Raw genomic sequence first — 144179 nt, 5'->3', positions numbered from 1 at the left:
TTTTGGACGCAAAAGCTCAGAATTTAATTTAACCTCGCGGGCCGCCTTAGCTCAACTCATTTGCGCTAGATAAACAGCTAGTCATTGCTAGGCGGCTCGGAGGACTCCAAACCTTGTCAAATACCTTCTGTCCACAGTGCAAGATTGAAAATCAGTCCAGAGCGGAGACAGTGGTCGTTTGAAACCGCTTGACTTGCGCGCAGTCATGCGGGTACAATGTTTATGTGGCCGCACGTTTTTCTCCGCACCAATGCGGGGGCACACGAATTAAACCGTGTCTTTTTTTTTTTTTTTTTGCGCAAGTTTATTTTCTCAGCCAGGCTTCATACAAGAGCCCGCGGCAGCTACAGACACTGAGCGCTGCGCTCGCCGAAATGAAATGGTGCCCGAAGTGGGAAATCTAGGACGGACTCGAAATCTTTAATACTGACCGTCCCCGTCGAGGCGCTGTTTGATTTTCCGCTCCAGTAAAGGAAAGAACGTGGCAATATCTAGGTCACGTCCACCACTTTTGCCTCATTCCTAAATTTTATTTTTTTTTTTTCACAATTTGTTCGAGAAGCGCACACATCGGAGCAGCGCGCGAGAACGCCTTCTTGCTACTCTAAATAAGGCCTTTAACCCGAGATTCCAGGTATTCCAATTTGACCGGCTCTCATTGTGTTTGCGCTTCGGATGGTAGGATAATATCAATCCGGCGATTCATCTCATTCACACATTTGCATAACACGTGCGTTTCCGTCCTGCGGATATTTGGGCCCTGCTTCATTTAAACGGAAAGGCCAAATCCTACGTAGTCTCGCTTTACAAAGGAGGCACACGCAGAGCCCTCAACTCAATTTATTTTTACGTTTTGCCTCGCTACAACGAATTTCGCTCGGTATTAAAGTCGGCAGAAACACTTGCTTTAGTTTAATTTCGCGCTCTTGTAAACACGCCCGAGTGTGTGATGTATGTATGTATGTATGTATGTATGTATGTATGTATGTATGTATGTATGTATGTATGTATGTATGTATGTATGTATGTATGTATGTATGTATGTACAGTCGGGAACAATATGAAAGGAAACACCGAATTCGTGTTTATTCGATTGCTTCCAATGTACCGATATGAACGTGACGTGTCGAATTGCGAAAGATGCCGCTCCGCAATAGCTCTTAGTGTTATGAACACTTTTGTGCTTGCCAACTGCGTTTAGCCTCCATAATCTCTAACAAGTAGTTTCAGTGTTCCCTGTCATATTGCTCACGACTGTACGTACGTACGTACGTATGTATGTATGTATGTATGTATGTATGTATGTATGTATGCACGCACGCACGCACGCACGCACGCACGTACGTAGATCTCAGCGCGGTCACGCACACGCGCCTGCTTAACAGCAAGCGCCCTCTGTGACCTATTCGAAGAAGCTCGACCTCTTTTTCAATTAAACTCGGATGAAGAACGGTCTTGGAGAGTTGCCGAGCAAAGAAGAGAGAGGGAAAAAAAGGTTTACACGATATTACAACACGCTCTCTTTGTGTCGACAGCCGTAATTGAAAAAAGAGATTTCCACGCGCAAAGCCTGAGATAATTCGACCGATGCAGCGGTGACAAAATTATGCAGGCCCTACCATTAAAAAGAAAGAAAGACCATAGAGTGTCCGTACCTGTAAACAAGGGCTCGAAATCTAAATCCGTTCGAGGAACAATAGCGACAGAGATCTAAGTGTATATCTCTCCGGAATGATTGTCAAAAGGTCAGCTACGAGGATTATGATAATGTACTCGCTCCGACCTGTACGGCAAGAATGCTGCTGTGTATCACATTGTTCTGCATATGTTGTATCTGTATCGGCGGCTGTTCTGTATCAATACACTCGCACTATGTGGGTCACAAGTGTTTACAGGATCGTGGGGTTTGCGACAAAAAACTGGACCCCCGTAAATCCTATAAGCAATAAAGACTCGAATTCATAAGTTTCGCAGAAGCACAAAATCGGGCTAGTTGGATTGAGAGTTCGATGAAAAACAACATTTGACACTGGTCCACAATACGAAACAATGCAGCCAACTGCGTATCTCGTCTTCTTGGCGAACGATAGATAGATAGATAGATAGATAGATAGATAGATAGATAGATAGATAGATAGATAGATAGATAGATAGATAGATAGATAGATAGATAGATAGATAGATAGATAGATAGATAGATAGATAGATAGATAGATAGATAGATAGATAGATAGATAGATAGATAGATAGATAGATAGATAGATAGATAGATAGATAGATAGATAGATAGATAGATCCCCTATGCCTTCCTTGTCGCTTTTTCATAAAGGTTGTGTTCAACAAAACAAAAAAAAAAGTCCTTACATTCTCCTTTCGCTCAGTACATATAGGTGGAAGTCAGTGCCGTTTGTCTTTCTATGTCTGCGCTGGTTTTGCCTTGTAGAACCACCTCTCTCGCTTCCACCCTCCCTCTATTTTTATTTTCTGCTGCACAGAATTACTCATCCTCGTCCTCGCGGAAGACGGCCACCGCGCACCTTTCGATGGCCTCCTGGCCACCTTCGCAGTCCATCTAACACTACTCATCCTCCGACTTGATGCAGTACGCACTAACGCGCACGCACGGTCGTTATGGCCTCGTCGCCACGGCTTCCTCAGTGGCGCGTCGCTTCGAGAGTCACCGCGGCGTGCGTTCCTTTCATTTCGGTTCAAGGTCCTGCGATTGTCATTGTGTGCGCTCGCCGCAGTGGCTGCTGTGGCCGCTCCTCGAAGAACGTAGAGGGCGCGTCGAGCGCGTCGCTGCTGCCGCCCTCTGGCAGCAGCACCTCGCACATTTCATGAGGTATACTTCTCAGTGGGTGTATGCATATGCGTGCGCAGGCTTCTCTAATAGGGGGGAAGGAGGATAGGTTTCACCGCAGCGATCCTCCCCCCCCCCCCCCCCCCCCCCAATCGGAAGGTCCGAAAGAAAACATACATACTAACATAATAATCTTGGGGGTTTTACGTCCCCAAACCATGATATGATTATGAGGGACGCCGTAGTGGAGGGCTCCGGAAATTTCGACCACCTGGGGCTCCCGAACGTGCACCTAAATCTAAGCGCAGGGGCCTCAAAGATTTTCACCTCCATTGAAATGCGGTCGCCACGGCCGGGATTCGATCCTGCGACCTCCGGGTCAGCAATTGAGAACCATAATCACTAGAGCAGCGCGCCGGGTGAGTCTTTAGTAAAGCGTTCACTCCAGCGCACTTAATGCAAAGCAAAAGCGCATAATTTCCTGGCATGTATAGGTATACCCTCCTTTTAATAACTTGCACAATCTGAAAAGCTGAAGCAACCTAGCAGCACCGGGCACACAGTGTCGCATTTGCATGCCCTTCACGTGGAGAATGCTGGCACGCAAGGCACTAAACGCAAAACAACTTTTATTTGCCTTCAGACACCCCCTCCTTTCCTTCTATGCCACACACGATAAGAAAATGGTTGTTTCTCAGCGCGCCCCAAGTTCACGTCGCCATCGTAATTACGGCTCTTGGACGTCAGCCCGTTCGGACGCATGCGCAGAAGGGTGCAGTGGGACAAGACAACTTTGAACCGAGAACGTGAATGCGTCGTGGAAACGCCAAGGCGAACCTTGAAGCTAGCTCGGCCGTCATTTTCGATTGGAGAGCTTCGTGGCTTCAATGCAACCAACGTCTCATTGTTCTGTTCTCTGTGTGTGTGTGTGTGTGTGTGTGTGTGTGTGTGTGTGTGTGTGTGTGTGTGTGTGTGTGTGTGTGTGTGTGTGTGTGTGTGTGTGTGTGTGTGTGTGTGTGTGTGTGTGTGTGTGGTGTGTGTGTGTGTGTGTGTGTTGTGTGTGTGTGTGTGTGTGTGGGTGTGTGTGTGTGTGTGTGTGTGTGTGTGTGTGTGTGTGTGTGTGTGTGTGTTGTGTGGGTGTGTGTGTGTGTGTGTGTGTGTGTGTGTGTTGTGTGTGTGTGTGTGTGTGTGTGTGTGTGTGTGTGTGTGTGTGTGTGTGTGTGTGTGTGTGTGTGTGTGGTGTGTGTGTGTGTGTGTGTGTGGTGTGTGTGTGTGTGTGTGTGTGTGTGTGTGTGTGTGGTGTGTGTGTGTGTGTGTGTGTGTGTGTGTGTTGTGTGTGTGTGTGTGTGTGTGTGTGGTGTGTGTGTGTGTGTGTGTGTGTGTGTGTGTAGTGTGTGTGGTGTGTGTGTGGTGGGTTGTGTGTGTGTGTGTGTGTGTGTGTGGTGTGTGTGTTGTGTGTGTTGTGTTGTGTGTGTGTGTGTGTGTGTGTGTGTGTGTGTGTGTGTGTGGTGTGTGTGTGTGTGTGTGTGTGTGTGTGTGTGTGTCTTTTCTCTCCTGCTTTGAAATGTTGGCCCCCTTACTCAATGGGCCTGGAACGTACTGATAGATAGATAGAGATAGATAGATAGATAGATAGATAGATAGATAGATAGATAGATAGATAGATAGATAGATAGATAGATAGATAGATAGATTGCTTTGTTAAATAATTAATCACCTAGAGTTAGCCGTTGTGAAATTTTCTTTTTTGTACTACTGCGAGTTGCCGTAGAACTACATTTACTGTGTGTATCAATGCACTTATGTACTTATTAGGTTATGTACTACTGGTATGTTGTGTAACCCTTGTTATGTTCTATATTATTATTTTTTGCCTATTAATAGACTGTTTCATGCATGTATGATAGCCCCTCCTCTCTGTAATGTACTGTGTACCCTGAGGGCAAAATAAAATAAAATAAAATAGATAGATAGATAGATAGATAGATAGATAGATAGATAGATAGATAGATAGATAGATAGATAGATAGATAGATAGATAGATAGATAGATAGATAGATAGATAGATAGATAGATAGATAGATAGATAGATAGATAGATAGATAGATAGATAGTGAAATCGTGGGTCTGGCATGTATAAGAGCTCGGACATTATTTTTTGTTTAATTGCTTGGGGGTGAAACAGGTGTTAGACTATGTGGGACATGCCGCAACCACGCTTTTAGTGTTAGCTACGAGAAGGTGAGGCTACGCTTTCGTCGCAACGAGCATATGCTGCTCCCCCCCCTCCCCCCACAACGCACAGCTTCCGCATATAGAAGATCCCATCTCCCAACACTCGCTCCATGCATCTTTACCTGTTCAAGTGAGCAGGCACGAAGACGAATGGAACCTCTTTGGGAGCTGACATTTTAATGGCCGCCCAAAACGCGTCGAAGCTCTGCCGAGGCCTCTGCTTCTTCCCGCCACCCTTGCTGTCTGCGTCCTTCCCGAGCCGCCATCTTGGCTTCTTTATTTATGTGCCGTCTGCTCCGCATCGTCATTTCGTCTGCCCGCCTGGGAGCAGACGACGCAGATAGCAAAAGGCAGAAGGCCCGCTGCGTCCCACAGCCGCGAGCAACGCGAAGAGATCCGGTATTCCGGGCCCTGCCTGTGTGACGTGTACGCACATCGCGACGTATGTACGCATGCGCGGACGCTTCCTGGTTGGCATGCGGCAAGTGCTCGGCCGGCAGGTATTTAACCGAGGGGAGGGCACCGCTTGGTATGTCGGGGAGGACGTAGAGAAAAAGAAACGGCTTCTTTGAATGGATCGGCATGGCTCGTTAAATAAAAACAGCAGATAAAAGACATACGGCCAGGGATGGCGGTCCAGTCGCTGACGTAATCTAATTCTGCGCTCGCTTGCTCCTGCCGCGCGCATCTTACTCATAGCATAGTTTGCGAAATCCCTTCTTAGAAGTCCGGACGGCGTATTCCGACGAATACACCACAGTATTTCAGGTTTAAGGACACCGTTGTACCAGAAGCGTATAGACGCACCATGCGAGTGAGTTGTAGTCAAGCCGGACTAACCGCGCATTAAAGGCGAGAGCACAAGTTAACCGGCAGAACCGGAATAACCACGTGAAACATGATAAATCCATCACTGCTGATTCTCGTGACCAGCATTTCGAAGTTACTTTTGTGCAACGTCATTCCGGCGCTATACTACATGTATACAACAAAAAATGCAGCCACTAATTTATTTATTTATTACAGGGTTTCTGCTGGCTTCAAAATGGAGCCATAAGCAGGAGTGGGTAATATAAATATAGCACGCTGAACATTTTCACAATATATTACGCACAGAAAATGCCGCGAACACACAGTTTCGAACGCGGTAAAAAAAAAAAGAAAAAAAAGAAAAATATACAGTGCATGGCATGCAATTGCATATAGCATAATACCTATATAAATGCGTACTAACATCACATGTGTACTAACAACGCATGAAAGCAAGCAAAGAGAAAAAAAAAAACAAATCGTGCCAACGTCACAAAACAAAGAGTACAAATATGGCAGGAAGACAAGCTATAAGTTCTTTAGCTCCGCTAAGAATGACGCCACTGTCGCCGCCTCCACAACCCCACCAGGGAGGCGATTCCACTCGCGTACGGTTCGTGGGAAAAAATATCCCATGTAAAGCCCAGTCGGCGAAAGCTCTGCCGGACCATCAATAAAGTTGTTACCAACCAACCAACGAGTTGGTTCTGCAAGAAAATTCCTGTAATTTTTTTTAATGATCCGCCCGCGTTGGTCGTCGTTCGACTTTTTCTATATACGCACTTGAATCAATGCCAAGCTTATCATGATAGAGCAGCTACATATATTTGAACCTTTCGCGATATCGCCGCAGATGTAAGGCTTCCAAGTTCGCTGTCTGAAGCAAAGCACTGACTGACGTAAGGCGATTGTACGAGCGAAAGATAAATCGAGCAGATTTTCTTTGTAGGTTTTCTGGTTTATCAATATTTTTCTTTGTGTATGGTTCCCAGGCCACGCAGGCATATTCCAAAAGGGGACGAATGTAGGTTTTATACGCTAATAGTTTTATTTCTTGCGTTGACTGTCGTAACGATCTCCTAAGATATCCAAGCTTTTTCATGGCTTTCTTTTCTATGAAGGTGATATGTTCATTCCACCGGAGGTCTGAAGTGATTATTAAGCCTAAGTATTTATAACGATTTACAGCACAATGACAGCGACCATTTACTAATACTGGAAAGTAAGGGGTGCCTTCTTTCTTGAAATTGTCATTGAAACGGTTTTTGTAGTATTGATGCTCATCTGCCATTTTTCACACCAAATATGTAGTTTGCCCAGGGCACTACTTAATAATGCCTGGTCATCAGGTGTGTTTACTTCCTGATAAAGGATGCAATCGTCCGCGAACAGTTTGATTTTGACAGGTATATCATTTACGATATCATTTATAAAAACTAAAAAGAATAGTGGCCCGAGAACCGACCCTTGGGGAATGCCTGATCGCACGGGCGCCGGGCGTGAACACGAGCCGCCAACTGATACGCATTGGCTCCTAGACGATAAGTATGACTCTATCCAGGGTTTCTACCCCCTTCGACAACTACAAGGGAGGGGACAAGAGCCTGCCCATGCACCCTCGTTCCTTCGTCTCACCCCCCCCCCCCTTTACTCTCCCTTCGAAGTTCAGCAAAAGTTCAACAGTCCCACTTGACCGCCTTGGCCCTTTTAGGCTGACCAATTCAAATCAGCTTACAAGGTTCACAACGAACCCTTCTTTTATCCGAAACCCCAAAAGCCAAAACACAATAAACAAAGCCACAAGTGCGTTCAAAGCCAGCCGCAAGCACGAAGACTAGGCAGATCCATGACATTCCATGTACTGCCCATCATTCCCGTGGTGGTTCAACGACCGCAGCGCCACAGTTCCCTCTAGCAAATATTGTAGGAAACTCTATGGTTTTACTAACACGTCGTCGTCATCTAGTTCGAACTGCTCCTTCACTTTCATAACACATCTCACTTTTTTAAAGACGATAGTCTTTCTTGGAGAACTTAGACGCAGAAATTATGGTCTGTCTTTCTGTTTGTCTGTCTGTCACCCGATTCAGCCACCCGGCCTAAGTTTAGCCGCTTGCTCAACGCCCAGCCATCTTGAACTGGTAGCGCCGTTCATACTTGTGAACATTGTCGATCAATAAGCAAATGTTACGCATATCTGAGACGCAACATCAATACATAAGTATTAGGTGGTGTGTTCCTTTACTAGAAAATACATAGATGCGTAATTCTAAAGACCCTAGTGTTTCTTAGGCTGCGCGGGAAACGCTAGTGCTTTTTGGCTGCGCTGCAAATGCGACGCTATGAGCCAGATGCGGCGATTGAACATAAAGGAGGAGGACTCATTTAGTACGTCCAGCAGACGACTATCGTCTTTCGACGACATTTGCAGCGAAGCACGCAGATACGCGGCCAATTTTTCCTTTTGCTTACTTCTGCTTATTTTTTCATTACACCATAACACACGTGTCATTGCAACGCAGCTAACACTTCTGACCCATTCCTCTCCGACGCTTGCGAGATCCCGAATGCGCATGTGCGATTGCAGCGCCCTGCAGACCTGGTGGTTGTATGTAACGCAATCCGTGTGGAGCAATAGCGACGAAACGTACTGTCCGTGCGTCGTGCAGGGGGGATGGGGGAGGGTGTCGACAACAGGAAGGTGTTACAATAATGGCTCCACGCAGTGAGTTACTCGCGAATGCAAATGAAACGAACCGTGACGGTGCCATAATTAGGAAACGCGCCGCCGCCGCCGCTCCCCTGGCAACTGCGGGGTTACGTAACTCACGAAAGCACGGGACACAACAAACGAACCTAGGAAAGGAATATTAATCTCACGCTCCCACTGACAACTGTAACGCGTTTCCCGTGTGTTACGTACAGACGTACGAGACCCCGTGACATAACAAACCAAACTAGGAAACAAATAATAATCTCACACAATAGGTGAGGCTTGCGGGTTCGCATGAAGAAAGATAATTTCATCGCGCGTCTACGTCGCAAGAACCAGCGGAAAAATTAAGTGTGTTGCGTAAGCGTTGCGTTCATCCGCCGCAGTAGCTTAAAGGGGTGGTGCCACCATGTTTGTGGCTTGTGGGTTCTTTGCTGTAAGCGTTTCCTGTAGCTCCAGGAAGCATGATGCACGCACCAAGATTCATGTATTCTCGCTAAATAACTTAATATTGCCTTTTGATGTGGACAACTTTCAGTTTCGGTTGCGGGGCGCCGAGGTTGGGCAGTGACGTAGAAGTGTAGGAGGCTTGGTCACGTGACCACACAAGGCCGTGACGCACTTAGCCAGAAAGCGATCGAAACTCGGCGAGTGATGTAGCAAACGATGCTTTGCCGGTACTATCGTGAACTAGAATATATTCTAGTTCACTACAGCCGGTACGTACGTTGCAGAAGTGGCGGATGTCCGGAGGTCACACGTCACTACAGCAGATCTGGTGTGACGTCACTACAACTTCCGTTGCCTTTCCTATAGAGCTACGTCAGAGTTGGCGCGCTAGCGATGGGTCTCGATCGGGAGAATGGGCATTTAGGTACACTTTGGAAATGAATTAAAACATATTATAAACGTGTGCTGTGTCCGACCCTTCGTGTGGAGTGTCCTTGCATAGAGAAGAAATCCACAACAGGCTTGTTATAACCTCGAAATTTGATGGCACCACCCCTTTAACAAGCATACGGTGTAGCACTGCTACGCTCGAGGGCGCAGGTTCGAATCCCAGCCACGGCGGCCGCATTTCGATGGGGGCGAAAGGCAAAGAACACCCGTGCGCTTATATCAGGGTTCACGCTAAAGGACACCGTGTGGACGAAAGTTCCGGAGGCCTCCACGACGGCGTGCCTGATGATCATATTGTGGTTTTGACTCGTAAATCTCCAGATATTATTAAGACGAAAGCCTTCGATGCCTCATCAAACACGAAAAGGGACCGTCGGCTTCAACACGAGTCATTCAAGAAATAATCATCATGTGATGACGTCACCCTGTGACGTCACATGATGACGTCACACATGGCATCGTCGCTTGGTCATAGATGGGCCGATCCCGGAGGCATGTCAGGTGAAAAAAAAGCCTGCGATGCCTCTGATCCCTGAGGCAGTACAAAGCCGGGGCACGTATAGAAAGCTTGCGGAGGTGGGGGGATCAATAAAATCAAGTGAGAAAAAAAAAAAGATGGCGTTCGCCTTCTAGTCAACGGCGTAAGTATTTATTAATGGCATCTTCCGTGCCCGTGTGACACTGATATTAAGCTATTGGCTAGAGTTGGCAAACTGTTGGCCTAATGTGGGCTAATGTAGTATAACTGTCGGCTATAGTGTTCCCACTGCACGCTTCGCACACACGACAGCTAACCCTTGGAATAAGTCCGCCGCCGTTCTTTAACACTCGTGCACTAACCTTACAACGGAGCACGTTATGCTCGCGTTGACACGGTAATTCCACGGGTTAGTGACGCTCTGCTCGGCCTAATCGGAACGCAGAACCGCTTTGGGCGATATATGCGCGAAAGCGCAATACAGACGCAGGTGTAGGTATGCAAAAGCTGGCACGCTTTCAAGACGTCTTTTCGAGCTAGGTCGTCAAACGTTTCCGCGTGTTTTATTTTATTATATATTTTCTTTATGATTAGGTTTGTTGGCGTCCTTTAAGCATAAACAAAAAACCAGTCGAGCGGACGAGTTTTGTCACCATTTCGTTTCATTTTCTCGCTAAGTCACTAGATTATACGCATATATATACAGGGTGTTTCAAGAAATGTGTCCAACCTTCTCAAAAAATCAGGAAAATGCGATATTGGCTCGGGGATTTCAGAATTGCTTTTTCTGTAGCGACAGGAATCTTAAGGTAGTTAAGGACATCATTTAGGACAGTAATTAAGAAAGATACATTAATTAACTTTTTAATTAGTGGAGTTAGGTGATTGTGTCAAATGGGAGAATTGAAGTTCTTCATGCGAGGAACCCATCCGAGCTTTGAGATTTCGAAAAAGCGTCCTCTAGTAATTGTTGTGGCGTAATGAAATTCAACGAAATGCAAGGGCTTTCAACAGCGAAAGCCATCGAATTCGGTTGAATTTCATTACTTTGTAATTATTACTAGAGGCCGCTTTTTCGAAATCTCAATGTTTGGGTGGGTTTCTCGCACGAAGAACTTCAATTGCCCAATTTGACACAGTCACCAAACTCCACTAATTAAAAAGTTAATTAACTTAACTTTCTTAATTACTGCCTCAAGTCATGTCTCTAACCATCTTAAGATGCCTAGCGCTACAGAAAAAGTCATTCGCTCATTTTGGACGTCTCAGAAGAATATGGCAGTTGCGTCCTTCCATGTTTCTGTTTAGGTTTCGCCATTGAATTTGGTTGAATTTCATTACTTCGTAATTGTTACTAGATGGCACTTTTCGAAATCTCGAAGTTGGGTTGGGCTTCTGGCATGAATAACTTCAACTCGCCCATTTGACACAACCACCTAACTCCACTAATTTAAAAGTTAATTAATGTATCTTTCTTAATTACTGTCCTAAATGATGTCCTTAACTACCTTAAGATTCCTGTCGCAACAGAAAAACCAATTCTGAAAGCCCCGAGCAAATATCGCATTTTCCTGATTTTTTGAGGTTGGACACATTTCTTGAAACACCCTGTATATATATATATATATATATATACTTGAAAATCTAGCACATAAATCAGAGCCATGCAAAACGAATCGACGCCCGTGGGGTACTGGCCATTAGTGAACAGCTACAACACAAAAAGGACCATCGTCACCACAAACACGAACACACCAACATGGCGCCCTAAACATGGCGGAGGCCAGGGGCGTAGCCAGAAATTTTTTTCGGGGGGGTTCAACCATGCTTTATGTATATTCGTGCGTGCGTTTGTATCTGCGCGTGTATATATACGCAAGCAAAACTGAAAAATTCCGGGGGGGGGGATTGCACCCCCCAACTCCCCCCACCCCCCCTGGCGGGGGCCATAGAGTTTCATAAAAACTCACAGGGTCCCTTATGCACTCGTCTAAGACGCGAAAGCCACTTTCTTTTTCTTCACAGTTCATGTATTGATCCTCGCTAGCCCGCCTCCGAGTACATTTTCTGCGCCTAACGTGGTTTTTTTGCGCTGCCTCCAAGACCTGAGGCATTGCAAGCTTTCTGCGCCTAACCTGGTTTTTGCACTGCCTCCGTGATCGGCGCACTTTTGACCACGGGACGATGTCACGTGATGACGTCATCTTGTGACGCCATGTTATGCGACGTCGTAGTGACGTCACGATGGCGTCCTAAATTTTGGCAGAGACTTCATACGTCATATGAGAAAGAAAGAAAGAAAGAAAGAAAGAAAGAAAGAAAGAAAGAAAGAAAGAAAGAAAGAAAGAAAGAAAGAAAGAAAGAAAGAAAGGCAGTACGTAAGGCACGCAAACGCTACGCCTCGCTTGTCCCCCATTTTCCCGATAGGTCAAAGGCTCCTCAATATTTTTTAAATAAAATCTAGGAAGAAGAGTCTGAATTTGTTCCGGAATGTTCTAGCTGTCACGTTTCGCAATCAGAGACGGCGACATCTCTAATATTCGTCATCGCCAGAAAGAAAAAAAAAATAGACTGAAGAAACTGAAATTAGGTTTTCCTCATATATTTCCTCGACTTAGTTATTCACCGGGGGACCTTTGATGAAAACAGAACGTGAAGCTCGTAGCAAGAAGGAATTGAATGCGAGATGAAGAGATTACAGTCAATGCACTCGGAAAAATTGATTAGCGACAATTCGATTTCTCGCTTCTCTGTTTTTTTCCTATTCCGGTCTTCGGCTCTACGCGCTGCATCTTGCTGATGGATTGAAGAAACTGATTATACGAAGTCGAGATCCGAGCTTTTTAGGGATTGGATCGTAACAAAAAAAGTGAGCCGTCTCGGCAGGTCAAAAAACGAGAAAAAAAATAATAAGAGATTCCGCGTGTTATATTGCGAATCGTGCCAATACATTCGCAGACGAAAGCCTACTTTAATGAAGCCTTTTTGAGTAAAAGTATTAATAAATAAAATTGAGAATTCAAATGCATTTCGACATAGAAGCGTGAAATAACAGTCTCCGTATCGGTGTCTGAATAGGAAGATAGGCAGGTGGCGCAGCTCTTCGAATGACCCGTGTTTATTCGAATATAAGCGGATGCCTTTTCAATGATGACCATAGACTCAGACCTTGACAGCAATGATATTGCAGTGACTAGATTACTTCTTGCTGTGTTGGGTGATGTAGTTAATTACTTTTATCGGCGGGTAATATAGTAACATAACGAATTACTTCAAGCGATTAAGTTCGAACACAGTTATACTGATTACTTGCCCGCTCGCCATGGTGGTCTAATAGTTATGGCGCTCAACTGCTGACCCGAAGGTCGCGGGATCGAATCCCGGCCGCGGCGGCCGCATTTCGATGGAGGCGTAATGCTAAAGGCCCGTGTACTTAGATTCAGGTGCACGTTAAAGAACACCAGGTGGTTGAAATTTCCCGAGCCCTCCATTACGGCGTCCCTCATAATCACATCGTGGTTTTGGTACGTAAGACCCCATACTTACAGTACATTATTCGACAGTTGTAGGAGCAATTTGACAATGTCCCTATAGGGATACTGTACCAGCCTGCAGGTTACGTTCGAGCAAATGCGGTACACGGGCAACGAGACACCGGTGATCGAACACTGCTTCACCGACGATCCGCGCCACACATAAAGAAAACATAAGTAATAGAATAAATAAATAAACACTTAAACACGAAGAAAAAGTACTGATCCCAAGTTCTGCGATGACTTATGAAGGGAACGCAGGTTTATTCATGAGTCCCAACGCAGCAGTTCATGCATGCTGTCTAGAATCCTGATGGATTCATATTTCGCATTCTTTATAAAGTCACAACTGCATAATTCAGTCGCTATATGGCATCGTCAGGGACGCAGGTGTACCGTATTTAGTAATCGACAGTCCGCACTGAAAAAGCATTGAATTTTTAAACATCATCCGTCACAGATAGCGTAATTGTGCAGACCTTAAGCCTGAATTACTCCAAGCGGCGTACAGTACTTGCGCTGGAAATACAAAATGTTCAAGAGGGCTAATTAAGAAAACTTACCTAATTAGCTTTATAAGCAATTACCGTACGGCACGTCTCAATTAACAAATTGTGTAGCCTGTGAATTCGCGAGGTGACTATTCGCTTTGAAATATTTTTTTCAGGGCGACTCCAGTTCCGAGATATTCATTGCCAAAGCCTGCGGTGAAACTTAGTTCCATAAGCGTGTCCCAGTTAATTTTTCTGCTTTGCTGCAGAAATCGTAGTTTTCTTGCTCTACAAATGTAGCAGTAATAATGTATTTGTTACCGAAACTTTGACAGCGCACGTATCAATATCAACGTCAACCTTACTCAATGCCAAGTGCCTATACCTTGCAAGCCCAGCAGCTTCTACAATTCGTTAATTTATGTACCATGCATAAAGCAATCAAATGTTAATTAGTGGACCTCAGTTAATCAATTATGTATTCGGATTGTTCTTTCAGGGAATTTGCCAGCCACATGGAGTCGTCTAGGTCAAGGACGGACGGACGGACGGACGGACAGACGGACAGACAGACAGACAGACAGACAGACAGACAGACAGACAGACAGACAGACAGACAGACAGACAGACAGACAGACAGACAGACAGACAGACAGACAGACAGACAGACAGACAGACAGACAGACAGACAGATAGATAGATAGATAGATAGATAGATAGATAGATAGATAGATAGATAGATAGATAGATAGATAGATAGATAGATAGATAGATAGATAGATAGATGTGTGTGTGTGTGTGTGTGTGTGTGTGTGTGTGTGTGTGTGTGTGTGTGTGTGTGTGTGTGTGTGTGTGTGTGTGTGTGTGTGTGTGTGTGTGTGTGTGTGTGTGTGTGTGTGCCATTTCATGGCTTTGTTGCCGTTACTTCTTGCGAATGTTTCGCAAGCCTCAATGCTGACGACATACTTCAACCGTTTGGTCGTTTTGACACTATAAAACTCTCATCTCAGCAAAGCGGAATGCAGCCTTCCTTGAAACGACTTCCAATGCCTATCAGTGCTTCGCTTGTTTCTTTTACATCCTATCTATACGTTTATTTGTGCAACCGGTAAAAGGAAAATGCACGACCGTATCTGATCGAAGACTCTTTCGGAGCCGATAAAAAACGGTTTCACCGAAAGCTGCGCAATTCCCGATGCGCATGGAAGAATGGCGCGCGACGGCGCGGACGTGTGAAAAAAAACTTATCGAAACAAAACATCCGCGCTTGCCTGCGCCAAACGCCTCCGCCAAACAATGTCTTATCTAACCGCAGCTAGGAATAACGGATACTGAGAGAACTCCCGCAGGAAGGCACTTCGTTTAGGCGCTTGAAAGCCGAAGCGAAAGTCACGACTTTCTTCCGTGTCTGTTTCATTCCTTTCTTCACAGCGGGTTTGTTTCGTTATCTCACACAGCCGCTCCTTCGTTCCACGCCTTAGTTTGCCTCGAAGCAACACACCCACTCAGCCACGCTCGCGGCCGAAGGCCTACGAAAAAAATAAGAACGTTTGCCGTTCGCGTAGTCGGCTCCCGTTGCAGACGACAAGCGAGAGAAGCAGACGACGGCACGCAAGTGCTAGCAGACGACAGTGCAGAATAGTGGCAGACAACTGTACGCAACTAGCGAACGACGGTGCACAGTAGTAGCAGACGACGACACGCAATTAGCGGACGACCGTGAGCAGTCTGCCACTGACATTAAAGAGCTAAAAGTATGCAATCACAGCATACTATCGATTCTAACATATGGGGCTGAAACATGGAGGATAACAAAGCAAATAGAGAAAAAGTTGAGGATTACGCAGCGTGCAATGGAACGAAAAATGATATGAATAACATGAGATCGGAGGACGGCAGAGTGAGTCATGAAACGGACATCCTAGTCATGGAAAAGACATCCTATCCTAGTCGACATCCAATGAAAGAAATGGACCTGAGCTGGCCACGTAATGTGCGTAGAGACAACCGGTGGACAAGCAAGTGCAGCAGAATGGTTTCCAAGGGATGGGAAACGCAGTCGAGGAAGACAGAGAGTTAGATGGAGTGACGAAGTTAAGAAGTTCGCAGGGACAAAATGGAATTGGCTCGCACAGGATAGGGAGAGCCTTCGTCCTGCATCAGACATAAACAGACTGTGAATGATGATGATGATGATGATGATTGTGATGATGATGATGATGCGCAGTAGTAGCAGACGACGGTGCACAATTTAGCAGACGGACGCCGAAAGAATAAAACGCACGCGCGAGCGCTGTGGCAGACGACAAGCAGCGAAAGTGGCTCATGGCTGCAGCCCACCACACGACGGCGATGAAGGTGCAGATTGTAGCAGACGACAATAAGGCACAGGGCCAACTAGCAGACGACAGTGAACTCGATTGTAGCATGCAGGTTCAGGCGGGGCCTGACAAGTTGCGCTTAAATCGTAGCCTTCTTCCCGCTTTCAACACCGCAGTCTTTTTCCCCGTTATGCACGTAAGTGTGTCTGAACAATGTCGGCCGTTGTGGTGAAACAGATTCGAACAACGCACTGGCTCGGCTGTAGCAGACGACACACAGGGGAACCAGCTAGCAGACGACAGGGAGTGTGGCGCGGCAGTAGCAGACGACAATAACGCACGGCACGGCGAAAGCGGGTAACGTTGAAAAGGCGCGCGTCGTCGTCTGCATACCGCCCACGGTTAGCCAATCGTCGTCTGCGACGAGGTGAAAAAGCCAGGTGAAGAGAGAGTAGGGGCTATGCAAATTCCAGCGCCTTATGTATCGCCGTGTTAGGCCTAGCTCGGCGCGGCTGTAGGAAAACCGGGGCAAGCCTTGGGAGGAGCGGGTCGCGTTTTTCTTTGTTAACGAGTGGCGGGAGAGTGAGATGAGAAAACAAAGGGTCGCCGCCGGCACAGAAGGCACGAATGGCGTTGCGGAAGCAGGTCGCCACGTGCTAGGGGGCGCCACCGTACATACCGACTTCGAGAGTCGCCGCTGCCGATACAAAGGCATTTTGTTTTGTCTTTCGATACGAATAGGGATCCCCGAATCGCGTGACTAACGCACTCAAATGGCCACCAAACAAAGTACCACATGTGTTAGCTTGTATTTCCTTTTTTTTCTTTCACGGAATTCCTCTGTCGTTAACATATCCAAACAGCTGGTTATACACTCAGGAATGGGAAAGCGACAACCACTCGTTTGTATCACGAAGCCACAAGGAAATCTGTAGATATTTCTCAGAAAGAAAGCTTCTTGGTCGGAGAAAAATTCGTCCTGGTCCGGCGATCGAACCCGAGACCACCGCCTTTCCGGGGCGGTCACTCTACCAATAGAGGTAACCAGGAAGCTAGCAATTGGCAGCGCGAGGGCGAATAAATCGACAACTCGAAGCACATGGACAAATTATATTATTATTCTAATATTTAATATACGTTCTCCATAGTGGATAAGATGGTGGAAAAGACAGGCCACTTTCTGAAGATTTTTTGCAGAATGCCGCTATCAAGGAAATCTAAGCATGCGCTTAAAGAAAGAAAGATAATGAGAAAAAGAAAGACCGCAATTACTGTTGAAGGCAGAGCTTGTGCGTTCTGTCTTATTCGCGTCTTTGTCTATATATTGTGCGCTAAACGGTGCAAGAAATACCTCCTATCACCAAGGCCAAAAACCAACGCTAGCGAAGAAAGAAAGAAAGAAAGAAAGAAAGAAAGAAAGAAAGAAAGAAAGAAAGAAAGAAAGAAAGAAAGAAAGAAAGAAAGAAAGAAAGAAAGAAAGAAAGAAAGAAAGAAACCTCTTCAAGCCCACCCAGACTAACCAAACGACCTTTATAAAGCCGCGAGGTAAACGCGTTTCCGGTAGCCTCTGCGAAAGACAATGCATTCACAAAGCGACTGCGGAATGACACGATGCAAGTAAAGAAAAAAAAAAAAACCGAGACGATTAAACGAAAGAGCGAGCGCCATTCTATAAGCGCCCCTTACAATACTCTTCCTCTAAAACACAACCGAATGAATAGAACAAACAGTTAGGCCAAAGAAAGCGTAGATGTCTTTAATTGTCGCCTTTAACTAGAGTTACTGTATGTGCTACTGTAACTGTAACTAAAAAACGGCAGGAAGTGTAAGATGGAAGCTTGCGATGAAAAAATCCGTAAACAGGGGGTGGGTGCTCGAGCCGACGTTTCGGCAAGTGGACTTGTCTTCTTCAAGGCTGGAACTTCTTCTTCTTCAAGGCTCGAGTTCCAGCCTTGAAAAAGACAAGTTCACTTGTCGAAACGTCGGCTCGAGCACCCACCCCCTGTTTACGGATTTTTTCATAGTAACTGTAACTAGTTACAGTTACAGTAACTGTACCTTTAGCTGTAGTGCAGTAATCGTGAAATGAATTAGGGTGGACGAAGAGATCACCCTTTCCGTCGGTGGGATGCGAACCCACAACCTTCGAATTACGCGCCCGATGACCTACCAGTTGAGCAACGACGGAAGGCGCTTCCCCGTCCACTTCGTTGGGCAGGGGCGTAGCCAGGGGGGTGGGGGTGGGGGTTCAAACTCCCCCCGAAAATTTTCAATTTGGTTTGCGTATGTATACACGCACGCACGAACATGCATATAGTATGGTTGAACGCCCCCCCCCCCCCCCAAAAAAAAAAAAACTCTCTGGCTACGCCTCTGTCGTTGGGTGTTTCTGTACGCGGCAATTGGTAATTAAAATAACGATCGTAAGTGGTAGAGCATCGGACGTGTAATTCGAGGGTTGTGGGTTGGGATCCCACCGACGGAAAGGATTATTTTTTTGGTCTACTTTGATTCATTTCAATTTACATCACAATTACTACAGAGCACTTAAACACAGCAATTAACGCCCCCTATGCATTCCTTGCCAAGTCTGTTGGATTCATTCGGTTGTATCTAACAAAAAAAAAAGAGCCCCTCGAAAAAAAATTCCCCTTTTGTTCTTTCTCTATAACAGCGAGAGGAAGGAAGGATAGAAGAAAAATCTAAGCCATGAATAACAGAGAGCTGAGCTAGTTGGTAAGTATTCATTCTAAATAGACAGGGCGTGCAAACGCGGACACAAGAAAGAAGTCAGCACACCACAAACGCCGACTAACAACTTTAGAATAAAATGTAAGCCAGTTCCATCCCAAGTGAAAGCAGTACGAATTGCGGAGCATTGACTCGCCTGTGTTTTCTTTGTGTTTATCTGCCATTTTCCTGTGACTATGTGATATCTTATATCATTTTCTGCTCTTCTCTTGCGGTTATCTTATTTGCTTTGCGATTATCTATTTTCTGTTCTATGGTCTCCTCTCTACTGTTTTTCTACTGTGTGCTGCTTCGAACGCTCGCGGCGCTGGCGTTTCCCCTTCGCTAGCCTCCGCTTCTCTCTTCCGTAGATCTGTGTCTAACTGCCGACGCTGGCGTTTCGCTATCGCTTCGCTGGCTCGGAAAGACGAATTAGCCCTTTGGCGACGCTGGCGTTCCAAACGCAGCCTGCTCGGCTTATGCGTAATCAAACGTGGGACCTGCGTGACGCCAACACGAGACATGAGACGACGGCAGGACGGCCCCTTAAGGGGGGGGGGAGGTTAAACCCTCCCCCCAACTCCCAAGATCCCTTCCGGTCAGGCCGAAACTACTGAAGCATCGTTACAGCATCGTGCGCTGCAAATCGAATGTCTTCCTCTACACCGAGGAGAGAACAATCGAAACGGAGCTTCTTTTTGCAGAACCGCTTCTCGATTTCTTCCATCTGGGTCAAGTTTCCCGCTGTCTCATTCTTACTTATTCGTTCATTCATTTTTTTTTCCCGTTCCCACGTCCGGCGTGGTTCACTGCTCCGGCCCCCGCCGTCGCGACCTTACACCGTGACGTCACGCAATAAAAAGGTACGTACGCTATTTCGACTACCGCAACGCGGTCCGTTACGTGGTTGTTCCGCGAATAGTGGTCGATGCACACACGAGTGGTTATGTAAGGGGAAATGAAGAGAAAAGCGCCGACCCGTAACTGTCTGTCCTATGGACGACACCTCAACAGGTCGGTGCGGGGATGGGGAATGGGAATGAAAGATAGCGAGAGGATGAAAGGAGTAAGTAGTAATTGTGCCCCCGTGAGAGCGGATATCGTGCGAAGCCCGCAGCACCCAGCAAGGCCGCCAAGAAGGTTAGGAGAAGCGGGAGCGTCGCACGAAAGAGAGCCATATAGTAACTACTGACGCATTCAACTGTGTGGGGTCGCAATGGTAATGATGAACTTTATTCGGGTCCTGGAGATCGACCCTTAGGTTGACGCAGGCCACGTCGGGGGGACAGTGAGGTTTAACCTTACGGCCGTATCGTGGGCCTTCTAGACGGCCTCTGCGTGGGCCTGTGCGAAAGCCACAGGTAATGCAATGCCGTAGACAGTAACATTTTTTTTTTTCATATATCGTAGTATTCCAATGATCAGTGGCAGGCCCGTAGCCAGGAATTTTTTTTTTTTTCGGGGTACTCCGTGTGGCTCCTTGTGGCCTACAGCCGCTTAGTCGCAAGACGAAGTTCAGCAAAAGATCACACAAACCTAGGGCTTCGTGTTGGCTCTTTGACTTCTTTTTTTTTCTCTTTTTTTTCTGTTTGTTTCCTTTTGCATATCACAACATTCTTCCAGTTAATAACTTCCCAGGTTTATTTTGTTCGTTTTTTTTTCACACAATCTGGCCCAGCCTCTGACGAGCCTCGGCTTCATTCAACTCGAAATCTGCTCGGGCTTTGACCGCGTTCTTGTACACTATACCGCATAGCGCCCCTGTCAATCATTCGCGTAACGTGTCCTCCCTACTGCGAGATTGGGCGCCGGCTTGTAAAGAGACCACGCCCTTCACCCGGCGTCAGTCATAGCTTTGCGCGGCAATCAACGGCTCAACGGGTCACTGTGCTGCTGACTCAACAGATCGGCGTCATTTTTTTAATCCCCCAACTGCGTGCAGCATTGCGCAAGCTGCCAGGGAAATGTCTAAAATCGCGGCAATGTCGAATATTTTAGGCTACTGACGCCACCTGCAGGAAGAATAACGCTTCATAATTAGTGCGTATGGCCTCTGAGATTCCGGGGCACGTTATCTCGGAAGCCGTTATATTAAAGCCCAGCCTATTCGTCCGTCGACCAATCGTGAAGGGGGCCTATAGAATGCTATATTTCGGCTAACAAATTGCATCAGTTCAATGCAGCAAAGTAGGGCTCGTGTCAACCAATCAGCAGCGAGGGCTTACTGTGCATTCTTGTCGTGGAGGAAGGAAAAAAAGTTCAGAGGAAGCATTGCGCAATGCGATTGAAGCGTATACTGTGTCGGCCCAACACGTGATAAAAACGTCAGAGCGCGTGGTTGGTTTTAGTCAAGGTGTTGGAACGAAACCTCTTTCGTTTCGGTTTTAGTTTCGTACCACCGCAAAGAGTTCCGTACCGTTTCTGTTCCGGAACGGAAAAAAAAAATTCCGTAACGGTTCGTAACGGCTTTTATTTGTATACAAAACTCTGAAGCTAATATATAACGATAAAAACACAGGATTTGTGGCATACTTATTTGCGCTCCGCTTAAGAACGTGGGACAAACGTAAAACACGTTCTTCCCACGTTCTTAAGAGGAGCACAAGTGAGCATATCATGAATTGCTACTAACTATAGCGCAAACCAGTACCATTCTAAGTTATATCACTAAATTTTTTAAAAAGTTAATTGCGAATTTTCTGAGCAGGCTCAATGCCTTGTGTCAAGGGAGTGAGCATAACACAGCATAATCTCAGGAGCAGCCCGTCATGGAGTGTGCTGTTTGATGTGCGAGACCGCTGTTCTGATAAAACAACCTGCAGCGCTGTGAATGCCCCCTCCACGCTGGTCTGTGTTACAGTGAACTTCACTCTACCTATGGGAAACGCACACGAAAGTCCACTAGCGTTAATATAAACAGCTCTGGTTGCCACTCTTTTCAAGTTCCGCAAAATTTTAACGCACGTTTACTTTGGAATTCCTGTTTGAGATAAGCGCTAATACTATACCCTGATATATGCATCATTGCTCACGTTGCATGAGCTCGGTGGTTCCCGATCGCCAAATTTTCCCGTAAACCAAAAAAAAACGATAAAAAATATTTCGGTTTTCCTCCGGAACGAAATAATAGAGAACGTTCAGGTTCAGGTTCAGGTTGTTCTCGTTCCGGTCAAAAATATCGTACTTAAATTGCTGGTTCATAATGAAGTTTATTCCTCCTCCTCGTTTTTCGTTTTTGGTGTTCGTTCCGTTCCAACACACCGGTTTTAGTTCTCCCGATTAAATTCTGTTTTTGAACCTCCTCCGTGAGCCGGCCGAGCTGTGCCTAACAAGCACGCTCGGATACCCAAAAGGCAACGACGCAGGCACGTAGGCAATGGGGGGTGGGGGGGGGGGGGGGGGGGCCCCCCTCCCCCCCGAAATTCGTCCAGCCTTTTATATTCCCGGGCAACATTTTTTTTTCTCTTTTTGCCATGAAAAGACTTTCTTTCGAATAATTGGCCTTGGGCCCCCCCCCCCCCCCCCCCGAAAGAAAATCCTGGCTACGTGCCTGCAACGACGAACCTTATATTGCCCAATGCGAACAAATTTCGTCTGTGTCTGTCGCGCTGTTTGCCACTATCAAGTTATACCAGCTCGTCCACTGTTCCATCTTACCGAAGCATTGTTATAATTCCCTATCAATCCAACGATTGGGTTGTCTACCAGTTGTTTATTGGTTCTCTGAATCATACTGTATATACTGAACTGTCTACAGAGGGCGGGGCGTTCGTCTGCTAGCAGACGGCGGAAGCGATAGGAGCGCCCCTAGCGGCGGAGGAAGGAGTGAGTTCAGTGAACCGTGGAAGAGCTAATACGCGCGTCGTCTGGCAGCGCGAGCGGCGTCGTCTGCTCCCACCTGGGGCGTCACTGGCAGTTTGAACGACGTATCTCCCTCGCATCGCGTTGTTGGCGAGGCGAAGGTGTGTAGGCGTGACGCGAAGCGCCCGTAGACGGAAGTGGGAAATGCGCTGCATCCGTCCACGCGGACGAGCATTCCGATGCACAGAGCTTCACCCTTTTTGCACCAAATCATCTCTCTACTACTCACGCGAAGCTGCAGCAGTCAAAAAGCATACTAAAATGATCAATAATTCAATCGAAATTGAACGAAATCGACGTCGCAGTATAACAGCGGGTAGCGAACGACATGCGAAGCTTCACACCAAGATAGATTATAACCTTTAATGAAAATCCCGGAGAGGTTAGCCTGGTTTGTCGCCTGGCTTACCACTCCAGAGGTCGGATGATGACTATGGTATGTACAATGATCACATATACACACAAATAGTGCGTACAGTCACAAACGCACACATATACAAAAAAAAAAAAACAAAAGAGTCATTCACAAACTTAAGGATGGACACCAAACCACTGGGGTATTTTAGCCGATGATTTACAGCACTTAAAGAAGCAAAGCTAGCGTTTACCAATGGAAGTCCAAAACTATGGTGGATTCTCATACCACAACTGTTCCTTTCTCCATAGACATCTTTAGGCATGATGCGCAACGCACGGACTTAAAGCGTGACCTCCGCGATCACCTCCGGCAGAGCACAACATAGCGCTGCTGGAGTTGATCGCTGAGGTCACGCTCAAAGGCAGCACCCCCCCCCCCCCCCACTGTTTCATTTTTTCAGAACAATGAAGCTTTTCTGTTCTGTATTTCGTCTTCATTGGAGCTTTATATGATAGTTTGTACGTCTATACTTTACATCAGTATAAACGTTTGTTTGCGCAGTTCTAGCTCTAAAAACGTGTGAATATATATATATATATATATATATATATATATATATATATATATATATATATATATATATATATATATATATATATATATATATAGTATGCGCGCTTCGTACTAACACAGCGATACATACAGGAACAAAGCCGCTTAGATGCAGAACGTGCAGTTATTTTAGTAGCTCAATTTGGATCCGCAATCCAGGCCAAATCGCGAGCAGGATAAGCCGACGATCAAATAGGTGGCAACAAGCAGACGGCGGTTTCTTATCAGCGCGGCAAAAGATCGTCTGTTTCGCGCCGTCTGCTGGCAACGGGGAACATGCTCCGCAGACAAAATCATACGAAGTGCCCGAATTCGATCCGCTTGAGTGTATTTTAGTTGGGCCATTTCCTTCGATCTGTTTTTGGCAACTAGCAAGCGAGATGGTTGTCCGCAGCGTGCGACTACTCTCTCACGAGGAAGGAAAGACGGCATTCCTCGTCGTCAAGGCGTGCAGTCAGTCCTCTGGTGCTGAAATCTGGCGCAGCTGTAGTTTCGTTTGTCAGTTTGTCAATAACGTAGTGTCTTGTACCTGTGGTTGTCCGTTATCCTCTTCATAACCTGTCCGCCACCTTGCGGGATTCCACACAATGCATTTGCGATGTGTTGTACTTCATTTGAATCCAAATTTTAGATTAGTGGAAGTTCGAACGAAACAAACGCAGGCGCGCGCACCGCTGGGGGTGGGGTGGCTCCCGCCAATGTACATATGGGGGCGGGGGGAGTGCCAAGGCTGCCTCATACCATTACTCACCTGTTTCTGGGATCACACAGACGATACTGTTTCGAATTCATTGAGCTCTCAATTGCACTGTGGAGCTGTGGTCATCTGTTTTTGCAAACTAGGAAATAAGCGAACCATACCAAACTTAACCGTTTGTGCGACCGTAATTCGTCGTCTCCTCTCCACCACACAGCCGACGTCGCGATTCGCTGACCTTCAGAACCTCCACAAACACGTACTCGCCCAATTAACAGCTCTCGTCTAAGCTCCATTTCTAAAAGGCTATACAATAGTACGGCTCCAGTCGTGACGAAACACGGTCGCCGAGCAGGCGACGTAACCTGTTACACACAAGCAGGCGGCATTTGTACCTTCGCACCGGACAACGACGACGGATCGTCTGCTTCCTCTACTGCAATGGTGTCACTGCGGCGCAAGCAGACGTCATTTCTTTACACAAGAGGGACAGCAGCAGACGATCTTCTTTCTTTCCTGCCATGGGCATAGAGTTTCCTACAATACTTACTAGAGGGAACTCTGGCGCTAGTGTCTATGGGAGCTGCTGCGCATGACGCTTCAGCCAGCATGGGAATGATGGGTAGTACACAAATTTGTCTAAACTTCGTTCTTTCGGCTCCGTTTGGCTCCGCGTTGGCTGCATCCGCTTTTTCGCAAAACGAAGTTCAGCAAAAGTCAGCTGTTACACTGCACCACTTTAACTTTTTTAGGCTCACCAAATCAAACCTGGTCAAGAAGTTCACAACGGCCTACTTTTTATCCGAAACGAACGCCAAAACACAGTAATAAAGAAAGCCACAAGTACGTTTGAAGCCGCAAGCACGAAGACTAGGCAAATTTGTGTACTACCCATCATTCCCATGGTAGCTGAACGATCGCAGCGCCAGAGTCCCCTCTAGTTAATTTTAGGAAACTCTATGGCCATGGGCACTGCGGCGGCAATGTTGGGCAGACGGCAGAAACGGCACGAAACAGACGACTAGCAGACGACCGAAACGACGACACGATCAGCAAACAACAGACGACATTTCGTTCGTATACGGAACCCCAGCAGACGATCTGTTTGCTTTCCTGCTGTAGCGTCATAGCAACGTTGAACAGACGACAGAAACAACATGGAACAGGCGACCGTAGCAGACAATAAAAAGCTATCGTCTGCTTGCTCTCCTGCAATGGCGTCGCGGCTATGTAGCAGACGACCGAAATAACAACAGCATACGATCTGCTTCCATTCCTGAACATCCTACACACGAGATCTATAACAACTTTGAGCAGAAGACAGAAACAGCAAGGAGCAGACGACACATACAGCACGAAACAGACGACGGAAAAGCGGCAATATCGTCAGCTGCTCTCTCGCGGCGAAGCGCGGGCAGAGAAAGCGCCGCCATGACACTCCGCCGCTGCCCGCGCAGCAACCGAGGGCATCGTACATACATAGCGGTTGTTCGTTCACCGAAGAGGAAGAAGCGCACGTGGTGCCCGCTTTGGGCCCATCCTCTTCTTCTAATCTTGAAGAACAAGTTTCGCGCGGTGGGCCTTACTTTTGGAGCGTGTCGGAGGGAGGGGATGGAGAGCGAGCGGCCACTTCCTCGTCGCCATGCCGACCGAAAAGCTCTCACGCGCGGGCCTACCTTGGCCCGCCACCGGTCCTTATGTACGAATATACGACGAACAACATTGCGCCGGCTGGGCACGAATCGGGCTCTGTAGTTTGTCCAAAAACGCCGGCCGGATTAGCAGGCTAAACTCGGATGTCACGCTTTCGCAAACTCTCGGCATCCATGCATATCGGAAGGAACAAATATGTTGTGAAACGTAACAGAAAAGGAAAGAAAGAAGGAAATCAGGGCGTGGGCCAGAAATTTTATTACGGGGGGGGGGGGGGGGGGAATATTTAACCAACCTTTATATATGTTCGTGTGTGCGTTTGTATGTGTGCGCGTACGTTACACATGCAAAAGTGAAAATTTTCGGGAGGGGCTCACCCCCCCCCCCCCCCCCCGGGTGTCGGTGTTTCGGCTACTCCATGCTAAATCGTGCAGGTTTCCACTTACTTCATGACGAAAAAAAAAAAAATCTGAGGCGTCCCATAGAGAGCTTGTTAGAGAATTTCGAGGCAGTATAACAATCCACCTCTAGCTTTTTAACCTGCTTTCTGGCACATACATCCAAACTTTAGTTTCACTACTCTTAGCACTGGCCTTGGTCAGCATAAACAGATAAAACGTCATTTACCGAACGCAAGCAACACTTATTAGGTAGCTATTGGTTAATGGAAAATTTAGTGTTCTTTTTATTTATCTTTAATGTTCAATATCGCTAAACACGACCTCATGCCGACTCGCACAATCGTCTTGAAATACCTATCAAGCTCACGCACAGGAGTCATCAGGCACTCGTTACTGTCCTTCTTTTTTCTTTTCTTTTTCGCAGTGCGGGCGACATCTTGGGAGAACGGCCTCGGAGATTCGTGGAAACGGACTACGTGATCCGACAACAACTACGCGGAATTCCCGGCGTCGTCTGCTAGAGAGAGAGAGAGAGAGAAAGAGAAATAAAAAAATTAAAAATAAAGAAAGCCCACCTGCCCGGATCTGTCGTCTGGTCGTTTCACTGATCGGTGCAATCACTCGCGGAGAAGAAAACGATAGCTAAGCCTAATCGACTTATTGTTTCTCGTAATTCTACGCGGCTAGAAATCTATAGCGACTGAACACTTATAATCATCAAGCGTCAGTTAGGTCAGCCTTCGGTCTTTTGTAGACGCTCTGCCTAAGTTCAAAGTTCCTGAAATGTTGAGATGCGTAGAGGCACAGATACATAAATTATGCTATCGGTAAGACCGCCCCTAAGCATCTTAATCCCTCAGAGAATTTCGCCGCCATTTTTTTATTTAGTGTGTTTCATGTCGTCTGCCTTTCATTTTATTAGTTAGGTTATTTATTAATCGATTTGTTCGTTTATCTGTTTATTTATACATGTATTTACTTATTTTTGTTTACTTATTTACCGGTTATCCTGTCAAAAAGCATTACACAGCGGAGTGGCTACCGGAAACATACATACATAAAAAACACAGCGAGTTAGAAAATAAGTTACAAAGGCTTCTGATTACACCAATTTAGTTTGTAGCAAACAGCACAAAAGCGGGTGGTTACAATGCATAATTATCAGCTTTATAGCGCGGAACTTGCACAACAGACAAACACGCACTACACGTACAAGCGTTAACTTCCAACTAACGTTTTAAAAGTCAGCTGGAAGTTAACTAAGCGTCAGTTGGGAGTTAGCGCTTGTGCGTGTCGTGTACATTTGTCTAATAATTATGTAATAGTTAGGGGTTTTACGTCCCAAATCCACGACATGATTATGAGGTGAGGGAGGGCTCCGAAAATGTTTGACCATCTGGTGTTCTGTAACGTGGATGCACCTAAAATCTATGTACACGGGCCTCTAGCAAAATTTTGCCTCCATCGAAACGCGGCCGCCGCAACCATGTTTCCAACCCGCGACCTTCGGGTCGGCAGTCGAGCACCATAACCACCAGGGGCGGAGCCAGAAATTTTTTTCGGGGGAGGGGGGCGGGGGGGGTTCAACCATACTTCATGTATGTTCGTGCGTGCGTTTGTATGTGCGCGTGTATATTTCCGCAAGCAAAACTGAAAAATTTCGGGGAGGGGGGGGGGGGTTGAAGCCCCCCCCCCCCCTGGCTACGCCCCTGATAACCACTACACACCAACGTGGAGGATGTATATTTGTATGTTGTGTAAATTCAGCACTATGAAGCTAATAATTATGGATTACCAACTAGCCCGAACCAACGCTTTGTTCAGTAAAAAGTGAAACTATGCATAATAAACGGCTGTAGGCTATGGCTATAAAGAACATACTGTAGTTATCATTACACAATGTTAGCTAAAACTGTTTCAACGGTTCATCATCTGCATTAAAACACGCGTGTCGGCGAAAGCACCAAAGTAACCCGACTGGCTATATAGTCACGTGACTCCGCCATCGTCACTCCTTATTAGCTAACAGGTCGACCCGAACCAAACGGTCCCCCGCGGCGCCTTCTGCGTCGGTAAAGGCGCAAGCGGACACTGCTCTAGTTTCTCTACGAGGCAAAACAACAGCAAACAAAAAAAGGCAATACGAATGGTAAACGAGTTCGATGCGTTGGCGATTAGAAGTGGTCGGGCAACCCTGGCGTAGTATATACGGCTTTCGCCAGCTCGCAAAAACCCGGAAGGTCGAACCGAGCCATCGACGTAAGAATCATTAATCCTCTAAGGCCGCGCTTAGAAAAATTAAAGCCTATACATAAAAGCTTGGAGACCTGTTCTGGAAGACCGGCGGTTATAAACTAGATCCGGAGCCAAGCAGCTGCGACTGTCAAATGTTGGAAAAAAAAATTAGAGCGCAAAAAGAAAGACGAAGGACAGAGAATGTGGTACAACACACCACAAACGCTCTAATCACAACTGACAATTTATTGCACATGCGAAAAAATAAAGCATATATACAACAATAGAGGCGAATCGCGCATGCCAAAAAGAGACAAAAGAAACAACAACAACCACGGCGCGTGTTTACAATCGAATAAAGTTGAACTGCTTGTCCGGCGTCTTTCTTTTTGCGCTCTAAACTTTAGTCCAATACGCAAATGACTCATGCATATTTGTGTTGTTTTGTTTTTTTCGTGGATATTATTCAGCGACGGCAGAGGTTCGATCGTCGACACTGTCAAATTCCGCCAAGTTGTCAAATTGAGTAATGGCGCCGTTTTAAGCCAATCGGAGAGGCCGTATAGAAACCCTACGGGCCAATCAGAGTTATAAAGAGATGGCTAATTTGACAAAATGGCGGAATTTGGCAGTGTCCGGAGTAGCAACCCACATCAGCACCTGCACAAACTTGCATTGCCATACGAGTTCGCCCATTAAAAAAAAAAAAAGCATTGGCATGACACTTTGGAATTATATTTCATGAAGCGTATGCAGCAGACGGCCTTCAACACTGAAAACGCGTCGTCCCTTCAAATTGACACTAAAACGAAACAATGAATGACGTCAGTCCCGAGTGCGCGCCCATTGGTGCAGGCTTGATCCGCCTTTGAGTTGGAAATGTCGCTGACTTGTAAAGTTGTATCCGACTATAGTAATCTTTCAGGTCACCTTCTTGATCAGAAAGCAAAATTGACTTCCAACTTTTCATATTTTAGTTCTCGATCCGAAACTTCAATCCCCGAATGTCATTGTGACGTCACGAATCTCGAATTCCTCCTTTTTTTCGTATTTTGGCCACATCGACTCAACATAATTTCCCGAACCTTCATTTTTCGTTAACAAACAATTACGTAGGCCCCAGCAGATGCCCTCAAAATCTCTGTGACGTTACGGCGAGTTAGTGCGGGAACTCCAAGGTGGGGTAGCCACCTGTCACTTCTTTTTTTTTTTTCTTTCGCGTTTCATCACTTAGCGAGCGTCTTCTCGTGGCAACAGTTGTGTGTTTGGTATTTTTAAATGGTAATTTATTAATGTGAGAAATGTTGTTTGCCTCCTCAGCGTCCCTTTGAGCACAGCGAAGGAATTCAAACAATCCGATTATAGGTATACGAATCTACTATGTGATAGCGTGGTTCTTTTCAACTTGTCGCTTCCAATGAAAACTACAATTGAAACTGACGCCACGTAGTGGCTATCAGAGCAACAGCGCACATACCATAGAGTGCGAGTGTGTTTTTACTTTGAATCGTTCACAATGTCATCCCAAACCTGCAGCCCCATAATGCGAGCTTGTATAACTACGCAGCTTGCCAAGAGAAAGAATTCCATGTCATCAGAATACAGCCGCATGTGTCAAATCTGACAACTCTCTTTTCATATCCGACTTGCATTTTTGCGTATCATCCTGCTTTGTGGAACGTCGGTTCTTTCTAACGTATCGCTACATCGTACGTAGAACTATGTGCCTGTATTGCATGGCCAGTAAAATGACTATTACTAGCAAACATTTAGCTCGTCACAGAGCTATGGGTCTGTAGAAGACTCTCCAGTTGCTCATTAGAAAGGGTACTACCGGCAGCCATTTTGCTGGTCATGGAACGACGGACGTACAACGCCCTTCTGCTAACCGTTTGGTCATTAAAAATGGCTAAAATGATTAAATGGCACTAAAATGGCCGTGGAACTATGGGTTCACTCAAAGCACTACTGCTAACCGTTTGGTAATTAAAATGGCTACTACTAGCAGCCATTTAACTGGTCATGGAACTATGGGTGTGGATGGTACTACTGCTAACACTTTGGTCAGTAAAATGGCTACTGCTAGTAGCCATTTTGATGGTCTTGGAACTGTGTACCTGTACAAGAAACTACTGCTAACCCGTTGGTCATTAAAATTATTATTACAAGCAGCAGTTTAGCCAGTCATTGAACTATGTGCCAGTACAAGATAACCTGGTTTTCCTGTAGCCGCTTTGTCATTAAAATGGCTACCACTAGCAGCTGGTCACTGAACTGTGTAGCTGCACAATACACCCTGACTCTCTTGGTTCATAACGATGACTACTACTAGCAGCCATTTAGCTGGTCATTCGACTATGTACCTAAACAAGTCACCCTGATTTTCTGAAAGCCGTTCGGTCGTTGAAGTGACTACCACTACCAGCCACTTTGGTAGCCACGGCACCACATGCCTGTTTAAGACGCCCGGATTTTCCGATAACCGCTCAATCCCGTGAAAAAAAAATGGCTGTACTCACGTCCTTTAGGCTTCTTCTCCGGGAAGCATATTCTGAAGAGTCCCGTGTCCCGGCTGAAGTACTCCATTCTCGTCTCGTACGCCCGGTACTCGTCGGTGTCCTTCTGCAACGTCTGTCTGATGGCTGTCCGGTTGACGCGCGTCTCGAGCCAGTTATCCGTGCCGAACGAGATGGACAGGCATGCCAGTGCCAGTACGGCCGTGATGGTCGATATCGACAGGGTCACCGCTGAACAGGCCATGATGATCTCGGGAGTTTTATTTTACGGGGTGAAAATGAACACACTGGTTTCTTTCGGATGCACACAACACAAGGCTCGAGAAGACGACGTCTGTTGCACGTCTGCTGGCGGGGTGTTTAGCAGAAGGAGATGAGAAAGCAGAAGGCACTTTTGACAACAGATGCAGAGCAGAAGTGCCGGAACGATTTGCCCCGATTCTCGGAAGACACGCAACACAACAAGACCCCGAGACAGACGTTCGAAGTTCGCTGGTGCGGACGTTGAGGTAGTTGGTTCACGAAGGACTTAATTACAACGGCATCCGCTTCGTGGCCACCACCAGTTGCTGCTAGTTCCCGTCGTTCGTTTCGGCGCAGCGCCGGTGTTGTCGACGTAGTACTCCCCCACTCGCACTCACACACACAAAGGATACAAGAATTTCGACGGTGTCGAGGGTGCCCGGTGGTAGCCTGCCCTTTGTGGCAGGCAACGCCGAGCTTTTCGGCGACTTCGACACTTCGTGTTCAAACCTCGCTTGCTTTCGGAGCAACTAACTTCCTCTCAGCCAGCCGGAGTAACCTCACACGCACAAACACTTGTTCCCAAGGGTTGGCAGGCCACCACGCTACTAGCGGAACGAGAGACACACCGCTGTGGCGTCGCCCGTGCAGCGGCGGCGGGATTTCGGTGGAGAGGAGGCGTTGGTTGGGGCAGGTTTCCTCGTTCGTAGCGTAGGAGGCTGTACGCTGTACGCTCCCTTGCGGAGTGGAGGGGGAAGAGAATGCGAAAGGTGTACGGCTCAAGGAGGGAGGGTAGCGGAGGGTGGGGACCAGGTTTGCCAGAGGAGCGCTGTCCTGTACGCTCGGGGAGAAGGAAAGAAAACACGAGGGGGGCTTGGAAGAGAGAGAGTAGCCCCATGGCTGCGGCATCAAGGAGGTTAGGGGGGAGAGATTAGAGGGGGGTAGAGGTTTTGCCGTTGGCATGGAGGGGGGAAGCAGAAAATACCTTCTCAGGTCACTCTTCTGCGGGGCAGGAGAGGAGAATGCCCGGACGGCCATCTTTCTCTCTCTCTCTCAAACTTTCTGTCCGTCTTCTGGAAGCCTTCTGCTACGTCGAACGTCGTCTGCTGCAAAAGTCACGTGCTGCCACCTGGTGCGCACCGGTGGCATCTCTGCGGCGTGTGTGTACAGGTGGAGGAAAAAGTAAAAGAATTCGGGCGAGGAGGAAGGCATGGCTTTGCTAGAGCGGGACGTGGCGCCGCCGCACCCCTCTTGCCGCGTTCTCCGCAATGGCGTCATACGAGACACTCGTTGGGTGCAAGGCAGCGGTACACGAGCTTACGATCAAAAATGAGATAAGTGCTCATTTACCTGTGCACTGCGAATACTGCATGTGCGGGCCGGAACTTACAAATATTCGCATGCAATGAAGGAGCAAGACCGTACGTAGCACGTGAACGGAGGCCTACTTCATCTATGTGAAACGAGATGTATCAATGATACGTCTGTCACCCTGCGTAGAGCAGAAGTACAATATTTTAGAACAAGATTACATAAACATATGGTTGTACCGATTATTCTGCGCAAATGTAACTCCACTGCGGCGTCCCTCATAATCATATCGTGGTTATTTGGGACGTTAAACACCAGATATTATTATTATTAAGCACTTGACGTCACAAAAATTGGTAAGCGCTATTGGATGGAGCATTTACGTAAATTCTCTGTGCGAGGTTGTGGGCGGGAGCTCATATTTTCTTAGACTCTTTCCTGTACCTGTTGTTTCTTCGCCTGGTGTTGCGTCATTACCTTTTGCGTAGCGGTGCGTGGTGGCGGATTGTGCGCGTATTGCGGCATTTCTGCCCGGAGAAATAAAAGCTTCTGGGGCATGGATAGGGGTAGTTCCCGCCGGCGAGGCTTATTCCGCGGGCGAGATTGAGCCAGGCCTGTTGGAATCGCGTCCTCTTTCTCTACATTTTTTTTCCCTCCCGCGACCGACAGCTGAGCCGAATGACGACTGGCTGGCTGTTGCTAGCAGCAACAGCTGGTTGTTGGTGGTTGCGCTATCGTTTTCAAGAGCAGAAAAAAAAAAAAGGGTAGTCAGGGGCGCGCAAAGCTTGCGTCGATGCGCTCTCCCGTCAACACGACCGCTGTCGCCATCTCAGGGATGACGAAGCGGAATCATATCACGGCCATGACGCGCTTGCTTTGAAAAGCGTTAACGAGCCTGGGCCACGGTTTGAGGCGAGAAGATAGGCAAGATAACGCGTCTCGTTTCTAGCGTGTTCCTTATTCGTACGATGCGGGCGCACAAAAACAACCGGTCACTTTCCTGGCTTCGTATATCCCTTTCATAAGCCACCCAAGAATTGTCTATAAATGCGTCAAATCGATACAATGTTATTTCGAGGCACTCGATAGTATATTGCAACAAAAATATTGTCGCAATATGTTCCTTTATGCGTGTTGTAGTAATCATTCCTAATTACTTTGTAATTAAATATCTATATATTCTGAAGCCATTCATGCTCTGTTTTTGCATAAATAGAATGAAATCTCAGGCTAGATATATAGTACATATTCGTTAAGCGGCGCATTGAACGTGGTGCCTTGAGCAAAGTGATCATATCATATGCAACAGTACACTGCAAAATGAAGTTAAATTAAGACAAACTTATTATGCAGGAGGTTCAGTTCATCCAAAGCTCAATGTATCGTGCTCTTTCTTAGCCCATAGTCGGTACAAATAGCAATAACAAGTGGTGTACACAATTGTGTACATAGCATCTCAAAGAGATGTGGTACATTAGGCTATAGTTTAGGGACCTATAAACGCGACGTCAGGCTCAGAATAGATGTACTCAGCACACGATAGCTTGTAGTTAGTAAATGCGCTCCCACGCGCTCTATGTGGAGCTGTGGGTGACAACTGAACATTACCGGGAGGAAATTAACTCATGGGATCCGGACCTACAGAGCTCTGGGTGATCGGACGCGCGGTGGTGTTCGGCGCGTACGGCTGAGCAATGAGAGACTGTGCGCGCCGGAGTTAATATGCATATACAGGGCAGGTAAATGCTATCTATCTATCTATCTATCTATCTATCTATCTATCTATCTATCTATCTATCTATCTATCTATCTATCTATCTATCTATCTATCTATCTATCTATCTATCTATCTATCTATCTATCTATCTATCTATCTATCTATCTATCTATCTATCTATCTATCTATCTATCTATCTATCTATCTATCTATCTATCTATCTGCCAGCTGCTAGCTGAGTCTTCGCGGGCTTTCTTTAAATGCCGAATAAAATCACCTCGCAGCATGTTACGTTGCCACTGAAGATGGGATCGGTCGTTTTTAAATGCCCTATACAACGCAACGAAACGCATTTGGCACTAAAGTGAATATAAAAAGTGTGCATATTTGATTTTTAGTTAATTGAACTAATTAAGCGCTATATAAAAATTAACATAACGTGCGTCAAATGACGGCAAACCTTACGTCGTTGGTTTCATTCACTTTCGGTTAGCCACTTTTTGAAAAAAAAAAATATTTGGTTCTTGTTACGTGAATCCCGTGCAATTAATTAAATACTTTTTACCCTGAGATATACACGAGCGATACATGCAAGCTCTGCAAGTCGGCTAGAGCCACCCTTGAGCACATGTTGTGGGGATGTCCAAAATATCAAGATCACATGGCAAGTCTTCCCGGAGGATCTACGGGCGCGGTGGTCGACCGCGCTGCTCAGTTCAGAACTGACGGACCAACTTTGGGCCGTCCAGCGAGCCGTGGAGGCAGCGCGGGAGCAACAGCTCTAAGCGGCCATCTTGGAGGCCCCAGGCCCGGGACTTCCATTCGCCGGATCTTAAATAAAGTTATTTCACTCACTCACTTGTTACGTGAAACACCACATGCACACTTTCGCATCTTAATTATTCCGCTTCCCTAGCGCGCGACCGCGAACGCTCCTCGCGGACTTGATTAAAAATTTTGAAGGCGAATTAGGACCTCATTCATCGACCACTCGATCAGCCGGCCGACCAAGAATTAAGACCCACCTTCACTTAAACCCTACATGTAGTGTGCGGAGATGATCTTGAGGATGACCTCCGAAATTCAATTTTCTTTCGATTTATGTTTTTATAGAAGAATGTTAGTCCTGTAGGAATTGTCTTCCGCTACATTTAAGCTTTCGGATTGTCTCGGGACTTCTAATTAGATCCCCCGACCCGCTTCGTCTTAATTTTAATCTCCCGTAATTCGATTATCGTTTTTTTCTCTTTTTTTTTTAAACAGATTTGAAGGTTGCCTAAATATACATCGACCTTTCCACAACGACGATTATCATTTCTTTCTTTCTTCTTTTTAAAGAGATTTAAAGGTCGCCCAGCTGTGTATATATCAGTCTTCATTCCACAACTGCAGGCAAGCTTTCCGGATTGTGTACTGCATGGCTACTAATTAAAAGCCCCGCCGGCCGCTGCTTCGTCCTAATTAATCCTGCGGGCCACCACCAGCGGCGGAATGCATATTTCCTGAAGCAAACGATGTTAAGCCCTCTTAATTCGCGGGGCTCGTCACATGCGCGAAAATCCGCCGGGCGAGCGGATTTCTAGATGAACGTTTCCCGTCGTTCGCGGTAGACCGCGGCACGATGAATAAATGAAAGATTAGCGCGCTGTGCAGTCGGGCGTCTTGATGTGTGTGTGTGTGTGTGTTTATATATATATATATATATATATATATATATATATATATATATATATATGAGAAGATTAGCGATATGTGCATCTGTATAGATATTTGAGTTGATATATTCCCGAATATTGGATCGAGGCTTGGTGCTGCTAAATATAATATAGGTTTCTGTAATAATAATAATAATAATAATAATAATAATAATAATAATAATAATAATAATAATAATAATAATAATAATAATAATAATAATAATGATGAAAAGCGACATTTACTTTTGGTAACGCTAAGCAAAGAGCAGGAGAAGATAGTAGAATGACGAGATAAAAAAATTTGTCGACACGGTGTGTTGACAAATGTAGCCGGCGTTTCGACAAGCATTAGTTATCTTCTTCAAGGCAGCAAGAAGGAAAGGCCACTCGTCCAAACGTCGAATCAAGAGACACCCCGTTGTTCGAGGACTTTTCATCTCAATAAATTACACCGACGATACACCGACGATGCAGTATGGACTGCATTCCGCAGCCGAATTCCGCCATGTTGTCAAATTCCGCCATTGATCAACTCCGATTGGTCCAGAGGACCGCTACGGGCTCTCTGATTGGCTTAAAAGGCCAGCATTACAGGATTTGACAATATGGCGGAATTTGATGGCAGTGTTGTTGTTACGCCTGTTTTGTCAACGCTTCCACATCCAGTATTACCTTGAGGTCGCCATGACGCTTGCAGACGACGCGCATGCGCACGGCCCCGCGACCATAAGCCGACGACATCACAGGCGTGCTTCTGCATTCATCATCATCAGCCTGTTTTAGTCCACTGCAGGACGAAGGCCTCTCCCAATGACCTCCAGTTTATAGCCTATCCTGCTGTGCGAACTGATTCCGTTTTATCCCTGCCAACTTCTTAATTTCGTCACTCCTAACTCACTGTCTTCCTCGACTGCGTTTCCCATACCTTGGTAACCATTCTGTTGCTCTTACTGTCCACCGGTTGTCTGTCTATGCGCGTTACGTGGTCAGCCCAGGTCCATTTCTTTCGTTTGGTGTCAACTAGGATAGGATGTCTGTTCCATATGTCTGTTCCATGACTCACTCTGCCGTCCTCCGATTTCATAACGTTATTCTTCGTTCCATTGCACTCTGCGTAATCCTGAACTTTTTCTCTAGTTGCTTTGTTATCCTCCATGTTTCAGCCCCACATGTTAGAACTGGCTGCATGCGTGATTATTGCGCTTTAAGGACAGTGGCGGATTTCCTGACATTAAGGACAGTGGACAAACAGACGTAATTTACCTAGATTTTTCAAAAGCCTTCGACCTCGCACTTCATCAACGGCTAATGGTCAAAGTAAATAGCTTATCCATCCATCCACTAATCACGTCATGGATCCGTTGTTTCCTAATTGGCAGATCGCAGTTCACAGTGATCGGCAACCGTCACTCTACAGTCACCGAAGTATTATCAGGATTACCGCAAGGTTCAGTCCTTGGGCCCCTTTTGTTTTCAATTTTCATTAATGACCTTCCCACCGGCATTTCATCATCCATCCGGCTCTTTGCCGATGACTGCGTCCTGTACCGCCGTGTAAGCTCGCATAACGATCAAATGCTTTTACAACGTGACCTCGCTACAAGTGAAAAATGGTGCACTCAGTGGCTCATGCAACTAAACGTCAAAAAATGTAAGTCCATGCAGGTATCGCGGAAACACTCTCTCATATACTCCTACTCTTTGCATTCTCTTCCTATTGAGCTGGTTCAATCGTACAGGTACCTCGGGGTTACCATCACAAGCAAGCTTACATGGTCGGAACATATTCATAATGTGGTTATCATTTGAAACTAACAAATCCCTGGGATTCATTAGACGGTGACTATCATCATCACCACTTGTGATCCGCAAACAAGCATATGATACATTTATCCGCACTAAACTGGAAATCGCATCGGCAATATGAAATCCACATCAAGCGTACCTCGTTGACCTACTAGAAGCCGTCCAAAACCGCACAGCCCAGTTTATTACATCCCAGTACGACCATCGGCTAAGTGTCACAAACATCAAATCATCCTTGGACATCAAATCATTAGCACTTCGCAGAAAAATCTCTCGGTTATGCCTCTTTCATAAACTGTATTACAACTTCCCACACTTACATGACCTGCTTCTTTTCCCGCCAAACCGCACTTCACGCCGTCTGTCAAACTCCCTCAGTCTTCAAAGAATTCACGGCTCTACTAATTCCTTCAACAACTCCTTCCTGCCATTAGCCATTGCAGAATGGAATAGCTTACCTGACCTTGCTGTCACTGTACGTGACCCCACCAAATTTCGAAACCTACTAATTTTATTGAGTGCTGCTGCGTAACGTATTCTGAGGGTATTTTTTTTAGCGCATTAATCTTCCTGTGTATTTTGACTGTCTTGTAATTTCACCTCGTTCCTTTGTATATTTTTCTTTTACTGTATTTACTTAATTAATGACTGCTTGGACGTTCCTTTTCTCTTATGTATGCTCCCTCCTTCTGTAATACCCCAACAGGGGCTTTTAGGGGTTAATGAATGATTCTTCTTCTTCTTCTTCTTCTTGTTATTATTATTATTATTATTATTATTATTATATTATTATTATTATTATTATTATTATTATTATTATTATTATTATTATTAATTGGGGGTGCCTGCCGAATACGCTCCAGCCCATTCTTGTTTTTCGGTAAATTTCATTTTGGTGATTAGGCTCTCCTGTTAGGAGTTGTCCTAGGTATATACATGTTCTTGTATACACTCCAATGAATTGTTTCCAACCTCTCAACCAGACCCTTTGTTCTCCATTAAGGGGGGGGGGGGGCAAATTTCACGACAGGCCACACAGATTAAAGATGACGTGAAAGGCCCGAATGAGTAAACGTATGGGGCAGAGTTGGCGCCCCCCTTTAGATGATTAGTGGGGGGGAGCGCCCCCTCTGCCACCTCCCCCCCCCCCCCCCCCCCCCAATCCTACGGTGCAGGCGATGCGCATGCGCACGGCCCCACGACCACAAGCAGACGACAACTTTCCGAATCTTTTTTGTCGTCTGCAGTCTTTGCGGCCGGGAATCTATCTCTCCCCCCATATTCCTTTCCTTTCTGTTTGATTTCATCAAAGCCACGCAAGCCGCCAGGCCAGCGAGCTAGGCTAGCCCAGCTGCTCACACGTACGCGCACCACGTGCCTATGGAAGTAAACTAGCGCAAAAAACACGAAAAAGAAAATGCAATTGCGGAAACTCTCCCCGCCATCAACGAATTGCACCGAGCTCCCCCGTGACCGAGAGGTAGAAATTCAACACCACCATTTCGTTTCCCCGTCGAATTGTGCAAGCTCGGCGAGCGCGCTGGAAAGCAAGAGCCTCGCAACGAGGCTTAGCAGTCGCACGCAGAATCACGGTTGCCGTTGCGTACACCGGGTCGCGTAGTCCCCGAAATACTTATCGAAGCGGGCAATCGCTCTACAACGACTTTTTGCCTATACCGCTCCGACATCGTGCCCCTTATTGAGGAAGAGGACAAGGCAACGAGAGCAAAGGAAATAAACGATAGAAAAACTGCATATACCGTATATACTCGTGTGATCGCCGCACACCAGGGGCGTAGCCAAGGGGGGGGGGGTGAGTTGGAGGGTTTCAAACCTCCCTCCAAAAAGTTTCAATTTTGCTTGCGTATATATACGCGCACACATACAAACGCACGCACGAACATGCATAAAGTATGGTTGAACACCCCTCCTCCCCCCCCCCCCCCCGAAAAAAATTTCTGGCTAAGCCGCTGCCGCACCCGTGTAATAGACGCACCCAGAACTTTCTTTAAAGAATCCCCCACCCCCCGGAACTTGCCGTGGTAGTCTGTCTAGTGGTTATGGTGCTCGACTACTGACTCAAAGGTCGCGGGATCGAGACCTGACCGCGGCGGCCGCATTTTCGACGCAAGCGAAAACGCTAGAGGGCCGTGTACTTAGATTTAGGTGCACGTTACAGAGCCCCAGGAGGTCGAAATTTCCGGAGCCTTCTACTGCGGGGTCTCTCATGATCATATCGTTGTGCAAGAGAAGGGACGTAAACCCGCAACAATTATTATCACTCAGGAGAGCCATGACCAATGGCAGGCCTTTGCGAGAAGCACGTCATGTCTCTTCATTTTCATTTTTGCATCCATGGCGGAGCATGTTCTCTTTCGGGTTCGACCAACAGGGGGGAGGGGGGAGGTCAGACTTGCCCCCCCCCCTCTCCCCCAATGGAGAACCTCGCACACGCCTATGAAAGTGACAGTTGCTTTTCGCTTCTGCAAAGCGCTGTAAAGGCAAGTATAGCGCTGCAAGGCTGGACTAACAACAGAGCTTGTGGCCCACATAGCTTATAAGCAAGGTCTTAATTAGCGAGGTCTTAATTGGCAGGATCCTGATTAGCGAGGTTCTAATTAACACGACCTTAATGAACAAGGTCTTAGAGGGACACTAAAGAGCAAAACGATTTTTCTCATATTAGTAGAGTACTCATTCACGATACCAAAAACACCACGCTTGTGCGAGAAGACGCTTAGTAAGCGAGAAAACGCGCAAAAACAAAATGTGGGTGGCAACGCCACCTTGAAGTTTCCGCACCATTCGCCGTGACGTCACATGTTTTGATGGCGCCTACTACTAGGGACTACGTAGTTCCTAATCGGTAAAAATGAAGTACATTGTCTAATGGCGCCAAAATACGATAAAAGACTTTGAAATCCCTGACGTCACGCGGGGAGATTTCGGTGCGAAATTTAAAAATGAGACTTTGAACTTGATTTCCTCCCCTATTAATAAACCTAAGATGGCGAACTTAACGTTAGATTTCTCAGAGCACAATTTATCGATCTAAACCGATTCATTGTTTCTCTTTAGTGTCCATTTAATTAGCATGATATTAAGTACTAAGATCACATTTAACAGATACTTAATTAGCTTGACCTTAATTAGTATGGTTCTAATTAGCGCGTGCCGGGCGCATGTGTTCGAGGAGCGAAGCAGAATATGACGAGGACGAAGAAAGCGCGCGCCGGCCGAGTTATTGCGTTGCACGCTCTAAAGAGGTAGACACTGTTCACGATGATAGTTTGACCCAACCAAAAGCTCATACAGTTCCGGGATTAAAAAGTTGTGTCTCTTTCTCCGCGCAATGGCCGCACCCGCAATTTTTCACCCCGAATCTCGGGGGGGGGGGGGGTACCTGCGGCTATTACAGCAGTATATACGGTATTGAGGTGTCCTGCCCAGCGCCATGCGCTTCAGTGGGGGGCCAGGAAAATGAGTGGTAGGTGTGTTGTGTACTATACGGACGATCCTTTTTGCGCAATGACGTATGTGTGCCGTACACGCGCTGGCACGTACGTCGGCGACCCGAACTCCTTTGTGTGTCGCATCGCACCCAAGACCTTGCCCAAGACGTAAGGCACGCGATCGGTGTGCGTGATGTCGCTGTAAGTGCAAGCAATAGCGGGGTGGTTGCGGCAATATGATTACGTATCATCTGCTCCGGCCGCCGAGAGCTGTTACACGATGTATCGACAGCGAGCTAGGCGAGCGTAGTGGGTTTCGTACAGAGACATGGCATACCAACAGGTCGTGTGTTGATCTCATTGTTGAAAAAAAAAAAAAAAAACGGCACGCAAGGCATATTTGTCGTGTCGATTGTTTTGTAAGTCCATCATTATCTCCTTATCTAGAGGTGGACGCCCCCCGCCCCCCACTTGCCCTACCAAGAGCGAACGTATTCGAAACACGCATTAAGTGCGTTTGTATGGTATGTGTAGTTGTGTGTACACACATGCGAAATTGAAGCATTTCGGGGGACGGGGGTTCGAGCCCCCCCCCCCCCCCCACCTCAGTGGCTACACTAGTGACTATAACCCTGCACCTTTACGCAATCACGGAACAGGTCCTACTGCGTAAATGTATGGGCAGACTTGGAGCCCTCATTCACTAGATTAGGAGGGGGGGCTTTCCCCCCCCCCCCCTCCGCCTGTGCGCACGCCTATGGTTTTATTATCAAAAGCCGGCTGAACCTTGCTCAGTGCTCTAGACTGACGGGGAGCAACTGCAGCGCAATGCATTTCATACAAACCAACGCGTGCTGAAGTGGTATACTGTCCGTGTCGTCCTAGACGTTCTTTTTTTATTTAGTTTTCTTTCTCTAGATTGCACATGTTCAGTGAAATCGGCGGTTCACCTATCCAGATCCGTGTACTTTCACGTACGTGTAACCGCAGTCTGGCGGTTGCTCACCTCTGCTCAGATGCGGCCGATAGCGCCACATATAGCGGCGCACTCGAGCGAACAAACGGACACGCGAAGCTCGTCGTCGTAATCTCGGTCTTTTCGTAAGCACCTTCTCATATTATAGCTTCACAGTCGAAACACTTATCCGCCGCCAAAAAAAAAAAAAAAAAAAAGAGTGGGGGCCAGTTTCTAATCACATTCCAACAAGTGCTCACTGTTTCTCAGATCGTTGACCTAGTGGTCCCATGCCAGCAATTTCCATGCGTGGTCCCAAACTTTTGTCGCCGACATTTCCAGATAATATTACACCCATCCGCAGCCGTCAATCATTTCACGATCAACTGCGGAAATATTTTCTAAAATATCGTGGTGTCAATTACATTTTATTTTGAAAAGTGTATTTCCTCTTGTATTTTCCTTTTGCGTCTACGACGACTTTCTTCCCTTTGAAGTAGTCACGCTGATTCGTCCACCCTACGAGGAAGATCTCGCATGCTTTTACGAATAAAGTTTCTCTTCCCCTGGTTGAAGTAATTCCGACTTTTGCCTTGTATAATTTCCCATTTATTGCCCCGTACTTATTGATGAATTTTTTTCCACAGTTGCATTGCGTTTGTCCCCCTTACTCAATGCCCTACTGAGCGCTGAAGGGTGTCTTGAATAAATAAACAAATAAGTAATCAATTTTTTTTTTAAATTCAGCCTTTTAACAACCGCCGGACAGCAAAGCTGTAATGATGATGGCTTTTTTTTGTACCGAAAGTCATAATCATCATCTCGAGTATCATCGTCATCATTATCAATTTCGTTTTATTTATTTATTCGCTCCCTCCGGTCATGTGTCTGCGTAATGCTGCTACTACTACGACGACGGCACAGGGTAGACTAAGTCAGGTGCGCTGTAAAAAAAAAAAAGTGATTTTGGTGGAGCCAAGCATACGAAAGACAAAGAAAGAAACTGAGACAGCTACGCATTAGTGTGCGAAGACTGAGGAGACAGCGGAGTTGGTGGCCTTTGACTCCTCCTCCCCCTCACTTCCCTTTCCCACTCTCTTGCTATACTATACTACACATGGCTATGCTATGCTTAACCCTGTTCTCACCTTCCTTTCCCACCCTCTTATACTATACTATGCTTTACCCTCTCACCTCCTCCGCACTCTCACATTCCCACCCTCTTGCAATTCGCAATGCCCAGGAATTATAGGTGGCGCGCCGTGCGATTCAAGATGGCGCCCGAAGGAGGGTCAACTCGTTTGTTAGCATAGGAACAGATAGGACGTACGGCCCGTGACACTTTATCCGGATGAAGTCATGAGCTGCACTGAAAGGGAGCGACTGCGTAGTGCTGCCATATTGTCGTCTACTAACCCTCCTCGAGAGGATGCTCCTGAATTCCGCTTGGCGGCGCGACAGTCTGTGGGCATGGCGAATAATGCAAAGCTATGTTATGCTAGCAGCTGTTTGGTACATACCCGCTGTCTGTGGCACATACCCACAGAGTTTCTGCGAACACGATGCATAGTAAGGGTCAGCTTAAACTTAGCTCCGCTGTTAAATAAACTAAAAAGCAATGAGAGACACTGTCAGGCATTGTTCCTAGAAATTCCGCTGTAACAATTTATTTATACCTAATGTATATTACAGAGCTGCCACGGACGCTCGCGCGAGACTGGTGTACGACCATGACTCGCAGAAAAAAAAAGTGCGCGTGAGGCGCGTGACATGATGCGGCTGCAGCTGCTCGATGTGCGGCGACGGGACGCTGGTCACGTGGTGCGTCCCCGAAATAAACAAAAAGTAAGACTGGGACAGTGGAGCCGTAGGGCAGCGGCAGCAGCAGCGGAGAACAGCAGCGGGGTGGTGAGCGCCAATCAGGCGGACTGCACGATGCTCCAGTAGTGGTGTTCCGCCCAGATCCTCTCGAAGTTGCACGGCTCGAAGTCTGCAAGACACCCGCGCAGGGATATAGTATAAACCAGGCTTCAAACCAGTACATAAATACACACAAGCTGTAAAAATCTCATAAAAATCTAAAAAAAAAAGTTGGCGGGCCCATTCCACCCGCCCGAAAACGCGTATTACTATGACGGCTGCACTGGAACGCTAGCAGCGTTGCCAGCGCTGGTAGCGTTCCACCGCGGCCGCAACTCTCGTAATGCCGTTTGAGAGAGCAGACGATGCAGTACTGCGTGCGTCACACCCACGGAGTAAGGTCTACAAGAGCGCCGACTTCTCTCCGGCTGAGCTTATTGACAAACGCCATTCGTTATCCTCCTCTCGCTAGCTCTTCCCATCCGAGCGTGCCTACAACGACGCTCCTCTCTCTTGCCCCTCAGGTCACGTGACCTGCGTGGTTCCTACTAGTACTACCACTACTACTGCTACTACTATGACGACGGCACAGGGTAGACTAATACAACTTCGCTGTAAAAAAACGCGCTAATGAGGCAGGGTCTCCCCTTAAATGCCAGTAGGGTGACTATCTTCCTACTAGCAAAATGCGAGACACACTGACTGGGAGGTGGCAGTGCTTGACAATAGTTATTTGTGTAAATGAAACTACATTATACATCACTGTAATATGCTCAGACATGAAACACAGTTATTATTATCAACATAAAAATCTGCCAACTCAAAAAAAGTAGCCAGTCGCAAAACAGTTGTGGCTTAGTTTCCTCACGCTACCGAATAAGAACATGGGAAGTACTTGACACCACCTGTTTCACTTTCATGAAGTTTATTTCTTGAAGCTATGTAAGGCTGGAGTGCTTGCAGCTAACACATTCTCAAACAGATTCATCTTGAAATATTTGCGCAGGCAAGGTTAGCTTGCGCCCGTGTGTGCGTCTCTTCTGTGTCCCCGTGTGCCTGCGCAAATATTTTAAGATGAATGTGTTCCAACTAGGCCGAATCGCAGTTTTGCTTCAGTTTTACATTCTCAAACAGTGTAGCCATACGCAGCTGAACTAAAGGTGCTGCCGAACAATGATAATAATAAAGCGTGAAATCCAGGATATTTTTTCAGATTTTCGTAGTCTCTTGAGGGAGAATAGCCCTCAATACGGGACAGTCCCGCAAGTCTTGGCACGGGTGGTCACCCTAAACGTGAGAACATTTATTTGGTTGACCATACTCTAAAAGCAGTGCACCATTTGGGGAGCTTTCTTTTGTTGCACGATAATCGTGATCGGGATCGCTCGCGTTTTCCTTCCTTGAAAATTCGGCAACTGCCATTTCCCATCAAGAATGCTATTGTCATGCTGATAGCACACACCGTTCGTGAACTCAAAGTTCCAGGCACACACCATTAAAGCGAGGAAAGGCACACGAGATAGAAAATGATTATTGCTGCTTAACAAAGACATATCCCAAAGCGTGTAATTGTTTTTATAGAGCGTATCAAAGCAATCACTCTCAGAAGTGACACGAGCCTGGACGCTCACAGCTGCTAGCAGACAAAGAAGTGCTCTTTACGTAGAAGTACTCTCCTAGACAAGCACTCACATTTACGGCAAACACACTACGTTGGAGACTTAAACAATGCTGAATGGACAATGACGCACGCCAGAGTATGCCGACCCATCAAATAGATGGCATGACGCACACGAATGGAGTGACCTTTTCTTATCAGCCCCAGTCGAGTAGCAAGTGACTGTTTTGAGGTTTCAAACACGACTGCATAGAGAAAACTAGTAAGGCGAAAGCCCATGCGTTCATCCTCCGATGATGACATCAAGGAGGCCATTGTACAAATAGTGTTACACAGAGCTATAGTAGTGACATTGTGTACAGATCGTTGTGATGTTGTACAGATAGTTGTGACATTGTACAGATAGTAGTGATGTTGCGTACACATAGTTGCGATGTTATGTACAGATGGTTGTGACACCGTACATATAGTTGTGGCATTGTGTAAAGATAGTAATGTCGTTGGAGAGGTAGCTGTGACATAGAGATGATAATGGCTGGCTCTGCACGTGCAAGCTATGCGCTTATCAAAGGCAATCAGAATGCCAAAGACATGTCTGTCCAGACGAGGTTAACGGTTTCTGATGTAAGATATTTAATTAGACAGGCTATCCAGACAGGCGAGATATATGAACATGCATACCTATAATTTTAACTGCCATACCATGTACAGTCGCGCTCAATATGACTTGCAACACGGGAGCGTGTGTCCGCCCGCACGAGTTTAAATATTTCACATTCCTTCCACTAGCCCTTATTTCTACAACTAAACGCTGTTCTCTCACAGGGGGATGTTCCCAAATAAGAAAATAATATTAATTACAGAAATGAAGCAAGTTGAAGCCGTGCGTAATCATTAAATTCGTGAGGCCACGCGCTCCAGTGTTGCAAGTCATATTGAGCGCGACTGCACATATCTCCTTATGCAATAGGAGATATGTACTTGTTAATTAGCCTCCCTTTTCAGAACATGAAAGAACTACGGAAATTTCTAAAGCTGTCAAGTTCTGCATGTAGCATCAGTTCAAACAAACACATGAATGAACATGCATAAAAGGAGTTCAGAGCCTCACCCCCCCCCCACCCCCCCCACACCCAACTGTGCAATTCTGGAACATATGCTGCCTCAAGCAGTCATGTACAAATACAAATGGAACAGCAAACAAACAGACTAGGTATATTCAAGCTGCTAGACTGCTGTCTATGAAACAAGTTATCCGACTTTCCCAATACCTGGCTACACTAAATTCTACAACGAAAGAACAGTTGCTGTGAATGCCACGAGAGAAGAAACGAGCTTGGAGAACAAGCGAATAAAAAAAAAATGCGTGGGCCTTACCAGGTGTTCGAGATGGCTGCACTTTCTTGTAGACGACCTGCGGAGCTGCAAAAAGAGACGAGCACGTGCGTAAGGGAGGGCCCCGGCAGCGCACGAGGCGCTAACAGCTGCTAAACTGCAGCGGCAGCTGCTGTTACGTCGCAAAAGGTACGAATAGAGTGCCGGGTGCTTACCGGAGTTTTGTGCTTGCTGGGTCGCGTGCTCGTACTCTCGGCGAACCATGTTCCACGCTGAAGGAACAACAACAAGAAAAAAGAAAGTAGTAGTACGTCACAGTCTGTCACAGACTTTATGCCCTAGCGAAAGGGAGCGCAACTGGAACACGTACGATGAAAGACAGCGGGACGAGCGCTTCGCTGTCAACAAGCTACATTTGATGAAGAGTGTTGATATATCTGTCTCTACGCATGTGCAAAGGGACTCGCTGCAACTGTCACATGTTTCAAGGCGAGTACCAAGGAAAAACGTTTAACAGTCGTGTAACACCCCATAGGTCACCGGCGCACTCATCCCCTTTCTTCTTGGTATAAAATGCTTCTAAAAGCTTGCACGCTATTTCGTCACGACTCTTCGGTAGCATTTTGAACGGCAGCGTCAGGGCTCTTCAGTAGCATTTTGCACAGTAGGGTCACGACTCTCCTGTGGCATTTTGCAAAAGTGTCAAAGCCTTTTGAGCCGAGAAAAAGTAAACAGAAAGTATCGGTGACACATTGGCACTTTTCTGCAGGAGCAAAGCGTCCTTGGCACTTAACCTTAAACAACTGATGATTGCGGTGTGTTCCTTTGCATATATAACACAAAAATATAAACGTTTATTAATGAACATTCGTTGACAGTAAAGCGCTCATGCTGTCCTCTTTCTTTGTCCGTGTTCACGTTTGCAATCATTATTGTTGTCATTCATAAACAACTAAGAATCAAACATGCTGACCGTACACATCCAAGTCTTGAATCAATGGGAGCCATGCCAAAATTATGATTTTTGTTTGCTCGGAAGGGACATAATCGATAACAAATTAATTGCCCATGTACGTCAAGCCTGAGAGTTGGTTATATTTAGACAAAAACTTGAACATGATTGAAATCAGGAGAAAGAGATCTTTAATTACACTCTAATTAAGATTAGTCAGTGAAAAATGTGTGAAATCAACATATTAACGCTTTCTCTTTCTTGCAATGAAATATTCAGTGCCTTAGAATCATGTTGCATAAATTTGACACATTTACAGGTAGTTCATCGTAATTTGCACCTCAAGTGGATGTTAGGTCATTGGGGTGGATAATCATTGTCTACCGATTGTTCTACATTTGTGTACATGGACTAACTGAAGCTTTACCCATCAGTATTTACTTCAGGACCTCCTTCTGCATAGGCTTGCGCAGGGTTCTTAATTAGGGGGGGGTTCCACTGCAGCCCCCCCCCCTCTTCCCACCCCCTCCAATGATCAGTATGCATTGCAAAGAGGAGGTATTAGGGGCGGGCACCCCCCCTACCCCCCCCCCCCATGCGCACGCCTATGTCTTTCTGTATTACATTTACCTTGTAATAAAAAAAAACTAAACAAAAGAAGGAACCCTCACACATACTGCATGGTTGCAAATGCAGATTTGAAAAATACGTATGAATATAAGTAGTACTTAAATTTTTACAGAATAATCTTGGTTCTCAAAAGCTCTTTTTATGCACCTTTTTCTATATAGATACATTCGCGTTAAAAGAATGTTTTAAATGTGTTTAGAACACTTCGAGCTAGAGGTCCCACGTCAGTCAGATTATAATCGAGGCTTATGATGCACGGATCATGAATGTCTCGATTGTGATCAAATTTGCTACCATCTGGACCGAGCCCGATTGCAACTGAAAGCAGTTCCATGCGGATTGAGCCCGATCATGATCGAAGCTGACTATGCGACACCGATATTAGATTCAATCGGAATATCGATCACATCACATGCGTCTCTTGGGACACAGTCACATTCGTATAGATAAATAATCCTCGAACACGGGGTGTCGCAGGAGCCAACGTTTTTTGACAAGTGGTCCTAACTTCTTCAAGGCAGCAGTATAATAATGGAATGGTCAACTAATGTCACGCTGTTGTTTATGTGTGAATAAGGTCACTCAATGTCACCGAGGTACAAGACTAACTCTTTGTGCTGTGGTGTTACAGGCTCCTGTTGCCGAGTTGCTCTCTTGAAGAAGACACGACCACTTGTCGAAACGTTGGCTCTAGCAACACCTCGTGTTCAAGTACTTTTTGTCTCTTCCAGATTCCATCTTCCCCCGAAAGTTCTTCCTTATTTGGATACATATTCATCGTGTATCTACTACCATTGTCACTTCTGATCGTGACAGGGCCCAATCTCACGATAGTGATTGGCTCTTCTACACAAGCTGTAGAAGGGAGCCAATCACTGCTGAGAAACGCCCCGATTTGGCATGATCACGATCAGCAGTTCACCGTGTGACACCGGTATGAACAGTCAGCTGAAGTCACGCTACAGTGTATGTGTGAATAAAGCCACTCACAGTCACCGAGATACTGGGCTAGCTCTTCGTGCTGCGGCGTTACGGGCTCCTGTTGCCGATGAGACGACGGCGAGTGAAGCCGCCGGCTGTTCGTCTGATAGAAAACTGGTCGTGGTCCCCTGCAGCCAACAACGGGCGAACACCCAATGTTTTTCATTGAAATGCGGAACAATATGAAGAAAGGAAGGTTTTCATTACTAACACTGCAACAGTTACGACTTACTGGGCCTGTTGGACCTGGGCTGGCCACATAATGTGTAGAACAGATAACTAGTGTTGAAATATTTAGAGCACAGAAAAACGTGGACAGAAGAGAAGATGTGACAGAGAGCGCTCGATCTTCCTTGTTGTCTCTTCTGTCGGCGTTTTTTCTGCGCTGTCAATATTTCGACATGAACAACCAACCTGCCCAAAGAATCGCACTAATAAGATAACTGGTGGTTAGAGCAACGGAATGGTTACCACGGGATGGGAGACAATGATGGCAGCATGTTACAATGGGTAATGAACTCAAGAAGTTCGAAGGCATCACATGGAATTACCTCGCACAAATAGGTAAACTGGTGATCATTTGGAGATGCTTTTGTCCTGCAAGTCGACATGAAATATGCTGCTACAGACGATATGTTTTGCGAATAACCATTCATACTTACAAGAGGTTCAGAAAAGGATCTCTTTTAAAAGGTGCTTAAGGTTTAGATACAGAGAGGTCATAACTGGGCTGTGATTACAAAGATTTCGCTTATGGTTTTTCACATGAATCTGGGTTCGAATAAATGTTTTTAGACTACAACGAAAGTCAGTGAGAATTCTTCGGGTTGCTTTGTCTTTTTATGTAAGGTAACCCACAGAACGTGATAGCTTAGTACAAGTAACTGCCATCACATTGCTGTAGGCGAAGCTAAAATCTTTTATTTTTTACAACGCTGCCTAGCAGGAAATGACGTCAAAAGCTTCGTTTGAGGTTACATTTGCAGGAATTTCGGTGACATTACAATTGTGGAAAGATTCAAGCGTTCTTTGTATCAAATGATTATATTGTGCCATACTTTAGATTTGCATGACTTTCCGTTATCTACAGCTACACCTAGCTGAGGCATCGTTATTCAAAACTGATGCGAACGGTCACCTTTTTCGAGTGAGCTGTACAGCTGTTTTTGTTGGTGCTGTTGATAAAGTTTAGTCTTTAACTTTATACGGTCTACATCTTAGTATGCTTCTTTTATGTTTCTATTCATGTTTAGTAAGGCAACAATATTCAATACCACTGCAACTGGTCACCTTCTGGAGCGAGTTGTACTCTGCCGTTTTTGTTGGTGATGTTTTTGCATGTCTTTAATATGGTATGGTCTATATATTAGTATGTTTGCTTTATCTGTTTATTTACGATTATCAAGCTCATACCAACTTCATATCAAGCTTAGTAGACATTGACATGTTAAAATGTTCTGCACTCCTTCCAAGACAATAAGTAATAACAGGCCGTACCAATCCTGGAAGTTATACCCTCATATAAAAAATACGTACTGAAAACGAACCCAGAGTGTACCGAACTACAATCGAAGTGTCCCAATTCATACGCGACATTGCAAACTATAATAATAATTGTTGGGGTTTCCCAAAACCACCATATGATTATGAGAGATGCCGTAGCGGAGGGCTCCAGAAATTTCGACCACCTGGGGTTCTTTGCACCTAAAATGTACACGGGCCTCAAGCATTTTCGCCACCATCAAAAATGCGGCCCCCCTCGCTTCGGTATTCGAACCCGGGAGCTTCGGGCCAGCATTCGAACACCGTAACTACCAGACCACCGTGGCAGGTGACACTTGCAAACTGTCTGCACACCATTCTATTATTCCAGACAGCAGGTCTTCGTCGACTTGAAAGGGTTAAAAAGACCACGCAGTGAAAACGGGACTGGCGCCGTTCCAAGTCCTGCTAGAACACGTTGCACGGTGGCGGCCGCCTAAAAAAGCTCGGTACGTTATTCACAGGCCTAGAGCACGCTTGAACGCGCGTGCAACGCGTTCTACCGTTTGATACAAGCACAGTACACTTGAAACGCCAGGCTAGCTAAAGCTGCAACGAGCCGCGAGCAAGAAAGCAGCCATTCATCGACGTTTTTCGCCGTGTCCACGACGCAACGATGCGCAAAGACTTCGCTAAACGCTCCTCGAGACTTTCACGATAAGGATGAATTGGTGGTCGCGTCTTTTTTGACGACATGCGGGGGGGGGGGGGGGGGGGGGGGGAGTACGTTATAGATCGCTATCACGGGGAAACATTTTACACGATTCGTTGGATCTACCGGGCTTTCGCAAGGTCGAATTGCGTCCCAAAAGGCCCTAGCCATACAGGCATTTGAGGCAACGCAAACTGTGCTTCTCTCGACCACAACACCAACTTTTACGCACAATTGCGACGAAAAACGGGAGTCAATCGACCACAAGACCGGATCGAAACTTCGCGCACGAATTTTCCGAACAGGTCGCTAAGAAGCCCGTGAACGTCGGAGAGATCGGTGCAACTTTCGAGGTCGAAATGTAGCGATTTAACGCAGGAACTCTTGAAATACATACCTGATTTCCTCAGCATCCCCGTTGTGGTAAAATCCGTTCGTCGTGGTCGCTTTGCGGTGGTTGGCGGCCGTTTCTGTATTGGCCAATTTCGGCGGAGCCCCTGCGAGCAAGAACACACAACGCAACACATGAGTAACGCTGAAACTGAGAGAGCGGAGGGATTATCCCGCGGATTTGGCGCCTAATCCGCGGATTAAACGCGGCCGGCGTGAGTGAACGACCCCTAAGTGCGATTCCACGTGGGGTCACGGATACTTTATTTTATTTTTTTATCGCTTCAGTCGCCCGTGCGTGCGCCCGCACGTGAGAGGCACTCTCGATTTTTCTAGTGCGACGCTTCCGATAAGTTTCTTTTAACTTTGCCTACGAAACAGTTCGCTCCAAGGACTTACCTATTATTCGTGACTTGGAGAAGACGTGGTGAGGTGCTTTCGAGACAGTATACATTGGGGCCAAAACGGGTATGTATTTTATAAAAAATTAAAATTCGTCGCCACCACCTATCCTCACGGCACGGTCTCTCCGTGCGGCAACCCAGCTGTTTACCGTGCGTCCCCAGTTAAAAAGAACAAAACGCTTCACGACTGGGTAAGTGGCGTCATCTATCGAAGGCTCGTACGGATAAGCACACCTTTTACAAGGCTCAATATTGGATTTAATCGAATTCGCGGGCATTTCTTACGATAAACGAGTGTTCCATCGATGACGTTCTGCAACTGGGCACACACGTGGCGATAATCGGATACCGCGATAACGGTTTTTCGGTTTTCGAGCGCGTTTTTCGTCGATCTGCGTCATATTTGCGTCAGCAACGACGTCATGGCAAAACCTTGAAGAGCGCGCGTTTTGATTGGTTGCGTCTAGTGCTGACGTCAAGTGCGTCGTTTGCCGCCATTTTGGTGGTCTTTTCCTGTTGTTTTGGCGGGCAGTTTGAGTGCTTGGATGCAGCGAAGCGTTTTCAACTTGTCAATATAAAAGCGAGGAAAGCTTCGAGGAATTAAGCTGCGTTGGGAAATGAATTATCGTTTACTCTCGAAAGCCAAATCTCCTGAATGAAGCAATAAAAAATTGAGTGATAACATGCGTTTTCTTTATCAGGGTTGCAGGTCATGGCGCCAAGCAGTTCAAAAATCGATTCGAATATCGCGTTTACCTGGTGTTGATTAAAATGAAACCAACGGTAATATTTTTTAGCTCTACTGCGGCGTTGCAGCTCGTGTTTATTACGTACAGATGCGATTTGGCGCACCCTTTCGTATCTGATGTCACGTGGTGAGGTACTTCACGGCATATCAGGTAGTCTCGGGCAGCAGTTATGTTAAATATTTGGCGCAACGAATCACATTTAGAGCCTTTAAAAACACAAATGCCTTGAATATTGACTTGAAATGTTTCATGGGCCTATTTTTACCAGAAATTTCTGGCAACTATCATCCGGAAATTTCTGGAAGCGATTGGACACTACAGTTGAAGAGCGCTAGCAAAAAACCCCAACTAGAAAACATCATCACACACTGGTGGTACATGTTAGCGTTTTACTTTGCAGGCTTCACTTCTCGAAGGTAACTAAAATAGTCTTTTGATACTTTTCTAAAGGCTTCTAGCAGTTTCACACTGCCCATAACTAGTGTTTTTAAGCATATAAGGAAATTAAGACAAGGTTGGCACTTGAATTTGAAGTGACACTGTTGTAATCATAATAATAATAATATATGGGGTTTAACGTCCCAAAGTTGTTGTAATCAAGTTACTCTTCTACAGTACCAACTTAGCTATCGCTATTTTGAGATGCTTGGTATGTGGGAAAAGAGGCAACAATAGAATGTATGCGACAAATTTGGCGACACCACCTTGAAGCTTTTGCGCAAGCTCACCAGGACACAATGGCATTCTCGTGCTGGTGTCTGCCTCGAGGTTAATCTTTTGTGGCAAACATGAATTGAATCATACACTCAAGGAGCCAAAAAATGCACCCAGCATGTTTCAAGAACTTTTGCTGAGCCGAAACAGGCTAATGTAAAAAAAAAGATAAAGAAAAGAATCCACTGAAATTTATGATGCCATGCTGATGTACCATCACTGACACTTCAATGCTGGGAATAACAAACACAAAGCAACTTTGGTCTTTCTCTTGTCCTTTAGTGATGAACCTGCTACGACAAGATTAACAAACAGGTTTTTCAAGGATACCTTACACGTCTAAAATGATTTCATGTTTGTCTTCACTGTCCCTTTAAAGGGGTAATGACACCAACTTTCGAAGCTGACTTTACCCTGCTTACAGATCTCCAGCATACAGAGATGGCTCTGCACAAGTGTGAAGCTCAGTAAATGCTGATATATTATTTTGACATTAAAGTCCACTTTCGCGAGGCAGGCGTACTGAATCGACACTAGCGCGACGTCAGGCTGCAGTATCAATTCTGGTGACTTCACGCACCATTTGGCTAGTTGCGAACATGTCGGGTGCCAAAAGATGCAAAATGCCCACATGTGCATCACCAACGGAGCAACAGAGCAGAGCAGCCATGGAAACGCCACGACATCTTGTGCCAGCACTTGACGGGAAACCCATACCGTGTCGTAACGTCATGGTGCAGTAGCAACCGAAACTAGCTTTTAAAAACATATTCTAATTACCTTCTCAGGGTGCACTCACCCTTGGAAGTAAATTTCCTAGGCTCTTGAGGACTTGTCTTTCCTTTGATACAAAAAGGCAACAGATGAATATTTTCGTGTGAGTACCCCTTTAATAGAGCAGCCATAAGTAATTTTAAACGTTTGCATCGCAGGGGTCTAATTGAAGACGACAGTTTATAAGCCAGCAGTTTTTATTCAATAAATACAGGTTACAGTTGGACTGTCACTAAACTGTCGTGAAAATCGAGGCACTTGAAGGCATGATGCGTGGGAAAGCAGGACTTCAGGAAGAACTTTCAGCGGTGGTCTGTAGATACAGCGGCAGTCTCGTGCACACGTCAGTCACGTGGACTTGCTCCTGCAAGCACACGGTCTATTATACGCATATATCTACACGACATCAACAGCACTTGTGACAGTGTTGTACAATGACAACTCCTCCTACAACTGCAACTTAAAGGGGCCATGACACGGTAATAATAATAATATCTGGGGTTTAACGTCCCAAAACCACCATATGATTATGAGCGATGCCGTAGTGGAGGGCTCCGGAAATTTCGACCACCTGGGGTTCTTTAACGTGCACCTAAATCTAAGTACACGGGCCTCAAACATTTTCACCTCTATCGAAAATGCAGCCGCCGCAGCCAGGATTCGATCCCACGACCTTCGGGATGACACAGTCACCCAACACTTCGTCGTTATCAGCGAAAAATAGTAGAGGGTCTATTATGCCTATACATATATGAAAAATGGACTGTAGAAGAATATTTCAGCCCAAAATAAGCCCTAGAAGTCACCAGCCATAAGCACCGCCGGCGACCGCCATTTTGCCATGGCATGTGCGATGTCATGTGCTGCATGGAGTGGAGCCATCGTCTTCTACCAAAGTTTCAGCTGCTGTAAATTGTTGAATTTCAATGTTGAGCTGAAGAAAGCTGAAATGGCTCGATCACATGCGCAGCTGACCAGGGAACCAAATTGTTCACTGGAATACAGACGCTTGCACAGCAAGTAGCTTGTTACGTCATGGCTCGTGAGTGCACCACTGTTGCCCGACTCTCAGGCTATTCGTGCATTTCTAAAAATATTCGATTATAAATTAAGTAAGACCGAAAGACGAGCTAGTTGGTACATATACATCTTACAAATGTCGAGCGCGAACTATGACAGGGACAAAGAGGGAGGGAACGACATCAGCGCTACTATCAACTGAAAGCTTTATTAGATAAGATCAAACATATATAGCCAACTGGAGCACGTCACCCACTGCACATGCACACCATCCTAGGTGCAATACCAAAAAGCTTTCAGTTGATAGTAGGACTGGTGTCGTTCCCTCCCTCTTTGTCCCTGTCATAGTTCGCGCTCGACGTTTGTAAGATGTATAAATTAGGGGGAAAACCAAATGTGCTAAAATTTTGCAAGCTTGTTTGTGAACAATCAAGGACTAACCAATAAATCACAGATTATGATCGAAAACTGGGTGTCATATTCTCCTTTAAATGTACCGGGTGTTTCAGATAACAAGGTGAGAAATTCTTCCAAGGTATTCTATAGGTATCATTCAATAACAGGTGAATGGCTTTAACAGAGCCTGATGCCATTTCTTAAAGTGTTCCAATTTAAAAATGAGCATTAATTAATTTCCACATCCATAATGAGAGCGATGCTGTTTGAGACTACAGGGACCTGTACCTTCAGTCCTGTGTCTCGGTGTCGCACGTGGGCGACGCCTGTCTTCAGCGTTGCATCGTCCAGGATAACTACTGCCACCACGCCCATCTCATCAAACCTGCAATGCGCATTATTGTTAAAAAAAATAAAAGAGAGAGAGAGCGACAAAGTTAGGTACGCAGAAGAACATAGAGCTGAAAAATGCGCGTGGTATTCTAAAATGATCTGCCTAACTTTGATTGCATATCAGTAAGAAATGGAAATAGAAAGAGGCAGTTTGCGGCATAATGTTCACACCCCTAATGTTTTACACGATTAAGACGACAGCGCAAATAAAACAAGCGCGAGACAGTGCGGGCACAAACACAACGCTGACTTCCAACTGAAATTTTATTACAACAGGACAAATCTTATATATGTAGAAGAAAAAGCACAAAAAAAAACTTAATCCATCTGCCGTTGTCGCAGAATGCTCACACGTGCTTCGCTGAGATTGGCAATCTCCTCCTTTTTAATGAGTGGAACAGATGCTACACAGGGCATAGCCAGAAATTTCAACCGGGGTTCAAGAGCGGTTCAACCATACTTTATGTATGTTCATGCCCATGTTTGTATGCGTGCGTGTATATATAGTACACATGCAAATGGGGGGTGGCACTCCTATGTCAGAGCTTTCGACAATTCAGAAGCAGTTGGTACGCATGTGCACAGTCTGTGCCCACCTGGACAGCTGATCGTCCAGTGGCAAGGAGCTGCCCAGGCTGGGGTTGGAGTAGACGGCCAGTGTGCCCCGCAGCTGCTTCTGAAGCAGCTGGGCCAATGGCTTCAGGGAGGCCAGGCCTCCCGACGTGGCAACAGCTGCTTGGAAGGGTGCGAGACCCGGGTGTAGAGAGAGAACCTGCGTAGCAGCAGAAGTGTCTCACCACACGACCGTACAATGTTACAATGGATAAATGAGTGGGACCCATTGTAGCTAATAGCGTGACGAACGAAGATGGAGAAGAACGAAACGGGGCAAGCACTAATTAAGCAAAGGAAACTGACAACCACCCGTTTGTAGCACAAAGCCACAAGGAAATCCATATAAATTTCTCAGAAATAAAGCCTCTTATTTGCTGAGAAATTCGTCCTGGTCCGGGAATCGAACCTGGGACCAACACCTTTCCGGGTGGTCGCTCTTCCAAGTGAGCTATCCAGGAAGCTAGCAAGTGGCAGAGCGAGAGCGAATTCATTGACAACTCGAAGCACGTGGACACGTATTGTTGCAAATCACTTCGATGTAATCCTGCAAGGTGGCGGAAAAGTTAAGCAAAGGAAGTTGAAATTACAAACTGGTAGTTGTCAATTTCCTTTGCTTAACCCTTCCACCACGCTGCGGGATTCCGCAGTTTCTGTTTCCGCAGTGCCTGTTTTATTTCTTCAAGGCAACATTAACGGTCATGCTTCATATCTAGGCAACAATGAAATGACAAGTGACTTCGGCAGAAAGCTCAAATTTCCGTACTGGAAATGGCTGATCGCCAACAGGCCCACGATCGACAGGGCATCAATTACTGGAAAACGGCGCATGCAAACACGCACGTGACTGGTGCATCTTCGAGGACCGCATTTCTGTGCGCTCGCCGGCACTGGATTTTCCGTGTACGGCACCGCTACCGAAATTAGTGAGTTATTTAGTGAATTATCCAAATTAGTGAATTACTTAGTGAGCGGGCCCCTCAATGTAGTGAGAAAATGCATGCACGAATCAGCCACTAAAGAGCTTGTCCAGCACTGCCCGACAACAGACCGCTGCGGCCGCGTTTCGTTGTTGGGAGGGGCCCGACAACGGACCGTAAAGGGTTAATAACGTCACGCCATCCAGCCATTCAGTCTGTCTTTTCGAACTAAGGGATTACGTTTGAAAAACTGAAGCGGTCTATAGCCCACCTGACCCAGGGGTCCTTCTTGGTGGGCATCCCTGAGGAACGCTTCCGCAGCCGTTTCCAGGCACCCGGCTGATGCTACTAGGCGTCCTCGGCTCCAGAGCTTCTCCACGGGCCCGGACTCCGCGTGGACCACGTGCGACTCTTGGGCCCCCGTCTGCTCCAGCTGGAATGCCCAGGGTCGCCGGGAAAACTGCCGAGCGGACAACCGGCCCTGTCTCACCGTATCTCGTTTTCTGAATCAACACGCACACTGGGTTCCGGTTCACTCAAACCTCGTTACAACAAAGTCACATCTGACACGAAAATAAGTTTTTTACACTCAAACCTCGATATAACGAACGGCGATATAACGAATTATCGGTTATAACGAAGTAAATGAAAAATAGTCCTGTCATAGATAGAGTGTATTGAATGCATGTGTATAACGAATTTTCGGGTATAACGAAGTTATTTTCGTGTCAGGTGTGACATTGTTATAATGAAGTTATAGTGTATATCCAAAAATTTGTTATAAATGTATAATTGTAACACTGTATCTATGACAAGACTATTCTTCATTTACTTCGTTATAACCGATAATTCGTTATATCCGTATTCATTATATCGAGGTTTGAGTTATTGATGCTTCCTGTCGGTCAATATACTGCAAGACCTCGTTGATACATTCCTCTTTGTAACATTTTTCGTACACTTGCACTCAGACACACCAGTTCCATTTCAAACTTTGTTTTGGGCAATTATTAGTGGACGTTATGTACTCTTGGATCATGCATTCTTTTTCTTTTTCATGTGATACCCTAAGAAATAAACTACAACATGCAAATGTCCAACACACATACAGTAGATCTCTATTTCCAAGCGCAGTCAGAATTCACGTAGGCAAACATGCTCACCTGTCGCCACCAACGCAGTCTTTGTCGCTGCCAGTACGTCAGCCAGCGAGCTTCTTCTCCGGAAGCGGGAAAGAACAGCAGCTGTTCCAGTGTGGCCACACTGCAAGAACAACAAATTAAAGAACAACAAATTAAAGGGGTACTGACACAAAATTCCATGGCTGAGATAGCCTGCAGGATCGATTGCCATCAACATGCGTATATCATCTACAAAATCTCAACAGCGAATATAGCTTGGACGGTCATTCATATCAATTTTGAGGTTCGCATGCGCAATCCAGCGCTATAAGCCGCACTTAGTGACCCTCGCATCAACTAAGGTGGCCTGAAAGTGACCCTCAACTTCCGCGACGTCACCACTGCAGTCGATCTTTGAGCTGGTGCAGCAAGCAATGATGACATCATAGTCGCCACTGCCCTTTTGAAGTGCTTGTGCCAGCTTACTACTATATTCGGTGGCTGCTGGTGTGTCTGTGCCTGCGGTGAACATTTGGAAAGTGTGGAAGCCTCTAGAAAGTTGTTGCCACCAGACGACGGTAATGATGACGATGACAGCAATGACATTGCGCAGTACATGTGGCAGGCGGAGAACGCAAGCAGAAGGTGCAACCAGCACGGAAGTGCGTCACAGTTCTGTGTGCACACGCTAGATGGTGTTTGTTGAACTCGGTGGCTTGTTGTTCTCGGAGCTCTTCCAAACCAAAACTGAGACTGCTCTGTAATAAAGAGACTGTAATTAATTATCTGTCGTGCGCTGCAGCAAGCGATGTGTCGTGCTATGACTAATAGATCCCCATATTGCCACTAATAGACTCAGCAACATATTGCAGCACAATAAACTCCAGAACAAGATTTTTGCATCAGTACCCCTTTAATATTACACTTAATTCAAGCGGGCCTTACTTTAGCTTGCTCGCGATGCTTTCACCACCTTTTCATGCTGTCAGGGTTTCAATTTGTTCCAGCAAATTGCCTTCCTAAAAAGACTGCTCATGTGGTCGATAATCATGTGCATGTGTGCATCAGTCACACTTTATAAAATTTGCGCGTTTGAGGATTGGGTGGCCGTATATGTTGTTGACCACTATGTAGATAACACGCCAAACAGTAACTTCCAAATGTGATCGAGTCATATACATCCATCAGTAAGTCTCGTGAGAGAGTGCATGCATCCACGCAGACATTTAAGGGGAGATGCGGGTCGAAAAACACGAGCTTTCTAAAAAATTATCGATTTTTTTGTTTTCGCCTGTTTTGTTAAGATTAGTACCTTTACTGTTCTGAAAAAAAAAAAATCAATGTCGAGACTCAACTGGAAATGCTTTAAAATTGCGTCTAAAGAGCACAAGGTGGCTGTCAAAAGGCCGAAAGTGTGTCATCTTCGAGCACCTTGCCACTGATAATGCGCCGCCGCTCACCATTGTCGACCGCATGAGGCGAAGAGCCGAGCCTCACTCTTCAAATAACAACAGTTTCCCGCGCTGCTGCAGCGCAAGAAATAATAAAGAGAAGCACGCTTTTGCCGCCTTCTTCGAGCGCCGCGACTGGCTTTAAATCACGTGGTACGGATCGGGAGCCGCCATTGGCCGCTGCGCGCCCGCGCGTGCTGTGAAGCCTACTTGCAGGATCCGTGTCTCGTCGAGCAGCGCAGCTGAACAACGCTTTTCTCGAGTGCTTATCCGTTATGGATGAAGAAAGCCGTAGGAAGCGCGGTCACCGGCCTGTGAAGTTTCACGCGACGCACAAATTTCGAGGACGCTGGCGCAAATCAAAGCCGAACACTCAAACCACGAAAAGATCGTCTGCTGCCGCAAGGCGTAGTGGCAGTGACGCCGATGCATCCGACGAGTTTGCCGCGGCATTCGAATATGTGGGTGCCTCCCAGAAAAAGATCGGACTCTTCGAAGACGAAGAAAAATCGCAGGACGACGAGTCTTCGTTGATTGCTGATATGACAGCATTGAACATGTTGGTTTAATCGAGGGCACTCCAGTTTTGAACGTGTTCTGGAAGAGCTTGGCGTGCTCCCGTCTCATGATCTGGTTGCTCTTGGCACATCACGGGACAGCACACGCCAGAAAAAAATGTCTCAAAAACTAACAGGAGAAGCAAGGGCCTGTCGGCGTGCGCTGAAGAAAAAATCTCTTGTCGAGGAGTCAGCTCGAAAGAGGTGTGAGGGCCAAACCTATGGTGCTGGCGCATTTTAATGGCAGTGGCCACTACAAGGAGGATTGTTCTTTCTTGTGTACAAATTTCGTTGCATTCAATGACATCTTTGATAAATAAACATGCAATTTTGACTTTAAAACTCGTTTTTCTCAAAACACAAATTTTGCCATTTTTGTCAATGTGCCCCTCCTTTTTCGGGTACTTCTGGTGCTCAGATCTGCATGAAATTTTTCCCAAAGTTTTTCCAAAGTACGAGAAATGCAATTATCTTGTTTAAGTTTCGATATTCTTATTATAAAATAAAAAGAAGTTATGTAAACTTTCACTAGGGTAGGAGAAATATGAACTTCCAACGTTAAAATTTTTCACGTCTAGTACATATTTTATATGGACTTCCTAATTAGTTATTTGCATTCCGCACTTTATTTGAAACATTATGAACTATCAATTGTAAAAAATTATTGAAGTTTAGGTCTGAAAAGAGGGGGGGCAAGATGCTTCAGTTTTTTACTTTGTCATGTTGCAGAACTAAAAGTATGCAACTTGCAAGAAAACTAATTATATATTTGAAATCAGCATAAAAAGTTCTATAAGGAGCTCAAGTTTAATTGCTCTAGGGTGAATATTAAAGAAAAAGTGTCTTCAAGTAGCATCTCCCCTTAATGAACGGCCTGTAATTATCTCTTGGATCGCATCTTGTAGTCACACAGTGCACATTCAATAGCAATTGAGCTTGACAAGGATTGAAATTCTCAGTTGCGATTGCATCATTTGCACAAGCTCCAGAAAGGAGCTAATCGTGGAGTGACAAATTCGATCCAGATCAGGCTGGATCACAATCGAACGTGCAACATATGACGCCAGTAATATTCAAACGTGGATAATTGAACCTTTCAAAAATTCAAGCAAAATGTTTGTGTCACTAGGAACCTGATGTAATGCGGCATTGAGGCTTTCAGTTCTTTTTTTGTTTTTCATCAAATGAAAGGCCAAGACCTTAGGAGCCTAAAATATGTACTGGTAAGCATGGGTACACCCTGAAAAGCTAATTGCGACATGTCTATAAAAGCTAGTTTCAGTTCCTATTGTACCGTCACGGTGTGGCATGAGCTTCTCGTCACGTGCTTGCACAAGATATCGTGACGTTTCCACAGCCACTTTGCTTCATGGCTCCGTTGATGACACACAAGTGGCCATTTTGTATGTTTTGTTGCCTGACAATATCAGAACTAGCCATACTTGGGCATGAAGTCACCGGAGTTGACACTCTAGCCTGACGCCACGATAGTGTTGTTGTCGGGAGGTGCAACATGAGAAGATCGACTTTGATGGAATGGAATGGAAAAAAGCTTTATTCAGGTCCGTCGGGGCGTGAACTAGCACGTAGCGGGCTGCTCCCACGTCGGGACAGATAGGCCCAGCCACACCGCCACGTCGTGGGCCCGTTGGACTGGCCGTAGCTGTGTTTTCAAATCCGGACTGTGTAGCGCAGCATCCCACTTGGACGATGTAACGTCTTCATCAAACCGTAACGCGGGGCACCGCCAGAGCATGTGATCTAAGCTAGCAAAGTCTGAGCAAAGTGAGCAAGTGTTTGACGGCTGAACTTTGGGATAGATCACGTGCAAGAGTGCGGTACTAGGATATGCCCCGACCTGCAAGAGTCTGAATGTCAAAATCAAATATCTTATCAGCATTTAGCTTCAGCACTTGCTCAGAGCCGTCTCCGTATGCAGGAGATTTGTATGGGAGAGTACATCCACTTTCAAAAATTGGTGTAAGTACCCTTTTAACTTCTGGAGAGAGTCACGCAGAATGCTGACTCACCGCTGGTCTTGTGATGATTGGTCTGTGAACAAGGGCTTGCTGCTCTTGCTGCTCAGCAAGAGTCCGAAGGATGACTCCGAGTCCACCAGCTCCTTAGCAGCAGCACAGAGCATCTGTAAATCTGATGTTGGAGCACAAGAGTTTGTTGGTACTTGGCAGGGCATTACTGATAATACGGCAAGTATCAAGGACTATACTCGGTTACAACCTAAAAAAAAAAGTAAGCTCCAACAACAGAACCACGGCATGCCTTCCCTTCACCTGTGAAAGACAGTCGTGTTAGCACTTTTCTGGGCTGATGTAAACACTACATATATTAAGAGCTAACGGTTCGTCGTTATTTCCGAAAACATTAAGTTTGCCTGAGCAGCAATGCCAGAATCCCTGACGAAGTTTACCAGGACATTCAAGTTTCCGACCTAAACCTAGTGACACAAGCGTGTCTGTACAGGAAAGTCGACTATCTCAAACACTCCAGAAGTGCTTCATGTCACGAAAATGAGTGAGTGCTATTGGATGGAGCACTTATGCAAATTTCCTGTGGGAGGAGCAGCGATGGCTGTGGGCGGAGCCGGCATTTTTTTCTTAGGTTGTAACTGAGTGTAGAAACAATAACTGTGGGTTTTCTAACATGTACCCAGCAATTTGCATGCAAGACACTCTTGCTTTCTCAGATGTGCATAATGTGGCTTTTGAAGCTGGGAATTGAACCTGCAACCTTGCGTACAGCAGCAGAATGCCTTGGCCACTAAGTATGAATGAAGGAAGGGAATGTTGAGGGCTCGTTTCTTTGTTTAAAACAACCTTAATGAAAACCAGCACATAATAAAGCCAAGGAAGGTATAGGGGTAGTTAACTGTACTGTTATAAGTGTATTGTAGTAATTGCAATATAGGTGTGAAGAAAGTAAAGTGGACGAAAAGACAACTTGCCACTGGCAGGGACCCAACCTGCAACCTTCAGATTTTGTGCCCGATGCTCTTACGAATTGAGCTGCGGCAGTGGTTGTCCCCCCCTCCCCGTCCACGTTACCCAGTATTTATGTGCATGCAAACGTGGGAATGCTAGGTTAGCGCCGCTGACTAACACTTCCAGTGCAACTAACGTACCCTATACCTTCCGTCGGCTTCATTAGCTGCTGATTTTCACTAAGGCCACTAAGTCATCACACACTTCACGCTGGAGGTAACACTGGCGTGATCTCACCTTCCTGATGAGTCGGCATTTATTTGGTCCGGCCAGGCTTCTTCCATGGGTAGCACAGTGGCCTCGGCTGATCGCAGAATGTGTCGCCGCCTGCAAAATGACAGCGCCATCCGCTACATCACTGCCGACAAGACATGCTAGAGCGACACATCCTTAACGTGACAGCGGTTAAAGGGCCCCTAAACAATCCAGAGGTCGAAATTTCGTTGTAGTGTTGCAGTTGTGCACGAGTCTTCAACAAACACATAGCCACGAGAATCTTTCGAAACAGTGCCTTAATAGCGGAGGTACACGCGTTTGATAATCCGAAAGTGGCCCTCGCTCGTTTTCACTCTTTCCTTCGCTACGCCCTGCTTATCGGCTTGTCTCTTCTCCTGGCCGAGTGCTCCTCTTCACCATGCAAGGAGGAAGAAGAGTGGTGAGTGTGCGTAACTGTGAGGTTCTTTTTGGGGGATGACATGACCAGACGCGAGTTTTGATGTCACAGCCAACGCTGGGGATTACCGAAAGGCCTGGAGAGGAGAAAGGATTGTTCCTTGGAATTTGTGACACGCCCACTCCTCGTAGCACTGCCACATTTGGCATTGTTGATCGTGGCGGCGTTCTGAACGAAATGCACGTGTTTACTTGAAATGTTAAAAAAATTATCGGAGGTTGTTTAGGGGCCCTTTAGAAGTGTGCAGTGCCCATCCTTTCCAGTTATGCTATTACCAGCGGTCATTTGTAATTATTAATTGCCAAGTGCTCGTCAAGGTCAGCTTCTCAATCACAGCACAACATTGTCATGGCAGATATATTAAAAGAAATGTTTGCCTACCCTGAGCAAGCACATTTTGTGGGTTGCATACACACTTCATTAATGATAATCAGTCAATTTATTTTGGCATTCATTACAGCATCAGCAACATAACAAATGCGAGGACAAGAACAGAAAGCTTCTACAGGGTCTGTCTGTAAAGTAACGAGACTGGGTCTGGCAAAAAGAATTATTGATCCGATTGGTACATATTAAAATTCTTGGAAATAGTTTCCTTGGGCATCGATACACCGATTCCGACGCAATTACAATGCTGCAAAGGCTCCCTGAAAGTCGGCTGTTGTAACCTCTTTCAGAGATTCAGTGCCAGCCCATTAAATGGAGCGAACATCATCGAAGCAGTGAGCTTTCTGGCTTCCCTTGAGATTTGGGAACTTGATGAAGTCTGCTGGGCTCACATCAGGGCTGTATCAGGGCAGCATCAGCCCCGATGTGAGACCCGGACGACTTTTTCCTGTTCCCAAAGCTCAAGAAAAGCCAGAAAGATCACCGTTTCTACAGAGTTCCCTCCATCCAACAGGCTGTCACAGATTCTCTGAAAAAGGTCACGGCAGTTGACTTTCAGGGAGTCTCTAGACGTTGAGCCGTACTCCCAATTAGGGTTGCAGAAGTTGCGCCTTTTCCTTTCCTCAACCTCTCCTCCTCAGGGAGTCTCTGCAGAGTGGGAATTGTGTTGGAAGCAGTGTATCGATACCCAGGAATACTATTTAGAAGAATTTGAATAACATGTACCGATCGTATCAATAAATTCCTTTTACCAGATCCAGTCTCATTACTTTATGGACAGACCCTGTGATTGTTTTAAAGAAGCACATACATGCGTGTTGTATACAGAATGGCATATGTATGATCATGAAACAAGTTTATAATGAGGTATAGTGTATGGCATGTTGTTGGTCTAGTTGGTTCATAGATTCAGCAAACAAGTCTGAACTGTGCGAAGACGACAGATAAGAACATAGAAACGCACACACACAAGTGCAGTGTGTGTGCGTGTTTTATGTTCTTATGTGTTGTCTTCTTCGTGCCGTTCAAACTGGTCTGTTGAATCTATAATAAGGCTTTCTTTAGAAAGATATGAAAGAAAGTTTCACCATTCCCGTCTCAGGTTGTCACGGAGAAGTGTGCCGCACGGCCTGTACGTGGTCTTGCCCAAGTACCCGTACTTGAGAAGTAGCCGTGTGAACGCCACTGAAGCGCCCATGGGCACTCAGACATGGTGTGAGCTCTGTTGACGTGAAGTACCGGTAATCCTGAAAATAAATGGTATAAGTGTATCATCTTAACAAATCATTAAAGTTGTTCAAGGTGTGGAGGCAGTGCCTGCCATGAAAGGTCATACACAAAAAGATTCGTCTTCATGCACAGACTGTTTCCATGGCACGTTTACTATAAGATATGCTTTCATATACGTCCAATATCACATACGGGAAGGTTACACGATAGCTACGAGTTTTACAGGTACGAACGGAAAGGACATACACTAAATATCAGCACTTGGTTTAAATGCCACACATGTGTCTCACAATCATACCGTTGTTACGACACGTAAAAAAAACCACAGCAATTATCATAAATGCCGCGCACAATTGTTGATTTGCACGTAATCTTAGCCCTGCCATTTTCGATCACGATTGAGCCCGCGAACCTGATCGTTTCTCGATTGCGATTGGCTCCCTCCCGCATGTCGGACGAATGAGCCAATCGTGATCGAGAGATTCGATCCGGATTGAGTTCGATCGCACTCGAGAGTACATACATCGTGGGACGTCCGTGAAGGGATCATTGATTGTCCACTGCTGCGACAATCCCAGTTCAGCTTTTAAATGAAATTCAGTTTGTTTCGCAACATTATATTACGAAGTGGCAAATGCCCCGCAAACCGGCCGTTTTTTCAACCACCGACGAGCCCATTCATTTGCACGATCAGAAAGAATCAGTTGATATCATTTATGACATTATGCCTTCAAGACAAGCCTATTAAACACGACTAAGCGCTCGGACGGTTTTGCTGCAGCCCAACAGAAAGTCCGACACCTGTAGTAGCAAGTCAGGCGATAAACTACGCTCCGGGGATACCATTAAAAATTGCTCTCTATCTACTATCTACCTACCGGTCTGACCAGCTGAGCCCGTTTCGCGGAGGCCGAAGACACCGACAGCAATCACGGAGCTAGCCACGGCTTTGTTCGCTTAATTCTGTGTTATCCCTTGCGATAACGGTTCATTGCAACGCGCGATCGCGAGATAAAACTGTCTACCGAACCTCAACTTCGACGTATCAAACTGCACACGTGCTTACGAACTACAAGAGCTCACCTGCGCTCGCGCCGACGACCTCTCAACATCGGCGTGCTCGGCAGCGAAGTTGCGTGTGCATCTCGTCCCAGCAGCTGCTTCGAAAGCGGGCGCCAGCGTTTGAAAATTCCGTGATCGTCGGACTCGTACTGCACGCTACGTGAACCCAGTAACCCCGCTCGAGGCTACGGCGGCTCGTAGTGGATCGACGCAGTTGCGTGCAGCGGGGGCTTGGCTTGACCGCTTTGTTTAGGGCTCTCTCTCTCTCTCGCCGTGTCCTCCTTGCCAACCGACATGCGGTCAGTTGCGGTGAGCTGAGGCCGATGTTAGCAGCATTTGTGCGGGTGCAGGGAAGGGTTTGGACTCTGCCATGAAGCGGAGACGGACAGTGAGGACGGTTTAGAGGAAGAAGCTTGCAAAAATGGGTGGAAATATGATGTTCTACTTCGGCGCTAAAGCGCTCGTCGGGCTGTGCGCGTTGGTGCTGCTGGTGACCGGCTTGATCGATGTGCTCACCATCAATTCGGCGAAAAACGAGTGCGAAATGACTTACATGTACGAACTCCCCGAATACATCGTGAGTGGAGACTGATTTCTGACCTCTTTTCGATAATTGAGAAGCATTTAAGTGCGTGTCTTCGCTGTATAAGCAGCACCAAGTTGTACAGTACGTGCAGGTATGCGACGGAAGTTGATAAATCCCAATTTGCGAGCTTCGCTGCACGACTGGTATGAGTTTTATGCCGCATATTTACCCGTAAGATAATGTATTGGACACATAACAGCTGATTTTACTCCTAACCTTACAAATAACAGCACGACATGACTTGCTAAAGAGATTTCGCTGCGTTCAAGCTGGTACTTCCCAGAGAACAGAAAGCGAAACATCTCTCATGCATATCAGGGAATTAAAAATGCGGCGCGGTGTCCCAACTTTTCATGTGTTCAATGATTGTGCTGGTTTCCTCCTACTTCACGTTTCGTTTCGACCCATTTTCCTAGAAGCAGCTGATGTCCCAAGTATTGAAAACATTGCTGAGATATGTAAAACCGTACTGATAAGTTGGACAGTTGGCGTTACTTTTAAAGTTTTCCTACTTCGCGCCGGTATCACGAAAAGTGCACCAAGCTTTTCAGTAAATTCAGCTGTGGTCCAATGCCTATGTAGTGCTGTGTATAAACCATTTCGTTCGAGTTCTAATAGCTTATTTTACCACAAATCTCTCTTCGCTGGCACCGATCACTTTGCATTCTCACCCAATCAGTAGACGTAGTGTTTCATGTTCTCCGCATGTGTTCCCAAGTTCCTGTGAACTAACTGTCAGCATTGTAAAGGTTGTTGTAGCTAAGATTTATAGCTTGTCGGGTTGAACTACACTCCGTAGTGTAGCTGTGTTGGAAATTGTGATCAATGCCAGTAATTTCTACATCCTTTGATTCATAGAAAGTTTATAGAATGGATGAGATGGCTAGAAACGCTTTGCAAGTTTGTCTCCTTGTGAGCAATGCCTTACTGCACCACAAGCACTCATCTTTGGGCTAAAATATGGACTTAAGTGTCAAAAATTTTATTATGTATATCAAGCACCATTTGAATTTCTAAGATTCCATATCACTTGCCAACATGTTTGTTCTTAGAGCACTGATTACACTAGCGTGTAATCGTGTGTTCAGGATCTTGTTCATAAAAATCTTTGCACATAGCTGTGTCAGTAAGTACGTGCAAGCCATACATGTAAGGAAATTGCCTTTCTTTATAATCATTTTACTGCAGACCAATTTCTAAATACTCAAAGACATATTCTTCATTTCAGCCCATCAAACTAAGTAAAGAAATCCAGCAGAAATACCCGAGGTATCGCCTCGTTGTTTATGGAGAAGGGTAAGACATTTATTAACTTTTAGTTCTTTGTTTTCTGCCTGTACTCTACGTTTTTTGCTGATGAAAACTTTACCGAGACATTTTATATCTGTAGGTTCTGTCTCTTATGGATTAAAAAAAAAAAAAATTGGTGCGGACCATATGTTATGTTGTCGTGTACCAAACTGGTTCATTCATAAAGTTCTTTCTGAGGTGATCTTAAAAGCATTTTGCTTTGCTTGTGTTTTAGAAATGTGCTACTCTGAACATGCAAAGCACCAGCATCCACTGAGCATGTACAAGGTTGCGGGTTTGATTCCCTGTTGCATGTGACTAAGTGCACGAAATGTGATATACTTGTGACGTGCTTCAAATGCATTCTAATTAACCTAGCTAGTACCGTTAAAACTAATCCGCAGTTCCCCGCTAATGTATCTGTCATAACCTTAGTGTTGCTTTGAAGACAAAGCATCTACCAATCAATCATTCACTTGTAATTAGGAGTCATACCTCTCCTTCCTCTCAATATTGTTGCGTTGTTTTCGCTGCACACGTCACATAGTTGTCTATTATCTGTACCATTGTTAGGTCTTTTACAATGTTCTTTATGTTGCTTTTCTGACTGATTTTTCTCTTATTATTTTATCCCATGTATATGATTACAATAGTTGCCCCTGATTATGTGAAACGTTGGTGTCTTCTTGTACGTGAATTCTAAATATACACTGCTTGCAAAGGATTGCTCAAAGCATGACAAATAAAAAGTGTAGTAATAAAAACACAGACAAGTAACTGCCAAACTGCTATTCATACAACAGCGTCATGTTGTGAAAGACTTTTACAGAAATTTGTACTTGGCTAGATGTGCCTTCAGCACAATGTGATGAATTTGCTGCTGTTTGTTTATTTGTCTTGCTGGATTTATGATGCGATGGCTTGTCTGTTTCGCGAACAGTTGGCCAAGTCACATTTTGACATTGTTCATCCGTCACTTGTGACACGTAACGGTGGGAGCAGCTGGCTGTATCGATGGCGAGTGAGCGGAACAAAGCCTTGCTCATCAAAATGAATAATAGGTCATGCTCGTAAGCGTGACCTATAATAGGTGACACCTAAATAGGTGTGACCTATTAACAGTCAGGCCTGAAATAGGTGACGCCCATTATAGCAGTTCCCCGCCTCCTATTGGTTAGGAAAGGGAACGCATATTTGGCCTTCTAACGTTTATCATTTTGCAAGCATCAGGTCTCATTAGCATTTGAAATAGGGCAGACATTCAGCGGAAGATCGAAACTTGAAGAGACGAAAAATTCTTGAACACGGGGTGTCGCTGGAGCAAATGTTTCGACAAGCAGTCTTGTTGCACTTTCAGTTGCAGCCTTGAAGAAAACATGATTGCTTGTCGAAGCATTGGCTCCAGCAATACCCTTGTTCAACAATTTTTCAAGCATTTAAAATAGGTGTCACTGGCATTAATGTAATCACGGTGTCACCAGGTGTCACTACTGGCCGACTCAATGGTGCTTAACCACAACATCAACATTGAAGCTAACATATCTAAGCTGAAACTATGCGTTCCAAGAACATTCTAAATGAACATGTCAGAGGTGGTGGGCCTAGGCCTAAGTCATAAGTGACAGCCACAAGGTGCACATCATCTGCATGTCATCAGCATGGTGTCTGTTTGCATTACCAGCCCTGTAGGGATGGCCGATGAAAATTTTTAATCGATTAATCGTTAATCGTTAATCGATTTAGCCTTTCATCGATTAATTGTTTTCGGTGGAATGTTTTAATCGATTAATCGATTAATCGACATTTCCTGTTGGTACTTTAAAACCGATATCTTTTTGTTTGAGGGGCATCGTTCGTGTTTGATATGGATCCAAATCTTTTTATCAGACGCGCTGACGATAGAAAATTCCCACTTTAGAATGTGTCGACGACGGCCCCCTTCTGTCCAGTGTGTGAAAATTTCCACTTTCGCACACTGAACACTAGGGGCCCGTCGTCGTTGGTTGATGTCGCAGATTCAAGCATCTGTGGTCATCATCCCTGGACTGTTCACCAGCAGGTCGTATTTTCTCGAAGCCTGCCTACTCGAGCTCATCGAAACCGGAGGAGGCGCGTTCGGGAACCACACTGGTTGGAAAGTCGCAGTTGAAACATGCAGTGTGGCGGAGGGTGAGGAAATCCCGAGGAAGGTAAAAGAGAGACGAGGAGGAAGAGTAATTAAATAAGACGCTCGCTCTCGTAAGCACAGCATCTTTTCTCGGTTTGTCGGTTAGGTATTGTGGAAGCCCTACATAATACTATAATTGCGGACTGATGCGATCTTTCCTTGAGGTCACCCATGCAGATATTACACAGAAACATACTGGCCTCAAACAGACCATCGGTACAGGCAACTGCGGGAAATAGAGTGACATGAGTTTCTGCCTCCCGGCTAGAACAAAGAGCAGCAGCGCCAGTATACTCCGCAGGTTTCATCTGATCGTTGCCTTAACACGGCGCCACTCGCACCTTTTTCACTCGTGCGTACAGCCTGAACTGTGAGCGCTATCTATTGTATCAGGCATTACAACGTAAATTTCGCGACTGTCCTTCTTTCTTGTCACAGCAGAAGACGGGGGCCTCTAGCTGAGAGCTGTATTTCTCCCTAAATATGCGACCACACAGTATTACTAAATGCTACAAGGTCACTTCTTCAATACTAATGCACTGGATGCTAGACGTTCGGTAAACCGACGTGTTAAGTTGCGGATAACATAAAGGGTCTATAAGACCCTTTTCACAATTCGCAAGTGCTCATTCCTGAGCTGCATTTTCTCTCAACTAATGGCAGCAACTTTCGTGCTTCAAGTAGAGACGAGGTCGTAGTTGCAAGTGCTGTCTATTATGCGTGTTCGTGTCAAGAGAGCCGAGTCTACATTTTCCGCGTCCCAGCGCACGCAAGCCGCGCTGGAACACTCTGTTTGAAGAAGTGACTAGCTGTCATTAATTGCGCTAACTGCATCGAAGGAAAGCTAGCTGAACAATTAATGAAGAAGGTATACACCCTACAAGACGTACAGTTGGGCTAGTTGGTATACAGCATAATAAAAGATGGTTACCAGCGTCCTTGTCCTCTTTACTCTAGCAAACGTGTCTCATTATGTATATGTGGATTACGTAATCCTCTCCCCATCGTCGTACTTCATCACTCTTTTTGCCCCGTTGCGTTTTTCCCGGTGCAGAGTTGCAATCAGGGGCGTACTAGCTCAGGCCAACCTCTCTGCCTTATATCTTCTGTCTCTCTTTCATTGGTAAAGAATATTTTATTCTACAGAAAGGCACTAAGAACCAGTCAGGAAATAAGCAGCGCATATTACAATGCCGCACTTACACAAGAAACGAGTAAAATGTGAGGGTTGAATAAAAAAATTACACCATCTCCCGCTAAAGGGGACCATGAGGCGATGCAAAGCCAGATCACTTGCACGATCGCGTTCCGTTGGCGTTCGTTGGGCATGCTACCGACCTCGCGTCGTGGAACGCGAAGAGGGACGCTACGCGCGTCGTATCTTCCATCTAGCCTGGCCGTTAATTCTCACAGGGCAGGCGGGCGAGAGGGGGGCAGCGTAGGAGAGGAGAGAGAAGGGGAGGGGACGCGCATGCGCTCGAGCACATCCCGGCGTTGCGCAGGAGAGAATTTCGGCATGTCTAGCCAAAGCCACCTAGCTTTGGTCTAGCCCGCGTTTCAGAGGAAGAGTGGAAAGGGGGAGGGGAGAGGGAGAGTGGAGAGGGGAGGGGAGAGGGAGAGTGGAGAGGGGAGGGGAGAGGGAAAGTGGAGAGGGTATGCGCATGCGCAGTAAGGGTGGTCACGCCGCACACCACCACCACCACCACCACCACCGGATTGAGCTCCGCCAAAGAAAGTTGCGATTGACACTACAGGCGACGAAAACTACTCGTTTATCAAATCTAAGGAGAGATGCGTTTATGCGGCAACACGATGAAACAGCGCGGCAAAAAACGAACACGAACAACATAAGCAACAAGACGATGCACCGGCACGTATGAGGCAGTAGGAGCAGAAGACTGTGAGCCGGAGAGAAGCGGGCAAATTCATTTCTGCCTCGATGGGGTGGAGCCGCCTCCTGCCCGGGCTTGAAGCATTGGGGAGTGCTTGGAGTTGGACGCCGTACGCGACGGAGATCAGAGCGAGTTCATACCTTTCTCTATGGGGTATGGCCCCCGCCAGCTCCGGGCTCGTTCTGCTTGCGCAGAAAGATGCGCTGTAATGAAAGCAGTGAAAGAGAGGCGATGTGCACGGCATCTGCGTCTCAGGATAGCGCGCCTCTCACTCATGCGCTCCGGCCAAGGGGCGAGGTTGGGGGCGGGAGGGGGGGGGGGGGGGCGTGCCGTAATCGATTAATCGAATAGTTTTAATCGATTAATTCGATTAATCGAAAGACGGAAATCGATTACGATTAATCGATTAATTGTCGGTCTTTAATCGATTAATCGTTCGTCGATTTTACCATAACTACAGCCCTGCTACCTTGCCATGGTTAAAAATTTTTTTTTTTCTGTAATACGTTCATTCTCGTAATGAACTTAGCCCAAGCGAAATGTTGTTGCAGTTGATTTGCTTTGTCGCAGTTGAGAGTGGTCAAATTGACAAAACGTGCAGAGTGTACGCCCGTCAGCTTCGGAGGGGCCACCTCCGCGGCGTGCCCGTCCTGTTCGTGCCGGGCAATGCTGGCAGTTACCAGCAGGTGCGCTCCATCGGTACCGTCCTATTGCGCAAGGCTGAGTTCGAGGGACTGCCGTACCGGTTCGACGTGTTCGCCACCGACTTTAAGGGCGAGCTGTCGGGTCTGTACGGGCCGTTACTACAGGACCAAACTGGTGCGTTGTTGCTTTGTTTCGTATCCTGGGGCTTCTTTTTCTGAAGGCCTGTGTGCCCTGTTTATTCTTTGTTTTCATTTATTTTATACCTTGAACTTCTAGTTGCTTATTAACTTATGCATCAGTTTACCAAATGACCTCCAGGTGGGAGCAAGTGTTTTTGAACTGTAGGTAGCGTGGCAAATGTGAGTTTCTACTCTGGTAAGGCGTGTAAGCCACTACTAACTGGACTCTTTCGGTTTGTAAGTCACGTGCATTCCAGCATCTGAAAAATGTTTGTTAAAATTGGATTTCGGGAAGGCTTTGATGAGTGTGCGCCTGTGTGTATCATTTCCTTGTCACTGCATTTGTGGTGGCACCCCCTTGGGAACTTCACCTAATGATAATTGTGCTTTAGAGGACCTGTCTATGAGGGGAGGCATTATTTTGATAGACCTGAAGTTACAAAATAGATATTATGGAACCATAATTTTAACAATCATTACATAAGTACTTTATGGATAAAGTTCTGAGTGCTATTTCAGTTGTCGTGCTAATCATTCGTGCTCTGATGGCGTCCCCTTGAGAACACTGAAGCTTGTAAATTATTTTAAGGTATCACCCAACATATTGTGGTAAAAGAACTTTAGTATTTCTCGGTACAGACATACTTTGGCATATCAGTGTATCCACGATGAATGCGGCATCTGTACAGTGAAGTCGTGCCACCATAGGCAGTAGAGTGTACTAGAACTTTCACGAGTTTACTGGAACTTTCATTCGTGAAATGTTGATGTCACCGCTACCACTACGAGCAGCCCCTTGCTTGGCACGCGCAATGAGTTGCGGCGTACTCCGATCAGCGCGCTGCCCATTTTTTTTGTAGTTCACTCTATCAAGGTCCGTATTCTGAGACGATCACTTTCGACGACAGTGTCACTTCGCGTGACGCAATGTCTCGCGTATCCAATGACTGAAGCGGCTGCTTCCACACCTTTCCACAACCAGCTTGTCAGCCTGCTCTGACAGCAATATTACCACTTTGCAACATGGCGCCCTCACATTGAGACGTGACTTTCTTTTGCCATTTCTGTGCACTATTGGCAAGGAACAGACCACAAACACTGAGCTAATGGCAAACAGAGCATTCTTGTTGCCTAAGGTTCCTCTATATCGCTTCTGGCTGAAATATTTTGATACACGATCGCTTTGGTGAAGGAAGTACCGTGTCTAATGAGGCATCGGATCTGCAATGTTTCGGCAGCAAATTCAAAATATATATATTTTTTTACCTTTTTAGAAGTGTTCACTTCCAGCAGACAACTATCGCATATAATTTGAGTGGGTCATTGAATTCGGTTTATGAAAAAATGTAGCATATTGTCCCTATAATGAGATAATTATAGACATTGTAAGTACAATGAATTGCTGTAAAATATGCTATAATTTATTCTAACACTTCTGCTTTCTATAAGTTTGATCTCCAGAACCTTGGCATCAAATTATGTAAATTTCACTCATTTATATACGCACTCGATCATAATGCATGTCACAAATAGTTATGGCGGTATCTCCAACTCGGAGTACAGCCCCAGTGGTGCGAACGAGTGTCAAGTAGTTATGCAATTGCATTTGAGGTGAAACAACAACAAGAAAATAAAACTATAGAGGTTGGAGTGAGTGTTTCTAGGAGCATACTATCTCAGTTGGAGCCCTTCAGCTGGTTATTCTGCTTGAATGTCCAGACGCTCACCTGTTTCGGGGTGCCGCAGGTTTTCTGCACGAGTGCGTCCGCACCATCCGCACCCTTTACAAGCCCACGCCCAATGCCAGCCTGGTCATCCTCGGTCACTCCATGGTCAGTCCTCGCCTTCCCCGGTGACTCGGGACGGACTCAATGTCTGCCACGAGTACTTATTTCTTTATTTTAATGTGATCGGGTTTCACCCACAAAAGCAGTTGCCATGACTTGGCGCAGGCCACGCTGCTTTGTGTCTGAAACTTATAGATTGTTTTAGACTATTCTGATAACATTGCGCGCACGACATGAGTAGCTGAGTTTGTTCTGGAGCTAACGCTAGCACCAGTGATAACACTGGATTGCTCACTAACTCATGTTTAAAAGACAATGCGTTCTACCGACGATTATCCACGACTGACGTCCGTGCTCGCCACTATCGTTGCACAGCGAGTGTTGCTTGTACTATGAGTTTTTCTTTTTCTGGGCACAAGTTCGCCCAATAAAAAAAGTTTCATTTTTGCAGTGTTGAGTTTTGCACCCTTAGCCGGCGCAACCATGTGACAATACATCACAAAATTTGAGAACAAAATGAAACTGACAGGCTGGAGCATTGCTTCTCTCTTAATTGCTTCTTAACTAGCATTCTTAAATTAGATAATTTGATGCACAAGACTGCTTTCTTAAGGAGACAGTTAGGTTCGAAACTTGGCATACATTTTTAGTCTGTGCTCCCGAGTTGTGATGTATGGTTCGGAGAACTTGCAGGTGTGTGCAATTTTGTGTGCTTATCTTTAATACGACATACACTTTTATTTGCCATTTTGTTTGCACCTTATGCACCGTATGTGTAGCGAGAGCAAGGTTGGGCAGGGACGCGCTTGTCAAATTCGAATGCATTTTTGCATTCCTAAAGCAGCGTGACATTTCTCTTTCCGATAACGAACAATCGAAGGTAGTAACACTTCGCTGCATGCGGTTATTTCTCCACTGTGAGCACTCTTCACCGCATTACACAACCGTGCGGCTATGGTGAAGCTTAGTGAAGCGAGTCAATCATTATGGAGCATGGATAAAATTCCTGCTCACGAGCCATCCATATCATTAGACGTCTTGGCCATTGTTTTTCCCCACTGCTTGCACTGTCCTTCGAATGCAGTGTGCCATTTGACAGCAGCTGTCAAAACAGTGACGTTTTGTTGGCACGCATAATTGCTGTTGTAACTGAAGTGTAATCCTTATCAGTTCTTGGCTCAGCTGCAGCCAAAGCTTCCCTCACCTTATTTCCTTTTCTCTTTTTCTGTAACCTGTCTTTACATTGCGGCGTACCCCGAAAATAAATGCCCATTCTTTCATCTTGTCACCCTGTGTTTACCTCGCTTGCGCCACAGCGCAGGGCTCAACTAGCGATGTAACAAGACGCAAGTGTTTGTGGTTCGGTTAGAAGAAGTGCAGTTGCAGAGGCGTGGCACGGCTCAGCACTTAATGTGGTGGATGGGAGTTTGACGTATGCATAGTAAAAGGCTATAAACCTTTTGGTGTGGTTTCCAAGGGGATGTCAGAACTGTTCAATGCAGCAAATTATTTTATATAGTATACAGGTTCAGCTGTATGATATCAGGGTCGGCTGTGTATGCTTATGACGAGTATCAAATATAATGAATGTATTTTTGCTTTGGGCGCAGCATTGTTATGACACAGCTTAAAGGGTCCCTGCAACACTTTTTCTGCATGGTCGGAAAACACTGCCGATCGGTAGTTCAGGCTCCTGAGAACACTTGAGTCAAACATTACAGCTCAGCGTGCTACCTGGAATTCACAATTAATTTCAAAGTAAGCTAGAAATGGCTCGCTCTTCTCTCGACAAACGATGCCACGGGCCAAAAATGACTGTGCTATAAACACAAACTGCATGGCCATTGGCTGATTAGAGCATCATGAGCCGCATAGTTCCCACGGCCGCCGCGGGATTCTGCGTTGGCCTGCGTGCTTGCTCACAATCACACTGAAAGTAAGCCACGCGTTCGAAGAAAAAAAAAAAAGGGAAGAAAGTGCTTAAAGGGGTACTGACACGAATATTTTCAGTTGTCGTTTTCTTGCTTCAAATGAAAGGTCAAGCCTTCAAGAGCCTAGAAAAGGTAGTGCTAAGCACTAGTGCGCCCTGAAAGAGTAATTACAGTATGTTTTTAAAAGCTAGTTTTGGTTCCTACTGTACCCTGACGTCACAACACGACATGAGCCTCTCGTCACGTGCTCGCACAATATATGCACAATATATCGCACCCTGGCTCCGTTGGTGATGCACAAGCGGCCATTTTGGAAGTTTTGATGACGTACAGGCGGTCCATCTTGGAAGTTTTGGTACCCAACGTCATCACAACTAGCCAGACTGCTGCGTGAAGTCACCAGAATTTGTACTGGAGCCTGACGTCAAGCTAGTGTCGATGTCGGTAGGGGCGCCATGAAAAAATTTACTTTAATTTCAAAATAAAATATCTTATCAGCATTTGCTGAGCTTCACACTTGCTCAGAGCCGTCTCTGCATACAGGAGATTTGCATGGCAGAGTAAACTCGCCTTCGAAAGAAAGGCGTCAGTACCCCTTTAAGGTCACGAGAGGACACATCTTCTTGTCCCCTTGTCGTCCCCCCAGCATAGCTTTGAGCACGCATGCTGGTACAAAAAGCGTGAGAGACTGCGTAAAGTGTGCGACAAATACACGTAACTCCACTCATACTTGACGGATTCTAAAAGTTCTTGCGGCAGTCGATTAGTGAGGCGATGAACTCCTTCCATGAAATCATTCAAGGATTACTTGGAAAGGTGTTGCAGGGCCCCTCTACAAGCGTGTTCCACCTGTTCATAACTTCGTTCTTCTCCCTGCCGTCACTGTCACCATCATCGTAATCGTCACGACTGTCATTGCAGGGTGGTATGGTGGCACGGTCCCTGTTCACACTGGACGACTTTGACCCTGACAGCGTGTCCTTGATCGTGAGCTACGCCACACCTCACCGCAGTGCGGGTGAGTTGGCAAAAAATTCATTGGTGTTCATTACTGTATCGGTTAGATTAGATTAGATCAGATCTGGCTGGGCAATCACACGGTGGGGCAGTTGGAAGCACCAGGGTTCTGTTTGACGTTATGACAATGTGTGCAGCATAATACCAGTAGACAAATGGGAAGAATCTATTTTTGTCACTCATGCACCAACTAAGCTCTCAGAAAGTTCTTTTAAATATCCTTTAAAAGACGAGGCCTTTTCCCCAGTGCTAATTTTTTTGTCCTTAGTGCACTGTTGCACTGTGTAGGTCGTTATTGATTACCAATTAATCCAATATAATATACTACTTCGTTTTATTTGTATATGGGTTGAGGCAGTACGAGGAATAAAAGTTACCTTAAAAAAAAATGGACAGACGTGAAAGAAGGTGAAGAAAGAACAATTTGAGTTACAGTTTGTTTGCTTTTGTTTACAGCATATTCTTAGGTGTGTGCCTTCTTTTTCTCGCGTAGTCAAGACAATGCACTTTGTGCGGTTAGATTTGTTAGTCAATTGGTAACGAGACTATCGGTGTGCTATCCACATTTTCCGGCAATAACTCTGCCTTGGTTTCGTTGCATCAAGCCTATGGGGTGTGTGTTGGAATCGATATGTGAAGAGAGCTCTGGTGGCCTGCCCTACTTCATCTGCTTGCTCTGGCTACAGGTTCACATGAGATTGAAATGCCCTAACATCTGCCGTGAATATACTTTAAAGTCATAACCCGCCACAGTGGTCTAGTGGTTACGGTGCACGACCGCTGACCCGAAGGTCGCGGGATTGAATCCTGGCTGCAGCGGCCGCGTTTTCGATGGAGGCGAAAATGCCAGAGGCCCGTGTACTTAGATTTAGGTACATGTTAAAGAACCCCAGGTGGTCGAGATTTCCGGAACCCTCCACTACGGCGTCCCTCATAACCATATCGTGGTTTTGAGACGTTAAACATTAACAATTATTATTATTATTACTTCAAAGTCGTGTCTTCAACTATGATGCATACTTGGTCTGTGAGGAATAACAGAGAGCTGAGCTAGTTGGTAAGTACTCATTCTAAAAGACTGGGCATGCAAACATGGACACAAGAAAGACTTCTTTCTTGCGGCATTCGTGGTGTCTTGACTTCTTGTGTCTGCGTTTGCACGCCTAGTCTTTTAGAGTGGTCTGTGAGCTAGCATTTACTCTGCGAGCTGCTGTCTTCGTGGCCTTAAACCACTTTTCTTCGGACCAGTGTTCCTTGAACTGGTATTCCTTGAACCAAACACGCACAAGAGGGGATGTGTTGATTCCATGACTTTACATGGATGCCTGAACGAACGCTGTTTTGCCTCTGAAAAATTCTTGCTCTGTGTCTGACTATTATGACAGTTGTGGCAATTGTTTGCTTGCATTGTGCAGCCATCTTGGACTCTCACCTAGATGCCGTGTATGCGAAAATCCGAGAAACATGGTCTCCGCCACCCGTGATAATGGTCTCCGTCGGCGGTGGTCGGAGGGACACCCTGGTCCGTACCGAGCTCACCCGGTTGGAGCCGCATCCGCACCACATCAGCACCACGGTACGGACTCAAGATGACGGTTGTCCGTATTGTTCCGTCTCTTTGCAGCGTGGCCCGTTTGCTTCCTTGTTAACTGTGTTTCATAATTCCATGCTGTTCCGTTATGCTAGTTCATGATCCACTCAAACCTCGATACAGTCGCCGACCGATTTTCTGGACCTGGCGGGGACTGCAAAATAGCCCAAAAAGTCGAACAGTCTGAATAAACTTATTAAGACATGAAAACTAAGTTTGTTTGAAATAAAGCAGCCTAAAAAGCCTCCACTAATGCTCTGCATCATGCTACGCTTGAGGATAAGCAGAGTTGGTTGCATTTGGGCTACAGTAACATCGTCAGCGGGTTGGAGATCGCTGCCGCCAATCATTGTGGGCAGCACAATTCGTGGCTCCTCGGCACAAAGCAAACAATGGTGCATTATGAAGTCTGAAATATTCATCAGGTCTGAATTTTTGGAGTCCGAAAAATCCCTCGGGGGTGACTGTATAGCGAGGACGGATATAATGAATTATTGGTTAAAAGGAAGTAAGCGAAAAATAGTCTTGTCATAGATACAGTGTCATGAATATATGTTTATAATGAATTTTCGTATATAACGAAGTTGTTTTTGAATCAGATGTGGCTTCGTTTAATGAGGTTTGAGGTCGTTCAACAACTAGTGAAAATTTTTATTCTATTGTCATGGTCAGTGTGAGTCACTCTGTGGTTTCGCTGGTGCTTACATGTACACAACCTTTCCAACTTATAAAGGAAAGAGATCATCAACAACGTAACAAAACCATTGCCGTTTATTTTAGTTTTCACACCTTTCTTAGCGGCTTGAGCGGCACCATACCTGCATTGTTGCCATGATTGGCCAGTTGCGAGTGGCAGGGGGTAAAAAATAATAATTTAGTGGAGTGAAAGGAATCACCACGTCCAACTATGAGCTGGCCCTGTATTTGAGCCCAGCATGGTGGCTGAAGCTACAGTTGGTAGAGCGAAATAGTTGTTGTGGTATTATAAGTTCTAAAGAGCTTCATCAAGCAGTCATCTAGACTGTTTTCTCCCTCTTAAACCTACAGTCTATAGTTGGAAACTGTAGTGTTGCAATTCAGGTAAATAGTACGCTTCTCGAGAGTAAGGTACTCCCGACACGAGTTGCAACTTTAACGTACTAGATTTCATTGTATTACCTAGCATTTTTTTCCGCTATACCTTGCTTTAATGGGAGCAGTGAATAGATTTATCACTACACCAAAATAAAGTTTGAGATGGTTAACGTATTGATTACATTTTCTGAACGCTTTCATCAGAGTTTTACGTGCCAGTCTTAAGTTGGGTATAGGTTCTCATGCTTTAATTTTCTTGTTTCTGCAGAGCACGGCAGTTCCAGGTGTCTGGGCATCTGCAGACCACTTGACGATCGTATGGTAAAGGAAACATTGTTCTTCCTGCTAGGCATTAAACCAGATTCGTGTGCAGCTATTAGCTGTGCTTACTTTGTTTACACGCCAAGGTGTTGCAATAATTACATTACATGGCAATCTGGCATCCTTGCCGTAATCTGTCCCCTTAAAATATTTTTTAAACTTGCAAAAGCAGCATGCTATGTTGACAGTATAGGAGCCATGGTTTTCTGAAAAGAATTACTTAATGAAACTCTGGAGCCTATGGCCACCATGGTAGTGGTGGTCATAGGCTCCAATAACTACGGATATGATCATTGAAATAGTAGCTTCCGTAGCCCCTACGGAAGCCATGATGGAAGCATCATGGCAGTAGTTGGTTCTGTAGCCACTAAGGAAGCCATTATGGAAGATATGGCTTCCATTTCCTTCACGTACGCCATCATGGTACACTCAAACCTCGTTATAACAAAGTCACATCTGCCACGAAAATAACTTCGTTATATCCGAAAATTCGTTATAAACGTTTATTTTTAACACTGTATCTATTACAAGACTATTCTTCATTTACTTCATTATAACCGATAATTCTTTATATCCGTGTTCGTTATATTGAGGTTTGAGTGTAGTGGCTTCGATAGCCACTTAGGAAGTCATCATGGAAATTGTGGCTTCGGTAGCCAAGGAAGCCCTTGTGGATGTCACTACGGAAGTGGTCGATAGTGCCGTGTTCGTAGATTTATCAAAATGTCGTGCTTATCACTTCGAATGCACTCGAGCTTCAAGTCTGTTCATGTCATACTTGAGATTTTTTAAAAAACTTCCTGTTTCTTTTTTCTTTATGTGCAGGTGTCAGCAGCTGGTGGTGACGTCGGCGAGAGTCTTATTCGACCTAATTACTCGTCAGGATCGGCAGGCAAGTGGACAGACTCGCGTGGCTTTGCAATGTGCAGTTTGCGATAATTGCGTGAAATTAACGGTGCATGTTTGTATAAAGAGGAAGTAAGTTAAAGGGGCCCTGCAACACATTTGTAACATGGTTAGAAAATTCTGTCGATTGGTAGTTGACGCTCCTGAGAACATGCGAGCCAAACATTATAGCGCAGCACGCGGCCTGGAATTTACAATTAATTCGCGAAGTTAGCTAGAAATCGTTCCCTTTTCTCTTGATAATTGATGCCATAAACCCAAATGACCGCACCATATACGCAAAGTCCATGACCATGGGCTGACTTGAGCATCGTGAGCGACATAGCAACCGCGACCGTCGCAGGAGGCTGCCACGTGCCTGCGCGCGCTCACAATCACACTGATAGTAAGCTGTGCGTTTGAAGCAAAAAAAAGATAAAGTGCTCAAGGTCATGACACACTAGTGACGTAACTTCTTTCTCCCGTGCCATCCCTCTCTGCTTAGCTTCCAGCGCGCTTGTCGAGACAAGAAGAGAGAGAAAGCCATTACAGCATGTGACATATCTCTGTAACTTTGCTCGTACTTGACAGATTCTAAAAGCTTTTGCGACGGTCGATTCGTGAGGCAATAAACTCCTCTAGTAAAGCCATTTGGTGGTTACTTGCAAAAGTGTTGCAGGGCCCCTTTAACCTGCAAGCTCATACAGTAAACATTATTGGCTCACGCGTTAGCGCTTTCCATTAGCATGTGACGAAAAACTTCTAGAAATTTACCGTAAGCTGAAGCATTTCTGGAGCAAAATGAGCACAGCATAGAAGTAGAGTTCAGCTGGGCATATAGATAACTAAGAAGAGCTTTGTGAGTGTCTGGAAAGAAAGTTTTTGCAGGAGCGGTAATGGAGAAAAGAAAGAATGAAAAAAAAAAAAAAACCTGCGTCTCACGCAGTTGGTTGCCTGTTTCAAGGTGCTGAGTGTAAGCCTCATAAGTACGTAATTCGTAAAAAACTTAAGACTAATATTTGACTTATCGTCATGAGGGAGTTCGTGCTTCAAATTTCTTTCATTTATAACCGTGCCAAACAGGTCAGGCTGACCAAAGATCCGGAGCGCATCAAGGCGGTGGTGGACTTCCACTTTGTCCAGCGGCCGTATGGAAAGCAGCTTCCGGAGGAGGCACCCAGCAGCCAGCCCATCTACTTCGGCGCAAGTGGCGAGTGGTCGGACCACATTGAGCGCTCCTGGCGCGTTCACAAGCAGAAGGTGGGCTCGAGGACTTTCTTTTTAGAGGGACACTAAAGTGACCACAATAATAGGTTCATTAACAGAGCAGAAAGTCAAGGTGAAAGTGTCATTTTCAAATTTCGCTCTGAAAGCTCTTCGTGGGACGTCACGGATATTGAAATGTATTTTTTATATTTTGGTGACATTAGCTCAATGAAATTTTCTGAAACTTGGTATGTTATGTCTCTGGCTGCCTCAGAGGACAATGAACTTAATTTTTACCAATTAAGAACTATGTACACTCTAGTAGATGTCAAAATCTATGACATCACGGGGATTGGTGCGGAAATTTCAAGGTGGCATCGCCACCCACATTCTCTTTTTGCGTGTTTTCTCACATGCCATGTGTCTTCTCGTGGCAAGCGTGGTGATTTTGGTATTTAGAGTACATAATTTACTAATGCGAGAAAAATCGGTTTTCTCTTTAGTGTCCCTTCAAAAAAGTAGCATTACTGGCCAGTTGGGCCATTGGCCACTTGGCATTACATTTAGCAATCTGACACTGATTAATTGTTTAACACATTCAAGTGCATGTGTGTGACTGTCCTACAGGTTCTGGTGTCCCGTTGGCTGGTGATGCCCGTCAGGGAGTCCGACTACGTGGTGCTGCGGGCGTCGGGTCTCGTAAGGCACGCGCATGGCCACTAGCTGGCATTTTGTTTCTGCTGACCACTAGATGCCTCCTCCTTTTTGACCTCTTGCAGGGTAACAAGGAGTGGCTGTATGGCTGCACGGCTGTGCGCAAGGAAGCCTCATCAGGCAAGCTCCTCTGGTAAGAGTTGGTCGGTGGATCAGTCGCCAGTCAGTTGTTGGTCGATCAGTCAATTACGAAACAGTCATATTCCTGGTGAAGCATTATGAAGTGTGTTAGCTGACCTCCAGGTCAATTTGCAGTGAACTGTTCAGGGGCCTAGTAAACAACCCCGTGGTCCAAAATGTGTGATGAAGTGATAACTGTGCGTTTGTATGATGTAAACATGCTGTCGCAAGAATTTTGTGAATTAAGTGTTGTAGTAAGGAAGTTACAGGGTACAGAACAACCCGCTTCGGCTGGTTTCGGTTTCTCGCTTGGCTTTCCCACCCTTCTCGGCAGCCAAGAGGGGTAGGCATAGCCACCTGTCATGACTACGCCTACTTCGGCATTGTAACACGACGTCAGTGACTACGTCATCAGCACACAGCCATCGACTAAGCAAGGCTTCCTCGACGCGTCGCTCGTATCAGAGTAGCGCTAGGATGACCCTAGCGGTATGGTGGCTAGAGGGGAAAGTGTGACGGGCGCTGCATCCCCGCTGTGGGAGAGGGATGCGCGGAACGCAATGAAAGTTCTGGCCGCCGCAAGGGGCGCTGGTGTAGTAGTAGGTGCTCGCCGCGCTTGCTTTGGCTCGTTCGTTCTCTCTGTGCTGTGCCGTCACCTTGTTCGGATGCCTCGCCTTCGCTGTCGTCGTTTGTTTACCCACGTGTTCTGCGAACCATGCTGTCAAATTGTGCAAGTACATGCTTCGTCCCTGGCTGTAAAGGCGGGTGTAGATCGTGCTCGGAGAAGCTTTCGGTCTTTAAAGCTCCGAGGGATCTCTCGAGGCGAGATCAATGAGCTCGAAATATTAAGCGGGCTGACAAAGAGCTGACGAGGGAAAGCGTTGTTTGCAATTGGCACTTCGACGTGACTTTCATCGAAAGGACATACCTGCACATTATAAACGGTGAGGCTGTTGAGATACTCTGCGTTTGTCAGGAGACGCTGTACCTACGGTGTTCCCGGACGCACCGATGTACTTTACCAAAAAAAGAAAAAAAAAAACAGACAGGAGTGTCCAAAGGAAGCGCCAAAAACACTTGAAGTTGAGGAGGGTCAAGTACTTTGACCTCTTAACATGATAGGGAAGTATGTGATAACAAATGTGTAGCATAAGTATGGGATGAGAAATGTGTGATAAATAAACATGTTTTACCATTTTCCTTGCATGTATTTAGTATGCATCTAAAGCCGTGAGTTAACAGAAATCATTGTTTCTTGCATAGATAGAACTATTGCTATAAAAAAATATAATGTTCAGTATCAAAGAGCCTCCAGCTGCAGCATTCTGATCTCCACTTTCAATTTTTCTCAAGGAAAAGGAGCCAGAAAATGTAAATGCTTTGAACATTTCGCGCTCAAGGGAACCCCCTACAATAAAGAGGAAATGAAGGGGAGGTGGGTGGGGACTAAGAGAGAAAAAAAACGCACTGCACTGCAGCCACTATACTCGCTATGAAGGATTGTAAACAGTTTACATTTCACCAAGAGGAAAAACACTATAAAGTCAGCTGAGCTATGCAGCCGAGCAAGTGGTTTAGTTCAACTGAAGCAGACTATAAATATGGTAAAAGCTGCGCAAAAAGAACACGATAATAAGAACGACACAGGACCAGCGCTGAACAGTTCAGTGCCTGTCCTGTGTCGTTCTTCTGGTGTTGCCGTCTTTTTGCGCTGCTTTTACCATGAAAATCAACTAACTAGCCCAGTTTTTGCGCACTGTTGCAGATTAAACATGTCAAAGCAAACCGATATTAAGAAACGTTTAAATATGAAAACCTGGAGGCATGCCAGTTCCATCTGATTTAAAAGCATTCTTGGTTTTCTTTTTCTTTCCTCTTGCTTAACACCGCTAAGAACTTGCAGCACGTGCTTCTTAGTGAAGCAAACATGTAGTGCCTTTAAAGGAGTACTGACACAAAATTTCGCGGCCGAGATAGCCTGCTGGATCGATTTCCGTGTACGTGCGTGTACCATCTGCAAAATATCGACAGCGAATAAAGCTTGGAAGGTATTTTATATGAATTTTGAAGTTCGCATGCGCGATCCAGCATTATAGGCCGCACCTATTGCATTGACACCCTCGGAGGTGACCCGAGGTGACCCCCCTACTTCCCCTACGTAACCGTTGTAGCCGGTACAACAAGTTATGATGACGTCGTAGCCGCCATTTCTGTTTTGACGCGCTCGCCGCTGCGCTGTTGGTGTCTCAAGGAAATCGTCGCCAACAGACGACGATGAGGAGGACGACGATAACGAGGACGATGAAGGCGACGACATCGCGTAGCACGTGCGGCAAGCGTGCGAATGCGAGGAGACGACGCGAACAGAGCGGAAGTGCGTCACACTTCTGTGTGCTGACGTGATCGAGCGCTGCAGCCGCTAGGTGGTGATAGTTGCACCCGGAGGCTTGTCGTTTTTGAAACCGAAACTGACACTGGTCGGTAATGAGGAGCCTGTAATTAATTATCTGTCGCGCGCTGCAGCAAACGATGTGCCGTGTTATGACTGACAGGCCCCCAGCAACACATTGTAGCAAAAAAACGCGAGGCCAAAATTTTTGTGTCAGTACCCCTTTAACAGCACGGGCGCGGGGTATAAGCAATTATGAGAAACAAGTGAAACTAACGTCTAGCGGCCATACACAAAGCAGGCAAATGCCGCCGTAAGCACCTATGGCGCAGGTAGCGCCACCTGGTGTGACCGCCATCTTTCATTGGGAATTCGTACAGCCCTCCGCTCCCGCTCGTCACACTTCCCCCTCTAGACACCATACTAGCAGCGTGGTGAAGAAGCGGGCTAAATAAGTAGCCAAAACCGCATCACCGCAGGGCCAAGGCACCGTTTCAAAGTGCAAAGGTCCAATCGACGAAGTCACTGCTACGTGAAATTGTCCATGTTCAAGTTTACGTCACTTTACGTACGAGGGGGATTGTAAAGGCGCTGGAGAGGGGCGTGGGAATTGTTTTTCGAAATGGCACATCTGCGTGGCGTTCAGCACTGTAGTATTCATAAAATGTGATCGCCGTGGCTGTCTGCACGAATTGGTGAGCTTGTTTGGGAAATGTAAAAAAAAAAGTCTTAGCCTGTTTACTGGCCCTTTAAAGGGGCCATGACACCCCCTTTTTTATCATAATACATTTTACGTGGGTTAATCCCTGTGCACTTGTAAACAAGCTGGCAAAATTTTAGCGCATTTGGCCGAGCACTTGATTCGTAGTTGAGCATTTTCATAAGGACGCGAGCGTCCTGATAGTAAGGCAGCACCTTGCACTTGCAAGCCATAACGTAACGAGCTGCTTGCTGAGCGAGCACCTGCATTCCGGGGAACAATTTTGTTCCTCGCAATGCAGCGAGTTCAATCGAGCCATTTCAGCTTTCTTCGCCTCATGGCAAAATGGCGGCCGCCGGCGGTGGCCGAGGTTTATAGCCGGCGACTCCTAGGGCTTATTTTGCAATGAAATATTATTGTACGGTCAATTTTCACAGGTGTGTAGGTGCAATAGACCCTCTACTTCTACTTTGCGCTGAAAACCGCAGATTTTGTTGGATGACGTTGTCATGATCCCTTTAACCGACATCTGGGTACATTTGTGCTGAATTGTTAAGCAACTTCTAGGTGAACGTGTGGTGAACTGTTAACTGACTTCTGGGTGCATTTTCGATGAAGCATTAACCAAAGTTTAGGTGCATTTGCAATGAAGCATTAACCAATGTTCAGGTTAACCTGTGGTGAGCTTGTGGTAACTTGTCAACCGACTCTTTGAACTTTTGGGGACATACAGTGGAAAGTTTGGGGAGCTGGTTCTGCCTCGCAATGTAAAAAGCGCTAAAAATTAGCGCATCGTCCTGTGATTTCCATTCGGTGCTGTCGTCTTTTTTTTGTGCCTTTTAACATTATGGCGATGTATTGACAAGTTTAGAGGCGCATATGTGGTACATTTTTAACCAACTTACTGACGAATTTTTGGTTGACTCGTTGCTGTGTTCATGGCGCATTTGTGGTCCATTGTTAACTGACACTTAGGTGTATTTCTAAGAAGTGATAACCGACTCACAGGCGCATTTGTGGTGAACTTGTGAAAATAACAGATGAACTTGTGAGAAGTGTACACAGACGTTCAGGTGCACTTCCATTGTTGTTCTTGCGTCTGCAGCACAATGGGCGTGAGTCTCTCCCGGGAAGGTGTGACGCTCCCTTACGAAGGCAATTATGGCATTGAACGGCGGGGCTTCACCGCCTCCGGTGCCGAGTTGCGGGCACGTGGCTTTCAGGCCCTGGTGGTGCACGTGCGGCCCACTACGTCCAAGGCAAGCCAATCCAAGCCTTTTTCCTTCACCTGTGCTTTATGCCTCACTGTGATGGCTCGATCGAATGCTCCTTGTGCTCATAGATGGCTCCACCTCTGCACAGAAACAGGGGGTGTGCTGTTGACCCATTTATATAATGCGGCATTGGTTGTGCCAGGTTGTCAATTCAGTCTGGCCAGCTGTGTTGACAGGCTACTTTCAAACAAGAGTTCTTGTAACTCGTAACAATGCTATTTTTTATTTATTTATTTATTTATTCATTCACAATAGCTTGCGGGCTTCTTATCGGAGCATTGTTTAAGGGAGGCATTACATGGTTAAATATAACATATGGTGTCAAATACAGAAAACAAGGAAATATATGCTATACATTTGAGAAAGAACTCTGTAATATTGCGATGTATTCGAGTGACAGAGGAAATACGAGTCATACACAGGTAAAATATAAGCAAGGAGCGTGGGCGAAGTGGCAAAAAATGCATGCTTAAATAACCTTGACCGTAATTGCCTGAGAATACAAGCAAATACAGACAAGATATACAATACTGAAATGTTATACTATACAATGTTACACAATACTACTAAAAGCCATACGAACGAACATGTGAGGAACATAATGGAATGGGTAATGAAGAACTTTAAACTATGTAAGCGTGAAATGTTGAGTACGCGATCGTGGAATGCTTTGCAATCACTAATGCTATACTTTGAAGATGCCATAAAAGCTGGTGCAAGGTAAGGTTGCCAACTCTTGTGAGCCGGCAAATTAAGGAAGTGGGGGGGGGGTGACAGCACAGCAGACTGTCATTGCCAATAGCTACCACTCTGTCTACGTGTGTGAAAACTGTGAAAATTTCAGTACTGCCATGTTGTGGTGAACGCTAAAAAATGTGCAGTAGTTGGCTACTGCACATAGTACAGGTACAGTTGAACCCACATATACAACAAATTATTGTGTATATCAAATCGTTATAAAATCCTGTTGAATATATTTTCAATACATAAAATATTTTGTATATCGAATTACCTATATATATAGCACTCTTTTGTGATCCCCTTCAGATTCGATATATCCGGGTTCAACTGTAAAAGTACTGCTTATTGTTTGAGCCCACAGCGGTACTAAACTGTAGAGAAAAGCAAGACTATGTTTATGATGACGCAACAGGTGCGGTGTTACTTATCCTACCTAAGCAAAAGATGGCTGTCTCGCTAATGTTGGGATAGTTGGTAATCCTGCACGGAAGTGGTCTGATGGGTTGGAACTGTGACCGCAGGTGATCGTGGTCGGTGAGCGTCTGCGGCCCTCCGAGCGGTGGCGAGACGTCTGGTTGCCCCCGTGGTGGGGCTTCTCTGAAGTGCTCCTGACGGTGCCGCTGACCGAGGGCGCGGCCTTCTACAACCTGAGCCTGCACGGCCTGTGGCATCCATGGCAGGCCTACCGTCTCACTCTGCAGACCAAGGTGTGCCGCACGGGAACGCAAGGTGAGGTCGTTGTGGGCCCACTTCTGCCGGTCTTAACGTTGAATTCCGATGGTGGACGCATAGTGGTCAATTGACTCTGTGAGCAGCAAATTGACTCCACAAGCGGCCAATTGACTCCCCGAGCAGCCAATCGACTCCACGAGTGGTCACTCGACTCCACAAATGGCCAGTTGACTCTGCGAGTGAGCATTTGTCTCTGCTGAGAGCGATGTCTCCTAATCCAGGAATGGAACACAACTTCCCAACACTTGGGCAAAGTGGAAACGGCATTTTATCCTCTGGGAGCAGAGTTACCCATAATGCCTTGCATGTGGGCATTAGCTTTCGCCGTTCACTCTCACAACTGGTCACTTGTGTCTGGTCAGCACCGTTGATCGGCTTGGTATTGCTGTGAAGCCACAGAATGCCTGCTGTCGACATGGAGTCGCCTCGGTAATACAGCGGTCACGGTGCTCGACTGCCGATTCAAAAGTCGCTGGTTAAATCCTGGCTGCGGCGGTCATATTTTGATACACATTTCACATTTCAGTACACGGGCTAGAGGCCCGTGCACTGTGCAATGTCCGTAGACTTTAACGAATACCAGACAATCAGAATTTCCGGAGCCCTCCACTATGGCATGGCTCATTATCATATCGTGGTTTTGGAACGTAAAACCCCAGATATTATTACTATCGACATAGACATCTCACCAAGTTGTCCGCCATTGCCACAAAAACTTGCGACTGCCGCGGCACTCCCAAGCAGGTAAACGTGTGAAGGGCAATGTGTTGCAGAGCTTTCCACTCTACTCCACCGATTTTCACCTGCTCCATGGAGTGACTCCCGCTCCGAATCTCCTCCCACTTTCTCATTCGGACACTTTACTCCTGTGCTCACTCAGTCATTGAAACAAGTTGCCTTGAGACAAGCAGAACCTGCTGTGACTCCGCCATTGGAATTCCAATATTAGAGAGTTGAGTGTGGTTCCTGTGTTTCCAACTGTCTTGTCACTCACAATATCTTTTTTTCTTTTTTCATTTTTTTTCTTGCACGAAGGTGATGGCTTTGTCCGGTTCCTGGTCCCCTGGGGCATGGAGGACCTCTTCTTTCACATCCAGTACCCCGTGTATGCAGGCACTGGTCACTTTTTTCTTGCACTCTTTACGTTGTTTCTGTTGTCACTTGCACTTGGAAGCGCATGTAACTGCCATACAGTAGAATCTTGTTAAACGGAACCTGAAAGGACCGGGAAAATGAACTCCACACCGCCACCAAGCTCTTACGCAAAATAATGAGGCAGTTACAGTGGAGGCTATTTAGAAATTATATTTCTAAGTAATGTCCACAGCGCTGACTGGTATTCTCACAGCTGGAGTAAAGCCACCCCTTCGTTTCATTCATCAAGTGCCTGGACACATCATCCAGGCGACCATATAGTACAATATGGATGCAGCAGTGCGTTTCATTTATGAGGAGTTTTCAGTTATTGAGAATCATGCGTAGGGGTGCAGCACCCAAATACAAAATTAACCAAACTTGAGGCAGTTGCTTCGTTTCAGCTGTTTCTGCTTACTGATTTTTATTTATTTCATTTGGACATACTGAAGCCTTGAGGAGATATAGCAGGTGTGGGAAGTAGCAAATAGTACAGAAAAAATTGCATGACGAAACAGTATACAGTGCACATCAATATCAATGGTTAGCAATATACAATAGGAATTTAGTGAGTGATAAGGGCCTTATTTGATCTCATGCTATGCGCTTTCGTAGGGGTTCGCGCCGTGGTCCCAAGGAGACGTCGATGCTTGTGCACGTACAGAGTGACGCGGGCAGGAGCGACGCTCCACCGCCGCAGCTGCACCTGTACCTGGACCCCGAGTGCAGCTACGAGCTTCGTGCTGAGGCTGCCTGGAAGACCAGCCTGGGACAGGTGGGCACTTGTAAACAGTAAAAGTAGGGATGGGCGAATAGTGAATTTGAGGTTTGAAGCGAATCCGAAGCGAATAGTGATTTGGTCGAATAATTTCGAATCGAATAGTTCGAATCGTATTTACCGCATATTATTAAGAAAAATGAGCATTTATAAGTGGTGCAATACGTTACAATTTAAAAATGACTATACTTAGCGCATATAAGCCCATATAGCACGCTTTTAAACTTAAAAAGATATGTACATTTAACCTTGAAGTGTGGCTTCGCGGCAGTGCAGATTTCTCCTGGATGGGTTGTTTCACGGCACAGCAACCAGATGCTGCAGTGAAACCACCTTTACAGGGGGTTATGTGCGGTCAAATTTATACATATATTCGTTCATTTCGAATACTTCGAAATTTCGAATAATCTAAATTCGTATCGAAGCGAATTCGAATACTGTAATATTCGTTCGAATATTCGAAATGCCCGAATATTCGCCCATCCCTAAGTAAAGGCGCTCACACAGACGGCGGAGTGGCCAAAGAGGACGAGTGGGAAAGCAGGTAGAGGAGGAAACCTCCTCTCCAGCTGGCGAAAGTGGGCGGGACATGGGGCGGCGAGCCGGATATCGCTCGGGGGACCGATTTTTTTACACTTGCCGTGGGTCTCCGATCTGCCCCAGCCAATCAGAACGCCATGTGGCGGTGGCGCTGATGTAAACACCCAGTTGAGCTGCAAGTGGCGCGAAATCCGAACAGGCGGCTCGGGTGACTCGGGTGGACAAGCAGTGCCACGTGATGGTGACACGTCCGCTAAAGCGCGAGATGCCCCGCCTCCTTGGCGGCGCGGGCAGCCAGGCGAGCCATGCAGTCTGAACAGGTACGCGCACTCGTCGCCTAACCGCGTTGCAAATCCGCTTCAACACTTGGCCGCTCCGCCTTTGCCGTGAACGAGCCTTAAGGGGGGACAGGGCACTTGAAAAAAAAATTTTTATTTCTTGATCGATTTTGATTAAACTTGGCAACTTTATGTATATTTGTGTGCTCATTTCAAATATACAATTATTTTTCTAGTATGATGTGTAGTTTGTAAAATACAAAAAATTAATGTGCCTTTTGGGGAGCAATATTTTTTCTAAACAGAGTTAGTTACAAAGTAAATCAGCATATCATGATAATCTGCAATCAGAACTGTGTGCAGTGCAACAAAAATGGATGTTCTAAACCCATTTGAACAAAAGTTATGGTATGTTGAACATTCACGAGTGAAATTCTAGCTTGAAAATGACTCCCTCATGAATGTTCAACATAGCATAACTTTTGTTCAAATGGGTTTAGAACATCCATTTTTGTTGCACTGCACACAGTTCTGATTGCAGATTATCGTGATATGCTGATTTACTTTGTAACAGTCAGTTTAGAAATAATATTGCTCCCCAAAAGGCACATCAAATATTTTGTATTTTAAAAACTACTCAATATACAAGAAAAGTAATTGCATATTCGAAATCAGCGCCTAAATATACATAAGGTCGCCAAGTTTCATCAAAATCAATCAAGAAATAAAGAAAAAAAACTTAAGAGCAGTGTCCCCCCTTAACACTGCACGATTGAAAATTAACCGCTCTTCATGTTTGGTTAGTCTAACCTCGATATAGCAAATATGGATGCGGTGAAAGCTCGTTAATTTAGAAAATCGGATAATTTGGACGTGTTTTTCGGTCCAGGAAAATATGTTGATAATCTAACGGCATCAAACTCTTGTTAATTCGGTTATATTTTGCCGCAACCCGTTTTATTCGGACGCTGCTTGAGCGTGCCGTGCATGAAGCACTGCAAATGTGCAACATAATATAGCAAAAATGTGAGCTGGGGCAGTCTGCATCAATAGCATCCTCAGTTTGAACTGTATGGTAACGACAAGAAAGCCAGAACACTTCATCCCTTCATGCCTGTTTGCATTCATTGGCCACAGGCCTTCAGAAAAGAGTGGTGACCGCCTGCAATCGTGTTATTGGTGACGAAGATTTCAGCGGCTGCGGCAAACTTGCTTCGTTTTCGTTTTTACTTGGCGCATGTGAGCTGCGTGGGTGCTTTCTGTGACCGCATCGTTAGCAACTATGGTATCGTTGGCAGAGGCTGCGACAAGCAGTAGTTTCGCTTCCGCTGGATGCCTTCAGAGCTACTTCATAGCGCCTGAATGGGATCCAGTTGGTACGTATCCTTAGGTGAAAGCGCGCAAAAGGAAAAACAGACACGTATACACAGAACTAGCACTGTAGCGCTGGTCCTCTGTACAATGGGCCTCATAATCAAATCGCAGTTCTGGCACGTAAAATCACAGACATCATTTCAATTCTCATCTTTTTTGTCTTCTCTGTTGCAGATGATGAGGCGACACATCACCATGGTGCCTTCGTACTGCATCGCCATCACACTGGCTCTGTTGGCCGAGCAACTGTTCTCCGCGCATACGTCAGGTATGTGAACTCGGTCCTCGGCACGATTTCAATTAGCCGCAAGTCATGACAACATTGAAATGTGCAGGCAGCTTTTATCTTGTTTTACCTCAGCATGATGCTTGGTGTCAACACTACAGCATAGTGACATGCTTGTTATGACTCGTATCAATATTATAGCAGTTGTTACGTGTTGATGTCTGTTATAAATATTATTGCGATTTTCAATGTGCTGATTCATAGTGTCAGTAATAACAGCAGGGTGTCATCACCAGAGCGTACCCATCTTTGACACCTGCTGTGAACATCGTAGCTTCATTGACATGTTGACGCTTTGCATTACCATTACAGTGTTTGCCCGGTATGTCTCAACGCTGTGCCATGTTGGTGCCTGTTGTGAACATTATTTAGCATGGCACTGCTTGCACGTTGATGTCTGCATTATTGCTTTATCAATGTGTTGCTTTCTCGTGTCAATGTTACAGTATAGTGGCATCATTAGAATACTTGTATCTTGGCACCTGGTTTAAACAGGTGGACAGTTGATGCTTGGCAAAGCAATTACGGAATGTTAACATGATTGTCTGGTACGTGTTAACGTTGTACAAGTTTATGCTCGATGCGAACCGTGTACCACGGTGCTGTGTTAGCGCCAAGTATTAACAGGTCAGCTTAGACCTTGATATTCATAACTTATATCTTGATAGAAGTGGGGTTTTCTCATGGATTGCAACTTTAAAAAACCCGCAGGTGTGTGCCTGGACTTCAACTGTGCCCTGCAGAAGGCTGAGACCTTCCTGGAACTCACTTTGCTGGCCAGCTTGGTAGAGTACTTCTTTCGGTGAGTGTGGTTTTAAAACACCTATTAACTGCATTACATTGTTTGCTGTGCATCCTAGGAAAGATAGAACTTGCAGTATGGTTTTGAAGTACGATGCAGTAGACTCATTAAACGCACCCTGAAGGGACCAGGAAAATATGTTCCATTTAACAGGAGTTCCGTTTACTGAAAGACGAAAAGGGGGGCAGAATTAAGGTACGAAAGCAATCATATCAAACTAAAATTAAACAGCGCGGAAACGACAAGGACGAAAGAGAGGAACAAACACGACAGACGGAGCACTGACTTTCAACTAAAGTTTATTGCAGAAAAGAACAAGCATATAAAGCGAGAGAGGCATTAACCCTTTGCGGTCCAAAACCTTTACCCACTTTCCGGCTCTAGCGGTCCGAAACTATTTCGCCAGTTTCTGGCGCCGCGAATAAAAACACAAGCTGTGGAAGAGAAACGCACAGGATATTTATTTTTGCTCCTGCATTCTGCAGGCAACTCTTTTAGTGATATTTGGGCAACGTATGATACCGCTCAAAGCATTCCCCTGTGTGCAGGCCAGGGTTATTACTGCAGGTTTCCACCGCCGCCGTCGTCGTCTTCGTCACTCACTTCTGTCGAATCACTGTCATCACTGTCTGGTGGAGGCACGTAATTCTCTTCCTCACTAAAGTCATCCTCGCTTTCGCTAAAAGCACCGCCGTAAAACGCACGCGGTGAAAACGTGGCCATGCTTCTCAGCAAACCGCGCGCGCGAGTGGGTACGCTCTAGGCCCCGTGCTGATCATAGTGCTGCACCCTAGTGTCAAAAAAGTAAAACCTCAACAAACAAAGCTCACTTATTCCTCAAGAGATGGCCCTTCATGTATACAAAAAATGCGCGCGACTCGCGGTGAGAAAACAGCAAAATTTAAACCACGAACACCCTTGTCGGGCGGGGCCCGACAGCGGACCGCTACGGCCGTGTTGCGTTGTCGGGCGCTGCCCGACAACGGACCGCCAAGGGTTAAAAATAAAACACAGCAAAAAAATCTCAAAAGTTGGTAAGAAAAGGAAGCCTACATCACTTGTGCTAGTGAGGTCCATAGAGTTGCTCATAGAGTTGCTCAGTCATATCAGGTGCAGTTGTTCCATTTAAGAGATTTCTGTTTACTGAGAGTCCACTGTAATTCGGTATCCGTGCCATCGTAGCCGCCATAGAGTCATTGGTGTCGCTGTTGACAGCATGCCATCAGTTTTGTCGTGCATTCTTTGTTACCATCATGACCGAGCCATCATTGTCGGCCATCATTAATACACAGTCATTGCTGTCACTGTTGTCAGCATGCCATCAGTTTTGTCGTGCATTCTTTGTTACCATCATGACCGAGCCATCACTGTCGGCCATCATCAATACACGGTCATTGCTGTCGCTGTTGTCAGCATGCCATCAGTTTTGTCGTGCATTCTTTGTTACCATCATGACCGAGCCATCACTGTCGGCCATCATCAATACACGGTCATTGCTGTCACTGTTGTCAGCATGCCATCAGTTTTGTCGTGCATTCTTTGTTACCATCATGACCGAGCCATCACTGTCGGCCATCATCAATACACGGTCATTGCTGTCGCTGTTGTCAGCATGCCATCAGTTTTGTTGTGCATTCTTTGTTACCATCATGACCGAGCCATCACTGTCGGCCATCATCAATACATGGTCATTGCTGTTGCTGTTGTCAGCATGCCATCAGTTTTGTCGTGCATTCTTTGTTACCGTCATGACCGAGCCATCATTGTCGGCCATCATTAATACACAGTCATTGCTGTCACTGTTGTCAGCATGCCATCAGTTTTGTCGTGCATTCTTTGTTACCATCATGACCGAGCCATCACTGTCGGCCATCATCAATACACGGTCATTGCTGTCGCTGTTGTCAGCATGCCATCAGTTTTGTTGTGCATTCTTTGTTACCATCATGACCGAGCCATCACTGTCGGCCATCATCAATACATGGTCATTGCTGTTGCTGTTGTCAGCATGCCATCAGTTTTGTCGTGCATTCTTTGTTACCGTCATGACCGAGCCATCATTGTCGGCCATCATTAATACACAGTCATTGCTGTCACTGTTGTCAGCATGCCATCAGTTTTGTCGTGCATTCTTTGTTACCATCATGACCGAGCCATCACTGTCGGCCATCATCAATACACGGTCATTGCTGTCGCTGTTGTCAGCATGCCATCAGTTTTGTCGTGCATTCTTTGTTACCATCATGACCGAGCCATCACTGTCGGCCATCATCAATACACGGTCATTGCTGTCACTGTTGTCAGCATGCCATCAGTTTTGTCGTGCATTCTTTGTTACCATCATGACCGAGCCATCACTGTCGGCCATCATCAATACACGGTCATTGCTGTCGCTGTTGTCAGCATGCCATCAGTTTTGTTGTGCATTCTTTGTTACCATCATGACCGAGCCATCACTGTCGGCCATCATCAATACATGGTCATTGCTGTTGCTGTTGTCAGCATGCCATCAGTTTTGTCGTGCATTCTTTGTTACCGTCATGACCGAGCCATCATTGTCGGCCATCATTAATACACAGTCATTGCTGTCACTGTTGTCAGCATGCCATCAGTTTTGTCGTGCATTCTTTGTTACCATCATGACCGAGCCATCACTGTCGGCCATCATCAATACACGGTCATTGCTGTCGCTGTTGTCAGCATGCCATCAGTTTTGTTGTGCATTCTTTGTTACCATCATGACCGAGCCATCACTGTCGGCCATCATCAATACATGGTCATTGCTGTTGCTGTTGTCAGCATGCCATCAGTTTTGTCGTGCATTCTTTGTTACCGTCATGACCGAGCCATCATTGTCGGCCATCATTAATACACAGTCATTGCTGTCACTGTTGACAGCATGCCATCAGTTTTGTCGTGCATTCTTTGTTACCATCATGACCGAGCCATCACTGTCGGCCATCATCAATACACGGTCATTGCTGTCGCTGTTGTCAGCATGCCATCAGTTTTGTTGTGCATTCTTTGTTACCATCATGACCGAGCCATCACTGTCGGCCATCATCAATACACGGTCATTGCTGTCACTGTTGTCAGCATGCCATCAGTTTTGTCGTGCATTCTTTGTTACCATCATGACCGAGCCATCACTGTCGGCCATCATCAATACACGGTCATTGCTGTCGCTGTTGTCAGCATGCCATCAGTTTTGTTGTGCATTCTTTGTTACCATCATGACCGAGCCATCACTGTCGGCCATCATCAATACATGGTCATTGCTGTTGCTGTTGTCAGCATGCCATCAGTTTTGTCGTGCATTCTTTGTTACCGTCATGACCGAGCCATCATTGTCGGCCATCATTAATACACAGTCATTGCTGTCACTGTTGTCAGCATGCCATCAGTTTTGTCGTGCATTCTTTGTTACCATCATGACCGAGCCATCATTGTCGGCCATCATTAATACACAGTCATTGCTGTTGCTGTTGTCAGCATGCCATCAGTTTTGTCGTGCATTCTTTGTTACCATCATGACCGAGCCATCACTGTCGGCCATCATCAATACACAGTAATTGCTGTCACTGTTGTCAGCATGCCATCAGTTTTGTCGTGCATTCTTTGTTACCATCATGACCGAGCCATCACTGTCGGCCATCATCAATACATGGTCATTGCTGTTGCTGTTGTCAGCATGCCATCAGTTTTGTCGTGCATTCTTTGTTACCATCACGACTGAGCCATCATTGTCGGCCAGTATCAACGCACGGTCATTGCTGTCGTGGTGCCGTCTTCGTCATTGTTATTAGCGAGCCGTCATTGTTGCTACCATCAATTCATGCCAGTTGCTGTCATCTGCACGGTCGACGTTGCCGTAATACCATCGTTGTCGTCGTCAAGCCTTTGTGATTATTTATTGTGCCGTTGTCGTCGTTCTTGTATCTTGATTTTGTTGTCGCTGCCATTGCCGTGCCATCGTCATTACTACTATCAGGTTATCACGGTGGTGCCATCTGGTGGCATGTTGCATCACTACGGGGCATGGTAGTACCCAGCAAAATCGTTCATGTGACACTGTTTCCCATAGTGCATGGAATCTACACGCTTGTTTTTTGTTCTTGCAACAGGAATACTGACACCTGTATGTGTGCAGTTATTGCATTTTCATTTCCTGCTGTTCACCTCTTAAATCTTCCATTCAATCTCCCATTCTACCTCCTATTCAGCCAGTCTTTCATTCAGCATCCATGGTGGTACATTGGTTACGGTGTTCAGCTTCGATCCCGAAAACTGCGGCGGTTGCATTTTCGATGGAGGCAAGAATGCTAGGGGCCTTGTGTACTTAAATTTAACTGCGCGTTAAAGAACATCAGATGGTCTAAATTTCCGGAGCCCTCCACCACGGCATGCCTCATAATCATATCGTCGTTCTGGCACGTAAGACCCCAGACATTATTGTTAGTCTTTCAATCAGTCACCCTTTCAATCGCCTATTCAATCTTTCATTCAGACTCCCGCTTTCTCTTGCAATCTTTCACTCGAACTCCGACTCCCATTCCATCTCCCATTCAATCTCTTTCACGCATACAACGAAGAACTTGCATGCACTAATGTACAACAAACACAGTGGAACTTCCATTATATGTCCCCCGGTCATGTGACAACCTGAATTTTACGACAGATTGGGTTGGTCCCGGCAAAACCCCCTATAGAAATAATGTATTAGAAACCTCCATTGTATGACTCAAATTTTACGCTGGCCCCGCAGCACAGTGCAGGTTTGTGCTGCGGACATTCTGAGGCAATATGTGCACACTTTTGTGGGACAGCATTGACCATGACTGCCTATATTCTTAGTTTTTCGTTGTTAGGACGCCTGGATTATACGATGATTTTGCATGGTCCCCTGAAAGTTGTATAATCGGGGTTCCACCGCATGTGCATAGTAAGATAATTACGCGTAGACTGAATCAACGAATGTGACGAATTGTCCGGCCACTTGAGCGAGCGGAACTTGAAAAGGCAAAGTGATACTCTCGCATTTGCAGGAGGCTCTCGGAAGAAGGTGGCATTCTGGTGATTGACAACATGGGTACGACCAGCTTTTGGGAGAACGTCGCCCTACGCGTCTCGCTCTACTGCATCGGATGCGGGGCGGTCTACGTGCTGGGAATCCTGATTGCGGGCGGCACCTACCTGTCTGCCATGTGGCTCAACAGGTACTACAACTGGGACTTAATTAGCACACTATATTACCGGTTAGTTGCTTCATTCTGGTAAGGTGTAAGAAAGTGCAAACTTCTTACGCCACAAAAAGAGAGACGTAGGACAAGTGCTAACCTATTGATTCATTCTATTGGACGTAGCCTACACACAGTGCTCATGGAAGAAAATATGTCGACTTAGGGTTCATAATAGACGAGTTGCATAAATACCAACAACACTGTAAAAAGCCCCAAAGTGTTCAGGCAACACTGGACTGAGCCACCATTGTGCATGAAAACAAAAAAACACGTAAGAATGCGGCGCTCGTGCGAGTGAAAAGAAGTATGAGCGTGAGATAAACGTCTCACTTGGATCTGAACGTTGTGTGTGATCCAGGTGGTATGCATGTCCAGCCAAACGCATGGGACTGCTCATGCACAATGGCGGCCATTGGCTGCTTCCTGTACATATGTACAGATGGCGCTGTTTTTTGCAATTCATCTATACACATACTTTCATTCCCATGATGTTCAGTTCGTGTCGCGTTGTTATAATATTGACTTGTACACATACATCAGAGCCAACCTCGACCTTAGCGATTCTTAGCGAAATGACATGGCTATCTCGAGCAGTTGCATTGGCACCTGTTGTTATACCTGACGTTTTGATGTGAGCGCTATACATATTTAGGAACAAGGCAGGTGCGCAGACAGCACCGAACATAAGCGGCACACTGTGCCAGCCTGGAAAGCATGTAGCGCGAAGGAATATAACAGTTTTTCTTAGTAAACCCTTTCTTCGCTGCATGACAGAGCAGAGATATCACGAATGCAGGTGTCTTCCTTCTTTCTGATACGGTACGCTTCCGTTTCCTCTCGAGCATGTGTATCACTGCCCTTGCCCAAACTGAGTGGTCTGTCAAGACAATGCTTCCTGGACTAGATGCCTGTGATGTAAGCTGAGAAGCTGGTTTCGAGCCCTTTCCCGTTTCTCTCCTCCTCCGCTCCACCAGGTAGCGTCGGTTGCGAGCACTTGTCGCGGTGACTGCTTCAAACGTTTGTGCCTCCGACGTTACACCAACGTCTACTGTTGTCCCGGACGGCAGCGTCCACCGTAAACGCCATGCCAATGACGGTGTCATTTCTGACAAGTGTCAGAAGTGACTCAGTGTCACTACGAACGAATGAAAGAAGGGAATTGATCGCAGTTACTACAATACAGTTAAAAGACTACAAATAACATCCCCTACGCCTTTCATAACAGAGAGCTGAGCTAGTTGGTGCGTATTCATGGTTAAAAGAGTGGCCGTGGTGCAAACACAGACACGAGAGAGAAGTCAAGACACCACAAACGCGGCATCTTGGCTTCTCTCTTGTGTCCCTGTTTCCACGTCCACTCTTTTAACCATGAATACGCACCAACTAGCTGAGCTCTCTGTTATTCTAAGCTCTATTTCGAGTACTCTGAGCCCTTTTCCACATTCTCCTGCTTATCTGAACAGTCCTGCTTCTTTGGCTTCTTTAGTTGCTATTTGTTTGTTCCGTGCTAGGACTAAGTCGTGAGTTGTTATACAGTCGAACCCACTTATAACGATCCCACATATAACGATCTATCGGTTATAACGACCATATTTGGGTGCACTTACGATTTTCCTATGCTAACCATTGAAGCTGCGTCCAGATATAGCGAACATTTTTCAAAGCCTCCTACTTTTACAACGAACACTTCGGACATGGTCGCGGTAAAAATATGGCGCATAAGAAGCGCAAAAAAGTTGAATCAGGCCTTCTAAAGCGTGACAGGGGCGCGCGCTCGCGCGTGCCCCGCTCTGGTTTACTCGCGACTAAGATACCCAGATCGGCGAGCACCGCACGCAGATTTCGGACGCTGCGAGTGTGGTCGCTCACTTTCCAGGCGTTTCTTCAGTGGTAGAATGACAGTGAGGGAAAAAAAAATAATAGTAGGCAGCATGAAGCATTGCGGTCAGCTTTCGCACGGTAACCTTTCCTGACGCAGTTCTCTGCAGCTACGACCGCCTGCGATGTACCAAACAATGCCTTGGAACGCAAGAAGGCATAAATGCAAGAAGTGATAACCGCGATAACTTTCCATCGCAAAAAGGTTCACTGCGTCCCTAAACTCGTCGACGCCACAGTGTGCCGCGAAAAGTCGCCGTCTTTTCGGTAACGGCAGAGACCAGTCGATCGGTGATTATGACTTCCGCGCGATTGTGGCGATGCCTTTGCGGATAAGCATAAGAAAAGAGCGAAGGCGAGGTGGCGGCTGTCCATGAATGTGCCATTATGCCTTATAGCCAAGAACCTTATATCACAGTCATCTGTAGATATCTGCTCGGCTGCGCGTGTGGCGTACACCATACACACTGTGCGGATCATGATGGTGCGGATTGACGGCGGTACGAGTGCGCCATGCTGTCGTTCGCAAGTTCGCCACCGCGTCGTGCGAGGCCGCTTTAAAGTGCGCGTCGCTTTGTAGAAACGAAAGTAGCTCGCTGTTGTTGAGCGGCGCGGGCACCGAGAAACGTCGACGCACTGACAGCGAGCGTATATACTGCGTGTTTGACTAGGTGACAACTCAAGTGCGCCGCGCATCGTCGTGCAGGGCCGCGAGAGCATCGCGGAGACGTCGAGTGCGCGTTGCTTGGAAAATGCTTGTTTTCGCCGTGTTGAACGAAGAGGCTAGTCGCCGCACCCGTGCACGGTCCGGAGTGAAGCAAGCACGAAGAACGTACAAACGCGCGCATGCGGCATACAGCAAGCGGCCCAGCAGTGACTCCGCGACCCGAGTAGGCCACGTGCTGCACGCAACTAGCCAGGGATGATCGGCTCGACGCCGCGGTACCGCGCTTCGGTGAAACGGTGTCAGCTCATTGCAAAGGCGGTTAATTTACTCGTGAGCACGCAGCGGGCGTCGCTTCACGACGCGAAAAGGCTTAGCTTGTCACCGAAGGGGTTGTTAGCACTTTAATAAAAGTGCACAAAGAAAAAAAAATGGCTTGGCCGCTAAGCGCACGTTTTTAAGGGCGAGTCCATATACAACGAACTACTGATATAACGACCACTTTTCGCGACACTTTCGAGTTCGTTATAAACGGGTTCGACTGTAGTCGGCGTTTGTGTTTTCTTGACTTCTTACTTGTGTCCGTGTATTGGCATGCCCAGTCTTTTAACCATGACCCTGTGCCTTCCTTGGGTTCCTTGTCGGTTTTCGTTATTAAGGTAGCGTCATTATGTAGTGATGCAGTGTCGCAGTAATGTCGGCTGCGAGTGCTGCCTTGCAGAGACCGCACGGAACTATGAGGAACCTCCGCTCCCGATGGGAAATCGAGTGATGTCACAGGCATCTAGTAAAGGAGGCATTGGTTAAGAATAATGGTACACTGCATTATATTTGTTGCTGCATTGTCAGGCCTGCATTGTCAGTCCCTGCAAGCACTTACTAAAAATCCGTTTTCCGGGAAATAGTGGTTATACGCTTGTTCACAAAACGGAAGCATACTATATCAGAAACAATGAGAAGGCCTGTATAAGCGATTCGAACAACGCAGAAGTTCAGGGGAAGCTTCCATATTACCCTGAACTTCTGCCCCTGTTCAGTCTCGTGATATACATGCTTTATCTTTACCGATGTTGCATTTTCACGAACGTTGCTCAAACTAATTATTTTAGCAGTTCTACCTTATTTGGACCCCATCTGCCTTGCAACTTCCGATTTGTATTCGATGTTGATTATGGGGCCTGTTGGTGGGCCCCTTATGTGTTAGGTTAGGTTAGGCTAGGTTTGATTATCTTAGCTGTGACATGAAGTTATCACAGCTGGTTAAAATTAATCAGAGCCACCTCACTATGACATCTCCTGTAGCTTGTGTGTTACTTTGTGATGTTGGACTCTATGATTTCACTTTATGTATTCGTATTGAACAAATAGCGCGAAAGACAAGGATTCATAATTACGAAACGGCGCCATGAAGTATGACAAAATCATGGAGGAATGCACAAAACACAAGCGCCGAAAAAACAAAAACAAGAAACGATGCTTGTGTTTCGTGCGTTCCTCCATGATTTTGTCTTCGTGGCGCCGTTCCATAATTACGGATCCATACCAACTAGAGCTGTGCACGGGCCGTATTTCTGAGCCCGAGCCCGGCCCGGGCCCGCTGACTTTGTCGAAGGCCCGCCCGAGCCCGACGGCAAAGGGCTGCTAGCCCGCCCGGCCCGGCCCGACGTACGAAAACACAATCCCGGGCCCGGCCCGGCCCGGCTTTTTGAAGGTTCGCTGCGAGAACAAAAAATCGTTTTCCAGCAATTTGGCATTTTATTGTGCATATAGCCTCTATTACACAGATTACAAATTGTCGTGCAAAAACAGCAAGCAGTCCAACGATTCCGGCTTCAACGAAGTGAGGCGCTTTTGCATTATGTAGCCCGCCGAACTGAAGTTACGTTCGCTGACTGCACTCGTCGCCGGAATTGCTAATGTCTTTTTTTGCCAGCCTGGCAAGCTTGGGATATATCTGCTGCTTGTTTTTCCAGAAGACTAAAACTTCAGATGGACAGGAGGGCGATCCCATAGAGAGATAATCGGAGAGGTCATCTTTTGTAACTGCTACATTCTCACCACTGTCGCTGGAAAGGAAAAGCGGTAAAGGGCGGTCGCGGAAAAGGCACTGTATGTGTGCTGGAAAACAATTCCCGCTCATTCTCTGTATTTCGGGCTTGAGTCGGGCTTTGCGCCGGGCCCGAGCCCGGCCCGATAAAACTCCAAGTAGCCCGAGCCCGGCCCGGGCCCGAGGTGAAAATACGTCGGCCCGCCCGAGCCCGGCCCGCGGGCCGGGTCGGGCTCGGGCTTTCGGGCTACCCGGAGCCCGTGCACACCTCTAATACCAACTAGCCCAATTATGTGTCTTACTGAATGAAAGACAAGACCACAAGAGGGAACAGGAAGACCACACGAGAGCTAACTTCAAACTAAAGTTTCTTCTAAAAAATTCATGCCTTTTGATCAATCAATGCTGATCCCAAAAGTACATCATCATGCATGAACACCTCATCCTGTGTTCAAAATGATCAGGTACAACAACATGCAAAAACACCTCAGTCGGTCCCTTAAACTAAACATGAACAAAAAGAAAAACATGAATTCGTGCAGTATTTATTTATTTATTTATTTATTCTACCCTCGGGGTACAGGGTACATTTCAGAGGGCAATGTCAACACACAACAATAAAAAAAAAACAAGGAACACAAAGCACATTTCATACAAATATAGCAAATGATTGAGGCACAAAGATTACTACCTTTAACAACATACAACATAATAAAGCTAATGGTGAACAATAACTTAATTTTTATCGGGTGGTGAAGGCAACAAGCAAAACAAATCAGTCATTGAATGAAACATAAAGGGGGAAATCAGGTAATCATTGTTTTAAGGATATTCTTGACCCATATATGCCGAGGGTCCTACATATAGGATGCTCCTTTGACGTGCTCTAACATCGCTATTTCTTTAGCTGATCACTAGCGCTACCTACAGCACGTCAAGCAGGCCTCATTCTCAACGTGTGCAAGCCTAAACATTGCTTGCTTTTCATGCTGCCACGTGCCGACTGCTTTCTCCGGGCAAACGCGTGCTTTGTATGAAAGACATCATGGAGAGGAAGAAGTGCAATGTCGGTGTGCACGTGAAATGTTTCCAGGCTTACCACACTCGCACATAATACCCCTAATGCCCAGTGTCCTATATGTATAGGATGGCTTGAAAAAGAGTGTGGCATTTACCTGGCAGTAAATAAAGAACTAGTGCTTTCTTTTGAGAGTAGAAGTACGCTTTTTGTGAAAAAAAAGATATTTGTTTTCTTATTTTTTCTGAGTTCGGGCATATATGGGTTAATTTGAACGATGTCAGTGATGTGTGTTAACAATACAGGCAGGGAATTGCATTCATTGGAAGTTCTTGGAATATATGATTGGGCATAAGTTACAATGTTGCAATATGAATTCCTACAGACTCGGCCAAATTTCACTTCTCGTCACTTTACGTACCTCGCAGTGTGCTTGCGATGGTAAGAGGAACCGAGCGGAGTCCACCGCTGAAGAAGCAGCCGTGGTTGCCGCAAGTGTTCCTGTTGGTGACAGGCTTGCTGCTTCTGGTGGTTGCCACCAGTGCTGCCGTGGCGATGCTCGTGGGCAGCTTCGTCTTTGCCATCAGGGTGAGCTGCCTGTCACTCATCTCTCTGGTTGTCCTTTTTGTAATGCCACTGATAGATAGATAGAGAGATGGGTTTTTGGATGACTACTGGGAAGATTTGCCTGGGGGCACATCTGCAGCATGCTACTTCAGATGGTTATGATGAAGAATGGAGCTTTATCACCATGGCACCGTGCTCTCCATGTTATTTGTGCTGTTCGATGCACAGTGTTATCGTATTAGCACCATATTGTTGTGTTTCTTTCCCCCTGCAAACCTGAATATTGTGTAGACACAACTATCATTTGATTTCGAGAGCCGATATAAAATACTTTGTGAGATTAATCTTCTATTATATGTTTTATCTTTACCAGTGTTTGAACTTTCACTAAAGCTATGCGAACCGATTAGTTATTTGAGCACTTCACTTGTAATTACTATGTGGTGGTGTGCACTGCTGTTGTTCCTGTGTATCGTATATTGAATGTATAATGGATGCTCATTTTATGTACTGCTTCCCTTACACAATGCCTGTAGGGTATCTCGAAATAAATTAATAGAATGCGATAGCGTATTCAGACCGTGTTCATATCGCCTTCCCAATCACTAGTCTGACTTCACTTCTCGGTGGACACCTAAACCGTGCCACAATGAACTCTGCTTATGTGTGTATGTACTCTCTGTATATGACTGCAATCTCCGTACTCTCCGTGCACGTCCCAGCTTGTGTACCAGTGCGCACGCCAGTCGGCTCAGGAGCAGCGACGGGGTCCATCGAGCGAGACCTGCGGCTGGCGTCTGCAGCTGTGTCTGCTCCACCTGTGGCTCTGGGTTACGGCCCTGGGGCTGCCCGCAGCCATTGTGTGGTTCTCGGTGGGACCCCTGTCTCCCCGTCCAGGCGGGGCCGACCCGTTGGCGCCGACCGCGACCTTTCTGATCTTGGCACAGGCCGTCCTCTGGCAACCTTTCGTTCCGAATCCCCAGGGGTGAGCCGATTGTTTTGTACACTTTTGAACGATTGATCGACTGAGATTGCAGAACGACAACCTTGGAATGGGGCAACAGAACTTCAGTGATAAATTTATGTACAGTTTCATACATAGCATATGACACTACGGAAGATAGGTAATGAAAACCAACAGACAATTAAGCTAAGGAAAGTATTGGGGGACGTCGCTTGTATTTTTCAACTGTTCTTTAACAAACAATGAAGCTAAGGATTTTCAACAGACAATATACCTTATATACCCCTATACCTATACTCTCCTTAGCTTCATTATCTGTTGGTTTTCATTAGTTTGCTTGTAGCAAAAGAAACGAGCCCTCAATCAATACCCTGTCTTACGGAAGCTAGGACACTTCTTGTAGTGGCTGCGTTCGCAACAAGAAGTGGTTTGCTGTTCTTTGGTGAAATGGTTTGGTGCCGAGGTGTCGCAGCGCCATCTGTTGCGCAGGTTGTACTACCGGCCGGTCGCGTGGCTCTTTCGTCTCCTGTCGTTTGCCTGCGTGCTGTTGTCTCCCGTGCGGATGTACCGGGCGGCGCAGATCATCGCGGTGGCCCACATGGCTCTGGCATTACAGCAGCTGCTCTCTCCGCAGCAGCTCGGTCACAAAGCCGACTGAACAAATGCGCTTCAGATACGGGTCACATTTTCCGGCCAGGTCACAGCATAAGGACGAATAAATTTTTTCCTTGCGGCATTTGCTGGTATAATAATTCTACGCTACGAGCACTACAGTAAGATGTCAATATAACGGACACAAATATTATGAAGTATCAGATTTTACGAATGAGTGATATTGTAATGAAAAAGAGGAAGAAGCACTTTTGTGTCTGCAGCAATGTGTGCGATCAGCGCCCAGGTGCCACCTGGTTTTTGATTGTGCCGACACCACCAGCACCAGCTGGTTCTTAAAATGCGCCTTGTAAGACGTGAGTGTGTAGTGTTGTCTTATAAAAAACATGGTATGACACTAGAATGAAGTAAACGAAAATTTGTTCCGTTTCTATTACAGTGTAGCAGATTATAATTGGGCTGCAACAGCACTACGGTCGAACGACGACGTGAAAATACCGATAAAAGGAATTACTGAATGCAAGGAATTATTAGTAGTGTTGAGAGAGAAGTGCGTTGTGTCTGTCTCGTTGTGGGTGCGATCAGTGCTTGTTAGGCTGGTGCTACCTGCATTTTGATTGTGCCTACCAAGCCATGTTATTGCCTGTAGTCGGATACAACTTTAGAAGTCTGTTGCATTTTCTCCTTGAAGGCGGATGCACACAGACCTCCACCAATGGGTGTGCACACCAGACCGACGTCATGAGCCGGACGGCCGGTGAGCCCCGCCTTAGGAGAACATTGTCGCAGTGCAGAAGCGGGATTATTTTTTTAGTCACGGAGGCGATCGGCTACCAAGCTTAAGTCGTCTGGGCGGGGCCTCTTCAGACTTCTTAAAGGGGTACTGACACAAAAATTTCGGCCTCACGTTTCTTTGCTTCAATGTGTTGCTAAGGCCTGTTAGTCATAACACGGCACATCGTTTGCTACAGCGCGCGACAGATCATTAATTACAGGCTCCTCATTACCGACCAGTGTCAGTTTCGGTTTAAAAAACTACAAGCCTCCGGGTGAAACTATCACCACCTAGCGGGTGCAGTGCTCGATCACGTCGGCACACAGAACTGTGACGCACTTCCGCACGGTTCGCGAGCAGCCGCTGAGAAGTAGGCTGCTGGAGCAAACGCGGCAAAAAAAAACATGGCAGCTATGACGTCATCATAACTTGTTGCAGTGTGGTCACGTGAGGGAAGTAGGGTGTCCCCAAGGGGTACCAAGGGTCCCTTTGAGGGTGTCAGTAGTGCGAGGATGTCGATCGCTCACGCAAACTTCAAAATTCATTTAAAATAACTTCCAAGCTATATTCGCTGTTGGTATTTTGCAGGTGATACACGCATGTTCACCGGAATCGATGCCGCAGGCTATCTCGGCGGCAAAATTTTGTGTCAATACTCCTTTAAGTTGTGTCTGACTATACTGCTGTCTTTCTTACCATAGATCGTCGTACGAAAATGTAACGAAGTACACTCAAACCTCATTATAACAAAGTCAAATCCGCCACGAGAATAACTTCGTTATATCCGAAAATTCTCTATAAACGTTTATTTGTAACACTAGCTATAACAAGACTATTCTTCATTTACTTCGTTATAACCGATAATTCGTTATATCCATGTTCGTTATATCGAGGTTTGAGTGTATGTGAATGAAAATTTGTCTGTTTGCTATTGCAGTGTAGCAGATTATGAATTGAGCCTGTTACACTGTAGTAACACAAGAAAGTGAAAGCCTAGCTGCGCAGCCTTGAAGAAGCCAGTTGCTGCCTTGAAGAAAACAAGTCCGCTTGTTGAAACTTTGGCTCCAGCGGCACCCAGTGTTTCGAGGGTTTTTCATTGCTTCGCTCATGTTAGACAACATGAGCTGCAATGAGCAGTACATATGTTTGGCATTAAAGTGAACCCTTTGAACGTCTTGTACGAGCCCCCTTGTTTTTTGTTGTTTACTGTATTTACATCTACCGCTCGTTGCGCCCATCATTGTTCCGCTTGTCGCTACCGCAGTTCGGGATCGCCTTCGGCATCGTGCTCGTGCAGACGCAGAAGCACGAGTGGCGATGCACGCTTCTTCCGCAGTGACATACTTGCGCGGTCGTCCCTGCGAGCCGCAGTGACGCGCACGCTTCATTGCACACCTCCTCACCGCCGACTAGCGCCGCCCGCAACAGCCAACGCCGCAGCACCGCGCCTAGGTCGACGTGAATGCGCAGTGCGCGTGCGTCCGCTTTTATGCGCAGCAACACTTGCTACTTTGCTGAGTAAAGGGGAGAGGAGGTGTCGGCTGCGCACGCATACGTTTTTTTTTTTTTTTCACTTGCTCATAGCTGTTTCCGCACGCATCCGAGGAGAGACGTTATGGAGGCGTTTTCAGAATATTTCGTCATGGCGCTTTTCGCGTCAAAGCCACCGGCTTTTCGAGGTGACCTTCAACACAGACACCTTAAGGTTTTCGCCTTAATAAGACTGCAACAAGCAATTGCAGTCAACAGCACAGAGGTAACTAGATATCTCATACAATGAAATGAACTTAAAACTAACTTGTCACTATCACGGTGTAGTAAGAACGTGTTATTAACTAATGTATGTAACGAAGCTTTGTGTCAAATGCAAACATTGGAATACTGACTAATGATGGTTGCACAGATTATATTGCAATCAATAATAGGAACAACAATAATAAATTGGGTGCGCGCCAGATTGAGCATTCCAACGACGACATGTGGCTTGAAAGGACTTCGTGAGTTTGTAATGCACTGCACGTTGCATGACACTGTGCACACGAACTCTCCATGGGGGTGGGGGAAGTAGAGGTGTGCACGGGCTCCGGGTAGCCCGAGCCCGACCCGGCCCGCGGGCCGGGCTCGGGCGGGCCGACGAATTTCACCTCGGGCCCGGGCCGGGCTCGGGCCCGGCGCAAAGCCCGACTCAAGCCCGAAATATAGAGAATGAGCGGGAATTGTTTTTCAGCACGCATACAGCGCCTTTTCCGCGACCGCCTTTACCGCTTTTCCTTTCCATTCGCTACTTTAAACAAAAGGGGAGCAGGTAAAGCACTGCCTCTGTTCCACTCCGACAAACACAAAAGTAACGCCACCTGAGCTAGTGACGGCGCCACGCGACTGTTCGCGTTATATTTAAGGCCAAATCCAATATGAGTGAAAATGCACGCGACAGCGACGAGCGACTCGACGTGGATCGCCGAACTCCATTGTTGCTGGCATGAGGCCGTCTACTTGTAATTTGTAATCTGTGTGATAAAGACTGTTCGTCGTGTGTCGTTTCATGATATTTGATAAGCTCAATACAATGCCAAATTGCAGGAAAACGATGTTTCGTTTTCGCAGCGAACCTTCAAAAAGCCGGGTCGGGCCGGGCCCGGGATTGTGTTTTCTTACGTCGGGCCGGGCCGGGCGGGCTTGCAGCCCTTTGCCGTCGGGCTCGGGCGGGCCTTCGACAAAGTCAGCGGGCCCGAGCCGGGCTCGGGCTCGGAAATACGGCCCGTGCACAGCTCTAGGGGGAAGTATCGGGACATGCATAAAAGTCAATATGTGTTCATTTTTATGATATTTTTTAATGATTTACCGACCACTGTGTGAAGTTGCCAATGCATTGGCCTGCGGCCTTGTCAAGCGCTCATGATGACAGGTTTTTGCTGACAAGACCAGCTAGTTGGGTGGGTTAGTAAAGCTGCATGTTGAAGTCAAGGTCTCCGGTCAGCGCGTAGAAGTGAATGGGTAGTTCCAGTCCGACGTAACAGAGACAAGGCGTTTTCATTGCGCCGGGCGCGATGAGTTTCGATTTCGCCTTTAAAATTCGATGACGAATATCTCGAATTACGTGCAACTTTCGTGATTCATAAAAAAAATATGGGTATGCCATAAACTGGTACGCACTACAACTTTCCGATATAAACGGCTGTCCTAAAGTCAATAATTAAAATGTTTATTAACGAGTTTCTGTTAATTAGTCTTGTCGATGTCATTTTTAGTTAACGACAGGAGTGTGACGGTCATAGAATATTTATTTTAAAAAATCGTCGAAAAGAACCACCACCACCTGGCTAGAGTTCCTTGGCTGCAGTGTCGCCTGTACAAAAGCCATGGCCTCCGGGACTGCCAGACCACCGAGGCACCCTACCGCAAACGTAAACACAGTGTCTCTTGGTACGGTTAGTCACTAACTCTACAGTTTACAGTAACTCCAGGTACAGTGTGGTCAATACATGGTCAATACGGCATCCTTTCAAGAACGTGTCCAATAAAAAGCACACGAAAATGTCGTTTAGTAGCGTGCGTGGTAGCGTTTCGCGCGACAATCGCGAGACCTCGGCGATCGTTGCCAGTGGCGTGTTTGGATTTTCATTCATGGGGCCAACGTTTTAGATTATTAAAAAACGTTAGATCATACGAAAACGGTGCCTGGGGCATGTGGGAGTTACGAAATCACACGAGCTGTGCGGAAACGCCACGTTACCGATCTCGGAGGTTTCCGTTCTTACAATGGTGAGCGCCATCTGTTAGTTTCGCAATGAATGATACATACAAAACCCGTCTTGTAGCCCCTGTTATGTCACCGCAGCCGTGGCCTCGTGGTTGAGTGTCCGCTTCGGCTGCGGGAGGTCGTGGGTTCGAATCCACGTGCCGCCGGATACCCACCGGTTTTACAAAATGGGCACAGGCGCACCCCGGCCCGACACTCGGCTACTGTCAGGGGTGAGGCGTCTGGAAAGGGAGCCTGCGCCATTCAAATCCCGTCGAAAAATGTGGGCACAAACCGAAACCCTGCAAGGGGGGGGAGAGTTCAACTCGAGTACGCCGCGAGCAATCGCCGCTAACCCAGAAAACGAATACCGGTGTTCACACCGCGTAAAAGTTCACTGCTGTGCTCCGCACGCCACACTCAACATTGAGTTCGAGCTTCACGTTGCGCGGTTCCCGCTCACAGATCGCGTAACTGGCTCTCATCGCAACATGGTCGATGTGCATGACGGGTGGCACATCGGAGGGGCTCCTTTTTTTTTTTTTTTTTTTTTGTCGCTTCCACCCGTATTGATAATGATAGTCGGTTGAGCTATCACGTCCGAAAACCACGATATGATTGTAAGAGACGCCGTAAGGGCTCCGGAAATTTCGACCGCCTGGGGTAATGTAAGCACACGGGCCTCTAGCATTTTGCCGCCATCGAAAATGCGGTTGGGATTCGATCCCACAACCTTCGCGTACTACCATACCACCACGGCGGCTTTGTTCCACTCGTATTGGCGTTGAATTTTGCATACGCTGGAAACGTACTCTTTTGCGGATCGGATACGCTGACATGGTTGTAGTTATCGTGTGCATGCTATATATAAACACAAGCATTTCTTTCCCCTACGTAATGCGCAAGTTAGCACATGCAGTGACATATATATGGACACTGATAAACTAGCAATGATTTACGGTCGGCATCAACAATTTATAGGGGCTACTATAGGTCTGAGAAAAAATTCAACTACCCAACAGTTTGTGACTGTCTTCGGTCGATAACTGCATGCAAATCACACGTTGTTAGCGCGTTGCAGAATAATTGGGTAATCTGAATTCGAGGCTGCCTATTGAAGCAGCAGGAATGTATAGCTTTTTTTTGTGTGTCTTGTGGTCCCTAAACTTTCGATGCCGATTGTACGTATTTTCGTGGCTGCTGGATGGAAACGCATACGGCCGTGGTATTATATACACGTGTATACCATGGCCGTGCCATGGCATGCGCACATAATACGCATAATTTATTTACGTACTTCGATCATATGCTGGGATTTATTGATGTGACATCGACCACTGCGTGAGAAGAATGAAAATATGAAAGCCGGGTCCTTTGATATCAGAACGCCTGATGATAAGAGCTGTTTATATGGGCCACGATATACTGGCGGTCTCTCGATAAATGAAATGCATATGCTGCGTGCATACGAACGACCCACGTAATGATTAAACACGAATGACATGCTTTCAGTCAATGGAGGGTCTGATAGGTATCTCAGAATCGAAATGTTAGTGCTCCTTATCACTATAGGGGTTATATTATCACGCTCACGCAATTGACGCAATCTTCTCCATCAAGAACCCCCGCAAGATTTTAGCGCCATCTGTTGCCGTTACAACAAAACATTCTCTCTGTGCTTCGCCTAGAAGGCAATAGATGGCAACACCTATCAAAATAACTGCTCATTTCCGCAGATTAAAGTACATACTGGGGGTTCATTCGTTAATAACGCTAAGAAGCAGGCATCTGAGTGCGCTAAGGAGGCGTACTGAATGTGCATGTTGCTGTACTGCGCGAAATTTGACCGCTCTGCGTTGCCCTCATGCCGTGAGCGACACGCCATTCTGATAATGCATGGCAGAAATGCGCATCTTTCATTCTGTGACATCTTTTCCCTCGTTGTTTCACGCATTTTTCTGTGAGTGCACTCGCGCGCAGTCTACACACTCGCTTACGATTCATATCAGACGAGGCAGCGTAGACATAAATAGCGCATCGCCAACCTACTACGTCACCGCAGTCGTGGCCTCGTGGTAAAGTGTCCGCTTCGGCTGCGGGAGGTCGCGGGTTCGAATCCCGCCGCCGCCGGTCACCCACCGGTGAAATGGGCACAAGCGCTCCCCCGGCCTGGCACTTTGGCTTCTAATCAGGGGTGATGACGTTTGGGAAAGGAGCCTGCGCCTGAAGAGCCCGTCCAAATACTCGTGAGCGCAAAACGTGAGACCAACTCGAGCGGGAGGGATCGAGTGGTCTGTGTCGTACGCCTGTCCGTTGGCTTAGGTCCGGGGGCCATAACAGGGACGACGAAGCTTTGACGTCGCGGTAGACGACGAAACGTGTGCGCGCAGCTGTTGGAGGTCCAGCTCCCACACAGAACTTGGAAGACGACGTGTGTACGTCACGTACTTCGACGAGAGCAGCGTGGACGCGGTACTTGCTCACGATGCCGCGCGTCCCGGCTCACTACGCATGGGCGGTGTGTCTGGACGGGTAGCACACCGATGAGGCTCCTTTTTTTTTATTTGTATTCTCGCTTTTCTCGACTGCGAGCCGCACGTTCACCGGCAGAAATTCCAGTGGATCCCACGCACTGTGGGAACGAATTTCATGCAAAGCAGTCGGCGAGTAGCTGCGTATGCCGCAGATTTATTACACGTTATTACCACTACTATTATTTTCGGCATTGAGCGAAGTTTTACGACGTGGATCGACATCTTTGTGCAAATTCAGTATTGTGTGCATATCGCAGGCCTACCAGACCCGTCGAACACACTGCCGTATGGTCCCACGTAACGTCGGCACTCTGTTACATCTATTTTTGATCGAAAACGAATTGTCAGCAGCGTTCGCTGGCGTATTCCTGCTGGTGCGAGCAACGCTGGACTATCCTGTTCAGTCATACGCGGATAGCCAACACTGCCACCACGACGTACGTCCTATTACATTTAATTACATTATTACAACGCGGATAGCCAACGCTGCCGTAGTAGAAGCGGGGACTCAATGACGTCACATTGATTACGTCCAAATTTCATGCCGTTCTATACGACGTCAAACTTACATCCCCGGTGAAGCTAACGTGGGCTAAATCCAGCAAATTATTCGGAGACGCCAATTAATTGCTGTCACTGTTTACAGGATATACCTCCCTTTCTTCGAAGAAGCATTGCCTATTCACTACAGATACGGCGCCGGCGACGATCGTATCGCATCGCTGCCGGGCTTTATAATTGTACGACAGTATATGTGCGTGTGTGTTTGTATGTATGCGTGTATCACTGGCGTAGCCAAGGGATACACGCATACATATACATATATATATATATATATATATATATATATATATATATATATATATATATATATATATATATATATATATATATATATATATATATATATATATATATATAAAGCGTAACGTATGTGCACGCAAACGTACACGAGCATACATAAACACTCGCTCGGTTTTTCGCCTACAATGCCGCCGCCGATATCTGTAACTCACAAGAAGCATCGTTTGGAAAATAAGCACAGGGCGCACTGACGTCTTGAATGAATACGCAAGAATCTATGCTGTTTTGTAGCGGTTGCGTTTCGTTCGACAACATACTCCAGCGATATATCGCGGGAAAGAAAGGGCGGATGACTCGAGAGTTAGTGCGCGCAAGAAGGAAATGCGTGCCTGTCCGCAGAGTTCTTCAATCAAAGCAGTTGCCGTCTAGCGCTTGGTATCTTTTTTAAAATTGTACGTTGTTTAGGAGATGTTAGGGCTTTTATATAGCGCCGGCTACTCCTCTTCGCAAATGGAATTCGTGAAAATCACAGCAAAGAAAATATTACATAGGAGGGCACCAAGGGAGATTTCGTCTACCTTCTTGTAGAACACGGAATTTCTCTCCGGTGGCAGGGAAATTTTGTGCCTTTATGCACTTTTCGGGGCTTTAGAGGATAGCAGACTGACCCGCCATCTGAGAGTTGCGACAGAGGACACACCGCATCACAAGCATCGCGGGAATAGGATGAGTTCTTTCAAGAAAGGTCGTAGAGTTCAACGGCCGCAGTATCAGCTGTACGATAAAATGAAAACATAAACACACTGTCGCATGGTCAATGCGGCATGTTTTCATGGTGCTGTGCTGTCCAATACAAAACACAGGAAAATACCGTTTAGTAGCTTGTTCTTTAGTCTACAGATGGCGCGACTATCAGCAGACCTCGGCGATCGTTGCATGCAGTGTTTGGACTTTGATTCATGGAGCTAACGTTTTAGATTATTGAAAACGTTCGGTTATCTTAAAAGTACACTGTACTTAAAAGTTCAAACGCTATGGGAGTTTCGAAAGTCGCTGTCGCGGGAGCGCCCCGTTGCAGATCTCGGAGGTTATCAAGACACTAGCGCCATCTGTTGCTGTCACATTGAATGGTACATACAAAACCCATCTTGTAGCGTCGGCGACGCTACCGCAGCCGTGGCCTCGTGGTTGAGTGTCCGCTTCGGCTGCGGGAGGTCGTGGGTTCGAATCCACGTGCCGCCGGGTACCCACCGGTTTTACAAAATGGGCACAGGCGCACCCCGGCCCGACACTCGGCTACTGTCAGGGGTGAGGCGTCTGGAAAGGGAGCCTGCGCCATTCAAATCCCGTCGAAACATGTGGGCACCCACAAACCCCAATGCCCTGAAAAGGGACGAAGAGTTGAGGTAAAACTCGCTCAGTAAATCAAGAAAATGTGCCGCGCCCTGTCGCCGCTGTTTACAAAAACCTCGAGAGAGAACGGTGTTCGCACCACGTTCAACTCACTACCGTGCATCGCACTGAACGTTGAGTTCGAGCATCACGTTGCGCGGTTCCCGCTCACAGATCGCGTAACTGGCTCTCATCGCAACATGGTCGATGTGCATGACGGGTGGCACATCGGAGGGGCTCCTTTTTTTTTTCTTTTTCCCCCCCAGCGTTAAATGATGGACGTCTTCCACTTCTTGAAACAAACATCGTCCCGATGCTGTAGTGACTCGATCCATCGCGGTATAAGGATAATTTATCCACGGAGATTAGAATTCAACACCGTATAGAGTTATCGTGTACTGCTATCAGAACTTATCGGAACAAGAAATCATTTAAGTCATTGGAGGAAACGGGGGATGGGGGGAGGGGGGTGAAGAAGATAGGGGGGTGTTCATCTCCACCTCCGGAAATTTGTCAATTTTGCATGTGTATATTTACAGGCACACATAAAAACGCACGCACGAACATACATAAAGTGTAGTGTACACTCACATACAAACACAAGCAAGAATATACATAAAACTTGGCTAAGCCCCCCCCCCCCCCCCGCCCCCCGAAAAAATTTCTGGCTACGCCACCATATAATTATTCCACGCCATTCCTAAATCCTAGAACTCTATGACCTACAGAGACAGAATAAAACATTTATTTTGGCTTTCAAATAATTACAAGCGAGAGGGATCGAAAGAAATCAGCGTCGGTCTGAAAATAGACATAGACAATGTGCGGCCAAAATACCCTATGTAACGGGTGGACTCATTGTAAGTGTCCCAGCCAAATTATATAAAACAAAGGATGCGTATCCGCCTGGGGCCGGAACTTCTTGAGTTACTGTATATGCTACCTTTATATATAGTAACTCTAAGATCTTCTAGAGTTACTGTATATGCTCCCTGTAGCATATACAGTAACTCTAGGGGCTTTTAGCACGTGGCGTCACCTATGGCCCTTACAGCAAAGCGCGCTTGCAGCCAGGTTTTTCTCTATCGGCGATAGATGGCGGAACCATTCCGTTGTCGCTAGAGTGCCTCGATGCGCGCGCCCCCGCTTAGAGTGGTGTCAGCTTTTGAAAGGGCAGGTGCCGCCTCCTCGGCCTTGGCGGCAGCGTGCTCGCCATTTTGAATCCCCCGCCCGGTCACTTGTGCGTGGCGCGCGCGCTCTTTTTAGGTCGGTGCTCGTTTCCCTCCACTTTTATGCGCTCGCTACCGTCACCATGGCCGGGTGTTGCGTGCCGCAGTGCACCAATCATTCCAGAAACGCTGGGAGCTGTATCGTTTTAGAAGATACGAGGTTTCTTTGGACAGTAAAAATCAAACGTGACAAGCAGCATCCGAAGAACACATTATGCACTTGCAGCGTAAGTTTCCGGCCAGTATTTCGAATGCACATGCAATGATAACTTCTGCCGGTGTTAACCTTGCGTAATAAATGGACACACTGATATCAGCTACATGCTTAAAATGCTTTAGTTCACGTGTGCATGAATCCTGCATTTTTCTTCGCAAACATTCTTTACTGCACTTGGTTGGTCCTGTATCTGCCTTTGATTTTTGCTTTCGCTATTTTTGTGATTTGAAATGTATCATGGAATATATTATGCGTGTTTGTCTGCAGATCCTTCTTTTTTCCTAATAATAATTATTTGTGAGAATTTACGCCCCAAGAACCCCGATATGATTATGAGAGGCGCCGTATATAGTGGAAGGCTCCCGAAATTTTGACCATCTGTTGATCTTTAACGTACACCTAAATCTAAGTACGCGGGCCTCTGTCATTTCACCTCCATCGAAATGGGGCCGCTGCGGCAGGGATTCGATCCCGCAACCTTCGGGTCACCAGTCAAGCACCATAACTAAAACCACGGCGGGTTCTTGTTTTTATTGCGATAGCAATTATATGGACAGTCTCGGCTGATTTTTGCCGTCGCCGTCGCCGCCGTCATGCTGCGTATATGTATAAGTATGTATATATACATCAATATCCCAAAGATAAATAAACCAGAAAAATGCTTCTGAAGCGCGGAATCGAACCAGGGACCCCTTGCTCCACAACGAGTGGCGCTAGCCACTACGCCACGAAACGCAGATCCTCCACGTCACTAACGGCGAGCGTTATATACACACCTCTTAGCACTGGACGGACTCGGAGACGGCAGGCGCTTATAAGCGTTTCTTCATTACCAGCGAGATGGCGCGAGGAGCGCGTCGGCGAGCTCGCTCGCTTCTTCTTATGTTTGCGCAGGGACAGCCTTGCCCTTCCGCTGTCTGCTCGCGCGGTTTTCTCGTGCTGAGGGGAAGAGGGATGTTTCACGCTTTCACCGTGATGTTCGCGCTCATGTTACGGAGCGTACGAAAGTCACTCGAACTCAAGGGACGCCGCTAAACGAACAAACAGAAGATGAGCGCGAACTATCAAGTGTCACAGCTCAACACTTGAAGCACGCTAGTTTCCTTCGCTGCTTCGGCCGCCTTTGCAACAGGAGCGCTGTTCAAACTGAGAGTATCCATTGGCGAGCCTCACTTCGTATAGCATTAGTTTCTGGCTATCGCATTCATTGCTTCGCCCTTGCGGCGAAACTGTGACTTTTTTATATTCGTTTCCGTGTTTCAAGTACGCCTTCTGTGCTGGTCTGATGCCCATGCATGTATGTGTGCAGGTAAATGTTTTTTATCCTTCCCTGTTTCTGTTTTTCAAGGTTACATTTTCGTCCTGTCTTAAATAATTACGCCGTTCCTGTTTTTTTAATCATTTACGATCACTGTGAATCGACTAGTGGCAGTTGTGTTTTATTGTGTAATTTGCGTTTTATATGTGTAATTGCTTCTGCCAGCGCAGCATTAATGCGCACATATAAATGGCCTGTATACTGGATATTAACGCGCGCGCGCGCGCGCACGCGTGCACGCACACACACACGCACACACACACGCACACACACACACGCACACACACACACACGCGCACGCACACACACACACACACACACACACACACACACACACACACACACACACACACACCACACACACACACACACACACACACACACACACACACACACACACACACACACACACACACACACACACACACACACACACACACACACACCTTCAGTATTTTATTTCTTTGAGGAAGCATAATTTATTTTTTAATAATGTAAGCCCTGAAGGTTCATACAGGAGGGCGCATACAAACAGTCCTCGCGAAGCGTCTGTACAAAGAAGACGCATGAAAACAAGACGGGGAGCATTGTGTACAGTAGACACGGTATGTCAGTAAAAAAATACAAGAAACAAAGTGAAGTTGTACAATGAGTACGTCATGGAAAACCAGTTAATGAAATAAAAACTCACAGGCTCCCTTATGCGTTCGCTTGCGGCTCAAAAGCGAAAGCCATAGTTTTTTGCGCACAAAGCGCGGTTTTGCATTGCCTCCAAGATCGGAGAGCACCTCACCTGGTTTTGCACTGCCTCCGTGATCTGCCCACTTTTGATCAAGCTGCGATGTCATGTGATAATGGCATCATATGACGTCACGTCAAAATTTGTGAAGCCATGATGACGTCATATGGTGACGTCATCGCGTGACGATTTTTTGCATCCCTCGTCCCCAACGTCGTGGTACGCTGGCGCCGTAGACGCGGGACGCCGACGGTCAAATTTCGCGTTTGATGAGGCATTTATGGCTTTCGCCTAAAAAAATACGTCCGCCACGGTGGTATAGTGGTGACAGAGCTCGGCTGCTGACCCGAAAGTCACGGGTTCGATCCCGGCCGCGGTGGTCGAATATAGGTCGAGGCGAAATGCTAGAGGCCCGTATACTGTGCAATGTCAGTGCAGGTTAAAGAACACCAGATGGTCAAAATTCATGGAGCCCTCCACTAAGCCGTGCCTCATAATCATATCATGGTTCTGGCAAGTAAAACCCCAGATATTATAATAAAAGATACAAGTAAACCACGCCGTGCATCTGCCGCACAAAGTGTAAAACAGTATTGAAAACACTCAATAATATGTGCATGCAATTGGGAATGCGAGAAAACCTGCAGATACAGATAAAGAAACTGCAGATACAAAAAGAAGGAAAAACGCACTGATACTGCCCGCATGCAAAGTTTTACGGCATACTACTCAACAACGTATTCTCGTTTTGATAAGGGCTCGAGGTGCAACTCGAGTGCCGATACAGTAGCGGCTACAGATTGTGAGCAAGAAATGTCAGCAATAATAATGATAAATAAGCTTTCGTTTCATTTCAGCAGGATATTCGCACCATACTGCCCCTCGGCCCTTTATTCTGTGCACAATATGTATGATGCCATTTATAATAAACGAGTAAGTTGTTTGCAAATTTAGCAAAATGAGCCACCTTAATCGCGCTTAGGTAGCTTCTCAACACTAAATTGTGTGTTCAGATACATATATACTGCATGCTGCTAATGACATGTATACAAATACTTTAAACGATTATTTGTGTATTTGGAATGCAGAGCTTACGAGAAAATTAAGTAAGGCTTTAGACTTTGTCGTTTCCGGCGTAAGGAAGAGGATCCGTTTTCAACATAACAGAGTCTACGTCTACATCTAGCGCATAACACATTCACAGGCCCTCAGCTTACATGAATTACATGCTTCCTTAATAAACATTTAGGCAACAACAGCAATAAAAGCTGCCCAAGCTTCAAAAAAGGAAAGAAAAAGAGCAAGCTCACTAGCGTGCACTTATTTCCGGACGTATCCGCGCACCGCAAGCGCTTTGTGTAGCGCGTTTCGCATGCTGCCGAGCTGCGGCGGGATTCGCAATGGCGGCCGTCGTAGCAGACGACGCGCCTGTCCTCACCCTCAGCGGAGCGCGCGGGCATCAAGGCACCCTAGTTGTCGCAACGTAGTGCTAAAATTTTGAAGTTTTCCGCGAACGATAGGCCGCGCCGAGTTTAATCGTGTAATCACGCGAAGAAAGCTGCGTAATTTAAATGCTCTAAACGGGCGTGCAGAACCATAAACTCTATTTACAGAACATCCGCGCGGAGTGTGAGCTCTGCACATTCCGCTGGAGGCGCAGCATGCCCGAGGCCGCTCTATTCATCATGCATGTGCTACGAAAGGCATTAGCACTTCACACAATCATTTAAAGTTCACTTCAGACGAGAATCATCGATGTAAATGGCGCATCGCGGACATGCCACGGCACCGCAGTCGTCGTGGACTCATGGTAGTATAGTGCCCGCTTCGGCTGCGGGAGGTTGCCGGTTCGAATCCCCTCCGGCGCCGGTCACCCACGCGTTTCCGTAAAATGGGCACAAGCGCTCCCCCGGCCTGGTACTTTGACTTTCTATCCAGGGCGATGAGAGCTGATTTTAGGCAAACGCCTATTTTGTTGCTTGCACTCCTATCGCGCCATTTTGATATATGAACATAAATTAGAGGTTAAGAAGGGTTTTTATAGCGCCTAAGATACTCTTTGGGTATCCTGTATCTGTATCGCGATACGTCTCGCAAGATGTGTATCAGTATCTGTATTTCCGATACATTGAAGAATGTATCATGTATCTTAAGGTACAAGATACCGCGATCACACCACCACCGTGCGAAACAATAAACGTTGGCTGAACGACGCTTCTCAAGCTGATACCGCTGTCACTAAGTCACCAGAATGTGAAACTAAAGGCCGTGACATTATTTTATCTTTCCACCAGAGTTTTCCAGGGAGGATAGGTGATGAGCTGTGAGCGTCCCTATTGGTGGAGCGGAATCGCGTGGTGGCGCTCGTGTTGTCTCGATAGACAAACGCGCGAACGTACACCCAGCCGACCTTTCGTTTTATCGCTTTTTCTTTTTAGTTGTGTCAGGGCCGCGACACTTGGCACTTAGTAACTGTCCTGTGCCGCGTACTTCAATCCACGCGGCGTCTTTCGCACACATTCTTAGGCCGCTGTAGTGTCATTATCGAAGTTTCTCTGGCGTGGTGCTTCGTTACGAGGTCTGAAGAATGCAAGCTTGGGGGATTGCTTTACGTCTAGTGGCTTTCACACATCGGTGATTTGAAGGATCTCGTGAATGTAAGTTTGACTTACATGCACTAAGATAATGAGAACTAACAGACAATAAAGCCAAGGAAAGTATAGGGGGTGTTATTTGTAATAATTAGGATATAAATGTGAAGAAAGTAAAGTGGACGAAAGGATAACTTGCCGGCGGCAGGGACCGAACCTGCGATCTTCGAATAATGCGGCGTCGGATGCTCTACCACTGAGCTATGGCGGCGGTCATCCCCCCGTCCACTTTATGGAGTGATATATATAGAAATATATATATATATATATATATATATATATATATATATATATATATATATATATATATATATATATATATATATATAAACCTCGGTGATACGAATCTCACGGGACCACCAAAAATATTCGCATCATCCGAAATTCGTATCACCAGAAAGCATGGAAAATTAGCATGCGACAAAAGAAAGCTGGCGTACATTTTCATTTATTGTTTTTCAGGGCCGCAGCAACGTCAGAAAGTTGTTGCTAGTAGCTCTGTGTAGTGTTCCTGTGTGCCTTCTCGTGTCCGTGTTTCCTTTCGCGCTACACCAAAAGCCTTTCAAGTCAGATAGAAGCCTGAATAATTGTTAGTTAAGTTTTTATATGTCGGCAATTATACCAGCACTCGTAAATATACGGCCCATACGCTCGTATTTAATTAATGAACCAGGTGCGTTGTGACCCACGACAGCAGTAGCCCCTTCCAAATTTTAGTATGCTTTTTTGCATGACAACGGAGTACTGCAGCGAAAGTAATAAAAGAAGCGCCTTGACGCGATGGATCAAGGCCAGAAAATTACTAAACCATGCTCCTGTGTTATGATTTTGTTATTGCGGAAGTGTTGGGGATGCTTTTTGGGAGATTTACGGCTGCGCCCGCACAAGTGCAACCTCAACGGTCGCGCATGTTGACGATGTGAGGCCTTACTCCTTCGCTAAGACCATCCTCGCCTTGTTTCGGTCCTTGTCCACCTGTCATAGGATGTCTGATGCTCGATGCAGGCACGTGTAAACACAGCACAACGACAGCAGCCCGCGTCGACACGTTAGAAAAAAAAGCATGGCGCTAATGTCCTCTGTAATCTAAACGCGAAGGCACACGGGGGCACATAAGAGCCTCAAAGATTCGCGCGCACAATATCGGAGGCCGCGACGCGTTTCTGAAGGTTTATTCTGACCGTAAGAAAAGTGTTTTTCTTACACCGTGATTCTGACGATTTGGCGGTGAGGCGCGCATGCCCAAACTTCGAATAGGTGCTGTCCGCGACAGCGCGGACAGCACCTATTCGTACCTGGGCGGTAGTGTACGTTCGTATCAAACGTGGCTGGGTGAAAATCGGTTCGCAACAGCCGTAATACATTACATTGCAGGCCAATGGGCCTTGGCCGGGACCAACGAAAAATTCGTATCACCCCGAAATTCGTACGAGCTGTGACCGTATCACCGAGGTTTCACTGTAGCTGCAGCAAGGAAGTCACGCTGGCCCCGGTAGAATAACGAAGAAGAGAGAGTACGACGCACATTGATTTTTTACGGGATATTTACTGACGTTTCGGCTGGTGGACGAGAGAGAGAGAGAAGAGACACAACTAAGCGGTTATCTTAATTTTATTTGCCAACGGTGGTTTCGACCGGTGGACCGGTCTTCGTCAGGGCTTATGAGGTATTTGCTCATAAGTCCTGACGAAGAACGGTCCACCGGTCGAAACCGTTGGCAAATAAAATTAGGATAACCGCTTAGTTGTCTCTTCTCTTCCCAAGTACGTTTGGCTCATTGGAAAAGCTTCCTCATATATATATATATATATATATATATATATATATATATATATATATATATATATATATATATATATATATATATATATATATATATATATATATATATATATATATATATATATATATGGAGAAGCTTTTCCAATGAGCCAATGTGCGTATATATGCTAGCAGAAGTATTCGAGAAACAACGTACTGCGGAGGTAAGCTCTCTGGTTTATTCTTGCTCTTAACTGTCATTTCTGCTACTGTTTATATATTTATAGTCCACTTGAATTTACTGTTATGTAAAGGCGATACTGAGAGCAAATATATAATAAACCGGGCGCACCTGGCGTATACAGTAACAAAAATTTCGCGTACTACTATATATGTAAAAGCGCAAAATTGAGTTTTCATTATAATAACACAAATTATTAGGAACCATATTAAATATGTTAGCAGAAGTTGAGTTGAATAAACTTTATTTGCCCAACGGTTGTTATTGTGCCCGGGGCTAACACTGTTATGCCAAATGCTTCGTTTTTCTCATGAGCGTCCCAACGAGCCGTTTTACGCTATTTCTTATGGGCACTGAATTTAAGTCGCATAGCTATTAGGGGTTACCCGCCGCGGTGGTCTGGTGGTTATGGTGCTTGACTGCTGACCCGAAGGTCGCGGCGGCCGCATTCTGATAGAGGGAAAATGCTAGAGGCCCGTGTGCTTATATTTAGGTTTTAAAACCCCAGGTGGTCAAAATTTCCGGAGTCCTCCATTACAGCGTCTCTCATAATCATGTCGGGGCTTTGGGATGTCAAACGCAACAATTATTATTAGCTCTTTGGGGTGCGGCCTGTATCGTGTTTCTATGCTTAATCGCTGTGCTTGATACGCAACCGCTTTTCTAGTTTACTTATAGTCGGATACAACTTTAGAAGGCAGGAGAGGCCCCGCCCAGACGACCGAAGCGCGGCAGCCGATCGCCTCCGCGACTAAAGAAATAGTCCCGCTCATGCACGCGCCGATGTTCTCCGAAGGCGGAGTCCCCGGCCGTCCCGCTCATGACGTCAGTCCCGAGTGCGCGCCCATTGGTGCAGGCTCGTGTTCATCCAATGCAGGCTCAGTAACCTGCGATTCGCTGATGACATTGCATTGATGAGTAATGCGGGAGACGAATTACAGCTCATGATTACTGAACTGGATACGGAAAGTAGAAGAGTAGGTCTGAAAATTAATATGTATAAAACTAAAGTAATGTGGAACAATCTCGGCAGAGAACAGCGCTTTGCGATAGGTGGCGAGACACTGGAAGTTGTAAAGGAGTACGTCTACTTAGGACAGGTAGTAACCGCGGAGCCGAACCATGAGAGTGAAATAACTAGAAGAATAAGGATGGGATGGGGCTCATTCGGCAAGCATTATCAAATCATGAATGGTAATCTACCACTATCCCTCAAGAGGAAGGTATATAACAGCTGCATCTTACCGGTACTTACCTACGGAGCAGAAACCTGGAGACTTACAAAGAGGGTTCAACTTAAATTGAGGACGACGCAGCGAGCGATGGAAAGGAAAATGATAGGTGTAACCTTAAGAGACAGGAAGAGAGCAGAGTGGGCCAGGGAACAAACGGGGGTTAAGGATATCATAGTTGAAATCAAGAAGAAATGGATATGGGCCGGGCACGTAGCACGTCGGCAGGATAACCGGTGGTCATTAAGGGTAACTGACTGGATTCCAAGAGATGGCAAACGCGTGAGGGGGAGACAGGAAATTAGGTGGGTAGATGAGATTAAGAAGTTTGTAGGTATAACGTGGCAGCAGAAAGCACAGGACCGGGTTGATTGGCGGAACATGGGAGAGGCCTTTGCCCTGCAGTGGGCGTAGACAGGCTGATGATGATGATGATGATGATGTGTTCATCCGCCCTTGAGGAGGAAATGCCGCTGCCTTCTAAAGTTGTATCCGACTATAGATATATTTGTTTTCCTCGTTTAGGCTTCCCTAAATTCTATTACTGCTACTAATCACCAGGTAATCGGAGCTATAAGTGGCATTAGTCTGAATAGCGGCGGTGTCCTGTGACGCTTTGTGCCACTACGTTCTTGGTGACGTTCACCTGTCCGATGATCCGTTATTGCGAAATCCGTAATACGTTTACGGGCAACGTAGAACTCCACAGTGGTATTCGCACTATCGTGCGGAGGCTTCTCATTGAAGTTCTAATGTTCTAATAAGTTCTAATAACGCGTCCGAGCATCGGACGCGTTATTCGAAGGTCGCAGGTTCGGTCCCTGCCCGCGGCAAGCTATCTTTTCGTCCACTTTTCTTTCTTCACAATTACCTTACATTTATTACTAAAAAACATCCCCTATACTTTCCTTGCCATTATTGTCCGTTAGTTCTCATTAATATCGGTGCTGTAGTATTTTGTATCTGTACCTCGAATACTTCTAGCCTGGGTATCTTGTATCGTAGCGCGATATAATTTCAAAGTATCTTTGCTCAGCCCTGGTGCCTATAAATGCCTATATTTGGCGTTCGTGCCTAAATACTTACAAATACCTATAAATGCCTAGTTCCAAAATTGGCGCTTATATGAACACTATTTAGCCTCAAGTTTCGCTCCGGGAAGCAGTTTGTGACCGTTATTTATGTTACCGCGCAACCTTGACTGTTCGGAACTATGAAGTTCAAGCTAGTCCTCTAGTTCAACCAACTCCGTGTTCTTCGAACCGTGCGGGACAAAGCAGAATTGCACGGCTATGTTCAACTGCTGGCGCCTTTGTGCCACCTTAAGCAATAACATTCTTGTTTTCCTGTCGTAGATAGAGGTCGCACATGTCTTCGTTTGAAATTATTTGCATTTACGGGAAAGTTTATTGTGCCTATATTTACGATATTGGAGGCCTAAAACAATCTTTTGCCTGCCTATTTTGGCGCCTAAAACGAGCTTTTAGATGCGAAGCAGCTTTAGCTCGGGGCTGTGTCCGTAGTTCCATTGGCGACCGTCCGCTGTCTACCACCTAGCATAGCCATCTGAGCGCGCGCTCGCGCCAAGTAGAAGTCTTCTTCCTGTTGTTCTTCGACCGCTTTGATGATGATACGTGCAGAGCACCTTAGGGGCCCGGGCTGCCGTATGCTGTCCTAGTTTGGCGCAATGCAGACAAAACCATGTGTGCTGGCACGCGCTAGCGCGTTCGGGCCTGTGTAAGGGGCTGGGTAATACGCTGTGGCCTCTCCCCCTTACACTCTCTCAGCAATCACGTGATGGCGTCGGGGAACGAGATTCTGCAGACGCGCGATGAACCCGCGTGGCGTGCTCCAACATGAGTTGGGGACGAGTAACAGCAACAGCAACTACAGTGAATTCATGGTGTGCTTCACTTGCAAGGACGCGTTAACATCGGGCAAGGTGCCCGTGATGAACGGAACTTTAAGTCGACACATGCGCTGCTTCGCATCCCCACATGGTTCCCTTTAGTGGGAGATGGTGTAATTTTTTTAATGCCTAAAAATCCGGCCTCTAGTGGCGACGCTTGGGAAAAGAGCCTGCGCCTGATAGCCCGTCGAAAGACTGGTGAGCACAAAACGCGAGACCCACTCGAGCGGGAGAGATCGACTGGCTCTGTGTCGGTCTGGCTTAGGTCTGGGGGCCATGATGACGAGGCTTAGACGTCGCTACGGACGCATTAAGGGTAGCACGGCAATGACGTTTCCCGTTTCAATGGATGCGTGGTGCTATAGCAGAATTCATATGGCCTATCCCAGCTGCCTTAAGTAAAACTGTTTGTAGGTGGAAGTAAAATGGAAAGGCGATGATAGCGCCACTATGCGGCCGGTCAACGCTCTCCATGTTACCTAAATGCAGAGGCTGATGCTGCCGTTCAAACGAGCTGACCCATAAGCCATGGCTTGCCGTGCCAACGCCCTCATCAACAACTATAAAACGAGCTAACGTGCCACTAAACATTACCGGATCCGTTATGGGAGTCATTAGACCTCAACAGAAACGGAAGGCGGCTGTGGGTCATCTTAATCCATTATCCATGGATTAAGATGACCTGAACACCAACAGCGTACCGGCAGTGTTGTAAAGCCCAGGTTAGACGCGATTGTCGGATATGGCATTGCAGGGATCCGCACTGTGGTCTAGGGTTTTGCATGGCACGCCAGTCTTGTCAATGCTTGCTTGCATGGCACCACTGGACTGTGCAGTCGAATTGCTCTAAAGCGTGTGACATGTGCACGCCGCTGTGATGGCGGAAGCTGTATAGATACGACTTTCCTAGAGGAAAGCGCGCTTGTGATTGGGGAGGTGGGCGGCTGAGTACCTGGCATCATATATGTATGCCGAAGCGGCAGTTGTGATCCATGATTCAAAACGCTTAGCATACATATGCAAGATATGCACGTCAACTCTGCTATATATATATGCCTTTCTTATAGTCAAATCAGTTATCTTTGCATTCAAAACAAACAATTTTTAGGCTATAGTAAAAATTCCTGACGATCAGTTAATACAAAATAATACATTTCACTGAATGTCGCCTTTCTTTGAAAAAATCCCCAATAGGGGCCACATTGTCCATGTTTACGGCCGCATAAAAAACCCACGAAAACGCAAACGTTCGCGAAACTTATTTTAAGTGAAAAACCTACGATCGTTCGGTAGGGAAAATTTAGTCCCAGCCTAATTTGGAAAGAAGAGTTTTTTTGAAAACGCGTTTTACGAGCCATAGTTACGAGCTTTCCGAGAAACTTCACATGCGGTTTGCAGCACTGAAACATTTTTTTCGCCAAAAATATTTTGACGGAAGACTTCTCGCTTTGGATAGATAGTCCTGGAGTGTCATGGTCCAGAATATATAGGTACTACATATATATTATATACATTCACACGCACACACTCTGTACGCACATTATCAGAAAAGTATGCTTGCCGTCTGCTCGGGGTCTGCAGAAAGGTCAAGTCTGCAGGGAGGTGACTGGGGTGACAGGGTGGTGACTCGTAGGTGACAGACAGGTGAAACCAATTTTTGTAAGGGTACCAAGTTTGGGGTAATTTTGTGGAGCCAATGGCGCCAAAATACGATAAGTACTATAGGGACTGAGGTTAGGTCCACTATAACAATGCGTGTGGCGGCGAGCGTAAAAACCAGGGAACCGTTCAGACCGATGGCAGGAGCAGAAGAAGACTATTCTTTATTTTTGGTTTTCTTTTCCTCGCAGCCCGCAGCACGAGGAACGAGGAGCGTGCGCATGCACATGCGCCTGTGCGCGCCATAATTAATAGTCAGCCGATGCAGACGACGATGGCCGCTAGAGGGCTCCCCCTCCCTTTAAGAGAAAGGGGGGTGAAGCGCTGGCGTCAAAGAAAATGTCTTTGATGTCAGAGGGCCAGGCGAATCCTTGGTTGCAGGGGCGGCTTAGTGGTCGAAAGCGCATAATGGCGGGGCGGTTGCCAAGTAGGCGGGTTTGACTCTGTCCAGAGCGACGACTTCTTCCCGCCCGTTGAGCTCGATGGTAACAGTTTTTTCTGTCCGGCTGAGCACCTTGAACGGGCCGTCGTAGGGAGGCGTAAGGGATGGTCGAATTCCTGCACGCCGGACGAAAACGTGGCTCGCTGTAGCCATGTCCTTGCTGACAAAAACGTCAGTCGATGATGCATCCCGACTAGGGCAAGGACGCAGGCGAGAAAATAGGAAGCGAAGCTGTTGAGCGTAACTGTCTGGATCGGGCGTAGCGACACTAGCTGACGCGAAAAATTCACCAGGCATACGCAACGTTGTACCGTAGACCAACTCCGCCGTTGTGCAGCCGAGGTCTTCCTTGAAAGACGAGCGGATGCCAAGCAGGACGAGAGGAAGATCTTCAGCCCAAGACGAACGAGCCTGGCGAGCGATCAAGGCGGCTTTAAGTTGACGATGAAGGCGTTCAACCATTCCATTTGCTGATGGGTGGTAGGCGGTCGTATGGATATGACGAACGCCAAGCAGGTCTGTGAGTTTGCGGAAGAGATCGCATTCGAACTGTCGGCCGCGATCGGTGGTCACAACGCTGGGACATCCGAAACGAGAGATCCAGCCACTGACAAACGCTGAAGCCACGGTAAGTGCTGTTATGTCGGTGAGAGGAAACGCTTCAGGCCAACGGGTGTAACGGTCCACACAGGTGAGAATGTAGCGAGCACCTCTGGATGGCGGAAGTGGTCCAACGATGTCGATGTGGACGTGATCAAACCGAGCATCGGGTGGGCGAAATGAGTGAATTGGTGATTTCGTATGTCGTGTCGTTTTGGAGCGTTGACAGTGCACGCATTCACGCGCCCAACGCCGCACGTCGGAGTTCACACTCGGCCACACAAAGCGGGTCGTAATGAGACGTTGCGTAGCACGAACTCCTGGATGGCTTGTGCCGTGAAGCTTGTTGAATATGTGACGGCGGAGTCGGAGCGGGACAAACGGACGTGTTCGACCCCGTGACACGTCGCAAGTGATGGTGCCGGAAGAAAATGGGAGGGGAACGTCGGACAGCACCAGTGATGTGGTGGATGAGCGGATGTCTCGAAGTTCGACGTCTGTAAGTTGCGCCGTGGCGATTTCTTCGAAGTCAAAAGTGGGTGCCGAGATCGCGTCGATACGGGAGAGGGCATCTGCAGCCGCATTGACTGGGCCTTCAATGTACCGGACGTCCACAGTGAATTCGGAAATAAAGTTGAGGAGCCGTATTTCTCGTGCGGTATAAGTATCGGGGTTACTGCGAAAAGCGAATGTCAGAGGCTTGTGGTCCGTAAGGACGTGAAAGCTTGAGCCTTCTAACAGATGTCGGAAATGTCGAATGCCCAGATATACGGCCAGTAGCTCACGACCAAACGTGCTGTAACGCGTTTCTGCCGGTTTCAGTTTCTGAGAGAAAAACCCGAGTGGATACCAAGAGTTGCGCTGCCACTGCTGTAAAACCGCGCCGACATCCGCACTAGAAGCATCGGTGATAAGACGCATTGGTGCAACGTGCAGAGGATGTACCAGCAGTGTAGCGTCCGCCAATGCGTTCTTGGCAGCATAGAAGGAAGCTTCGGCGTCAGACGTCCAAGTCAGTGGGGAGGACGGAGCTTTGGTGGTCTTGAGGAGATCAGTGAGAGGTAGATAATGCGGGCAATGTTGGGAAGAAAACGGCGGTGGAAGTTTAGCAACCCAAGGAACTCGCGGAGCTTTCGGAGTGATGTTGGGCGAGGGAAGTCGCGCAAGGCTTGAACTTTCTTGTCCAACGGCCTGATTCCCTCTTTTGTCACACGGTGTCCGAGGAACTCAATATCGTCGACACCAAAGACACACTTTGCGGGGTTGATGAGGAGGTCATGTTCCTGGAGTCGAGAAAATAGCAGACGCAAATGGGTGCAATGCTGTTCGGGGGAAACACTAGCCACCAGGAGGTCGTCGAGATATGCAAATACGAAGGGAAGTCCACGAGTTACTTCGTTTATAAACCTGTGGAACGTCTGAGCAGCGTTTCGCAATCCGAACGGCATGCGAACATACTCGAAAAGTCCGAATGGTGTCACAATTGCAGTCTTCGGGATGTCCGCTGGCTCGACCGGAATCTGGTGGTAGGCCTTTACCAAGTCTATTTTGCTGAATATCACCGCTCCCGCGAGGTTGGCAGAGAAGTCGTGAATGTGAGGGAGGGGATAGCGATCAGGTATGGTGCGCGCGTTGAGGGCTCGATAGTCACCACAGGGGCGCCAATCCCCTGGATCACGCTTTGGGACCATGTGGAGAGCTGACGACCAACTGCTCGACGAAGGGCGGATGATGCCCAGTTGCAGCATGTGGTCGAATTCTCTTTTCGCGATGGCAAGGCGGTCCCCAGCGAGGCGCCTGGGTCGGCAAAATACTGGAGGGCCAGTAGTGACAACATGATGCGTGACGTTGTGACGTACAGGCAGCTCAAGGTTGGAAGGCTTCGTGATGGCTGGAAAGTCTGCTAGAATTGAGGCGAACATAGATGCCGGTATCTGTGGCGCCGTTCCAGTGGTATATGTTGGAGGTGCGAGGATGCCTTGTATGGACATCCTGGTCGTTGTGTCGACGAGTCGACGTGCCCGGAGGTCAACGCTGAGGGCGAAGTGGGTCAGAAAATCAGCACCCAATATGGCCATGCGTACATCTGCAACAACGAATACCCATCGGAAGGTGCGTCGGAGACCCAAATCGATGGTGAGAGAGCGCTGACCATATGTATTGATGGCAGAGTTGTTGGCTGCTTGAAGGGGAGCAGTCTGCGGAGAGCGCTGCCGGTCGAGTCGTGTGGCAGGAACGACACTGACCTCTGCACCTGTGTCCACGAGAAATCGATGTCTGGCAATCCTGTCAGTGACGTAGAATAGGCGGCTTGTCGTATGGCAAGAGTCACTGGCCGCCATCAGTGGCTCTGCGGTACGTTTCCCTGCCAGCTGCAAGGAGGACGACACTGACGCGCGCTGGCACCGAAGTTGCTGTGGTACCAGCAGTAGACGCGTCGACGAGGACCGGAACGGGAGCTAGACCTCGGAGACAATCTGGGACGGTAATCGCGGTCTCGTCGACGGGGGTGAGACGGTGGCCGTAGGGCATTAACAGTCTCGGCGAGGTCGTCGATCAGTTGCTCCAGGCGAGATTACGGCACGGCCACGTCGGCCGCCTTCACGTCTCTCTCTCGCTACAGTACACTTTGGAATTCGTGACGTCACGCAGGGAGAGCTCGGCGCGAAATTCAAAAACGAAACTTTGAACTTTATTTTCTCCTCTATTATAAACCTATGATGGCGAAATTAACGACATTAGAGTTCTCAGAGCACATTTTATCGATATAAACCCATTCATTGTTCCTCTTTAGTGTCCCTTTAACGCCTCGTGCCTGCGATCTTCTTGTTCGTCATTTCGCGCCGATAAGCTGTCTTTTTCTTCGCTCTTCGGCGCATATCATGGCACCCGGTCTCTTTACACAATCTACAATGATTTGGTAATATGTAAATGATTACATAACGAAAGTTGGAGCGCACAAAGCAGAGCACGCACGAAGAAAGTAAAGACAGGAAGATATGCTTACTTCTAACAGACTGTTGAATGATTTTTGAAGAAAACAAGCGAACAATAAGACGTAGAAAAAGAAGAGACTGAAGGCACGCAGCGATGCACTCACAATTGAATGTTATTGGAAGGTAGCAGGAACTTATAGGCGTAAATCCGCGCTTGTCAAGTGAGGTCAACTTCAGAAAAAAATATTATTACCTCATTCACTCATCAATAAAAGCCAACTCTTTTGTATCCAACGTCACTGAGGGTTGGCTAAGCCTAGTACACGAATCACGAGTCTTGCTAATGTGAAAAGCTTCCAAGACTTCTCGTGTGAACGGTTTATAGTGCTTAAAGGGGCGCTAAGGAGAAACAATGAATCGGTTTAGATCGATAAATTGCGATCTGAGAACTCTAATGTCGTTAATTTAGCCATCATAGGTTTACTAATAGAGGAGAAGAACAAGTTCAAAGTCTCATTTTTAAATTTCGCGCCAAAATCTCTCCGCGTGACGTCGCGGATTTCAAAGTGTATCGCATTTTGGCGCCATTGGCTCAACAAATTACCCCAAACTTGGTATGTTAGGTCTATGGCCCCCTCAGAGGTCAATGTACTTCATTCTTACCGATTAGGAACTACGCAGTCCCTAGTAGGCGCCGTCAAAACATGTGACGTCACGGCGAATGGTGCGGAAACTTCAAGGTGGCGTCGCCAACCACATTTTGTTTTTGCGCGTTTTCTCGCTTACTAAGCGTCTTCTCGCAGCAAGCGTGGTGTTTTTGGTATCGTGAAAGAGTACTTTACTAATATGAGAAAAATCGTTTTGTTCTTTAGTGTCCCTTTAAACAATACAATGGTGTCTGGAAAACCGGGTGTAAAACCGCACGCGGCTGATTTTGTTACTGTTTAATGAGCCAAGGAGGTACATACATATACGCTGACCAATTGCACGCAGGCGCTGAGACTACTGGATGGACCAACAAAGCAAAACAATAAAATGCAAGGAAACTAGCGGAGACGGAACGAAATCCACAAAGCGCATAAAATGCTACACATCGTCACGCGTGGAGCCACGCCACTGCGTTTTTAAAAAAAAAAAATCAAACTTTTTTGTCGATAAATCAATAGAGGCTGCACTGGTCAACGTATATGTACTGTATTTACACGATTGTGAGTCGACTCGAATGTAGGTCAGCCCCCCTAAAATTACACGGCAAAAAAAGTGCGAGCGCATTTCATAAAGGAAATTTATTTACGATGTCGCTGAAAAAAACAAACTCGAATTCCGTTGTGCAAAGGTAGCTTCATGGCAGCGCTTCAGAGCTGTACAGGAAAGCTAGCTTCGCGGCAATACGCAGGGATTATTTTTAGAAAATATTCCGCAAATCATCGCTGAGGGTGCTCGTTGCAAACGAGAAAATATATGTTACAAGTAGAGCCGGAAGGTAAACATAACGTCGAAATTATGCCACAGCGTGCCTAATTTCTCGTTTCTCTTTGTTTACCTTACAGCCGAAACTACTTGCGATTTCGAGTGTAAGTCTACTCGCCTAATTGTATTTCAAATTGAGATAAAATGGGTTGACCTGTGATTGTGTAAATAAGGTATCTCCTTGGCTGAATAACCCTTTGTGGGGCCGTGGGATTCATATGTCCCACTTTTTTATTCGCCATGTTGTAATTTTTTAGATGAAAACTACTGAATCGATTGCTTTGAGATTTTTCGTGCGATGGCATGGATGTTCTAGAAAGCGGTTTTAACGAACCATTCCGTTCTGCTTGCACGCGCTGCATCCCTGTTTCAGCAGATTTTGGCGCGGTCTCCCAACCCGATTCAGCATGAGCGGTACGCTTGAAAAGTTTATTTCATACTCACGAGTTTCTAAACGTACCATTAGTGGTTTTATTCGTTCCTACGCATACAGTTTCTTCCAAAAATTTGTGCAGTGCAAAGTTGACAACCTTTCAGTGATATATTTCCGAAAGCGTAGCCAGTCTAATATTGTGTGCAACTGATTGCAGTATCCGATTTTAGGGGCGAAGCTCCTTAAGGCGGCACCCGTTCGTCCCTCGTAGTCGTCGTGGTCGTAGTAGTGAGTAACAAGTCTTACGCTTTGACCTCCAAGGTGGTGCCGGTGGGAGATTTCTCCTGTGCGTTGTTGAACAATAAAAAATTCGCAGCGTGCGCGTTAACTAAAAGCCGAATTCTTCTGTCTCTCATTCCCCATTAGCAGCCATTGGCATGTTCCAGTAGGAAACGTTAGTAGAAGTGTAAGTGTTAGCTAAAAGCCGACTTCTTGTGTCTCTCATTGCCATTAGCAGCCATTGTTTACCTCCAAGGTAGTGCCTGGTGAGATTTCTCCTGTGCGTGATTAAACAATAAAAATTTTGTTCAAAACGCCGTTGATTGATGAAATAAACCAACGAAAGACGCCAGATGTTTTGTAAAAGCAGAACGAAAGAACGCCAGATGTTTTTCTTAAAGTGTAGTAGTAGTAGTTATATGTAGCCACCTCGCCCGATCGTCAACGGGCGAGGTGGACCGGCAACGGCGCGAGGACCCTGCCGTACGAGAGTTAAATCACACTAAAAGACATACTTTGCGGGCGATACACTCTAGTGAGCTTTCAACTTTTCGTCTTAATGTACATGATAAAGAAATTATTTCTACGAAAAACGCAAGGCACACCTTGAGCAATATGTTTGGTTTTGGGACGCTAAATGGAACCATGAGGCGATGCGAAGCCGGAGCACTTGCACGATCGCGTTCCGTTGGCTTTCGTTGGGCATGCTACCGACCTCGCGTCGTGGAACCCGCGTCCTGTCTTCCCTCTAGCCTTGCCTTTAATTCGCACAGGGCGAGCGGGGAATGCGGTCGCTCTTGGCGCTCTTTCGCTCGGGAGCGGACTTCTTCCTTGCATTTCACCGATCACAAGTGATAATGAAGGGACCACGTAAACCAACAGTACAATAAAAGTTTGATGTTTAATATATACACGATGTTTCACACTCTTTATATTATGTACTGGGCGCATTTCACGGAAGAGTTTCACGGTTTACAGATGATTCCCTCCGTAGCTTCGCCCCACTCATCATCATTCACCCCGTGGATATGCTGTGATTTTTTTTATTCTGCTTCACGCAAGGAAGTCTCTTGCAGTGGAGGAAGCAGTTGAGCTTCCTCCACAGATAAAAATTACTGTTGCAGGCATGCCCAGTATCCACATCTGCTGCTCGAGTGCCGTTAGCAAGTGGATGTACAAGGGATATTTAGCTGAGTTTGTGTGTGTATGTGTGTGTGTGTGTGATAGAGAGTGTGTGTTTGTAGGTTCTGTCCTTTGTGGTTTGTAAGGCAGGAGCAAGTTAGCATAAAAAATAAGAAATAAGAGTTCCTTTAGGGGCGAAGCACTTTAGGGTCTCGGCTTGTCGGCGGTGCATCGTCGTGACCACTTGCTTGCCTGCATCGTGTCCTGCCATTTGCTTGAGCGCGAGACGGCGCCACCGCCTCAGCGCCCGCCGTGTGGCAACAGAGCTAGCGACGCGCGTTGACTACGGAAACGCTCTTTCTGCGATGAACGCTGAACTACCAGCTCGCGAGGAACGAGAACGCGCTCTCGCCCGTGAGAGACAACGCCGACGCAGGCAGCGTCTGCTAGCGAGTTTCTTGAAAAAGATAGTTGATCCCTCCATCATAGGAATCGGAATAACACGAAAGGGTGCCCTTACAGAAGTAACTGAATGTTTACTGTACATTGATATAAGGGAGTTTGCACAATGTATATTGATGTCTGGCAGCTATAGCACTGTTTAATGTGGATGAACCCACTTTGATGGTTGGTGGTACATCTGCATCCTTACGACTAACGTCCATGTTAAATGGCTAAACAAACCCTTGTGGTAGCGTAGCTGTAGTAGTTAACGGTGAAAGCGTAATCAGAGAACGAGGTGTGATAGCCAGAAGAGCGTCGCATATTGGACGCAGAGCTTGATCGCCATTCCGCGGCATGCTAAAACGTGATTGAACACCACGGCCGGACTAGAGGGAACACAAAGCGCGTCGTGCCGCCCCGGTAGCCCGGCCGCGATTTTTCTCGGGGAGAGCGCGTCAGCAGGGAACGTGGTGTTACAGCCAGGTGAGACAGGCGCGCGTCGCAGAGCTATTTTAGGGGCGAAGCTCCTTAAGGCGGCACCCGTTCGTCCCTCGTAGTCGTAGTCGTAGTGCGTAACCAGTCTTACGCTTTGACCTCCAAGGTGGTGCCGGTGGGAGATTTTTCCTGTGCGTTGTTGAACAATAAAAAATTCGCAGCGTTAGCTAAAAGCCGAATTCTTCTGTCTCTCATTCCCATTAGCAGCCATTCTTTACCTCCAAGGTAGTGCCTGGTGAGATTTCTCTTGTGCGTGATTAAACAATAAAAATTTTGTTCAAAACGCCGTTGATTGATGAAATAAACCAACGAAAGACGCCAGATGTTTTGTAAAAGCAAAACGGAAAAACGCCAGATGTTTCTAAAGCAAAAGGAAAAGACGCCAGCTGCTTAACGAAAGACGCCAGATGTTTTCTAAAGCAATGGTTTTCTAAACAATGAAAATTCACAGCGTACATGTAAAATTAAAGTCAGCTGCAAGTCGTCATAACTCATCGAACCTTTAGTATAAACGCGCCCGATCTCACGTCGGTGATGATGTACTGGGCAGAATTCACGGAAGATTCACGGTTTACCGATGAACCTCCGCAGCTTCGCCCACTCATCATCATTCACTCCGTGGATATGCTGTGATTTTTTTGGTTTGGATTAGCGTGATGCTATGAGCGAGGCCGACGCTTTTACGACGCTTGGGGTAAGGTTGCCACCTCGCGGTGTGTTAAGGCATTGACAAAATTGAACTTTTATTGAAAACGCGCCGAATGAGACGCACGTGTAACGCGTTGCAGGTGATAATCGCGGAGGCCACAGTAATGACGAATTACTTTACCGCTCCCAGAGGGCAACACTACCCCGCCGACTGGGAGAGTGGTAGATATAAAAGACGCGTTTGTAGAGCCTCTAGAGTCTGTGACCATGGCGCAGTGGATAACGTGCCCGGCATCTGTTGTTGCGGACCGAGCGATCGTGGGTTCGATGCCCGTTGACGGAACTTTTTTTCTTTGCCATCTGATCGTGTGAATTTTTTCGACGTCATTTCCGTGACGGAAATACGTCACTGAAGTCTTGGTGGACCCCGGCATAAAACACTTTCGTGTTAAAAACCGACTGCTCGCGCTGCACAACCGTTCACCGGCCACCCCGCACTAGCCCTAGCAGTGGCGCATGCGGCCGCAGATTCTACCATTACAGAAAACTGTACCGATTCCCAAAGCGCATATCGATACTTCCGTCAAGGCATAGCACCAAACACGGTTTCACGCATTTTGCGAAACATTCCTTCGCTTCCCCATCCGGTGATTATCAAGTGGGTGCCTGGGCATGAGTGTATCCCCGGGAATGAGCGCGTCAATGCGCATGTCCGAGGTCTTTCCATTCGGACCCTGAAGGACCACTCACCCAAACCCGTGACAAAACCAGGAGACGGAATCTGCACCTACCATCAGATTGCGTCCTATTACAGGAACGGCAGACGAGATTTACCTGCTCCTCACTACTCCCTTACCCCTAATCAGAGCTCGGCCTGGCGCCAGCTCCAGACGAAAACATTTATTTCCCCCTATCTGGCACATCTATTTTACCCAGGTCTCCATCACCCACATTGCACCACCTGTGGGGCTCCCCGGGCTGATCTTTTCCACTGTTTGTGGAGCTGCCCAAAGCCCCTGGTGGTAGACCCTATTCCCAATCCTTCCCTTTCCTCGTGGGAGGCCGCTCTTCGGGCCACTGGCTCGGACGACCAGCTGAGGCTGGTGAACCGGGCCTGCCTAGAGATGTCGGCCAGGGGGCTCCCGGACGCCTAGGAGCCCAACCACACTTTGATTGTTTCAAATAAAGTATCCGTGCGTCCGTCCGTCCGTCCGTCCGTCCATCCATCCATCCATCCATCCATCCATCCATCCATCCATCCATCCATCCATCCATCCATCCATCCATCCATCCATCCATCCATCCATCCATCCATCCATCCATCCATCCATCCATCCATCCATCCATCCATCCATCCATCCATCCATCCATCCATCCATCCCCGCATATAAAGGCACTGGATCTCGACCTGCAATATAGTGCCGAAGGGAGGTTTCTCTTGTGCATGGTCGAACAATACAGATGCGCAGCGTGCACTTTTAACTAAAAGCGGACTGCGGGTCTCCGTGTCTAATATTTCTTCTCTCATTGCCCATTAGCGGTGATTTTGCTGTGGGAAACACCGGCGCACACTGCATGCTTCGCCCCTCCACAGGTTTAACGTTAATGGAGCTGAAACACCCTTCCCTACATGCTTCGCCCCTCCCCAAATTTGTTTTCTTTTTCGTCTTGCAATTAAGTTCTCTTGGTTAAGTTGCTTGGACGCCGTTACTACGTAGTTTTCTATCTACAAGCCGTACAGGTCGTTCGTTTCATAGACTACCCTTCGAGATCGCCGCATCGCTGCATACGATGATCGCCGATATTTATCGAACGTTGTTACTTTTAACCTTTAACGCTTTGAACCTGTTGTGCGGCCGGTTCTGTCAAGCGTCGTCCTTACTCACGTGAATCTGTGCGAGCGTTATGTCTTTTGTAATGGGAATAATAGGGCTGCGTGCAATCGTGTCTTTACCATACGCGGTCGCCACACTTGTTCATTGACCTCTTGAGCGTGATCATTTTTAGGAGCTGGCTCGCCAAGTTCTCAAGCGGGGCGAAGTCCCGCGCCGTAACCTGCATCCATCCATTCAAAGCGTTATGGAACGCGAAGAGGGACGCTACGCGCATACGCGTGCGCACAGGGGGTGCAGGGGGGGCGGCCGCCCCCCCTAATCACCTAAGAGGGGGGCGCAAAATCTGCCCTGTACATTGACCCCTCTAGTCACCTAAGACGGGGGGGGGGAGGCGCATAATCTGTCCCATAGTAGGGCGGGGGGGGGCGTTGCGATGAACCTCTGACCCCCTTAATGGGGAACCCTGCGCACGCCTATGGCTACGCACGTCGCGTCTTCCCTCTAGCCTGGCCGTTTATTCTCACAGGGCGAGCGGGGAACGCGGTCGACAGCCAGGCGAGCGTCGGGCAGCTATTTTTAGGGCCACTTTGTCGTGCGCGTCTCGAGGGCAGTTTTCAAAGTGAAAGAACATTAGGAGCGTTGCGTCTGCAAGTGTCGAAAATGCAGAATCAGACGCTCTTAGATATTTCTTGTGTATATACTTCATCAGTGTGTATATAATTGCAAACTATATAGTTCATCAAAATTGTAAATAAAACATTGTGTATATATGTATATATAACAGCGTGTGTCACGTCTTCGTATGATGGTAGAAGACTTGTACGGAAGATTCACGGGTTTTCCCCATCTTCTCCGAGCCAGCTCCTCAATCATTCACTTCGTGGATATGGAGCAATTTTTTTCTTCTGAAGCGACCGTATTTCAGTGGGCAGTGGTACGCATGTCCCACTTTTGCAGATACACGAGTCATAGGGCAGTGGGGACGCATACGTCCCACTTTTTTTTCTCTCGAAAACCCTTAATAGAGAGCTCGAATTTTGTTCAAAGTTGATAGAAATGACAATGCCGCCCTCACTAGGTGGCGTGCATTGTTGATAACATAATTCCCCATAAAGGGTTAAACAGTCCGTTGAAAGGTCCGTTGAGAAGGAACTTATTGTTGAAACAGAGTGACACCAACCAAGGTACTGATTAAAAGAAAAAACATTTTTTTTCGCCGTATATCACCACCAACAAGCCCATTCTTAGCAGGTTCGTATGGCCGTTCCTGGAGCACACGAGACAAGCCCAGAAGCGTTCCAAGTTGTCGTAGCTTCCTTAAGCTGTCACACTCGTGTTTATCAGAAATCTGAAAGAGAAAAAAAGATCATGAGTGCATACCCTGCTGTTGAAAAAATAAACTATATGCGTATAGTATTTATTCTGTGCTCTGCATTATGTAAAAAAGTCAGCGCTAACAAGACGGAACACAAGAAAGGAAGGACACAGTGCGATTTTTTTACAATATGCATCAGTTCCAACTCGCCCATCTCTCTACCTTACCGCTCTGTGCTCTGCATGTCCACTTTTTTTTATCGTGACGTAATAAATTTTAGGATACACGCTTACCTGTGTACCAAATTCTTTTTATTGCGATAGCAATTATATGGGCACTCTCGACGGGTTTTCGCCGTCGCCGTCATGTTCTGTATAAAGTCTGAATCGATAACATCCCCTGGCGCATCGTATGTTCTACCCACGGGTAAAAGCGCGCGAGCAGGGGCAATGAACGTGGCTGAAGCAGAGATGAAATGAGCCAACCCATCTCCGGTGCACGGAGTGCGCATGCAATATCATCATCCCGCCTGCGAGGCCTGCCGTCGATTGCTACTCAAGCAGGGAGGAAACGCTCCGCCTGTCTTGAACGAGCATGAAAAGACGCGGGAGAGGGGGGGGGGGGGAGTCGGGATATGCGTTGCTCGAGC

General features: G+C 46.5%; 4 protein-coding genes and 1 long non-coding RNA gene across 7 annotated transcripts in view; 1 reads left to right on the top strand and 4 right to left on the bottom strand.

Moving 5' to 3' along the window:
* The window catches only part of LOC119400263 (transmembrane protein 114), a 157275-nt gene extending 125053 nt beyond the window's left edge, over window positions 1–32222 (bottom strand). The window contains exon 1 of one of the 2 annotated variants that reach the window (XM_049418007.1): window positions 31348–32222. In XM_049418007.1, coding sequence (XP_049273964.1) covers window positions 31348–31588 — 241 coding nt within the window. In that variant the 5' untranslated portion in view covers window positions 31589–32222. The remainder of the gene's footprint in view (window positions 1–31347) is intronic. The other variant, XM_037667276.2, reaches the window with a different exon arrangement.
* An 11941-nt stretch (window positions 32223–44163) lies between these two features.
* LOC119400259 (uncharacterized) lies at window positions 44164–53098 on the bottom strand. The gene is made up of 6 exons (XM_037667271.2): window positions 52885–53098; window positions 52493–52592; window positions 49911–50029; window positions 47554–47610; window positions 47381–47425; window positions 44164–44515 (listed from the first exon to the last, which is right to left on the bottom strand). Exons 1-6 carry the CDS (start codon window positions 52937–52939, stop codon window positions 44445–44447), a joined length of 447 nt encoding a protein of 148 aa, XP_037523199.1. The 5' UTR covers window positions 52940–53098; the 3' UTR covers window positions 44164–44444.
* A 2207-nt stretch (window positions 53099–55305) lies between these two features.
* Window positions 55306–63790, bottom strand: LOC119400258 (DNA polymerase subunit gamma-2, mitochondrial). The gene is made up of 6 exons (XM_037667269.2): window positions 63627–63790; window positions 59631–59730; window positions 58739–58927; window positions 57532–57707; window positions 56831–56927; window positions 55306–55490 (listed from the first exon to the last, which is right to left on the bottom strand). Exons 1-6 carry the CDS (start codon window positions 63788–63790, stop codon window positions 55416–55418), a joined length of 801 nt encoding a protein of 266 aa, XP_037523197.2. The 3' UTR covers window positions 55306–55415.
* A 1049-nt stretch (window positions 63791–64839) lies between these two features.
* Window positions 64840–68194, bottom strand: LOC125759380 (uncharacterized). Of its 2 annotated transcripts, none has more exons than XR_007416988.1 (3): window positions 67969–68194; window positions 66744–66902; window positions 64840–64922 (listed from the first exon to the last, which is right to left on the bottom strand). It is a non-coding gene; the product is annotated as an uncharacterized LOC125759380 (long non-coding RNA). The 2 variants fall into 2 exon arrangements; XR_007416989.1 differs by lacking the exon at window positions 67969–68194 and adding an exon at window positions 67764–67944.
* A 36-nt stretch (window positions 68195–68230) lies between these two features.
* LOC119400257 (GPI inositol-deacylase) lies at window positions 68231–109546 on the top strand. Its single transcript, XM_037667268.2, has 21 exons — window positions 68231–68524; window positions 69762–69829; window positions 74484–74701; window positions 76453–76538; window positions 79346–79442; window positions 80857–81017; window positions 82375–82427; window positions 83253–83319; window positions 84396–84572; window positions 85146–85217; window positions 85298–85365; window positions 89547–89700; window positions 90978–91185; window positions 92224–92293; window positions 92938–93097; window positions 95467–95560; window positions 96290–96380; window positions 101426–101596; window positions 107656–107815; window positions 108517–108779; window positions 109248–109546. The coding sequence occupies exons 1-21, from the start codon at window positions 68369–68371 to the stop codon at window positions 109414–109416; spliced, it is 2763 nt and encodes a 920-aa protein (XP_037523196.1). The 5' UTR covers window positions 68231–68368; the 3' UTR covers window positions 109417–109546.
* The last annotated feature ends 34633 nt before the right edge of the window (window positions 109547–144179 follow it).

Source organism: Rhipicephalus sanguineus, chromosome 7, assembly GCF_013339695.2.
Source record: "Rhipicephalus sanguineus isolate Rsan-2018 chromosome 7, BIME_Rsan_1.4, whole genome shotgun sequence".
Taxonomy (NCBI): domain Eukaryota; kingdom Metazoa; phylum Arthropoda; class Arachnida; order Ixodida; family Ixodidae; genus Rhipicephalus; species Rhipicephalus sanguineus.
Note: the sequence above shows the minus strand (reverse complement) of the source record. Positions and strands in the feature narration are given on the sequence as shown.

Bases quoted from the DNA above. Each gene is read 5' to 3' on its own strand.
- LOC119400259 (XM_037667271.2), bottom strand. From the start codon at position 52,939: ATGTATACTGTCTCGAAAGCACCTCACCACGTCTTCTCCAAGTCACGA. The intron at 47,611-49,910 runs GTGAGTGGCTTT...TTGTTCCTTCAG, and splicing joins AGCCCAGTATCTCGGTGACT to CGTGGAACATGGTTCGCCGA. The intron at 44,516-47,380 runs GTAAGGCCCACG...GGTGTCTTGCAG, and splicing joins GCAGCCATCTCGAACACCTG to ACTTCGAGCCGTGCAACTTC.
- LOC119400258 (XM_037667269.2), bottom strand. From the start codon at position 63,790: ATGCCCTGCCAAGTACCAACAAACTCTTGTGCTCCAACATCAGATTTA. The intron at 58,928-59,630 runs GTGAGCATGTTT...TCCGCTCGGCAG, and splicing joins GACTGCGTTGGTGGCGACAG to TTTTCCCGGCGACCCTGGGC. The intron at 57,708-58,738 runs GTGGGCTATAGA...GCTGCTACGCAG, and splicing joins AAGAAGGACCCCTGGGTCAG to GTTCTCTCTCTACACCCGGG.
- LOC119400257 (XM_037667268.2), top strand. From the start codon at position 68,369: ATGGGTGGAAATATGATGTTCTACTTCGGCGCTAAAGCGCTCGTCGGG. The intron at 74,702-76,452 runs GTGCGTTGTTGC...GGGGTGCCGCAG, and splicing joins GTTACTACAGGACCAAACTG to GTTTTCTGCACGAGTGCGTC. The intron at 76,539-79,345 runs GTCAGTCCTCGC...CTGTCATTGCAG, and splicing joins TCATCCTCGGTCACTCCATG to GGTGGTATGGTGGCACGGTC.